General features: G+C 45.1%; 2 protein-coding genes and 1 long non-coding RNA gene across 3 annotated transcripts; 2 read left to right on the forward strand and 1 right to left on the reverse strand.

Annotated features, from left to right (window-relative positions):
- The first annotated feature begins 18,249 nt into the window (after nucleotides 1–18,249).
- Dnaja2 (DnaJ heat shock protein family (Hsp40) member A2) lies at nucleotides 18,250–36,964 on the forward strand. The gene is made up of 9 exons (XM_032887473.1): nucleotides 18,250–18,442; nucleotides 19,630–19,689; nucleotides 20,217–20,440; nucleotides 25,469–25,549; nucleotides 25,767–25,900; nucleotides 27,721–27,917; nucleotides 34,231–34,375; nucleotides 34,506–34,633; nucleotides 35,220–36,964. Exons 1-9 carry the CDS (start codon nucleotides 18,365–18,367, stop codon nucleotides 35,409–35,411), a joined length of 1,239 nt encoding a protein of 412 aa, XP_032743364.1. The 5' UTR covers nucleotides 18,250–18,364; the 3' UTR covers nucleotides 35,412–36,964.
- Nucleotides 36,965–38,640: 1,676 nt separating this feature from the next.
- On the forward strand, nucleotides 38,641–43,886 carry LOC116886556. The gene is made up of 2 exons (XR_004386115.1): nucleotides 38,641–39,268; nucleotides 43,696–43,886. It is a non-coding gene; the product is annotated as an uncharacterized LOC116886556 (long non-coding RNA).
- A 1,799-nt stretch (nucleotides 43,887–45,685) lies between these two features.
- On the reverse strand, nucleotides 45,686–78,609 carry Gpt2 (glutamic--pyruvic transaminase 2). The gene is made up of 11 exons (XM_032887676.1): nucleotides 78,025–78,609; nucleotides 67,881–67,970; nucleotides 65,831–65,939; nucleotides 63,440–63,570; nucleotides 60,846–61,089; nucleotides 56,740–56,819; nucleotides 54,513–54,649; nucleotides 53,258–53,432; nucleotides 51,533–51,688; nucleotides 49,705–49,817; nucleotides 45,686–47,821 (listed from the first exon to the last, which is right to left on the reverse strand). Exons 1-11 carry the CDS (start codon nucleotides 78,316–78,318, stop codon nucleotides 47,731–47,733), a joined length of 1,620 nt encoding a protein of 539 aa, XP_032743567.1. The 5' UTR covers nucleotides 78,319–78,609; the 3' UTR covers nucleotides 45,686–47,730.
- Nucleotides 78,610–128,829: the final 50,220 nt, after the last annotated feature.

Consider the following 128,829-nt stretch of genomic DNA (forward strand, 5'->3'; position numbering starts at 1 on the left):
AAGATTCTGGTTGGGAAGGAGAGAATGTGAATCTGCTCCTGTCCATCTGTCTTTGCTGAGCTCATGGAAGTCCCATCTGAATCAGCTCAGTTTGTGGCAATCTTGTGGCGGCCGCTTTTTTTTTTTTTGTCGACTTTTGTTTTTTTTTGTCTGTTAATCTTTTGGTTGTCTTTTCTATGTGACTAAATGCTTTTGCCCTCTTCAGCAGACCTCTATTTTGTGGACTCTCTTCGGTTTTCTCACCATGCCACTTGGGATGCTTGTTAGTGGCTGTTACAGGAAAATCTCAATGCTCACTTGAGTGTGCTTGAGAAACAAAAATTTCAGGTTTGCCCTGGGTTCCTTTGGGATAGGTGTGGGATAGGCTTGATTTCTATTGCAAATGATGTGACATTGCATATGTTAGTACTCCTAACACTTCTTAGGACTGTGCCTCTGGGATCACAACCTGTATAAGTTTAGAAGTTCTAAAAGGCAGTCATGACCTTTGTGTGTAGGTTCAGATAGTGTCCAGATTGGAATCCTGATGCTAAAGACTTAGTAAGACACAAAGAGAGTTGAGAATTACTTAGGGCTATCTTAAGGCGGAGTCCAGATTTATGTAAACTAGCTGCAGGAGAAAATTTTACTGGGGCCTCTGCAGACAAATACTTACCCTAATTGAAGCCCCTCATGGGTCTAGTTTTAATGAAAGATATGTCACAGACACTGTCCATCGACGCACCAACATTAGGGAAACTGACTTTTACGCCTGTCCCAGATCCCACAGAGATCGATCCTAAACTATAAGTGAGGATACAGGGATCAATTCTATTGTGCCTCCAGAGGGTGTGAAACCACAAGAGACGACACTGGAAACCCACCTCCTCTTGGGATTATATCACAGTAAAAAAGGGTGGCATAATTTAACAGAAACAGTACTTCTAACCCAGGAATGTTGGAACACTGAGCCTTCCAAGGGCTGGTGCAACCCTCTTACAATAACTTTTACTGATACTGGGAAAAAGATCACCCCAGAAAACTGGCATAGGGGGTTTGAGTGGGGTCTCCGGATGTATGTTGCCAATAGAGACCCTAGAGTAACCTTCAAAATTAGATTAATTAAAACCACCCCCAACTTACATAAGGCCTCCATTGGGCCTAACCCTCAATTGCATAGCCAGGGTTCCTTGCCGCCCAGGGTGGTGACTCAGCCCCCCTTTAACACCTCTAGTCCTCCAACTACCCTTTTTCAGCCCACCATACCTGTTGGGCCAATGTGCCCCACAAGCCTGATTTTATCTGTTCTTAACACCTCAGCTCTTGCCTTGGTATATCATGAACAGGAGACAAATACCTCTATTTATGAGGAATGCTGGATGTGTTTTTCAGCTAACCCTCCTTTCTATGAGGGTATAGCCACTTTTGGCAACATCACATATACTAATAACACTGGTGGTCTCTCTTGGAACACCATAGAACTCACTATCACAGAAGTCTCAGGGATAGGAAGCTGCCTCCTCGGGAAGAACATGCTCCTCCCAAACAATTATTAGAAATATGTAATCATACCATAATCAAGTGGACAATCAAAATACATATTTACAAGCCCCAAGTATACTTATTAGCATGTTCCACTGGTCTAACCACATATGTTTTAACATCTCAATTTTTAAAGACTAAAGATTACTGTGTGCTGGTTCAATTATTTCCCAGACTCAGCATACATGAGCCAGAGACTTTTCTTAAATCCTGGGAAAAGGGCTCGGATATGCCTCACAAGGTAAAAAGAGAACCAGTAACTGCCATCACTCTCGCGGTTCTCCTAGGACTAGGGGCCGAGGGTGCAGGCACTGGCATCGCTTCCCTCGTTACTTCCCATCAATACTATAACCAGCTTAGTGAAGCCATAGATAAGGATATTGCTGAATTAAGAGATGGATTAGCTAACTTAAAAGACTCAGTTGCCTCATTGTCTGAAGTAGTCTTTCAAAATAGAAGAGGCCTAGACTTAATCTTCCTACGACAAGGAGGACTTTGCACAGCTGTAAAAGAGGAATGCTGTGTTTATGTAGATAAGACTGGACTTGTAGAAGACAGTCTAAAAAAAGGTGAGAGATAGCCTCGAAAAACGAAGGAGAGAGAGAGAGCAAAAAGAGTCTTGGTACCAAAACTGGTTTTCTATCCCTATGCAACACAAGGCTTATGGAGATAAAGCTTCAGTTGTGTTAATACAGAATTGTATGCTAGAGTCTTGAAAGTATTTAAAAAAAAAAAAAAAAAAAACCTGGTAAAACATATCTTATTCCAAACAGCAATTAAATTGGTTATTACAAAATACTGATATTTGGCCTATCACATACAAATTTTTCAGGCAAAGTTGGTAATTTTACTCTTTGCATGCTTTTGTATTTCCTATAAATTTGTGCATGCAACCCATAGGAAATGAGCTTACTGTATTTATAGGTGGTTCATCTAATGAAAAGGATACATGTATGATTGTATCACTTGTTTATTCTCTTGAGTTTCTCCTGCTTCAGCACAGATTATTAAATTACGTGCTGTAGTCACTGTTTTTAAAAAAAAAAAATCAAGCTTTCAATTCATATACTGATAGCCAATGTATGGCTTATGGTTTACAGTTGATTAAAAAGTTTCCCTTTTTAGATACTACTAGCCCTCAAATTATACAATTACTTAATGCTATATTAGAGGCAGGTTTTCTACTTAAAATCAGTGAGTGATTATTTCAGTGTGAATGTCTGACAACTCACTGTCCTTTCAGTGCTCTGGCTGAGACAACTAAACAAAACCATAGACCCAGCTCTTTGAAAATGGTAATGGAGTTGATAACACACCTTCACAAAAAGAGGAAGACTCCATTTGCTTACTTTCAACTCCCATCCTCACCTTACCAGCTCAGGGATTTCTAGTGCGACTGAATCTGGACAATATTTATAGGATTTGGCATCTCTAATTAATGCTTATGTTTAGGTAAATAAAGCTGGTGAGGGGCTGGAGAGATGGCTTAGTGGTTAAGAGCACTAAGTACTGTTCCTTTATAGGACATTTAAGAACTCAAACTGGATTGCCTGGGCTCCTTAACAAGGGAGGACAATGATACCAGACAGATTGTAGGCCTTACATAAGAACAATTAGTCAAAAAATCTCATTCTTTATATATCCAAAACAATAATGCTGGAGACAATAATTTGGTATACAAGTCAATTTATAAATACAAGTGCTCAGTGTCCTCAATTTAATCCTCAAGGACTTATCTTAATAAATAATATTTTAACAATATTTTAATAAATAAAAAAGGGGAGTTATCCCTGTATGCTAAAATATGCTCCTTTTATTTCAATTTTAAAATTTGGATGCCAAGGAACACTCTGAGTTTATGGCACCCTACAACTAGGCATACTTCTGCCTAGGTGAAATAGAAAGATCCACATATTGGCATGATCCTGTTCAGATATTTTATATGGGGAAGAGGGAATCTTTGTGTTTTTTCTACAGGATGCTACAGGAGTGTGCCAGCTGCCTGAGTGGCTGGTGAGACTTGCTGATCCTGGGAGCATGAAGATTCAGCTCTCCTGGTTCGGGTCCCTGGAGTCATTCCTGTGTCCTTGGAGGAATATGGAGGATTCCCACTCATCTTTTGTCATCACAGAAATTCTGGCGTTGCAGTCATTGTGTCCCGGTCCCCACCATGCCTGCGCCCAACCCTCTGTGCACTACTGCTGGTTGTTCCAGAGAAGAATGACCGATCCTGAACTGTCCTGGGAAAGACCTTGCACTTTCGGCTGCTATTGTAGCAGCCATTACTGCTGCAGCCATTGTGTCTGCAGTGTCTGGAGTTACCCTCCCCCAATCTGTTGTTAGGCAAGCACAGTGGGTGAACTTTCTGGAGTAGTTGCTAACAATGGGGAATTCTAAATTTTATTACAGGAGAGGCTTGACTAGGCCCTTGGTGGTATGGCCATAGCAGCTGAGGAGAACCAGATGAGGTGCCCACTACTTATCGGGAGAGGCTCAACTTCCACAATCTCTTATATTAATGCCATCTGGCTCCTGCTCTTTCGCCCTGGGCTCAAGTAAGAGGAATGAGAAGATGATCCAATGTAGCTATCCTCAGCGACGGGCAACTTCCTCTGACCCTTGACCAATCTAAGGCAGGAACCTTGGGGGCAACAAGGTGATCCTATGATAGATAAGGCTGGGGTTTGAGAGGTCGATCCTAAGACAGATGTGGCTACACCCCGTTTAAACGTACGGGCCGGTCAAATGCTCCTCTGCCCAGTTTCTCCCCCAATAACACCCACGTATAGCCCAGAACGGTGTGTTACAGCATAAGTTCATTCCTAGCCATTGGGGTGCAGTCCTAACTGCAAGAGTGGCTCACCATGGCCGAGCTGGGCACTCTGTGAGGCATGTCTGATCTCTCTCAGACCACTACTTCCACCTAATGGTTTGTTTTTTTTTTTTTATAAAAGAAAAATGTGGGAGATGCACGGAGCCATATTGGATTTGGGGCCCTAGCCGCTTTTTGACTGCATGGTTCAAGGTGACTTGGGCTGTTTGGCCACAGAGACTCACCCAAGATGACTGTCATAAGTCTTAAGATTGTTGGATAAAGCCTCCCATGAATTTACGGCACAGGAGTATAACATTCAAGGATGCCTCAGCCTCGAGCAGATACCAGTTATCTCCTCAGTCAACACCCAGTGTCTCCACCACCTGACCTCATCGCCTGACCTCTTTGCCTCCAGCTATCACTGCCTATACCCTCATCTCCCTCCTTCATATTTCACAAAGGTCACTCCCCTACCTGAAAGCCTTAAAAGCTGTAACGTTTCATCCCAATAAACGAGACCTTGACAACAGAACTCTTGCTTGGTCTCCTTCTTCTCTTCACCCCCATTTTGGCCCACAGGTAGAAAGCCTCTTCGGGACCCTGAATAACTGGGTCCCCGCTGGCGGGGACAAGGAAGGAGGACGATCAAAATGGAGTCTGTGGAGGAGGATGGTTCAGATTTAGGTGAACTAGATCGATTGTCTTGGTGGGCGGTTTATATCTTTATCAATTGGCAGTGAATTTATTGTGTGGATGAACTGTGGATTGAGAATTTAACATATAAATCTAATTGCTAAATTTTAAGTTTCTGGAACTTTGATTTTACTGGGCCATAAAGGACAGTGTGTGAAAGAAATGGCTGAGAGGCATTTGGAGGGTGCGGATCTGGTTCTGTTACCCAAGCAGAGTGAGAACATGCAGGGCCCACAGAACGAGGTGTGTGTGTGTGTGTGTGTGTGTGTGTGTGTGTGTGTGTGTGTGTGTTACCTACCGCCTAGGGGACCTCCTGGGGAGGACAGCTAAAATGGAGATAGCCAGGAGAGGGCAGCTTGGGGACCGTGTAGTAGAGTGAACAGATCTGGCTCTCGGGAACTGATAGAAAACATTCCTTTTTAATTTTTACTGCAACAGTGGGGCATATGTTGAAATAGTCTGTAACAATGGGCATCATCTGTTCCCCATCCAGGAAGGGCATGGAGACACAATCTGGTGAATTCTAACCAGTGTCCAATCTATAAAGAAGGTCAAAAGAGGAAAACTTTATCCCATACTTCCTTCCAAATGAAACAATGGTCAAGGCCTCTAATCATCCTCACGTGGATGGAACAACTGGCAAAGAGGATTCTCCCAAACCCAAGGGACTCTGAGGACCAGATCTTCTACTGGCCTTCTCCTAAAGGAAAATAGTTAACTTTGGTCACCTACATGGCCTAAAACACCCAGCAGCAAAGTATAAGCAGGAATAAAATTATCAGCACAGTTTTTTAGTAGACTGCACTCCTCAGATATTACTGTATTTTTTATTGATGATTCTCTTCTTGGGAAAAAATAGTGCTCATTATAATACATGATCTTGGCTCAATTTAGCAGCATAGTGTCTAACGCAGCAGTGAAAAGCAGGCCTGACTTTTTAAATGCCAAGGCCAAAATCAAAGAAGACTAGACACCCTGACTGCTGCCAACAGAGGAATTTGTGCCCTTCTCCAGGAACAATGCTACTTCTACATCCAAAGAGACCCAACAAGGCCCAAAGGCCAGACACACAATTCAACAAGCCACCTCCCATGGATGGGCTCTTGGTTCCCTCTCATCCTGGCTCCTTCCCCTACTCTTAGTTCTCCACACTTACTTTTTATCCAGCCTTTTAAACTCTTTAGAGAAGTTCCTTTTGGACTGAATTACCAACATCACTTGGTCCACTGTACAGGATGACGTAAAGACAATGCTTCTCTTAGAGTCATCCCAGAGTAAATAGGCTAAATGTCTCAAGAGGTGAGAAACATCAAAAGCCTGAGCTACATAGAAAGTTTCAGACCATCCAAGGCTACACAGCAGATCCTATCTCAAAATTCTAACAAAGAAGTAAAATATTATCCTGCTGGCTAGTTGTAAGTCAACTTTACACAAGCTAGAGTTATCTGAAGAGGGAATGTCAATTGAGAAAATGCCCCATAAGATTCAGCCCTAGGCAAGCCTGTATGTCATTTTCTTAGTTAGTAATCAATGTGGAGGGCCCAGCCCAATGGGGGTGGTGCCATCCCTGGGCTGGTAGTCCTGGGTTCTATATAAAAGCAGGTCTTAAGTAAACCATGGGAAAGGAGCCAGTTAATCAGCACTCCACCATGGTCTCTGCATCAGCTCCTGCCTCCTGGTTCCTGCCCTGCTTTAGTTCCTGTCCTGACATCCTTTGATGATGACCTGTGATGTGAAAGATTAAGCCAAAGTTTCTTTTGGTCATAGTGTTTCATCACAGTAACAGTAACCCAAGGACAATTATTTATTTCAAAATTTCTAAACTTGTTAGGTTTTATACTGGACAGTGATGGCATGCATCTTTAATTCCAGTATGTTTGAGGCAGGAAGATCTCTGTGAGTTTGAAGCCAGCCTGGTCTTTGGAGAGTTCTAGATCAGCTAAGGCTACAAATTCTTTTTTAAAAAGCAAGACAAAAGGATTTAATTTTGTTTACTTACTTTGGATACTTAGATACATCCAAGATAGGTTTTAAGTGTTTATACTACAAAACAATGTGTATGAGGCAATGGATATGCTAATTAACTTGGCATAATCACTTGGAAAAATAGTCACATATAAAAACAACATATTGTACCTCATAAACATACACAATTTTTCTGCTAGTAGATTTTTTAAACTTTAAAAATATCTCTTCTTAAGCATATTCTGAATGTTAATAACTGATTTCTATGGTAGGTAGTGTTACTCTGTGTCAGAGCCTGCACCATCACAGTACTGAGAACCAAGCGTAGGCCTGAGCGGTTTAAAAACAACACACAGACTCAGGTCATTCTTGTTAAAAGAAGAATGCCAACGCTTTTACTGAGGTTCACAGAATATATGCCCCAAGTTCACTGGGTGGAGAAACCCAGGAAGCACAGTGATAAAACAGGCTTACGCCCTCAGTAACAAAAAAAAAAAAAAAAAAAACAAAAAACAGGAACCAACTTAACAACTTAACAGTGTTACCGCCTAGGTGTACCACCTGAGTGTACAGCCCAGGGGAAACAGAAAGGTCAGGATGTTCCTTTGTCAGGAACAAAAGGCTTCCATATGCATCAGCAAGGCTAAGCAGGGGTCAGACAATGACCGGGGCCCAGGAGGGTCTGACATATCTGGAAGTTAGAGGTGGGTTTCTGAGCATTAGGTTAATTGAGCAGAGAAGATCTGCCCACTGTTGGTGGCATTATTTCCTGGCTAGGACCCTGGACTATATAGAATGAAGAAAAACGTGAGATGACTGAGCAGGGTAAGGGGCTTGCCACCAAGCCTTACAACCTAAGTTCAAACTCAAGGACCCATATGGTGGAAGAAAACATCCTCCTATAAGATGTCCTCCACACTCCAAATATGGGCTATGGCATGCATACAAATACACACACCCACACATATATAGACCAGGCTAGCCTCAACTTAGAGATCTAGCTTCCTCTGCCTCTCAAATGCTGGAATTAAAGGCATAGCACTGTGAAACTGAAGGAAAATTCCACAAGCTACACCCCTCCCCTAAGAAAAATTCCCCTGCGAGAAATCCCACCAGTTATACTCCCCCTACCCATTTGTGGTTTTATGAACTAGTTACACCCTGTCCTCGTGGTCCTATGACCAGCAGGTGGTAGTCTCATGACCAGCAGGACTGGCAGGGACTTCCCACCACCCAAAACCACAGCATTGCTCCAGGCACCAAGGACAATGTGACCACAATGTGGACCAATGAAATTAAAGGGCAAATGGTTCCAACCAATCCTTGTGTGCCTCAATGTACCCATCCCCATTCCTGTGCCGTCTGTGCTTAAAAGTAGCTTGTATCTGTAGGACTGGGTTCTTCTCCTTCTCCCGCTTTGAAGGCTGAGAAACACCAGCGCGCCAGAATAAAAACCTCTTGCTGATTGCATCGAATCTCGGCTCCAGTGGTCTTTGGGGACGAGCGGATCTTTGGTAGTGGTCCTTCGTGTCCAACAGCACCACCACCTGGAGATCTCTGCTTTCAGAGATCCAATGTTATCAACTCAAGCCCCTGTTGTATTAACTTCTCTGTCACAATGAAATGTTGTCTCAAAATATGAACCAAAATAGACCCAATCTCCCTTATGGTGCTTTTGTGATGTTGCTAAATCACAGAAACAAGAGAAGTAATTAACACAATTTCTATTTGGTTGTAGTAGGATGGGTTTTGTTCTTTGAGATGGGCTCTTTCTTTGTAGCTCAGGCTAATAGAATCCTCCTACCTATCATCTCGTTAGTGGAATTAAAGGCCTGAGCCACACGACATGGCTAGAGTAGTAAGCTAAGTGAATGTTTATTTCTGCCCCACCTTCATTTCCACCTGAAGTTCAAAATATACCCAGAATACTCTACCATTTCTTCATTAATCCAAATAATTTCTAAACTGGATCTTTTTATTATTTTGGGTTTTTTAAAAAGAAGTTTATTACATTTACATGTGCACATACACATATTTATATATATACTTTTATTTTCTAAATGATGTGTACATATGTGTGTCTGCATATAGGTATATGCATATGAGTGCTGGGGCCCACAGAGGCCAAAGGTGTTGGATTTCCTGAAGCTGGAATTACAGACAGTTGTGAGTCATTTGATATGGGTGCTAGGAACTGAGCTTAGGTCCTCTGGAAGAATATCAAGTCCTTAGTTATCTCTTGTCTTAGTCAAGAGTTTCTGTCCCTTCACAAACATCATGACCAAGAAGCAAGGTGGGAGCTTACACTTCCACAATGCTGTTCATCACTAAAGGAAGTCAAGACTGGAACTCACACAGGGCAGAAACTTGGAGGCAGGAGCTGATGCAGAGGCCATAGATGGGTACTGTTTACTGGCTTGCTTCCCGTGGCTTGCTCAGCTTGCTCTCTTATAGAAACCAGCACTACCAGCCCAGGGATGGCACCACTCACAATGGACTGGACCCTCCTGCCTTGATCAGTAATTTACAAAATATCTTACAGCTGGGATTTAGCTCAGTGGTAGAGCACTTGCCTAGCAAGCGCAAGGCCCTGGGTTCGGTCCCCAGCTCCGAAAAAAAGAAAAAAGAAAAAAAAAATATCTTACAGCTGGATCTCATGGAGGAATTTCCTCAAGCGAGGCTCCTTTCTCTGTCATAACTCCAGTTTGCGACAAGTTGACACACAAAACCAGTCAGTACATCTCTTTATTTTTTAAGATTTATTTATTTAATGTATATGAGTACACTGTAGCTGTCTTCAGACACACCAGAAGAGGGCATCGGATCCCATTACAGATGGATGTGAGCCACCATGTGGTTTCTGGGAATTGAACTCAGGACCTGGGGAAGAGCAGTCAGTGCTCTTAACCACTGAGCCATCCCTTCAGCCCACATTTCTTAAACTCTATTTTGTTTAGGTTTTTCTTTTGTCTATTTTTTTTTTAAGATTTATTTATTTAATGTATGTGAGTACACTGTCACCAGAACACACCAGAAGAGGACATCATATCCTATTGCAGATGGTTGTAAGCCATCATTGAAGGACCCTAGTTCTTACTGAAGCAAAAGAGCTATTAGATGGCTTGGCCTGGTAGAAAGTAGGTAGGTTATGAGGATCCTAAGGGCTTTCACCAGCTTTACACCCACTGCCTCAGGTCAAGATTAGGCCAAGTTCCATTCTCCACCCACAGTTCTTGGGAGGAGCAGGGTCATTCTTGAAAACCCATAGAATGTACTGAGAGTCACCTGACCCTCTTGTCCCAGATAGAGCTCGAAGGCATGTCATGTAAGTTTGAACTGTAAACTTGCTGATGTAACCTGTACCTCTGAAGGTATAAAAACTGCTTGTCAGCCATTCAGGGTCGCCTTCCAGTCACTTGCCACAAGGGGCTTATTGATCAACACTGATGCGCCAGAAAATAAACCTCTTGTGTTTGCATCGAATTCCATTCTCGTGCCTCACTTGGGGGTCTCCCGGTAGTTAAGACTCACTTCCAGTCTTTCACCATGTGGATGCTGGGAATTGAACTCAGGACCTCTGCAAGAGCAGTCCGTGCTCTTAACTGCTGTCCCATCTCTCCAGCCCCTATTTTGGTTTTTAAGACAGGGTTTGGCTGTATAGTTCAGTGTGGTCTGGAACAGGATCTTGCTGCCTTAACTTCTTGAGTGTTAGGATTCGGGTCTGTGTTACCATTCTGGCTCATGAGACTGGGTTTCATTACAACAGCTTTTTATAAAGCTCAGTGTTGATTTCAAAATGCTACTTGTGGGTTTCGGATTTTAGCTCAGCAGCATTATAGTTGCCTAGCATGGGCAAAGGTCTCCAGAACAGAAAAAGAAAATAAAAATAAAACCCTGTGACTTTCCTCTCTAATCAGAACCTTTAAATGACCTTCCCATCTTACACAGGCTTAGTCATATTTATAATGGATCCCAGTCCCCACAACTGTCTACATTAGCTTTTCCAAGACCTTCCTAAACTGGTTCCCAGTCACACTGCCCTACTTCCTGTAATAAAATGGTCAGGCATGTCACAGCTAACTGCCTCACTTTGTTCAGATCAGTTTAAATCTCATGTTATCACCATTCTTTTTCTCTAGAAGGCACATCACCATTCGGCACTTTTTGTGGTTACTTCAGCCTTTCCCACTAGGATGTATCAACAGTGGATGAGTTTCTTTTACAGTGGTATCTCTAGCACTGTACAGTACCTGACACACAGTACACACAGTACACACAGTACACACACACACACACACACACACACACACACACACACACACACACATATTGAATGAATATAGACACACTTTGGGAACTGACCACCTTCTGTTGGTTGTTGCTTGTTGACAAGATCTCACTACGTAGCTTTGGCTGGCCTGGAACTCCCTATAAAGACCAGGCTTTTTGTTGTTTTGTTTTCCCTAGAATCTTATCCACTCCCCACTACCTCCCCAACATATGGGATCCTTCATTAGCCAGAAGATTAGGCTAAGCAGGCTGACTAACCAGCAAGCCCCAGGAATCTGCCTTTCTCTGACTCCTTAGTACTCCACTCCTTAGTACTCCGTGGAACAGTGTACACCACCATACTCAGCTTTACTGAGTGAGTCCTGGGAATCAAACTTAGGTCCTCTCATTTTAGTCTATCATTTTCCCAACTCAAATGTTTAGACAGCTAAACTTACCAATCAACTTCTCTGATTCCTATACCACCTCAATAACATAAGACATCATATGCCAGCAAGATGGCATAGTGGGCAAAGTGTATGCTATGTCAGCCTGATTTAAAAATTCAGATTGGAGAACTGACTTCACTAAGTTGTTCTCTGACCACCACATGTGTGAGCATGCTCGTATCACACACAAAATAAATAAATTAATCTAATTAAAATAACCTAGCCAAGTGTGATTTTGTGGGGTTGATGTAGGAGATCATGTGTTACAGGCCAACCTGAGATCCTGTCTTGAAAGGAAAACTGAAGGATTTAAAAAAAAGACTAACAGAATAGGTGTGTACTGGAGCTTCATTGGAATCTGAAGCTCAAAGCCATCCATAGCAGGGTTTGAAAGCCTACTGATAGGGCTAGAATACAATATAATACCTTGCTATCCCCTTGATAAATAATCTTATTTAACACTGTAAGGTATTTAGAGATTATGGAAAGATCTAAATCTCATGTGTATTTCTTCATAGTACCCAGCACCTCATAACAAGAATCATCAATGCCTCTTCTATATTCCTGAAAAGTAGTTTAACTTCACCACCTTTTATACATTAAAAGCTATTTAATTTACAGAATTAAATCCTAGTATGCAGGAAGTCCTGGGTTCAATCCCCAGCACCAAATACATCAGAATGGTTGTACATTCTGATAATTCCAGTGAACGCAGAAGGATCAGGGTCATCCTTAGCAACACAGCAATATTAAGACCATCCTGGACTACATAAGACCCCATCTTCATGGGAAAATAAAGCTGCTACCAGCCTAGAAGCTTGATCTATACTGGCTACCCTTCATAATGCTGAAAGGTGTTATGCCTGGGGAGTAGAAGAGAGAGTAATCAATAATCTTACTCAGTCATGAGCCGTTTAAAGTATGACAAAAATTATCCTGGTAAGATATGCCCTCTGATGTAACAGTGACATGAATGTTATGTGAATAACCAACAATTTTCTGATTGGGCTTAAGACCTGTTCCACAAAATGGAACTCATGCCTGATACCTTTAACTGAGCCTAAAACTTGTGACTGGCTCAGCCATATATAGGGTCATAGGTCCTAAAGAAGAACCTAGCACTACTATTCTGCTAAGTGGACATAAAACCCTGACCCATAATTCTTCCTGTCTGAAAGAACTGTAGGGATGGAAATGGAGAAGAGCCTGAGGAAAAGAAGGTCCAGCAACAGGCCCAAAGTGGGATCCAGCTCACGGGGAGGTCCCAAGACCTGACACCATTACTGAAGCTATGGAGCACTCACAAAGGGGCCTATCATGACTGCCCTCTGAAAGGCCCAACAAGCAGCTGAAAGAGTCAGATGCAGATATTTGTACCCAACCAATAAAAAGAAACTGCTGACCCCTGTGGTTGAATTAGGGAGAAGCTGGAGGAAGCTGAGGAGGAGGGCGACCCTGTAAGAGGACCAGCAGTCTCAACTAACCTGGACCCCTGAGATCTCTCAGACACTGGATCAGTAACAGGCAGCGTACACCAGCTGAGATGAGGCTCCCGACACATACACAGCAGAGGACTGCTGGGTCTGGGTTCAGTCAGAGAAGATGCACCTAACCCTCAAGACCCTGGAGGCCCCAGGGAGTTCAGAGGTCTGGTGGGGTGGGGTGGGGACATCCTTGTGGAGACAGGGAGCTCGGGGAGGAGCTATGGGATGTGGAACAGTTGGAGGGTGGACTGGGAAAGGGAATGAAATCTGGAGTGTAAATAACCTGCCGACTAGGTTCTTATCCCATGAACTATTGCATCTCTCAATCTGTATCAGAGAGGCTCTTTTCCAGTAGATGGCAACTAACAAAAAGACTTACAACTAGTCGGCATGCAGAGAAGAGACCAAGCTCACCCTGAAGTAAAGCATCTCTGTATTACTCATCCCCCACCAAGGCTCAGGAACCATCACAGAAGAGAGAATGAAGAAAGATTGTAAGTCTGTATGACAGGGCCATTGAACACATAAAGTCAAGCAACTGGGACTGCATGCACAAGATCAAACCAGCCACAATTCCAGCACAGATGGGAGAGGGGATCCAAAAACCCTACTCCTAACTGAGGAAATGGCAACTGAAGACCGCTGGGGAAGGAAGTATCAGTTTTCTTCAGGGATGCAGGTTACCCATGCAGCAGATGGCCCTACACCCATGCACATATAGGCAGTACAAAAAGAACACATTGGGTTTTAAAAAGAACACACAGAGACTGGAAAGACGGCGCAGTGATTAAGAACACTGGCTGCGCGTGCACAGGATTCTACTGCCAACACCTACGGCAGCTCACTACCACTTGTGATCCTACTCTACAGGACCCAAAACCTTTTTCAGACCATCATGGCACAAGACATAAAAGTGGCAACACAGACATTCATGCAGGCAAAGCACCCATATGCACATAAAATATATTTCTTTTTAAAAATGTACATAAGGTTAAGGGAAAAGAGTGGTAGGGGGATAAGGGAGAAAGTGGGAGGGAAGGAATGGGGAATGGATTTGATCAAAACATATGCACATATGAAATTCTCAAACAACTAAAAAAAAAAAAAAAATCAAAAACAAAAAAAAAAAAAAACCCTGCCCCCATCTTTAAAAAAAGAAAGCAAGTCTCCCTGAGGACTAGCTTTCATGGTACCATAAGATTGACACACAAACTTCTAAAGGGAGGAAGCAACCAAAGAGGCCTCCCCACATATGATGCCTATGAACCACAGCAACAACCAGCATGGCACAGCAGCAGGAAGGGTACAGTAGCAGCACCCACACTTGGCACTAGCCACCAGCTCTCTAATTAGAATCGGTATCTGCTCGGCAACAGAGGAATCCTGCCTGGTCCTGAAACCTGGCCTCCTTAGCGTTACGGATCTTGGAGGAGTGTCATGGATGGAGGAGAACCATCACTTTACTCAACCAGCACAATCCCTAACGACATTCTAAAAACATTTATCCTTACTCCCACAGACAAGTGTAGTCTTCACTCACCAAGGAAAGCTCCCTTCGACACACACAGAGACCATTAAGAAAACTGAGTCAACCAAAACCCAGAGTCGTGGAGCCCAGTCCCTACGGTCCCTCTACAACATTAGAACCTAAGACTCAGGGAACACTGGGGAAGAGAGTATGAGAGAGGCTCAAGCAATTTCTGTGAGACTTGTCTCCTATTAAAGGTCAGAGTCTCACCACTATGTCTGCCTAAACATGAGCTGAGCAAGGACAACAGCAGACATGGTGAAGTGGACAGGGAAGTCCTTAAGGCCCCAACCCTACACAAAACTACAGGCAACTGACGAACGGTGAGAGGGGAGACACAGTCTTCCTTAGGGAAGAGAAAACCAACTTGTTACCCAATACCAAATGGTTAACCTTGAAAAACTGTTTTTAAAGTTTAGGAAGGAAGGAAGGAAGGAAGGGAGGGAGGGAGGGAGGGAGGGAGGGAGGGAGGAAGGGAGTAAAGCAAGTGCTAGTTAAAGGCAGAAAGCAAACTACTTTCTGAGTAGTAGCCTGAATGACGCATAAAGGATTGTCCAAAGTAACCAGCCGCTTATGTCTCCACTTAATTTCCTGTGACTAGGAACGGCCTGCAGAATATAATGATGTAATTCATACACCCCTTCTCGTCCCTATCCACTCCTGTATCCCACAGCACCCAATCACAAGCTGACTGAATCAAAACTAAAGGACGTGAACAACAGTATGAGCCTGAAAGAAATCTGAAACCACTTTAGTGTCAAACTAAATTACTTGCCCAATGAGAATCGCCCTCTGACCACCATGACTCAGCATTTTATCATCCTTAGCTGTGAAATGAGATGCAGGTGTTTCCTCCCTCCTGGCACCGGCTACATAATAGAGCTAAATTAAATGGAGTATCTCAAAAGCTCAGAGAATGTCTCTGGTGCTACAAGGCTCACACGGACGCAGGTTTAACTCAGCCTCCTGATGACAACACATGTCAGATGACGCGCAGACGGGGTTGGGGATTTAGCTCAGTGGTAGAGCGCTTGCCTAGGAAGGGCAAGGCCCGGGGTCCGGTCCCCAGCCCCGGGGGAAGATGACTCGAAGAACTGTTCTGAACTAACTTGTGGCCCTACAAAATTAGCAGTCAAAGGGCTGACTCCAATTACAATTCAGAAATGAACAAAATATTATAAATACCAAAATTAAAAGTAAGTTAAAGGCAAGTTATAAAATAACAGAGCTGGGGGAATTTCAGAATATCACAAGCTAAAACTTGATCGAGTGGAGATACCCCCCCCACAAGAAGACAAAAAGGAAAAAAAAAGTGAGACCAAGGGGAAATCCTGCTCTTTTCAACTGTTCACGGACAGAAATGAGATAGAAAAGTAACTACACACAGGTACTTCCTTTCCTCTCTAGCAGAAACTGACTGAAAAGGGGAAAAAGAAGTGGAATTAATTAGCAAGCATGTGAGACAACGAGGAGGGACTGGGGAACATTAATCTCAGAAGAGAGGAACTGACAACGAGGAGGGACTGGGGAACATTAATCTCAGAAGAGAGGAACTGATGAAGCTAAGGGAAGCCAGATATTCCAATGAATAGACAGTACAAACTGCCTGTACGTAAGTCGGCCAAAAATAAAGCTAATAGTCATTGCTTTTACTCCTGCTCTGTCTCCACAGCCCGAGCACTGGGACTACAGGTGTGAGCCACCACATTTCATTTATGTGGTTGTAGGGATAGAGATCAGGGCCTCAAAAAGCCAATTTATTCACTGATTTATTACAAAGCCAAAGGGCAGCCTAAATAAAGAATCAGAGTATTTGAATCAAAAGCTCCCTTTTGTCTCTCTCTCTTAGAGGCTGAACCCAGGGCCTTGCTGTATTCTACACAAGCATCCCACCAACTAAGCTCCGTCCCCAGTCCATAAATACTATTAAAAAATATCATCTTGCACTGAGGAAATAACCTCCAGAAAGTACACTGCACAGCTCACTGTTATAAGAAGGCTCACTCAGGCTACCAGCTTATACGATCTAACTTTACAGCCTTATATTGTCTCATGGGAACATCTCAAATTGATTGGTGTTTCATAGTAGTACATGAGAGAGAAATCCCTTTCAATGGTAGTAGGACTTACACTCTTGGATTATTGGGGGGGGGGGTGTCTTTGTAAAATTCAAGGCCAGAGTGAGGATGATCTGACTTGAGCATCTGTCACCATGGTTGTTTTGGCTGATCTGGGTGTGTCGGTGAAATTTCCCTCTCCTCTTCATTGCTCCATGTATGTCTCTTCCTGAAACTGGATATTTGGTTAAAAAGGATGAGCTTCCCCAATAGAGAGGCTAATCTTTGGCCAAGGGTATAGAATAGCTGTGGTTCCCCTGCTAGGACCTTCGAATAAGTTCTCGATACCAGATACATAATCTGTATCCTATTAAAGAATTTTGACTCACATGTGAGAACAGCATTCATGTCATAAATCATACTTATCAGGAAAACGAGCATAGTGGGGCCTCAAATAAGACAGGAAGGTTTACTAGGTTATATGAATCGAGGAGAACATTACAGGTGAAGGGGCATTTTGAATGGTAGAAGGAGCATCTAACTTCTCTTAAGACTCCTCAGAGCTCTCAGGTTAAATTTCCTTAGCCCTTAACTCGGCAGGGAAGGACCTCCACAACTTGGCCAGGAAGAATGACAAGAAAGGCATACCACCTCCATTGACAGACTTATGGTCAATGAGCAATTGTTTCCCAGTTCAGGTTTCAACTGACTATAAGTGTTTTACTATCAGAAAACCAATTAGAAGGCAAGCTGTGCATGTTGGCACGTGGTAGAAGCACGGAAATCTTTTGAGCTAAAGCAAACGAAAGTCGACTGACAGCCACCGAGTGCCAGCACGCAGCCATACTTACTGCCTTATGCCAACCACACCTTCGGCGTTAGCTAATTTTAAAGTTATCAAGTGAGACACTTGAACACATGATCCTGGCGGAACAGGGTGACTTTGGTTTATCTGGATGCCCCCAAACCAACCGGGAATGTGTAAAAAGATTTTGTCCTCTCCTTCAATGTGACAGGATGGCAATGCCTTTAAAACCTCGTCTGCTAGGTATAAATCTGAGTATTTATGAATGAAATTGTTTTCCCTATGCAGAGGTGCTGAGGGGGAAGTTAGGAGATGATATGAATTAGTGAAGGTGTTGATAAAATCACAGTAGGGGTGTAATTCGCTATGTGGGAACCTCACACACTCACACCCACGTGCTGCTTTTCACCGCGGCCCCGGGGGTACCACCATAGGAGGATTCCACGCCGGCTTCTTTCCCTTAGGCCTCAGCCGCAGCGAGAGTTCCTTACGAACGCTGTCATCGGCTTCCCTCCACTCCGCGGTCGCTCGCGCGTCGCCTTCCGGCGTCAGGAAAGGACCCCACCTGCCGCACACGGTCGCCCACCGCCCAACCGCCCCGCCCCGTCCGGCCCCGGGGGCGGGGCCTTGTGGAACGTCATGGCGCTGCGCCGGGTCAAGGTTCAGCCCCGCCCGCCTCCCCGCGCCGTCTCCTCGGCCTGCGCTGCCGCCGCTCGTGGTCCGGGTCGCGCTCCTTCCGCTCCGCCGCCTGCTTGCGAGTGCTGCCGGGCAGGCCGCCATGGCGAACGTGGCCGACACGAAGCTGTACGACATCCTGGGCGTCCCTCCCGGCGCCAGCGAGAACGAGCTGAAGAAGGTACTGGAGCGAGCCGGCCGGCGGGCGGGGCGAGGGCGCGGGGCCTGCGCGGTCGGGGCGGCCTGAACCGGGCTGAGGCGCGGTGGCGGCGGGAGCGCAGTCGGCTCGGCTGACCTTGGGCCTCCGCCCGCCGGCCCTGCGCAGACGCGGCCCGCCACCTCGGCGCCCCGGGCCACCCGGAAAAACAGGTCGAACCGCGGTGCTCGCGCCGCCGGGCCGGGGAGGAGCTGGCCGCCGGCGCCGGTGTGGGGCTGAGGGCCGCAGCCTCCGGCGCTGAACAGGCTCCTCCCTCTGCCTTCCTCGCCGGGCAGCCGGAATAGCTTGGGTCTGTTTAGAAGCATTGTTCTTGGGCTGGAGCTCTAAATACCCCGTGGCCGCTTCAGGGATAAGTCGTCGTGTGTCCCAGCCAAACACCTGAGTGTGCACTCACTAAAAATAAGACAGGTCTCATTGTTGTCCTTTGTACAAAATCATCTCGGGACTTAAGCTATTAGTAAAGTCAGCATCTACTATGGCTGTCGGTATCCAATCTGTAAACTGAGAAAAATAAGAATGTCCCGTAAGTATTGGGACTGGTGAAGTCCAAAGAAAAAGACTTCCTGTTGCCCTACCGGAAATGGTAGGCTGTGTTATATAATTCATGAGTCTGTGTAAAGACTTACATGGTGCTTACCTACATCACTTAATTGAGAGTATGTAGCTTCACCACCACGTAGGACCCCAGTTAGCCGGCCAAGTGCTAATAAAACATCACTTAGGACCGCCTGCTGTTTTCCTGTTGGAGGGCAGGCCGAGGAGCCAGCCAGCATGGGGAGAGATACTTAGTAGAAGTATCATTTGCTTAATTTGTAGGAGTGCTAGGGTTTCTGTAAAATGTAGCGCTCAATCTACAATCTGTTTATTGTGGTCTTTTTGGTCTGGTTACTGGTCATCAAAGATATTTGATAATAGTTTTTAAAAAAAAAACAAATAATGTTTCAGTCTCTTTTTCTTTGTTTTGTTTTGTTTGTATTTTTCCTTAATAACTTTGGTCACATTATTAGCAAGGAAGCAGTACTGAAGTGGAAAACGTCAAATAGTGAGTGACAGTTTTGGAAGGCCATAACTTTAGAACATTGCTTCTCAGAAAAGTGAATTTCTTAAATTGTTCGCTGTGTATAACTCTCTTCCAAAATCTTTTTTTGAAGGCATACCGAAAATTAGCCAAAGAATACCATCCTGATAAGAATCCAAATGCTGGAGATAAAGTAAGTTATTTGGAGTTTTATTGTTGGGGTTTTAGTTTTAAACTGAAGTTGGAAATGTGTCACCTTAAAGAAATAAGGAGTGATGTAGGGAAAAGTTCATTTATGCCTACAGAGTGAAACTCTCAGTGTTATTTTAACTTACTTGAAAATGACCAGAGTAAAGCCTAATGCTTGTAATCTTCAAAAATAAAAATTATAGCTACTGAGATAGCTCAATTGTTACAAGTCTTTGCCACATGTAAGCCTGACCACCTGAGCTTGATCCACAGTGGAAGGAGAGAAAGTTGTCTTTTGATCTCCATACTCCCACACTCATGCATATACAATAATGATAATTACCTTCAGAGGACTATTTTAGTTTTACAATGAGAATTCTAAGATTTTTAGCAATAGGTGATAAAGAGGACCAAGAGGAAACCAACTCAGAGCTTTTTATTGGAGTTAGGTGGCTTCTCGTTTTTTGAAGTCTTTCTCACATTCTTGCACTTAAAAATCCAATTGTTTTCATTTTTTCTTTTACTTTATAGTTTAAAGAAATAAGTTTTGCCTATGAAGTATTGTCAAATCCAGAGAAGCGGGAGCTATATGACAGATATGGAGAACAAGGTCTACGGGAAGGCAGCGGCGGGGGTGGCGGCATGGATGATATTTTCTCACATATTTTTGGTGGAGGATTGTTTGGCTTCATGGGCAATCAAAGTAGAAGTCGAAATGGCAGAAGAAGAGGCGAGGACATGATGCATCCGCTGAAGTGAGTCTCTTAAAAATGCTTCCCCAGGTGGGGATGCTTACTACAGAGTATTTTGTTCTTTATTTTAACATTTGTGTTTTAAAATGTGTTCCTATTAAGTAACAAAGTGAATTACTTAATTGTATATATTTTGCTTCAGACCTTAAAGGGTGGAAGGGTGCTCTAGAAATGTAGGTCAGTTGGTAAAGTGCTTACCTCAGAGACACAAAGTTCTGCATTTAAGCAGGTTGGGTGGTCTTTACCTATAATCACAGCACTGGAGAGGCAGGGGCAAGAGGATCAGACTTGAAGGTCATATATTCTCAGCTGAGTAACTAGTTTGAGGCCAACCTGGGATACATAGACGCCTGTCTCAAAAACAAAACAACCAAGATCTTAAAGAATAGTTGTTGTTTTTTTTTTTTTTTAACTGATTTTTTTTTCCTGTATGCTGTTGAGGTTGCCTGTTTATATGATTGAAAATTTCAAGTGTGAATATTTTAAGGCAAAAGAATGGTTGGTTTCGATTATTTACAAGGAAAGGTCCCTCATTACTTGATCCTCAATGCTACCTCTCCTAAATTGGTTTCCATGGAGCTTACTGGCTTCCAGCCTGGCATAACCATCAGCATATAAGTGGTGTGGACTTTGATTTTAAACTAAGACTCCACAGTTCCTCTACAGTCTGAAAATGGCCATTTCACTATATTTTAAAAATTACTTCACTAACAATGTTTTTTAATAACAAATGCTAGAAACTGAATTGAGGTGGGGGAGAGTGAACACTGGAGTTTAAGACAAGGGCTCGAGAAGCCAAGGCTGATTATGAATTCCTGGTATCCTGCCTCCACCTCAAAAATACTGGGATTACCCAGGTGTATGATCATGCCTGACTCTTAGTTGTTTATTTAAAATATTTCAATTATAGTTTTTGTTATTGTTGGGGGAGGATGGGGGGCACGAGCCTTTGCTACACTGCACACACGAAGGTCAGGACAAATTGTCGAACTGACTGAGTTGGTCCTTTTCATTTACTATGTGGGTTCCAGGGATTGAACTCAGGGAGGCAGGTTTGGTGGTAATCCACAGCCATCCTTCTGGTCTAGTTTTTGTTTGTTTAGATCTGTCTCTTTGGTTTTATTTAAGTAAGTGTTTTGCTTGCGTGTATGTATGTCTGTGCACTACATAAGTTCCCAAGGAGGTAAGAGGAGAATGCCAGCTTCCCTGAGACAGGACTTCCTGATGGCTGTGAGCTGCCATGTGGATCCACTACAAGAATGAGGTCTCCAGCCCCACCATAGCTGAAAGCTGGCTTTTTATACAAGTGCCAAGGAGTGAACCCAGATACTTGTGCTGCAGACATAATCTGTTTTCAGAGACAGCCCCCACCCCCTTTATTTTAAACTGGAGCTTGTCCAATGTTCTTCCCTCTCCTCCTGAATACTAAGATTAGGGATGTGCCCCATCACACCTGCCTACTAACTAACTTTCTTGAGTGGCTTTATGATTCCATTTCATGGTGATTAACCGCTGGTTTTTAGTGATGTGCAGGGGGCATAGAACAGATGCTGTTGCTGTGCATTCCTTTGTATGCTGTTTTATCTCTGACAGACTGCCAGCCAAGTGTTTGGCTTTTTTTCTTTTTGAGGTAGTGTCACACTGTAGCTAAGGCTGACCTTGACTTATAACAACCCACCTGCATTGCAGGCATTGGGCTCTCAAGTGTTGGAATTATAGGTGTGAGGTACTATCCCTGACTTGACATCTATGTTTTGAAGCTGATAAAACCTAATTGCTTTAGAGAAATTTTGCTGGTTTTAAGCCTCTCTGGAGAGTGTCAATATAGTCAGATTATTACTTAGCAGTCTTCCTTTCCTGGTCCTGTAAAACTTCTATGTCGATCAATAGATTATTTAGATGTACTAGTGTGTTGTTGGTAATTTTTCATCTATAAGTGGTTTTTAAAATTTTTTATTTTGTGTGCACATGCAAATCGGAGGACAATATGTAGGGAGTTGGTTTTCTTCGACCATTTAGGTCTGTAACAAGTACCTTTATCTGCTGAGCCATCTTGCCTACCTATAAGTACTACTTCATACTGTCTACAACATGTGAAGGGTTAAGCTTAAAGTAACAATTTGGTGAAAGGCTGAATACCATAAAATAGTATAGGTGCTTTGGAGATGACTTCAGACTATTTCTTTGTTCCTTTACCTGGATTCAAGGGTTTTAAATTAGGCTGGGTGTGAATAGATCAGTGGCAAAGCCCACTTAGCATATGTGAAGCCTGGTTTACCCTCCTTTCTATAGGAGGAAAGGTCTGGTGGCTCACACCCTTAATCTCATCTTTTGGGACAAAGGGACCCAGAGACTAGCAGATCTCTTGAATTTGAGGCCAGCCTGCTCCACAAAACCAGAGCTACATAGTGTAACCCTGTCTCAAAAAAAAAAAAAAAACACACAAACAAATGAATATTATTAAATCTATGATGTAAATGGATGGTATTGTTGAATAATTTTTAGAATTTTATTCTTTTACAGTTTGATACACACAGGAATATAAAGTGTAGTTTAGCAGCAATCTTCATATTACCCTTTCTTATGCTTCCCCTTCAAATGAACCTCTTTCTAACAAGTCCCTCCTACTTTTTTGCCCTTCCTCCCTTGGCCCTTTATACTTAATTATAGTTTCCTTCACGAATAGGGATGGTGGGGTTATTTACTTGAGCAAGGGCAACGTACCATTGGCCACATCACTGAGAATGAATCCCTTCTCTCCACAACCATTAGCTACAGCTCCTTAGGGAGGGATGAGACTATTTTGTTTTTTTGAGATTAGTTTAGGAATTGATCTTGGAATTGAAGTATGCTATACATGAATAAAATTGTTCTGTTTTATTAGTTATGTGTACACACACACACAGGCATGTGTATGTGTAGTTACTATGCTTGCTTGAGACTGGGTCTTTCTATTTAACTTTGGCCTAGAACTTTGGACTTTAGCCAGTCTTCCTGTCTTAGTATTAAGATTATAAGTGTGCACTGCCACACTTAGCAAATACAATTTTTAAATTGTTTTGTTTTGTTTTAAAGGAACATTTATTTTAAAAATGTGTGTGGATGTTTTGCCTGCATGTATGTACAGTGAATGCCCAGAAGAAGGTGTTGAATCCTCTGGAATTGGAGTTATAGACAGTTAGTCCCTGTGTTCGTACTTAGAACTGAACCCAGGTCTTTTTTTCTTATGGATATGTAAAATATTATATATTTTCACATACAAATAATTTTGATACTTTTTTGTTCAGCCTTTTGAGTTAGATACTTTGAAGATCTGTTAAAAGTTATTCAGGGGGGTTGGGGATTTAGCTCAGTGGTAGAGCGCTTGCTAGAGGCCCTGGGTTCGGTCCCCAGCTCCAAAAAAAAAAAAAGTTATTCAGGGCCACCATGCCAACGTTCATCATGAGCACCCAAGGTGCCTCATACCTCCATGTAGAGGGCCTCTCCTCCAAGCTCACCCAGAAGCTGGTACAAGCCACCAGCAAGCTAACCCAGTAGATCACAGTGCTTTTGGCTGATCTTGTAGAAAGCTGCTATATGACCTACTGGTTGATTGCCTATGCACCAGACCAGACCAGGTCTGTACAGCTATTACAACATGACTTGTCCAACCAGGTCTGGAATGCTCCCATCTTCACTTGAGTGCTGGCCGACCTGACTTACCTGCACTGCCATTCTCAGACAGATCCTTGCTGAGCACACACAGTATTCTGTGCTCATCCACCCTTAGTGATGCCCACTTCCTGATAGGAAAAATAAGTGGTTTAGAGGAGGGGGAAAGAGTTGTTCAGACATGCAGTATCATGTTTTGACAGGGTCTTCAGAAACTGAAAAGGTTGAAAGTTTCTCTGTTGAAATTATTCTTCCCCTCTTTCCTGCTACAGTATGTGACATTTTTCAAACATACACAACTAAGTGCCTCTCTTTTAATTTTTAAAAACTTTTATATGTATGACTGTATTGGTACATACATATGTATACCTTATTTCTGAAGAGGTAAGCAGAAAGTTTGATCTCCTAGAACTGGATTTACAGACAGTTGTAAGCCTCCAGTGTGGTTGTAGGGAATTGAACCCAGATTCTCTGGAAGAGCAGCCAGTACTCCTAACCACTAAGCCATTTCTTCAGGCCCCTAAGCTATAATATACATTTGTAGTCTAAACATCCATAGTGTACCCTCTCCTCCAGTAAAGCTCTGACTCTAGAATCAGTGCTTATATGACCTTGATTAAGCTAATTAGCTTTTCTGTGCTTTAGGGTCTTTGTTTGTTTGTTTGTTTTTTCATATAAAATTGGGTGATAATTGCAATTAGAAGCTAGGAATATATAGCTTAGTTGCTAGAATGCTTGTCTGTCACAAAGGAGTCCCTGGGTTTTTCTGTACCACATAAAACTGTGCAAGATGACGTATGCTGTAATCTTAGTGTGCTTGGAAAGTAGAGGCAGAGGGGATCCATGTTAGTTCAGGGTCATTTTTGGCAATATTTTGAGTTTGAAGCCAGTGTGAATCACAAGATTCTGTCAAGAGTATTGCTGATGAATTGGAGTTATAAGTGTATAAATTACATAAAGTTGTTGGTTCAAGAATTTATTATCTTTGCTGGGTGGTAGTGGCAGTGAATGTCTCGGGTGTCTTTAATTCCGAGCACTCAGGAGGTAGGGACAGGAAGATCTCTGAGTTCTTAGACAGTTGGGGCTACAGAGAGAAACCCTGTCTCAAAAAAATATACTATTGTAATTTTGAGTGAGAGAGGGTGTGTGAGTAGCAGAGGTGTTGCATCCCCTAGCGCTGTAGTCACGTGTGGTTTCAGTGTGGGGGCTGGGAACCAAACTTTTGTGGTCTGAGGGGAGTATTAACACCATATATAGTGTCTCTAGTCATAGTTACTCTTGAATTCTTTGTTACAAAAGTCAAGGTGAGGTTTGCTCTAAGCTCTTGTCTTCTAATACTGTTGGCGAACTTTGGTTGAGCCTGGCTCTTTCTCTCTGCAGAGTGTCTTTAGAAGACCTGTACAATGGCAAGACCACCAAGCTGCAGCTCAGCAAGAATGTGCTCTGTAGTGCGTGCAGTGGGTGAGTGACCGTTGTCTGTCACCCATGTCTGCGTAAGTGGCATGCTCGGTCTGCACTAGGTAAAACCCTTGATCTAAAGCTTAATAAGCAGCTGGGCGTTTTCTGATGCCTCTAAAGGTCACTGCAATAATGTCACTGGGGAGTTAAAAGCACAGTTTGTATATTTTAATGACCGTAATGTTTGTAGACAAAAGTGTGATTCATACTTTTGCTTTAGCCAAGGTGGAAAGTCTGGAGCTGTTCAGAAATGCAGTGCTTGTCGGGGTCGAGGTGTGCGCATTATGATAAGACAGCTGGCTCCAGGGATGGTACAGCAGATGCAGTCTGTGTGCTCTGACTGCAATGGAGAAGGTGAGTGCCTGGGATTCACTCTGCTTTTATATTTGGATATTTTGGAAATATAGAAGTTGGAGACATTTACAATTTGTTTTAAAAGATTTATCTTTTTTTTTTTTTTTTAAAAAAACAAAACATTTATTATGTATGTGTACACAGTAGCTGTCTTCAGACACAGCAGAAAGGGGCATCAGATCCCATTGCAGATGGTCGTGAGCCACCATGTGGTTGCTGGGAATTAAACTCAGGACCTCTGGAAGAGCAGTCAGTGCTCTTAACCGCTGAGCCATCTCTCCAGTCCCCTACAAATTTTTAAAAATAAACTTATATTATTTATTTTATTTACAAAATGAGCTAATAGAAGATTGAAATTTATTATGCCATTACTGTTTCAGCATAGTGTCTAACCTTGGCTGACCTTGAACTGTATTCAAGGATGATCTTGAATTCCTAATCTGCCTCTATCTCTGAGATACCATGCAGACTCAGAAATTAATCTTTATCACCTAACTAGTAGGGTTGGGAGGAACATTCTGAAAAACCTAATCAAATTCTGAATCTATTTTTAATAGTTTGGTTTTTAAATTAAGTTGGCTTCAATCAAGGGAAGGAGAGATGTGGCTAGTGTAACTGAGAAATGTAGTTTTTGAATTTGATTCATTTATGTGGAGAATTTTGCTTCACCAACACTGGAGAGTAAACCCAAATCCTTGAGTGTGCTTAGCATGTATTGAACTATACCCACTAGCCCTTATTCTGATTAATTAACACTACCTACCTCTACCCTAGCCCTGGTGGTAGGGATTAAACCTAGGATCCTTACCCCTGAGCCACGTCCCCCATTCTTTTCTTTGCCTGGTGGTTGGTTATTAGTATAGTTGTAGAATTTCCCTTTTCCACATTGTTCTTGGAAGTGGTGAGTTCATTTTAAGGTGTGTATTGGGTTGAGGTGATAGTGTAGTTGCTGCAGTGACTGCCTTCTAGCATGAGTGCCTAGCCCCGGGTACAGCCCCAGTGGTATACATTGAAAATGAAAAATCACTGTGCTAAAGAGAGAAGCTGATCCCAGGTGCTGAGCCAGTCTAACCCACTAACCTCCATGTCAGTAAAGGATTCTGTGGTAAAAAGCTGGGTGGAGGAAGACAGCTAAGGAATGGTATCTGTGGTTGTCTCCTCCATAGCTTCATGTTATTTTCTCATGAGGTATCTCTGCATTCTACATTGCTAAAATTGCTTAACTTCCCTACCAAGAAACCAAAGTTAGCCCTATTGAGTTGAGCAGGGTGCAGTCCTTTATGCAAGAAGCAGAGGCAGGAGGATAGTGAATTTTAAGCCTGCCCTAGCAACATAACACCATTTAAAAAAAAAAAAAATTCCAAACAAGGCTTAGTCTTTGAAGTAAACTGCACAGTACCAGCTGTACAGTTTAGTAATTCACCATGGAGAATATTTAAGGATCGAGTATAGATCATTAGCGAGTTCTTAGATTCAGTAACCCCTACTGGAAAGAAAAAGTAAAATTTTGCTTGGACTGTGTCTGTCTGCTGGTAACCTACTTGAAGTAAGAGCTGAAAAGGTTTGCAGAAGCATTCATAGAAGCTCCAGCACCTGACTGCCCAAGGAGCTAAGGAAGTGTCAAGATAGGTTTTACTCTGTAATCTTGGGTAGCTGGGACCCTTTGGGTGACCTTTATTTAGTAAGAGTTTTGTCATTCACTCATGGTAGCTTTAACTAGTAGCACCCAAAGTGTATCTTTTTTAATTAAGTGCACTGTCTAGACAGCTTAATGTTGGGGTGTGCTTTCTTACTAGAAGTTTGAATACCTCTCTTTGCAGGAGAGGTCATCAATGAAAAAGACCGCTGTAAAAAATGTGAAGGGAAGAAGGTGATTAAAGAAGTCAAGATTCTGGAAGTTCATGTAGACAAAGGCATGAAACATGGACAGAGAATTACGTTCACTGGGGAAGCAGACCAGGCTCCAGGAGTGGAACCTGGAGATATTGTTCTTTTGCTACAGGAAAAAGAGCATGAGGTAATTTCGTTTTGATTTTTTCCCCTTCTTTTATTCAGAATTGATCTTGCTTGTAAGAAGTAGGATAGATCTGTTAGATGCTTTGGAGTAAAACTGAACACAAATGAGTTAAGGGAGTGTGGCTGAGTTAATTTTTAGCTCACAGTGAGTGTGGCTTACTTACAGAAACTGACTAACATAGATAAACCCACTAAGGTGTAGTCAGAAGCACCATCAGTGTTAGTCTTTGCCCTGTCCTTACTGTAGATTAGTACTGTGCCTTTAAATGATCTTCTTGTCTCTGCACCTCCTTTTCCTTTATGTAAAATAAGAGCCATTGGACTAGATGGTATTGGGCAACATAATTTCGCTTTAGAACTCCTTGGATACATGGTGGGTGGGTACAGTCTTCACTGTCTCAGTCCTACTATGTTGATGAATTTTATGCTACTTACTGGATAGCCAGCTAAGTTTTCTGAGGTCAGGGGTTTATTTTCTAAAGTAGTCTGTTTTATTGGTGTGATGGGAGCAAAGGGCTTATTCATGTCATGGTATGTATCAGAGGACATACTTTGTGGTGTCAGTTCTTCTACAGTGGGTTCTGGGGTCAAACTTGGTTGTCAGTCAATTGTGGCAAGTGCTTTTATCCTCTGAGCTATCTATTCCACTAGCCCAAGTTCTAGATATTGGTTATATCTGTTCAAAGCAAACTGAACTTATCTATCGATAAGGTTCGTTGTATGGAATGTTGATCATGCCACTGAACATGTTTTTATATTACTCCATTACCCCCTTTCCTATTTTACACCATAGGCTGACCTGGAACTTGCCATCCTCCTTTCTCTGCCCTATACCATCATGCTTAGCTCACCTGGAGTTTTTAATAACCTTAGTGGCACATCTATAATACCAACCCTTAGGAAGCTAAGACAGGAGGATAAATTTGAGATCATTTAGAGTTAGATAGGTAACTCTAGGTCTTAGAGTTAGCACCAGAGGTAGCCTTGGCAGTTTAGCCCCAGTACCATCTGTCAGCAGCAGCTTCTTGGACACAGGAGCAGAGATGATGCCACTGCTTCTGTAGGCAAGGATAAGGCCCACCAGCACAGAGCCATGGCCCCTATACATTGCATAAGGTAGTGTGGGGCTTTCTAATCTTGACCTTCCTCTAGTAGCTTTGATTCTGGTCTGCAGGTCAATCCAAGACTGCTTCTTCTGCACTAGAATGATCTTTAAAACCTCATTCTTAAAGAGATGCTTTCCAGGGACTAGAGAGATGTAATTGCTGCTCCTGTAAAGGACCTGGTTCAGTTCCCAGCAACTACACAGTGGCTTGAAACCTCTTATAGCTCCCATTTCAGGAGGATCAGGTGCTCTCTTCTGACTAACACACACACACACTCTCTCTCTCTCTCTCTCTCTCTCTCTCTCTCTCTCTCTCTCTCTCTCTCTGTGTGTGTGTGTGTGTGTGGTGGGGGGGTGTTTATAGTTTACTATAAAGATTTATTACAATGGTGTGTATGTATGCTGTGGTCCAACTAGTCAGCAGTGGCTGTCTACCAATGGAAGGTCCAAGAATCCAGTAATGGCTCAGTTTATGAGGCTGGACATTTCACTGATCTTCAGCAGACATCAGAATCCTGAAGAAGTAGGCTCTAAAGCCAGTGAAGGAATGGACTTGACAGTGAGTGAGAGCAAGCAGGCAGAGAGAACAGCTTTCTTCTTCTATGTCCTTATATAGGCTTCTAGAAGAAGGTATGGTCCAGAGTAAAGATCTGAATTAAGGTATAATTTCCTGTCTCAAAGATCCAGAGAAGTGGGTCTTCCCATTTCAGATGATTTAGTTAAAAAAAAAAATCCCTTACAATAAGGACTGCAATTTGAGTTTTAGTTAGTTCTAGATGTAGTCAAGTTAATAACCAAGAATAGTCATCACAATTAACATAAAAGATAATTGCTAGGTAAAATTAATAATCTCAAATTCATTGATGGGCAGAGAGAACACATAATGCTCTGCGGTTTGATCCTCATGGCCATGCAGGGATCTACTCCTTGCCTTAGGCATTGCCTCCGTGTGTTCCACAACCTCGGTGCTGCATGCCAGCGTGGGGCTGAATGGCTGAATTCTTTTTTTTTTTTTCTTTTTTAAATTTTATTTATTTACTTTGTATGTGAGTACATTGTAGCTGTCTTCAGACACACCAGAAGAGGACATTAGATCCCATTACAAATGGTTGTGAGCCACCATGTGGTTGCTGGGAATTGAACTCAGGACCTCTGGAAGAGCAGTTAGTGCTTTTAACTCTGAGCCATCTCTCCAGCCCCCGTGGCTGAATTCTCTGGTAGCCACTGTGGTCTCCCAAGCCTTGTCCATTCACTATTTGGTGTTTTCCCAAGAAAGAAGCTGTATTTTTTAAAAGTAAAATCATTTCAAAATTACAGCAAGGTCATATTGAAAAGCAAATTTGAGAATTGAGTTATGCTCACAAAATTGTGACTTGATTCCTAGACCACCCTTTCTTATGTACGAGTCAGATCTTAAGAAGAGGGGGGATGTGTGCTACGGGTATTTCGACTTTCCCTCAGTTTTGCATATTTGGATGACTAGAAAATAAGAATAGTGTCTAGAATTCTGCTTTAAGATCTTTTTTTTTTCTTTGTGGTTTTCAAGACAGTTTCTCTGTATAGCCTGGCTGTCCTGAAACGTGAACTCAAGAGCTCTGCCTGCCTCTACCTCTGCCTCCCAAGTGCTTTGTTTACCCATTTGTTAGGTATCACTGAGCATGACACCTACAAGACACACGAAGGAGAAGGCTGGCAGTTTGACATAGCCACATCATTGAGAGTTAGTAAAGTGTAAACAGTGGGTTATGGTTTAGATATCACTAGGCCACTCTGAGTGTTGGTGCACATACCATAATGTAACACTTAGGGTTAAGATTATTGACAGCAGTAGTAGTGCACAGAATTGCCAACCAACAAATGAGAGTGCCTAGGCTAGAAAGTAGTAAAGGGTAGAAGTTAAAGTTCTAGTTTTGGTTTTACTGTGATCTGGGTAGTAAATGTGTGAGCCAAGGGTGAGGTTTATCCAGCTCGGTTAGTTCACCTCACTTGTAAGAATAAAACCAACCACAAACGTACTTATTATATACTTTGAACTAGAACATAGGGAGGGCTTCTCGTATGTTATATGTCAAGAAAGGCATTGTCACTTTGTGGCTTTGGGCCTTTTTCCCTTCCACATAGTGTCTGAAAAAATTGAGATTGGATGGGTGCAGTGGCTGAAGTTGTAAAAATGGGATAAAAGCTAACAAGCTTTGGGAGTGTATGTCGTGTGCATTCATCTTTCTTTCTCTTCTGTGTGTGTCAGTGTGTCTGTCTATACAGCACAAGCATAGGATTTTGGTTATGTTGGTTTCCTTCTCAATAACTGCTTCAGAAACTACTGAAACCTCTGAGTGTCTCATCTGTGTGCTTCATTAATCTTTTCACAAATTCTCTGGCAACAGAAACAGAAGGGAGAAATTGGACATTTATTTGTTTAAATCAGATTATCAAGTCACTCCCCCACCCCCATGACAGCAATCGCCCTGGTAATTTTTTAATTATAAGTACTTTAAATTAGGTGCTTCTGTAGGAGAACATAGTATTACTTTTTGCTCCTTTTGTAGCATTAACATTGAAACATTGGCATTTTGTTATACAGCATTGTTTAAACATTGAAATATTCTGCTTTTTTAAAATGTGAGGATCCTGTTACAAGAGACCCTGAGTAGATGTACATAACTAATCTACATTCTTTGGTTCTCAAACTTGCAAACTTGAGCATCATATTAGAATTCCTTGGGTTGCTGGACCAAAAATGTTTCAACATTCTTCCTGGTACAGTTGAACCTATGTTCTAAACCACCTTTAGGAGAATTTATTTCATGGGTAAACTTGGAAGAATCATTTAGGAAAAGAACAAACTTTTCACTGTCTTTTTTTTTTTTTTTTTTTTTTTTTCAGAGCTGGGGACTGAACCCAGGGCCCTGCTCTTGCTAGGCAAGTGCTCTACCACTGAGCTAAATCCCCAACCCAAGAACAAACTTTTCAGGTGTCCTATGAGCTAAACCAAAATTGTTCTTCAGATTTTGCATCTCAGATTTGTGGAACCAGTAAGAAAGAATACCAATTGAGTAATAGAGAGCTCTTTGCCAAAATGGAAGTGTGAAGTGAACTTTCAAATGCACTTCTTAAACCTTCTGAGAACTAGAGGTTAACAGAGTCAAGGAATGGGAGAGTGCTGGAGGTCTGGGTCAGGGGATAGCAGCACTGGCCGAGTTAATGTGAAGACCTTAGCTCAGATTCCAGAACCCACATGGAATGTTGGCATGGCCACATGCAGATGACATGGAGGATTGCTGGGTCTTAATAGCACCAACCTAGTCTCGGTTTAGGGAGAATAATAGAGCAGAACTCCAGAAGTCTTCTTCTGGCTTCTACATGCCCCTCCCTCTCTGCATACACATCTGCATACATCACACTCACAGAGGAGAGAGAAGTCCTCTGAAGAGATGGGAAGCTAATAAATGGAGAGAATTTCATGTGTTCTGGGCAGAGATTTCTTTTTGTGCTTCTGGCATTGTAGGGTCAGTTAGCATACAAATAGGACTTAATGGTCGGGCAGTCACTTTGTTGACTGTCTTTGGTCCAGCCAGTTTCTATTAGCCTATTTGTGGCCTGTAGACATTAAAGATTAGCTTAGGATAGAAATTAAGCTGACTCACTTAGTGCTCAGGGTTTTTATTTTTGTTTTTGTTTTTGAGACAATAAAACAAAAGGGTCTGTAGACCAGACTGGCTTTGAGCTCAGATCCTGTCTCCTGAGCTCTGTAACTAAAGGTATGAGCCACCACTCTGGTTCCAAGAATACTTTCTTTTGAACAAATTTTGGTGACCTTTTCACTACAGTTAATTTTATTTCAATTTAAGTTTCAAAATTTAAGTATAAGTTTAGCAAATTCTAAGTAAAAATTACAAGTTGAATTATTTTGAAATTGATTTTTTTTTTTTCCTCCCAGACATTGAAGTCCAGTACATTCTTTGCACTTACTTGACCTTTGCAATGCTGATGCAAAAAACACAGCTCTCACCTTCAAGGGGACAAGAGAATTTATTCTGTAGTTAAGTGTGAATGGAATGGCCATAATCTGTAACTCAAATTCATGTTACAGCAGAATCAATGTCATAGTACTGGAAGCAGTAACCAAAATCACAAATCAAGACACTTTCCAAATACATCAGTAGAAAATAGGCCGTTATAGCAAAGTACAGACATCGCAGCTGTCAGCCTCAGATGTTTGTCAGGTGACTCATAGCCTTGGGTTAAGTCACAGGATGTTCAGGCCGACAGGGTGGGCAGAGTGGCTAATTTGAGGGACTAAAGATAGCCCAAGGTAAATTATCAGGCTCTGGACCTGCAGTGTTCTGGTTTTATTATCCTCATAAAAGACTTCAGATTGAAAGATGTAGCTTTTCTCTGGAAACTTTGATTCACAGCAATATGTAATCTGTAAGTTTATACTGTATAAGATTAAGCCAACTGTGCATTTGCTGTGTAATTTGCATTAAGCAAGTTGGATGTTTTAAGAGGTGTTGTTTTATTTTGTTTTTTTTTTGTTTGGCTTTTGGTGCTTGCTTTGTTTTGAGACAGGTTTCTCTCTGTAAGAGCCCTCCTTGGCGTCCTGGAACTCACTCTGTAGACCAGAATAGCCTCTGTTTCCTTAGTGCATACTACTGTGCCTGGACCAATTTTTGTTTTTTAATGTATATGCATGTTTTCTTTCATATATGTTCTTATATGTTCCATATGTGTGCCTGGTGCCCACTGGAGGTCAGAAGAGGATTCTTTGGAACTGTAATTGTGGATGGTAGTGACCCACCATGTAGGTGCTGGGAACCAAACTGCAACAGCAGCAAGTGCTCTAACACTGATTCTCTTTCCACCCCGAGTTTGGATTTTAAATGAGATAAAACTTCTTTGTACCTATATGAACAGTGCAAAATTGAGTCCTTAACTTTTCCTGACTGCACCTTATTGGTTGAACTCTTTTTTTATAAAAACACTGATCTTAGACTCCTTTCTTGCTGGTTGGGATCATGTAACAGAAGTTTCTGGCATACTCCTCAAGAGTAACTAGCTCTGCTAATAAAAGGCTTTGAAATTAGGGACAGTGTCATTTTGGCTCTGGTGGAGTTAAGATTCTGAAATTGACTTAAGGAATGTTCAGCAGGGTGGTATGGATTCATGGTTTTGTTTTTGTTTTTAAAACTGTTTTGTGTGCACTTTGTAGGTGTTCCAGAGAGATGGGAATGATCTGCATATGACATATAAGATAGGACTCGTTGAAGCTTTGTGTGGATTTCAGTTCACATTTAAACATCTTGATGCTCGTCAGATTGTAGTGAAATACCCCCCTGGCAAAGTAATTGAACCAGGTAAATGGTTTCCTCTTACCTGGTTATCTGTGTTTTGTTACAATTCGTGTTTATAGTATGTAACAGGAATATTAATTGAATATCTTTCTTGGGTAAAATTCTTATCTAATTTCCTTTTTTTAAATAATAGGATGTGTTCGTGTTGTTCGAGGTGAAGGAATGCCACAGTATCGTAATCCCTTTGAAAAGGGTGATCTTTACATAAAGTTTGATGTGCAGTTTCCTGAAAACAACTGGATCAACCCAGATAAACTTTCTGTAAGCTGGTTTAATATTCCTTAAGCAGCTGATTTGTGGCTCTCCCTTTGGCTTCCTCTCATTTTCTTCTTCCTTCCCTTTGTGTTTCTTCTCTCTTCATTTTGTTTTATTGTAGGGTCTCTCACTGCCTGAGCCCCAGGCTGGCCTAGAACCCTCAGTTCTATGTATTTGCCATCTCATTCTTTTGGTTGCTGAGATTATAGATGTGACCAACCACTCCCAGCTCTTGAGACAGAGTCTCTTATGGGAGCTTTTATTTTAATGTTTGCATGGTTGATGGTTTTTTTTCTGGTCATTTTGAAAATGATGTTGGCTGATGTAAATGTTTATGGAACAACCAAGCAATGCCTAAAGCAGACTGGATATGAGGTACTAGGAAGAGTCTTTGAACTCTCTGGGGAGCACATCCCTCGGCCAGCACTGTTTAGAAATACAGTGGGGCATGTTTAAAAGTACAGTGGAACATGTCTGCAGTGAAGTTTCTAGTGTTTAAATATTTATTTTGTGTGAACGTTGGCTTCGTAGTAAGGTCTTGTCTCCAAAAGTGTGTGTGCATGCACATACCTACTGTTTTTGTTTCATGAAGGAATTAGAAGATCTCCTGCCATCTAGACCAGAAGTTCCTAATGTAATTGGGGAGACAGAAGAAGTAGAGCTTCAGGAATTCGATAGCACTCGAGGCTCTGGAGGTGGTCAGAGGCGTGAAGCCTACAACGACAGCTCTGATGAGGAAAGCAGCAGCCATCATGGACCTGGAGTGCAGTGTGCCCATCAGTAAACTGCAGGCAACTGCACGGTGGATTTTCTCCACATTGGCCGGATTTGCCAGCTGCTGGAGTACCCGATGAGTCCAGATGAACTGATGGACATCTGCTGATCTATGTGTAACTTCTAAACTTGGTATAGTATCCACAGAGTGTATAATTTAAACTAACCACGGAGCTTTACGTCTTCATTTCGACTGTTCTATAGCAGAGTAAAGCACTTGAAATAAGACTCCCTTTCACATGTGGGTTATAAGTTTCAGTCCTGGTATCTGCTTGATTTTTATCAGTTTTGTGTAGAGTTTATGTTTCCTATTTTAAACTCAGATCCAGCATTGTAAAGTTTGTACAATTCGTCCTAAAGCTGTGTGTTTGGCTGCACCTGCATAAGCTGCTACAAATAGAATAAAGAATTCATAGCCTGTATCTATCATTTAGATGCATGGAAAACTGGGCTTTGCACACAATGGGTTTGAAGCTGACTGGGAACAATGGAAAAAAATTACATTAGCCATGGTTGTAAAGTTTTTTGGCTTTTTTTTAAAACCATTTTGTGAAAGGTTTCTGAAACTTGATAATAAAAAGCAGTTGGTGTAAATTATTCTGTGTCACATTTTTAGAAAGAACATATTTTGAACTGTAAAAGTATCACTGAGGAGTGAATCTTTAAACAGCCTTTAAAAACCCGTCAGCCTGAGGCTCTTGCCTTGGGTACCTGCTCATTTTGTAGTCAAGTAACACTAATGTTGGTTGAAACAGGCTTCATTCACTTCAGTTGATGCTCTGTGGCATCAAAAACATCCAAGTTACCTACTCTTAGATTACCTGAATATTGGGACAAACCCAGGCCTCTTAGCCGCTTGCATCCCACTTTTTGAAAATAAAGCAATAGGTCAGTAGTAAAACCACGCTTACACAGACCTGTTAAAATGCCGTTTTAATTAAATGTTATGAAAAGTTACTGTCTCATTAAGTTGGATATCTGAATTTGGGGGAGCACTGACTGTTTGATTTTCTATATAGAAAACTAAGATTCTTAGGCTTGCAGAGGTCGACGCAGAGTGGCTAAGCCAGCAGTGCGTGTGGGTTGTTTGATCCACTCCCTGCTCGGCTCCTCACTTGGATTACATCTGTCCTAAGGCGGTGGTGAAAGGACAGTATAGGATGGAAACACCTGATGGTGACTTTTTAAAACATGTCCACTGAGGTCCAAGTCATACCAGGTCCACACCTTTTACATTTGTCAAAGGAACAACAGGACAGAAATGGGAATTCAGATTTTTCAATGTATTTTACCATCTCTGAGCCTAATAGCACTTGAGTGCATTTCTAGAGCTATTAGAACGTGGACGTAAAATGTCCCAAAACTAATCAAGACCTGTGAGGGTTAAATTACTGCCCTATCTACTCTACCTCCATTGTACAAAAATATTTTGCAACAAGCCTGGCAAAATTCAACCACATAGTAGTTTTGTATTTGAGGTTATTTCCCCACAACACTTTAAGCATAAGCAATGCAGTGATAATAGAAACTTTGTAGCCTTTCCAATAAAGGTTTATAAAATCAGTTGCTCAGCGGTCTTCAGTTCTTCTGCCCAGGCTGTGTGTGTGAGTGTGTGCGCACGTGTGGTGCTGGGGACTGAACTCAGACCCTTGTGTACGCCAAGCACTGCTTCCTCGTTTTTGCGATCCCCAGCTGTTCCGGTTTTTGTTTGTTTTGTTTTGTTTTGTTTTGTTTTACTGGAACAAATTAAATTTGCAAGCAGGAAGCCTCTGACCTGCAAGTGCTTCTAACTGAATCACTTTCCAGTTTCTCCATACCATAAAGTTTATCTTCAAGGACATACCTACTTCAGTGATTTCCTGTACATTAACAACCTGAGTATCAATCACTAGTGCCTTAATTCTAGAATTTTTCATCATGCCAAAAAATAATGTCCTAATTAGTCTCATTTCATTCTCTCTCCAACCATTTATGCAGTCTCTAATTCTGTTTAGATACACTGCACTGAAATGTGTTTCTGAGTTTTATTCTTACCCATCTAGCTTAGAATTACTTCTTTTTTTTTTTTAACCAAGCATTCAGTATATGAGTATACCACAGGTTTTATTCACTTCCTGGTGGACATTTGGAATACACTATTCAAACTGTAACTATGAACACAAGCAAGTTTGTGTGGGGTAAATTCATTTGGATGCATAGCCAAGAGTAGAATTGGGTTGTTACATCTAAGGAACTGCCAAACTGGCTGTACCTTTTTTTGGTTTTTGTTTTTTTTTTTTAGAACGTTGATGTTCTGCCTCCACACACGAGGAGTGAGGGTGTCCTATCTGCTGGAACTGGAATTACAGTTGTGAACTGCCATGTGGGTACAGGGATTTGAACCCTGGTCCTTTGGAAGAGTAGCTAGCCCTCTTAACCACTGAACCATCTTTCCAGCCCCCATCACTGTACCTCCTTACCTTTCTTCCAGTAGTGCAGGGACAGTTTTCATTTGACCCACATCTTTGGCAGCACATAACTTTGGTTACAGCCTCCCCAGTGAATAGAAAGCAGTTTTAATTTGTATTTCCCTGATGACTAATGTTCATGCATCCTTTCATGTGTGTAATTGGCTGTTTATGTGTCTGAATTACTGTATCCTTCCTCATGTTCTAGAAACCTGCAGAGTCATCTCATAGTCATCTGCGTTAGGCGCCTGTTGGCTCTGATGATGGCTGTGCCTTGTTTTTCAGGCTTTAGACACTTGAGGAAATAGTCGTTTTGAGACTGGGTTTTGCTGATGTATCCTAGACTGTCTTTGAAGAAGTCAGGGCGGTCCTGTCTCAGCCTCCCAAGTGGTGGGATTAAAAAATGCACCACCCACTCCTGGCCCTGGTTCCAGTTCTTACCCTTCATTTCAACAGTTCCTCTTGAAGTGTATGCTTGGACTCCTACGCTTCTCAGTTAGATTGTTCTATATGTGTGTCCTATAGTTAGGTCCATAGGTTGCTTCCGTTCTGGCGTGCGGGCCTTGTGCATAGCTGCTCCTTAGATGTCCACTCTCCCTCCCCTGCAGACTGGGTAGCTCATGTCTCAATAGACTTGTTGAAAACAAACCAACCAACCAAAAATACACCAAAGAAAATCGAATAATGCACAGTGTGGTGTCAGTTATGTTCCTGGTGAGAAATGACCAATTTGTGAAGTACCTTTCTTACAGCTAAGGTGGATCTGCCCCAGAACTGAGGAACAGTTGCTTGGTAAACTCTTCACCCTAGCTTTCTGATTATCCTTGCACTGCCTGTACCTTCATGTTTCTCTGTGTGAAAGAGCTCACCTCCCTGTCTTGGTTTCTACAGCCCCTTCATGAAGTAGGAGTCAATGTATCTAGGGATGTGTGAAGGTGGTGGATCCCGCCGGGCGCATTCTACAAAGAGGAACTTGGTTGGAGAATGGAGTCCATGCCCCAGTAGCAAGCCACTTTTCATCTGCCTCAGAAAATCTCTTGCTTCTGTGGTGGCCTCAGGATGATGCTGTAACCCGTCTGGCAGAACTGACATCTTGTATCTCCATCTGAGGAAACAATGGATCCCCCAAGAAATGGGAATTTCCCCAGGAATGTCATGCTGGGGGAAGGACAGGGTGCCAGGTGGAGCTTGTTAAGAGATTTCACACAGTTCTACAACCTGTTAGTCTCCTGACAGGATAAGACTGAAGCCCAGACAACAAATGGGTCAGGAGTGGGCAGAACCACACCTTGACTGGAACTGCTTAAATGTGCAGATCCTCAGCCCTCTGTTTAAACTTTGATTTTACCTGAGTACCCTGAAGATGGACCTGGGGGTCTTGCTGAATCTCTTCATCCCATTCACAATGTGGACACACTGAGTAAGTCTTTGTCTGTTTTCTACTTATTTTGGCTCTCTTTATTGGTTTATTGAGGATAAGTGGCCAGACTGGACTTGGGGCATAAGGGACAACCAAATCAATGATGCCAGGGTGTAGCTTCCTCGCTGATTAAAAGGATTTCTGCTGCCACCCTCAGCAGCTTCCTTTCTTGACACATCTTTAGGCAGGAGACTATTTTGCAAGACTTAGCCATGGCTACCACCACTGTCGTCACCAACTGGTTTGGGGACGGACAGTAAGTAGCAAGAACAAGTTTCTCTTTAACTTTAAAACTAGCTGAGTATGTCCTGTGCAGGGCCTCTGAAATGCATGGCAGAGAGGGGCACCTATCGGCGTTCCACCTGACCAAAACAGTGAGCTTGCCCGTTGTGACTGTCCTCTTGATGGGATCTTAAGTAACTAAGAAACATACCTCACAGCCAGCTTGTCTGTGGGCAGTTCTGGAAGGGATTAAGGGAGAAGCTGTTTCTCCAGAGAAGGCAGCACCCTCCGGCAGTTGGCCTAGCTTTAAAGAGGCCGGAAAACCAGTGTTGCTTGTCTGCCTGCCTTTGCTTCTTGCTAAGTAGGTGTATCAATCCCACTGCTGACCCGACTGCCACCACCCTTAAGTGACATTGGAATCCAGCTTCAGAGTGAATTTAGATCTGCAGGAATTAATCCTGCGTCCGATTGGACTGCTGAAGTACCCAGTTGTCTGGACTGAGGAGCTGGTGTGCTCTTGGCTTTCTTCAGCATGCAGCTGGCCGCTGTCGGCCTATTCAGTTCTAATCACACAAGCCAGTCTAACACAGCTACGCTCACACCATCAGCTCTCCTGTATGCACCCCAGTGGACACACAGGTCTTGGGCTTCCCAGCTCAGTTGTAGAGTTTTTTTTTTTCTTTTTCTTTTTTTTGGAGCTGGGGACCGAACCCAGGGCCTTGTGCTTGCTAGGCAAGCGCTCTACCACTGAGCTAAATCCCCAACCCCAGCTGTAGAGTTATTAACCACACCAGGTGTGGCTCCACATTTCCAGTGTCGAGCTTCCTTGCCTTTTCACTTGCCATCCTACAAGATGGGAAAGAGAACTAGCTCTTCCTTATGTTCGTAAATTACTGTTTTATTTTATGTATATGGGTGTTTATTCTGAATGTCTGCCTGTGTTAGAGAACATGCCTGGTGCCTGTGTAGAAGTCAAAAGAGGGTGTTGGTTCCCCTGAAACTGGAGTTAGTGTTGTAAGACAGTCTACAAATTTTCTAGACTGGTCATGGAACTCAGTGGCGGGGCACTTCCCTTGTATGAGTAAGACACTGGATTTGATCTGTAGCACCAAACACACAAGTAATCCTAGTGTATAGAACATTGGCACAGAGTGAAATCCAAATGCTGACTGAAGTGTTTCATGCTCTTGGAATTAAATCTTAGATATGGCGGATCTGAAATAATGACCCAAAAACAAATTCTGAAAGAATATAGCCCTTTAATACAGGATTGGGAGAAAAGAAATTCTTTCTCCTTTCTGTGGCCTTGAACTTGCAAAGATTCTCTAGCCTTTGTTTCCTACAGATTATAATTAGCTGCGATTATAGATTATAGGCAAGACAAGGGTTTTGTTTTTTCCAGATGGGTTTTTGCTGTGTTGCCCAAGCTGATCTCCAATGCCTGGAATCAAGTGATTGTCTCACTTCATCCTGGGCCTTGTCCCTTGTGCCATCCTGCCTGGCTCTCAAATATGGTTAAAATGGATAAAGTCCTGCAGTGCTGGGCACCAGCAATTTTTTGTAACCTTTTTCTTCTAAACCATCAAGGCTCTCATGATGACATATTTGGCTTCTCAAACAAGTAATGGGTTGTACTTAAGTATAATTTTTAAGTATGGAAAGCTGTGATATAACTCAGAACCAAACCCATAAAATGGGAATCTGTAGTTAGTGGCATCTACTTAGGATAAATGAGGATACTGGCTGCAGAATTTGTAACTCAGACAAAGATTGAAGTAAGTCATGGAGGTCCAGAAGCTAATGGCCAATTCCAGATCACTGGTATTCAAAAACATCTCAACTCTTAGCCATCTCACAGGTGGAGTGGATTGTATAACAGCCAAACACAAAGACACCGCTTTGTTGGCCTGAGACTTCAACCTGAGGCCTAAAACTCTCCAGCTGTGAAAGCCACATAAACAGATGCTAAGATCTCACCCTCGTCAGTTAAGTCGCACACCTGAAGAAGCAGACGTCAACCCATTATGTGATATCCAATTTGTACGAGAAATTATGAGCATGGGTCAGGGGTACAGGATGCATTCAGTCAAGGACAATGCTGTGTAGACAGCTGAGAAAATGTCAGCATTTATTAGTGAGATAGCCAAGTAAAAGCCCAGCACCAACCTGATGTGCCAAACCTGCTATCACCAGGAGCTGAGTTCCTCTGTGGGCCACTGACTGTAGCTGGATTGGAATCTTTAAATTTTGGCCTTTTCATGGGCATCTAAAGATTAATTCTAGGGTACATCAAGAAAACTGAGCCATTCCTTCTAAAGGTAGAACTTGCCCTGGCCCCAAATATTTTGACTCCTGGGGTCTCCAAACAACTCTTTGAGAAGAACATGGTAGGACAAAATGGCTGGCTCCCATTCCTTTCTCACCCCTTAGTCCAGAGAGATACATCTTATAGCTGGAACTTCAAGTCTAGGTCCGCCCTGTGTGGCTCAAGCACTTATGACATCCCTTCCCATAAGTCTTGGGCATTTGAATGCTTGGCTGCCAAGTTGGTAGTTAGCTGGGGAAGATTAGGAGTTATGGCTTTGTGGAGGAAATAGATCACTGGGGGTCTTTCGAAGGACTCCTCCCCTTTTGAGTTAGCCCTCTCTGCTTCCTGTCTGTGGTTAGAGATGTGCGTTCCCAGCTACCGCTACAGCCAATATGCCTGCTACTTGCTACCATGTTGCCCAGCCATCATAGAACTGCATTCCTCTGGAACCATAAACCCTACATAACCCTCCCTTCTACAAGCTGCCTTGGTTGTATATCACAGCAACAGGAAAGTAAAGACAGCCGGCTTAATCCTGGACACCAGACGCAATCTGGATCTTCAGTCCATGAATGACAATGTCTAAGCCAATTCACTGCAAAAGCCCTATTGCAGAAACAAGCTTTAGGGACTTCACTTCTTCCCATAGAAGAAAGGAAATTCAACTAAAGTTCAGATATTCATGATCAGCAGGCAACACCAAGACTTCAGGGACAGAAAAGCAAACTCAACCGGCCACACTCCTGTCACTTCTTCAGAGACCCACACCTGTCTCAGATGCATTCACAGCTTCCTTCCCTCCCCTTAATTAACAGGATACCACAAACGACAGTTTGCTCAATACAAAAGCCCTCTAATGAGTCAGCAGGAAGTCAGAATGCCTTTGCCAATGTCACGTTTCTCTTTATTCTTATACATTTTTAACAATATATTTTATGTATTCGTGTTTTGCCAGCATGTATGTGTGCCACATGCCTGCATGGTGCTCTAAGAGATCAAAAGAGGGTATCAGGTAAAACGGAACTAGAATTATGGATGGCTGTGAGCTGGCAACCAAATCCGGTCCTGTGCAAGCATAGCAGTCTTACCTGTTAAGCTATCTCTGTTGTACTGTGCTTCCCTAAGTTTTTGTTTTGTTTTGAGACAGGGTTTCTCTGTGTAGCCTGTCTGTCCTAGCACTCGCTTTGTAGACTAGGCTGGCCTTTGTTTCCCAGGGGCTGTGGTTAAAGGTATGAGCCACCACCCCCTGGCTATTGTAATTTCTTGAGACAGAGTTTCACTACATAGCATTCACTGGCCTGGAACTCACTATGTTGACCAGGCTGGCTTCAAATTCAGAGATTTGCCTGCCTCAGTTTCCTGAGTGCTGAGATTAAAGGTGTGCACCACCACGTGGCCCTACGCTTGCTCCAGGGTATGCATGTGGAACCAGATGACAACTGTAGCAGTCAGTTCTCTTCCTGTCATAGAGGTTCCAGGAAGCAAACCCACACCTTCAGACTTCATGACCGTGAGCTTCACTGACGAAGCCACCTGGTCAGCTCCCAGGGTTACTTTCTGTTAACTGACAAGGACGTTCTAAAACACGAGTATATCATGCACCAGTGATTAATATTTTGTTAGTACTAATCCATACACATTCTAAGACATAAGCCCAGTGACTAAAGCATGGAACCCATCTGAAGACATAATCTTGAATCATTGTCAATCCAAGGGTCTGGAGCTGGGTATGGTGCACACCCTCGAAACCCCAGTACCAGAGAGGCAGAGGCGGAAGAACAGGACAAGTTCATACTCCTCATACTCAGTGCTGTGGTTAATCCTGATTGGCGGTTGGTAGGGTTGGAATCACTATGGCAATAAGCATTCGGTCATGCATGTGTTTGATCTTTGCTAGGTCATTTGAGAGAGGAAGACACACCCTTCTATGGGAAATCCCATTCTGTGGGCTGCGGTCCCGTGATGAATAAAAAGAGAAAGTGAGCACTCATCAGGGTGAACAGTTCCTCAAGATCTTGCCACCCGACTCCCTGCTATCTTGGACCGCGTGTACCCTCAAACTGTGAGCCCAATAAACTCTTCCTTCCTAAAGATGCCTTTTTCAAGGTGCTTTATGATGGCAAGTAGGAAAATAGTACAACAAAAATAATTGTCATGAAGTAGGGCTGTGGCCATGATAAACCCAACCATGTAGTTCTTAACCTCTTTGGAAGTGGTTTGTTGGAGGAACTGGAAAAGTTTGAAGCTTTGGGCTACAAAAGCCTTTGAGTCCTTACTACAGGCAGAATTTAGTGGGTCTGGAGAATAACTCCAAGAGGAATGGGGGTACAGCAGAGGCCTGGTTCCTGAGGTTTCAGAGGGGAGCAGGATCCAGTGGAGATCCAGTGGGATCATTCATGGGATATTCTGGTATATAATCTGCCTGTCTTGAGAGTCTGGATCTGGTGGGATTTAAAGGCTTGCTGCCTCTGTCCCAGCCTCGGCTAATAACGCATGTCGTGGTGGGGAGTGCATGTCAGTGAAGAGAGGAGGGACCGGGGAACAGGCAGATCTGAGTTCAAAGCCAGCCAGGACTACACAGACCTTCTCGACATTATCCCCTCCTCCCATTTAGAATAGTATGTGCAGTTTCTCTTCTGTATTTAATACACTCAACTGTACGATGAAGTATAATTTACCCCCTAGATAGCTGGTGTGTGTTCCTATGTGGGTCCCTGTGAGAGAAGAGAGAGAACATTTCTCTGTCCACTTAGCTACCAACTAGCTCTCGCTCCAACAAGCAGCTCCCTGTTCAAGTCCAGCTCCAGGGGATGTGATGTCTCTGGCCTCCGTGAGCTCCCATACTCATGTGCGCACGCGTGTGTGCGCGCGCGCGCGCACACACACACACACACACACACACACACATTCCTCCATCCCCACACTAAAGTGGTTGGTGGCAAACGAGGTTTGTTGGCATATCACGGTCCCAACCCCTCTTCTATGGGGAGTATCTTCTGATTCAGTGTTTTCCTAACACTCATCCTCACCTCTGGACACAGCCCCCACTTCCCCCGCAAAGCACCCTATCCTCACAAGCCATAAATGCTGACTCGGGAAAGGACATGTGGGACATGGGACTTTATATGTGCAGTGGGGCAAGGTAGCCTCTGCCAGAGAAAACACTAGAAAGGAGCCAGTTCCCCACAACTCACACAGGATAGTCAGTTTGTTTAAACTGTGTAGAGTGGGTTCTCAATGACTCCTTTGTATACTTCCTAGATTTTAATAAAGATAAAGGAAGCATGGTTTTAAAGAATTTTAAATTTGAAAGCATATTTCAAAACGAATGTGGAATGGGAAACCTGGGTAAAACCAATACAGTGCCTTTATTGACACAACTTGACCCATGGCTACTCCAGGACCTATCTATCCCCGCCCCACCAGCCTCATGAAGACTCGATCTCTTCTTTTTCACTGCCAGGAGAGAGCAGAAGTCCACATTAGTTTTAACATCCGTTAGAGCGGGGAAAGGCGGCACACGCTTGTAATCCCAGTGTAGAATGTAAAGGCAGAACCTCAGGAGTCCAAGCTCATCCTTAGCCTACACAGTGAGTTTAAACTCAGCCTGGGGTACATATGTTCTGTTACACTAGGCAGCCAGATAGTAAGATACCGTGTCAAAGAAAAACAGAAACAAAAGGCCCACGGAGCTTCTCCAACTCAGCAACTCCCTTTCTTTGGGGTCAAACCCTAAGAAGCCGTTGGTTGGAGTTTGTGATATTTAGGCACATTTACTGTTCAGGAACACATGTATTTATATATGTTCCTGTAAAACATTTATGCAAATATAAAATATATTAAATATATGAGATATTAAAATATACGCACATATATGCACACACACATTTAATTAGTGACATCCACTCAACTCTTTATTGCTTCTGTAGTTGTTTTCAATTTTGTTGTGACAGGGTCTTACTATGTAAATCAGACAGGACTCAAACTCACAGACACCAGGCTGCCTCTGCCTCCCCGGTGCTGGGATTAAAGTGTGCCACCATACTCAGCCCCACGCAACTTTTAGTTTTTATTGACCAAGCTGATCATGTTTTATTGTTCAGAGCCTCCCAGCAGGGCTATGACGAGGACCCCCGCCAAGGAGGCTGGAAGAACTGATAATGATGAGTAGCAAAGGGCAGGCAGGCCTGTGCCTGCTCTCATCCAAGTGGAAACAATGTCTCTGAGGTGGGGCCGTCCAGGTCCAGCCTGGTCAGGCTTCACAGCCACACCCACATGAGGGCTCTTGAGTGAGGCCGGCGCAGAAAAGGCATGGGAACAGAACCTGTAGAAAATCCCAACTACCATAACCAGCATTCATTCCTACTTGAAGTTAATCTCTTAGAACAGCTAAACTTTTATTTAAAAAGCAAATCAAGCGTATTTATCATCTTAAAAAAAAACATGTAAACATTTGCAAAATTTGGAGGATTGTCCATAGTCTGAAGACACTTATAAAAATTATTGGACTCGTTAGGCCTATAAATACTAAACCCTTCTACCTCCACCCCCCCACCCCCGTGAAAAAAGCCAATTGTTACAAAAATATAAAAAATATACTAGCCTCTAGTTAACCTTTCATGGAAGAATCTCAGAACTCCGGAGCACATCTGGATCAATGCCCAGCAAGCATACATGCTAGCTTTTCGGCTTTAAAGGAAAAGTTAGAGAGCATTGCATCCTGTTGTGGATGTGGCTGTTTCCTCCACAGTAAGGTGCCTCTCACTTGCTTGCCCGTGAGTGTTAACTTGAAGTTCTTTTTCTCAGTTGCGCCCCCTGCGGTGTGGGATTCTAGGGCAGGAGGCTGTTTCCATTCTTGTGCTACTTCCTTCTCTCTCTGGCTCCTTAAGCTCCCCTGGGTACCCAGACTCCTGAGCTGGAGCTCCCCCGGGCTTCCCGCACTCTCACTGAAGGACAGGGACGGTTAAGAGATGGAGAGGAAAACCTGGCCTGGCTTTCCCTGTAGCACCGATGTCCTGGGTGTGCACACGGCCCACCCAGGTGTGCTAATTCAAGGAATACACTTGATTGGTGGCTGCTACCTTGTGACCCACAGGGATGGCCAATGATCAGGGAGGGAGGCAGGAAACTGATGTGACGAGTACACAGAATCAGACTGCATGTGCTCCTCCTTGGCAGCCAGTGTAACCAGGCACCATGATCCGTTAGTTACGGACGAACCAGAGTCAGTTTGAAACAGTTAAAAAAAACCTTCAGGGCCTTGTGAAAGGGTCCATTTTCAGTCCTTGCTTATCTCGGCTGCCACCAGCAGAGGGCAATGGTGTGCATAAAGGCTCAGCCAAACCTGGAGAAAACTGCTGTAGGGTAAGCCAGTGTAATCTACCTGGTCTCTGATGAGCCCTGTCCTACTACTGACTTCCATGTTGTCTGTGCTGTGCTACAGCTTTCTCTGAGTCCTCACTAGACTTGCAGGTTTACTGTCCAAAACGCTGCGCTGCCACACTGGTAAGGGTTTTATTTCACAGATCTCACTGTTGGTTTCTGGAACCCAGCCCTTATCATGTTAAGTCACGTATTTCCCAACACCTGCTTGTTTCTCCAGATCTGAAATATCTCATTTCAATGTAGCCTGGCTGCTTAAAACCCAAAAGAACTTTCCAAACAGAACAGCAAGTCAGAGAATCTCAATTACATCTGCCAAGCAGGTTGACTACTTTGGTGGCATTTAAAAAAAAAAAAAAAAACAGGGCCCGGGAGACATTGCAAAATCACTGTTTGCTCAGAAGAACTCTCGAACATCAAGGCACAAAGAAAGAAGTCTCCTTGGAAAATGATGATGAACAGGGTTGGTGACCTGCATGAGGTCTGAGGCAGAGTCCATGAGGAAGGCCTGGGTGGTATTGGGGTCTGTCTCTCTGGTGCAGAGGCATCCTCATGAGTACTTCTCCAGGAACTTCAGGTGAAAATCTTTCACCTTGTGGAGTACTGTCTTCAGTTTCTCCACTGGAGGGAGAATTGTCATTCTGTCAGGAAAGAGAATGACATCAGCCTGGCTCGTCACAGGTTCACAACATCCCTTGCTGGGTGGAGCCAAGTTGGGGAGGGAGAGCTCTGTGTGGAAAACAGTGACCCTACCTCAGCTGCTTTGATAGCTCAAGGCCCTGGAGGGTGCCTAACACTTGTGAAACTATAGTCTCCTTACCCTCGGGAAGCCTCAAGCCTGAGCAATCCTCCTGCCTCACCCCCCAGCAGGCTGGGAATACAGACACATAGCACAATAGTAGTTTATACACAGGCATCTCTACTACAGTCAGACCTGTCTACTAAAGCAATGAACCGGGGTTTGAGTCACCAAATGTACTTTTCATTACCACAGAAGGCCGCACCATGGTTTTGTTGTGGTGATTATATATTTATTTTAGTAATAAATATATAATCTGTCCTAGAACTTGCTATGTAGACCAGACTGACTTTGAATTCACAAAGATCTGCCTGCCTCTGCCCCTTTTCTCCTCTTGTTTTATAAAACGGGGTTTTATATGGCATTAGCCGATCTGGAACTCAGCCTGTTGCTCCAGCTGGCCTTGAGGTCACAGTAATCCTTCTGCCTCAGCTTCTTAATGTGCTCGCAGAATAGGCATGCCCCACCACATATGACTCCAGCAGCACATTTTGACTAGAGACCTTTCTAGAAATAGGACTTTCTTTTTTTCTGTTTTGTGGTGCTAGGGATTGAATTTAGGGCTTCATGCATGCCAGGCAAGTGGTCAAACTATAGGCTAAACCTAGAACATGACTCTTAACTTCCTTTCAAAAACTGAACCTCTCTGTGTCTGTGTGTGTGTGTGTGTGTGTGTACACACGCAGGCACATATGTGTGTGTCCCAGTATTCAGTTTCTAACAGTAAGTCAATCTCAAATCACAGGTTCACTTCAAAGACATTTCCAGTTCCCACAAAAAAAGTAACCTCTCCCTCCAGCCCTGACAACAGTCTTCCCAACACAACCACACTCTTGGTGACGTGCTGGGCATGGAATGTCAGGACCTCACACTCGTCCTGTGATCTGCTACTGGGCCACACTGCCATCCCAGCTCTCCATTGTAGATGGAGCATGAGACGCAGCAGACAACCCAGCCAAAGGCGAAAGGGCCAGGTAGGCAGTGAGTCCATCTGAGGACACAACCCATAGCTTTGAGTGTGCGAAGACTTGGCTCTAGCTGTCAGCTACTCATGACAATTCTATTATTAGCATCTGCTACAAGAGACACAGGGGCTGTGAAGAAATAACCATGTTCTCAACAGAGATGGCCTAACAACTCTGGGAATCCGTGTGTCCATCTGTATGAAGCTGGACAAGGCATGGCTGTGAATAAACGGCCTCTCAGTTTGTGGGCCTAATTCTGTCTCAGTGTAGTACCGTAAGAGGCTTTGGGGCCCATAGCATGGCCAAGGAGCCACAGAGCACCTGTTCTGTGCCAGGCTGACCTGGTTGGTTTTTCTGTCAACTTGACACAAGTGGGAAGAATTTCACTCAAGAAAAGAACTCCAACCATCTGATTCCCCTATGAACAAGTTTGTGGGGGCCTTTTCTTGATTAATGATTGACGTGGGAGGACCCGGGTCACCATAGGTGGTGCCACCCCTGGACAGAAATCTACCTAAGGCACTGGATTTATCCTGTGCATTTGGAAGCACAGAATGTGAGAGGGACAGGAAGCAGCAGAGAGACGGGGAAGTCGAGGAATACTTAGGCTGTGAAGCACCCCCGTTCTCCTTATTTTCTGACAGAGGGTCTGAGCTTGCCATGATGGGAGACACTCAAGGAGGAGAGGCTCAGACCCTGCAGTCTCTAAAGCAAGAACCAAAGGGACCAACACCACCCACCCCCAGAAAGAACGTCATACCTGAAGTGGTAGGTGCCTTCTCGCTGTCCAAAGCCACTGCCAGGCACGACACAGATGCCAGTCTCTTCCAGGAGTTTCATGCAGTAAAACATATCTGGAGCCATTTTATGGGACTATGGGAAGAGAACAGAACTTGAGACTCGTGCCTGGCTGTCTCGAGACTGGCACTCATTAAAAAAAAAAAAACAAACCAAAAACGAGCTGGTTTTGGTTCACACCTATAATCACAGCACTTGAGAAGCTTAAACAAAAAGAGTGCCTTGAATTCAGGGCCAGCCTGAGCTACCCAGTGGGGTCTTGCCTGGGCTATAAATATAAAGAAAGACTCCACTTGGGGTGGAGAGATCAAAGCCAGACAGAACCAAAATGCCGAGCATTGGTGCCTCTTTTCGGTGGCAGGACTGCCAGGAAGCTGGTTCTGGGATCCGGACATCTGAGGCTACCGTTGGACAGGCTGTGACGCTCCTGATCTTCATTCAAGGGTTCCAGTATTTCCCATCCCCATCCCAGTAACTGTTCAACAGGCACTGACTGTGGATGCCTAGGAACCAAGTCAGGAAAGGATCTGAAAACACGGTCCTGGATCTAAATCCAGTAATGGCTTTCAGGGGACAAGCCTTGGAGCTACAGCTAATGATGGCTAAGAAAACTGACCTGATTGGATTGAAAAGCCTTGGGTATTAGGGAGGCACACTTCTCAACATGTGGCTGAAGGCCTTTCCAGAAGAAAATATGGAGAACGAGCCCCTCAGCTAGGATATAAGGAGAAGGACAACCTGCACTGGCTTCCCCTTCCTCTGCTTCCCAATCCTCACCCAGAGGTAGCAAGCGGCCTTGTGCTTCTGCCTCAGCCTCAAGTGACTCATGCCTTCCTGCCCATAAATCAGGGAGCCAAAGGAAATTGCTTTTCTCTTACATTGTACCTTGTCAGGTGTCTGATCACAGCAATGAAAACAGCATCGAATGGAGTGGGTTATAAAAAAAATCTCTGAGGGATCTCAGCCCTGGCACAGGGAGTCTGATTCTGGGCATCTAGGGTGGGCCTGGATCCCTAGTGTCTAACAAGGTCTTCAGGTACTCCAGCGTAGGATGAAGATGCTATTGTCAGACACATTACTTTCCCTTGAGCTTCAGAGGAAGGTCTGCAATAGCATACGAGGACTTGGAGGCGCAGGCTCTCGGTTCCCCAAAGACTCAGTAAACCAAACCCAAGGCATCTACTGTGAATATCCAGGCTCAGGAATCACTGTTGCAGAAGGCAGTGGCTGGGGGAGGTGAGGACTGTCATTGCTTCTCCAACATCAGTATCACACCCCACTTGGGTCCTGCCCTTCAGAGTCAGTATGTCTTGCTGTTTTAATGGTTTTTATATGTATTTTATGTGTATGAGTGTTTCGCCTGCTCATGGGCCTCTGTCCTGTCATACGCATGCCTGGTGTCTTTGGAAATAGGGTAAGGGCTTGGTTCCCCTAGAACCGGAGTTGTGATGGCTGTGAGTGAGCAGGTAGATAGATGCTGAAGACCAGACTCAGACCTTCTGTGAGCGGCAAGCGTCTTAACAGCTGAGCTATGCCTCCACCCCGAGAGTAGCACGTGGAGGTCCACCCGGGACTCTCACTTGGGATCAGCCCCTTGCTTGCTCTGTTGCTACCATACTCTCTGCAGCTGGGGCTCTAAGAAGCTGTCCCACAGTGAACTGCGTCTGTCCAGGAGGCCCACGGAGTTCAGAACTCCTACGCTCAGCACCGTGGCTCGCCAAAGCGGAAGGCCAACCATGTGAGAGAGAGCTCAAGTGAATCCAGGAAGACAGCCAGCCCTCCGCTCTGACCTGAGCTGCCTCCACGGCCTTGGCAGGGATGAGAATCCGAGGGAATGCATACATGGCTCCTTGCAAGGGGTTGCACTGAATCCCCGGGACTTGGTTAAACAGATCTTCTGTCAGCTTTGCTTTTTTGGCCAGGTTACCAAGGACGGATTCTTTTTCCTGAGGATAACAGAAAGCACAGGTATCGGTGATTCTAGACAAGGCTACAAATGCTGCTCTTTGTGAACAGGCTGACAGCTGAGCTGCATGTAACAAACACTGCAAACAGGCAGGGGAAGGAAGTAGGCGTGGACGCACGGACAGGTCTTTCTGCAGGGATTTCTTTTTAATCTATCAGTCCGAATGGCCCTGGCCCTGGGTGGAAAACCCTAGAAACACTTCTGTGAGAGTCACGAGTCCCCTGGAGACCAGCCCCATCACGTCATCTGGGGATTATCCCTTTGTATTCTCAGTCAGGGTGGTGTACATGGACACAGACTCGGTCGGGCAGGGCGGAGTCAGCAACGGTCCCAGAGCTGGACAAGCATCCAGAGCTAGAGCAGAGGGACAAGGTAAGGGCAGAGGACGAGAAGATAGACAAAATGTGGTACAGCTGTGTGATGATATACAGCCCAGCCTTCAATCCCAAAGCGGGCAGGCCTCCACAGGGATAACCCGGAGCACACTGCGCCAAGTGGAATAAGCCAGTCACAGAAGAACACACATTGTATAATTCCACCTATACATATATGTCTTAGGGGAATCCATGGGGACAGAGTAGAATGCTGGCTGCATTCTACTGGGGAAAGGGGAGGGTGGAGAACTATGCATTTACTAGGTAGGTCTCAAGTGTCAACCAGGGATAAAAGTTCTTGAGATGGATGAGATGAGAGAGGGTCGCACAACAATCTGAATGGCTTTCCTTAAAGAAACAGAACTGTCTGTCTATCTGTCTGCCTGCCTGTCTGTCTGTAGACAGGGTCTTTCTGAATAGCCCTGGCTGTCATGGAACTTAACTATATAAACCAGGCTGACCACAGACTCACAGGTTCTCCAGCCTCTGCCTCCCACGGCAGGATAAGTGTAAGTTTAGTCGTTTGAATTTTACTACAAAAAAAGGAGAAGGAGGGGTGAAAGAGGAGGGGAAGTGCGGTTAGGTACGCCTGTAATCCTAGCCTTTAGGAGGCCAAAGCAGGAGGTTGGCTTGAATTAAACAGTTTGGCTATGAAACCCTGTGTCTAAAAAAAAAACCAAACAAACAAACAAATAAGCCAACCTCTCCCTATGCCCCCCACCCCCAGCCCCACAAGGGAGGGGGGAGCTCATACAATCTGGGAACTGACATTTAGATTCTACAATCTAAAATGGTTTTGTTGTGCTTTTTTTTACATTGATGCTGTGACACCTAGTTACTTCCCTCCTTTTCAGGTTAGGATCCCATAAGACAGGCTCTCCTCCTGGGTTCCTGCCATGTAGGAAGCTCGCAGTGAGAAAGAAGAGTCCACTCGCTCCCACAGGAAGTCTTCCCACCTCCAAACTGCCGCCTCTCGGTTGCTTCTCTAGACTTTACTCATGACAATGGCTCAGGAGAGTGACTTTGTAGCATTACCTGTTCATAGTGCCCCTGGAAAGATGGCCATGGATGGACACACCCAGACACACCACCGGGAGCTGGCCACATGGAGTGGTGGCTGTTCCTTTTCCACGGCCCTGACAACAGCAGGCAGTACACAGGCCAGGCGGACTTACCCTGCTGAATTGCTCAAAGGACTCCTCTCCTGGCACCGGTGGATTCACAACAATGTCCATCGCGGCCTGTCCAGATACTGGCGGACAGAGGCGGACCGAGAGGAGCTTAACCAGCTGGCCTTTGATCTCGGGGTGCAAATTGATCACCTCCATGTAGCCCCCTCTGTAGCCGCATCTGGGGAGTTGAGGAGAAGGAACACGCATGTCAGTTATAGGAAGACCTCACAAGTGCAGTTTGGACACCAGATCTCTAACACCACACCCTCGTCTCCCAGCCCGAAGCTGTAGCAGAGTTCTCGCCAGTGTTGGGTGAACAGGTAATGCTACAAAGTCACTCTCCTGCAGGAAGAGCAAGCACTCTCTTTTTCCCTTCCTGCTTCCTGGGAAGTAGAGAGTCCCTATCCTAGAGACCAGTGGGTCCTGTATGCTGAGGACGCTGACTCACAAGCCAGTCCTTGAAGGATCTCAAGGAGCCCAGCTGTGCCTTCCTGTGCCTTTGAACCATTATGTCAAAAAAAAAGATACACTGTCACTCTTTTTGAGCCTTTGTACTTTCAGGTCATTTTGTTATAGCTGCTTTCCCTGAAACCTAACTCATACACTTAATTTATACTGAATTAAGCCAAGAACAACGTAAGGAGGCAGCCCCCTTGACCTAACCAAAACATTTCTTTAGATTTCATATGCTGTTCCTTCTGCCTAGAATGTTCTCCCAGATGTCTCCCTTCTTCCAAGTCCTACCTCTTGTCTGACCTCAGTTCTCCACCCGCCACATGGCTTTCCTGTTTACCTAGTTCTTCACACCCTGGTAACATACTGTCTTTGTGATGGCAAGGTCCTCAGTGCTGCAAACTCAGGGTAAGTGCTTAGTAAATACTAGTAACAAATATGGGCCCCAAACTAGCCCTCTGGTCTATAACTGCCCCAGCCCTAAGGCAGCCTTGCACACAGAGCTCAGTACTTATCCAACTTCTCTTTGCATGGACCCACAGACTTCAGGCAGTGTTAGAGCAGAAGGTTCCAGGCTTAGAGCTGCTCTGGGAAGCTGTTTTCATTCCCATCACTTATCCACAGTCTGGTTTCTTTTGAGCATTTCCCTTGAACCTCTGCGCACAGATTATACCACTAGATTTGTCTGAGAGATGCAGCCTGTCTCCTCCTGATTCCTACACCAGCAGCAAGCGAGGAAAGCCGCTTTCTAACCATGTGGGCGGACCACAGGTAGAGCAGCAGAGAAGAACAGCAGCCCACATACTGCCCCATGTAGCCCTTGGAGGTGGAGTGGAAGGAGGCAAGCTCCACATTACTCGAGTACTCAGGCCCCATCTGGTAAAGCACTTTCTTAAAGGAGTGGAATCTGCAGTCGGGAGAGTACACGTTGTCCTGGTATACCTGCAGGGGAACAGGGCAGTTGTGATGAGTCCTTCCGGAAGGCCTGGAGTGAGGTATGTAGGTACAGAGTTAGCCCGTGAGGGGAAGGTCACAAAGTCTAGCCTTGGACAAACCAGCCAGTCCACTTCCAATACTATTCCTACACATAAGCCAAAGTGTGCCTGAAGGAACCTTCTAGAACAAGCAAGGGAAAGCCTCAGACTGGATCCTAAGACAGCCTAGGAGCTTCCCTGACTTCTACATTTACTTGTCCCCAGTCCTGTCTAACAAACGCATCAGGCCAATGGTGACACCAGGGACTCCCATGCTTCCAAGCAAACTTTTCTCCTAAAGCATTGTTTGTTCCTCTATTAGTGGGAGCAGCCTCCTGTCCTCGCCCTCTGTTCGGGAGTGAACTCTGTGGGGTGTCTTTTATGCCACCTGCCAGGTTTGTCTCCGCTCTGTCTGCCAGGGCGCACCCCCGCACCTCCCCGTCTCTAGATCTGCCATACACAGCCTAGAAACAACGCCCTGCCTGTTCCACACTCAGGGAAGCTGGGTGTCTGGATCAGTGGGGCAGTCAGAGAGAGGCCTGCCCTCCTCCCAGACAGGTGGGGTAGTCAGTGCACCTTCAGAAGGAAGCCCCAGGTCTCACCACTGCCGCCTCCGTTTACTTTGTTTTGTTTTGTTTTGTTTTTTAGTTTAGAAAGTAAGGTTTTTAGATCCATGATTACTTATGGCAATTTAAATGTGGTAACAGAGCAGGGTGCTTAAAGAGAAAGGAAAAGATAATTCTAGAAACCGCAACTAACCAGAAAGCATCTGAAGTGAAGGGAACGTGTCAACGGACTATGAAGAACTTGCCGTCTCTATCAGACAAAGAATGGGAAGCCAGGCCTCATGATTGGCATTCGAGAAGTTACACTTACAGACCTGAGATCGTCCCAGGCTCGCACACTGCTGGACAGTATATGAGAGGGAAGACAGGAATGACCAAGAGGTAGGAAACTGCACCCTACCAGTGGCTTCAGCCTCTTCCCCCACAGGGCAGCCACACTCCCCACACACACCCCTCTTAGGTAGGAAACCAGGTTATTTCCTTCAGTGAAAACCCTCCCTGGCTCTCCAGGTGAAGTTTGGGAAGGGCAAGGCAGAAAACTTGCATCTGGTGGTGGTGTGGGGGGTGTCAATTTGCATATTGCAACCCCAGGCTACAGTGGTTGACTCAGTAACTGGTGGAGTTGAACCAATGAGGTTGTAAACTTGTTGGAACTACAAGGACAAAAGGCTGCTTTCAAGGCTGGGAAGATAGTCCATGTATGAGGCCAACTTATAGAGATGAAAGGGGAAGGACCTGGAAGTCACAGTTTGAGTCCAGGCTCCAACTATATATACCTGTGACATCATCATCATCACCACCACCACCATCATCATCACCACCACCATCATCATCGATTCTTCCTCCTCCAAGTTTAAAGTAATCTGTTACAGTTCTGAAATTTAACTGAGTGTGGTGGCTGACACCTATAGTTTTAACATTGTAAGACTAATGCAGGAGGATTGCTGTGAATTTAAAGCCAGCCTAGGCTATACATTAAGTGCTAGGGTAGCCTGGGTTACATAGCGAATCCTTAGCCTCCCATGTATAAGGAGAATATGTCTGTGTCTGTGTCTGTGTGTGCGCGCATGCATGTGGGTCCACAACTAGAGTCCAAACCAACAGGGAGCTAATTTATGTCCCAAATTCATAAGTTAAGAATGAACATCCTCGGGCTGGAGAAATGGCTCAGCGGTTAAGAGCACCAACTGCTCTTCCAGAGGTCCTGAGTTCAATTCCCAGCAACCACATGGTGGCTCACAACCATCTGTAATAAGATCTGATGCCCTCTTCTGGTGTGAAGATGGCTACAGTGTAGTCATAACAAAAAAGAATAAATAAATTAAAAAAAGAGAGAGAGAATGAACATCCTCACCTTTGCTTGGCCAGAATCACTCTGCCTAGAAAGTTCTCCCTGGCTACAGAATAATCAGACCTGGATTCTCCCCCATACAAGAGGGCTCGCCCCCGCCCTCTCTGAACTTACCCCACCAATCTCTGGGACTGCTCTTACCTCATCAGCCAGGAGAAAAAGCTTCTCTTCCCAGGCAAAGTGAATCACATCTTCTATGCACTTTCTGCTTTGTACCTGGCCTACAAAATCCCCAAGAAAACCAAATTGTAGGTTGTAATGCTATGTAAGTTGTCCCCAAGTAATACTCCACCCAGGTCATGTGGGTGTCCTAAGTTCCCAGAAGGTCCCAGGCACCACCCTCCTACTTTGTCATCGTGGCAGAGAAGCCCAGCCCCACTCTGTCCAACTCAATGAAGTCAGCCATGGGGAAGGAGGGCCTTTCACACCTAACGTTTTCATCGTCCTCTCGGCTGCGGTGTACACATGTGTGCGTGATGTGTGCCTTCTCTAGAGGACAGGAAGGCGTGGAAGTGTCACAGTGGGCAGGGAATAAAGCTGAAGGAGTGGGGTCCACCGGGTCCCTACCGCTCCCAGACTGAGCACCAACAGTGCAGTGCAGAACACTGTACTGGTTGATATGGTAACTGAGCTGGAGTTACTGAACAAAATCTGTGGGTGTCCTCCCAGAAAGGCAGATGCACACGCCCACAAGGAAGTGACATGCTAATCCCAGTTCATCATCCACCCTGAGAGCCAGCGAATGCTCAAAGCAGGACTTGCAGAACACTGAATGAATGAGAGTCAGGCTGCTATCTCTGGCCAGGCCAGCTGCTTTTGCAGCTGGCACCACTAGGGACCCTGAGGGAGGACACTGCTGTTCCTGGCTTCCTTCAGGACCTGCCTCAACACCGGCAGGGAAGACACACCCATTACCCATGTCAGAGAACGGTTTCAAACAAGTCAGCAGCCTGCAGGCACACCACTGGGGCAGAGAGCAAAGGGTAAGAGAAGGTGGGAGTGGAAACCCCCACCCCACGCCCGTGTTTTCCTCTGGCTTTGAGTGTGACACCAGGAAGTTCTGGCGTGCTCAGTCGGGCTCACTGATTTCTTGATTGTGTGTATAGCATGCATGTATGATATGCCTATATGCACAAATAACACATACACATGGATAATTTCTGCATTTATACACATCAAAATGGAGAAAAGTATGTAGAATGTTTCCTTTTGGCTAAAAAAAAAGTTTATATATTTATCTACAGAATGATATGAAAAATGTCTATAAAAATATAGAAGTGTATCATAAAATGCGTCAATCGAGATTTTCACCTTCTTAAGAGAAATTAAGCCAATTTCTTAAGTAAGAGACTGAAATTTCTTTGGCCATCAAGCACACACCAGTCTTTATAAGAAGCAAGCTCAGGGCTCTGGGACTCCAGCACAGTGGCAGGCCTTGGTTTCTACATGGAACCAGCACTAACCAGCACTACTCTTACAGACAGGGGCTCGCCAGTTTATGGATAGATGCAGCCTGCAAACCCTTCGTGGGGTCTCCTAACTAAATCTGCTTGAATACAAGCACAATGTGAGCACTGAATATACAAAAACATGTTCACAAAATGCAAAGGGGTCACAAAGAGGAACGGAAGGACCAGAGTCTTGAAAAGGTTTCATCCTGGTGGAGGAAAAGGGTGGGAAAGATACAAAAATTCCACTGCTAGACACGATGCACACTTGACGATAAAGACAGGCTTATGTTTACCCAGGGCTTGGGACTGTGATCATTGCACACTAAGACACCAAAGAGCAAAACGCAAACAGTTGTGAGAATAGGAGGAAGTCATATATGGCTTTACAGGGGCCAGGCCCAAAAAGCTAGAGAGAGGTGCCTAAAGGCCAAACCAGAAGAAGGGTCTAAGGAATTCCCTATAAACTGACAGAAACATCTGTGATTACACCTCCTCTCCCCTGTAACATATACCACAGCTCCTGAGGACACCCCAGCAGGAGATAAGAGAAATGGCCCTGGCCTAACCCCCAGGTGTAGTGACACACACCCAAGCACCTGGTATGCTGAAGCAGGAGGGTTGCAAGTTCGAGGCCAGCCTAAGGAGGACTGGTAAGGGAATAAGTAAAAGAACTGTCTTATCAGAGTGCTAGTAGTTTGACTTGTTCAGAAATGGGTCAGTGAGTTCCTGGCCTAGGACTCTCAGTGGATCACAGAAGGTTTCATCTGGCGAGCAATGGCTGAAGGCCCTCTAAGGACAGATTCTAAGAAGGATTCCAACTCAGAGGACAGCGGAGCTGAGAAACAAACACAATAGTATTGACTCAGGTTACTGCTTTATGCCAGAGTCCAGAGCTCTGCCATATAGCTGTTCACACTGACTTAACATCCCAAGCTTCTTTGACATCTTTTAGCCAAGCTGACTGTGGTATGTGGTTGGGAAGTTTCCACTTCCTGCCACCCCTCTTCTAGTCGCTGACTAACTGCCATTCAGTCAGGCCCCAGAAAGCAAGGAAAGACAGTGCCCATTCATAAGTTACTCTCATAAGAATTACTTATGAGGCCAGACATGATGACGCACACCTTTAGTTCCAGCCCTTGGGAGGCAGAGGCAGGCAGATGTCTGTGAGTTCAAGACCAGCCTGGTCTACATAGTAAGTTCCAGGAAAGTCAGAGCTATATAGTGAGACCCAGTCTCAGAGAGAGAGAGAGACAGAGAGAGACAGAGAGAGAGACAGAGAGACAAACAGAGAGAGACAGAGACAGAAAAAGAGAGAGACAGACAGAGACAGACAGACACACAGAGACAGACAGAGAGAGACACACAGAGACAGACAGAGAGAGACAGAGACAGAAAAAGACAGAGAGAGACAGACACACACACAGAGAGACAGACAGAGACAGACAGACAGACAGACACACAGAGAGACAGACACAGAGACAGAATGTTACTTATAATAATATATAGTCACAGGATCTCTTTACTTAGAGCAGGAGGTATGTTCTCCAAGGCAGCTAGGTAAAGGATTTATATAAACACTGGAGTAGAAAACCCTGACTAAAAGACAAGCCAGCGGCACACGCCTGTAACCCCAGCACTCAGAGCCTGGAGGAGGACTGCTGTGAGGCTGAGGTCTGCTCAGATGACATAGCAAGTACGAAACCCGACAGGAACACAGTCTCCAAAGACACAAACAAAAAAGGGCTGACTCAACAGCCGACTCAGCACACACATGCTACAGGACTTGCTGTTCCAAGGGTGGCCCTGGGATCAGCAGAAATGTCATCTTGGACCGCGTATACCTGCCAATTCTCCAGCCCTAGCCCAGTCATTAAGATGTCGGTGAACACAGCCTGCACTTTTCACTTTAACAAGCTAAAAGTTTAGGAGCCACAGTCCTCAAGAAGTGGTTCTCGCCGGCCGTGCCGTCTGGACTGGTCTGTGAGGTTTTCAAAGCTCGCCTTGTGACGCCGATACTCAGAGCAATCGAGAACACAGTGCTGTGTCACTCCCCTGAACTGCGTCGTGGGCAGAACGTCATCGTCCCCACCACCACCAAGGCACTGGAGCGCACACACAGTGTGCACACGGCGTATCTGCATCAGTTGCACCCAGGAATTAAAAGGGCTGTTTTCAGCAGACTGAAGCATCATTTCGCATTTCAGAGCAGCAGATTCCACAATCAGCTCTAATGTATTCTGGCTTCAATTCAATTTAGCTCAACAAAGGAGAAAGGAGTTCTTGCTCTCTGATCCAAAGAGCCCTGGAGACACATGAGCCAGCAGCTCGGGAGTTCACAACAGGCAGGGCCGTATACTTTTTTTCTCTCTCTAAAGAAAGATATACAGAATTTGGGTGCTTTCCAATTTTCTCCTCAAAGGAAAAGCCAAACTCCATACCCCAGCATTCTGAACCCAGTTGAGAAACAAGAAAGAGTTTCTCTGGTTGAGAGATAAGTCAATGACCTTAGACTGAGGTGAGCAGTGGTAGTCTATGTGAATAAGCCTTAAGGAGATGAGTCTTTACAACTGGAGGTAAAATATGAAAAAGAACAGGTCCCATCAGTAATACAGCCTTGCTCAAAACAAAAACCAAAAAAAAGGTGCCTACTTCTGTCTCCTGAGATGGCCTTAGGCGAGTCTCACAGACGTTAGCAAATCTGGAGTGAACTGGGAAACTGGAGGAGAGAAAACCTTGCGTAACTTGCACCAGTCACTCCAAGCCCCTATGAACATGGCGAGAGAGTCAGGTACAGACCTGTGGGGTTTCCGGGGTTGATGATGCAGAGAACTTTAGGGTCACAGTGGTCTTTGGCTTGCCGCAGTGCCCGCCGGAGCTCGTCCACGTTCAAAGCCCAGCAGTTGTCCTCATCCAGATAGTAGTTCACCTGAACGGCGTCGAGCTCGGAGATGACCGCGGAGTACAAGGGGTACTGTGGGATGGGGATCATCACCCCGGTCCGTGACTTGCCACCGCCAGAGACCAGGAGCTTCAGGATCGTCTGCGACAAAAAGCAACACCTACGGCAGCAGCTCTCAACCGTCCTAACGCTACAACCCTTTAATACAGCGCCTCCTCGTGTTGTGGTGACCCCGACCCTAAAATTATTTTTATCACTATTTCATAACTGTAATTTTGCTACTGTTGCATGTAAACATCTGCTTTCTGGTGGTCCGAGGTGACCCCTGTGAAAGGGTCATCCATCATTCCCCAAAGAGGCCGAGACCCACAGGTTGAGAACCGCTAATCTATAGGGTTCCTCTCTATATAGGGTTCCTGCTGTTTCTCTCATCCTTCAAGAGGCAATGAGCAGACGGGCCAGATGGGCTCCAGTCACGGATATCTACCAGGGCCTCTAGCACGGCCCTATCACGGTTGCTTCATCTCCCTGACTTGTCTCCTTCCCTGGAGCACGAGGGGAGCTGTGGATGTAGGTAAGAAACAGAATATCCTAACGTTCTTGACATAATGCATGGCATGGAGGAAAAGGCTAAGACACTTGACAGGGATGGAGCGACACATGCCGAGTTCCAGTACGTGGGTGGCTGAGGCAGAGCTGTCATGAGTTTGAGGCCAACCTGGGCTACACTGTGAGATCGTGTCTCAAAACACCTAACCAACCAAGCAAGCAGACACTTTCTAAAACAGGATCCAAGCTGGTCCTGCCCTAGAACAAGCCACACTTCACCCCGATATTCTCATTTAAACTCAGTTTCTTCAACGTAACCATCAGTTGGCCCACACATGGCTGGACAGACTCCTAAATAAGAGACAGTCGAAATGGTGCCCCCAGCTACTCCCACCTCTTTTTAAGCAAAGTGGGGTGCATATTTATTTCTTAAGAAAGCAAACTGTGGGGTCGAGTGAGGTGTTGTTGAAAATGGCAGTGGTTCTCTGAATTAGCAAGCTGTGGGAGACATTCATTCATTGTACACGTGCACAGGCTTCATCTGAGGCTCCATTCCTCGCTCCAAGAATCTCGCCAGACTGGAAAGCACAGTGCATGCTTGACTGTCTCGGGCCCATTTCCCCATGGGCTCGAGTAGATTAGTGCATTATCTATTTGAAAGGCTCAGGGAAACACACACTCAACTTCAAAACGAAACGGCCTGTGAGGAGACAAGAGCCCCGATGAGAGAGAAAAGGCAACAGCGACCACGGCTCGCACAGGAAGAACGCACCAGTTACCGGTGCTTAGCAGAGGGCTCGAGCCGAAGAGAAATGTGCCAAGAGTGGATAGAGGGGTGCGCATGGAGGTGAGCGGACGGCACTTACCCAGCACGCTGAGAGCCAGATGAATACTCGAAACCAGCCCACAAGTAAAAACCCAGGAGGCCGTGCCCTCCACAAGCCTAGAACTTCAGACTTCAGCCACACGGCCACTGACTCTAGTCCACGTGCCCACGCCACTGCTGACTGACTCCCAGCCTGAGCCCCATCTCCTAAGCGCTGAGCTCCCTCACTTACTGCTACTTGGCTCTTCCTGGCCAGGCCAAGGCTGAACAGAACATTGATTGAATCACGTGAACTCCCTCCCTTTAAGCCAATGTTCTGACTTACTTAAGCCTCGGTGTGGCTTCTACGGCCCTTAGAACTTAGCCATTACTTGCTTCCCTGGCCCTATTTTTGGTAATTATCCCCCACTGTGTGCGCTCACCCACCTGGGACCCATTTCTAAAACACTGGGCCTCTTTCCAGATCAAGATCTTTGTATACACTGATCTTCAGCCCAGAAAACACTTCCCCTCTTGCCTTCCCCCATATGTTCCTGCAGCTTTCAGTCGTTTTCAGAGGGGCCTTTACAGCTCCTGCTGCTGTTACAGCATTTATTCTTTTCACTATTACGTACGTGGTGTTTGTGCCAGTCTGTCATGATGCTGGCACATAAGCAGAGACTGAGTGGCGAGCCTGGTTCCCAGCATCCAGCACAGTGCTTGGCAAAGGACGAACACAGTACACACAGTATGTGCTGAGCAACAGAGAGGCCAACCTCAGGTATCCTATAGCTCCCCACCAGCTGGACCTGCTGTTGGGTCCTCTGGAAGGAAGCTGATGCTGCAGTCACATCCAAGGTCATGGGACTGGAAGCCACAGGGGTACCGGAGGGTGGCCTAATCCACCCACCAAGCCTGTATCCTGCCTGGCTAGCGACTTCACAGTGACTTCAAACACTTGACCCTAATCTTCAAGGTTGTTGTTGGTCACCACCATCAGGTGTGGTGGTGCATGCCTTTAGTCCCAGCACTCTGAGAGTTTGAGGCCAGCCTGGTCTACGAAGAGAGTTGCAGGACTACCTAGAGAAACCCTGTCTTGAAAAACAAACGAACGAACAAAGTCCACTTTGCACATACAGAAATACCGTCGCTCGCTCCAGTAGTCAGGTAAATGTTGTCTGGGTCTGCAGGTACACCATCTCTCCTGGTGATAAAGGCTGCCACGTCCTCTCGGATACAGTTAACGCCCTGGCTCGCACTGTAAGACCCTGTGAGACAACAAGCAAGACGACGATGAGAGGCAAGACGCCTGGCTCAACGGAATGAGTCTGACGTCCATACGATTACCTAGGGATAAAGATGTCGGTGAACACCAAGGTGGAGCCTCTTTCCTACTCCTCTGGGACATGGCCAGATGCCTACTTCCCTGGGCTCAACCATCCACCCACACATCCTTCCAGTGCCCAGTGTTCACTGAGCACCTTCTGTATACTGAGCCTTGGTTTCTAAAGCGTCAAACGTTTTACAACAACAGTGCCAAGTAGATCCAGGCTTTCCATGTTTTAGCTAGTTGCTTGCACATGGTTCTACAGAACTTGAGAGAATGGGGTGACGGGAGTACTCCAGAATAGCTCAGTTCTAACTGGCACCAGCACAGATCCTGGAGGCCGTTCCTTGCCCCTCCCCATTACACCTCTACTTAGACATCACCGGTTTAGCTCCCAGCACCCAGTTATAAGCCATGCTGACTTATAACTGTTTGTAACTCCAGTTCTAAGGGGATCCATCCAGTGTTCTCTTCTCATTGCCACAGATAGGAGGCATGTGAGTGGTACACAGACATACATGCAGGCGAAATGTCCTTATGCATATAATAAAATAAAAATGTTTAAAGCTAAAATAACTCATACTCATACTCAATAATTTGCACTTGGGTCAGCATGACACTGACACATTCCACTTCCTGTTACTCCTGTGGGAGGAAACACTGTGTTGCCTAAGGCTCAGACAGACACTGAGACCTCAGCATAAGAGAGACCACACTAGCTGTCCCTTCCTTGCGGTGGTCAGGGCCTGGTTATAATGTCACCTATCATGAAGAACTAGGGGGACACACCAGCCTTTCTTACAAGGGCAGGAGGTGGAGACGAAATACTTCCTCATTTAAAGAGAAGGCTCAGAAAGTATTTCTCTCGTCTGCACTACATTCTGCTCCTTGGACAAAGCCTAGTAGACCACAAAATCCTGATGGTTACTGGTCTGCTATAGCACCCCAAGAGCGCCCTTCCATAGGTGTGGCCTCCCACCTATCCCTAGCTCGAGCTGACAAAGAGGGACAAAAATCAATAGATGAGATTTTGTGGGCAGAACGAAGGTCAAAGGTTACTCCCTCCCCATTCATATTAGACACACAGGAAGCCAGCTCCCCCTCCCCGTGTCTTCCCAGGAAAACTTGTGCAAACATCAGGGCCACTGGGGCTTTGAAAAACACACTCATCCTCTATGCTGGGTGGAAGGCTCAGGGAAAGGAATGTCAGGCCACACATACTGTTCCCTGCCTGCCTACGGTTCAGAGCTCAGGCTGACAGGCAGGGAGGCAGGGGACACCCGCCCCTGCCTGACAGAGATACCACCATGCCCAGATCAAGAGCACTGATGGAGTCACCATGCCCAGCACGTAGGCACGGAGCCCACAGCAAGGGGACAGAGCAGAAAAGTGGAGCGGGAACATGGAGGGAGGCAGAGACGAAGGGGCAGTTCCCTGATCGAGCAATTCAGAAAAATATCTGTGTCCCTCTTGGCTCTGGGTCTCAGAGTATCAGGGCAAGCATCCTAAGAAAGCTTTAGGAACACTAGTCTTTCGATTGAGATACAGTGTACAGGCGCTGGAGAGGGGGCAGAGGAGATAAACAGGAAACAAAATGAGATGAGAACAAAGAGCTAGAGGCCAAGAGTTGGATTCCAAGCAGGGTAGGGAGGAAGAATATCATTTACACATCCACAGGGAGTCAAACCCTGGGCAGGACCCTCATCCAAGGAGCCCGAAGGTGCTTGGTGCTCTGTCATGGCCAGGGCTTTCCAGCAAGAGAAACAGAGGCAGGGTGGACGGGATCCAGAGGAGTGGGAAGGGGCAACGGGAACAATTAAACTGGAGAAAGACAGAGCCCTGGTGCTTCCTATCCTCAGCAAACAGCAGACATTTCTCAGAAAATGCCACAGACACAGAAATCAGCAGAGCTGGGAACTGACATCCTGTTTAGCCTCGTGAGGCTCTAGGGTACTCACTGAATGAACTAAACCCTTGCTGGCCTAAACAAGCCGGGATTCAGAAGGACGGAAGTACTCAGACCTAAGTACCCGCCTCACCAAGAGATGGCCTTGGCACCAGAAGGTGACTATGCCTTTGTGCACACTCTGAGCATCAGCCACCTTCCACACACGGGACAGTCACCTCACAGCCCTTTGCTCATGGGCCCAGACCCATGTGGAACCCGCAGTCACTGCACAGCCTTACGAGTTGGGCCTCACCCAGGCTGTTTCCACCACAAGCCTGCAGGATCCGCCGCGCTCGCTTCTTAGCATCTTCCGGGAAGCTGGGGCTGTTTAGCAGGTTCGGGTAGGTGCAGAGAGCCATCACCTAGAAAGATGGCACAAGTGAGTGCACAGTATGGTGCCCCAAGCACGCAGGACACTGGGCGAGGTAAAGTGAGAGGAAGACAACTGTAAACACTGTCGTCGCAGCCCCTTCTTGGGGGCTGGGGCCGGTAGGAGTTCGGGGCAGCAAAGAGGAAGATGCTGGCTCTCGGCAGCAGGAAAGAATCTGATGGCCGAGAGGCAGCGCTACCAAGGCTTGACCCGAGAACGGGTACCAAACGAGGAGCCGTGGCAGAGTGTGAGGGTTCGCCACAGTAGTGGCGTCCACTCATCTACAAACGACACTGGAGCCAAACATCCAGGATCTAGATAATAACTAGAGGGTCTCATAGGCCAGGGCCAGGCCTCAGTGGGCAGCTGACAGGAGCAAGGTTGTAAAACCCCTCAAGACACAGAGCCTGAGCCTTTCTCCTCCTGTCCTTCCTCTGGACTAATCCTCACATCTGAGAGCCAGAACGGCTTTTCCTCCCTGTAACACAAAATCACCCTACACGTGAAAACCGAGAGGATTAACTGAGGCTCTGGGGGACGTGGTGCCAGTAAAACCAAGCACACCTGCCTAGGCTGGCACTGAGGAACCAAGCCAGGCTCCCTAAATGGAAGAACAGGTCACAGCGCTGATCAGGTCAGGTGACTCACCAGCTTCTTGGCTTTTCTTCCTCTGTGTAATGAGCAGTAACTTAGCCTCCCCCTCTCCCAGGGGCATCACGAAGACCACAGAGACACATGCCAGCTGCAAGCAGCTGACACCATGCAAGTTAGGACAACTGAGGCCCCCGGGCTGGGTTGGCTTTGGGGACGAGTTTAACAGCCTGTAAAGGTAAGTATTGTTGCAACCTACTCTCGACCCAAGCCCAGATCCACACCCCTACTTACAGTCAAGGACCTCTTTGGCCTTCTTCCTGCCTCTACTTCTCTGGCAGAGGTACTGTTTGTCCCTCTAATTCCACAAGCTGGACCCTAACACATTCGCCTCCAGTCTTCTGAAACTCTGCAATGGTTGCAGGGCATTCCTCAGACCAGCATGCTCTCCTCTGTTATGCAGGGGGTATGGCTGGGCCCCCAACACCCCTCTGCCCCAAAGGACAAGGTAAGGGAACCCCTACTTTGTGCCCCTTCTGAAGGTGGTAACACAGCTTGGTAAAGGGGGTCAAAGCTGTCTTCCCCCAAAGTTTGTCACCTGCCCTGGCCTGTGGACCTTACACATGGAGGACTGTTATTTTGGTCAGAAAGAGCTATTCACAGTTCCACCTCCTACCTCAGTGCAGGGTGCCTGGTGGCTTTTTCCTACCAACCTCGTTCCCCGTCTCTTGCCTGCCGATCCAGTACTGTCTGCCCATGCAGCATTCCGCCATTGATACTCGGACATAAACCATGAAACCACCATCACCTAGAGCCCCTCTGAGGGAGCTGTGCTACACTGGAGGGAACTGAGACTGGGTGGCCGTGGCTGCTATGACCTGCACTTTTTGCTGGGCTGGAGAAAGACCTCCATCCATCCTACCCTGACGGGTTCCACATGCACAAGGCCAGCTAGCTGGTCAGCAGCAGATCTAACACTCAAACCCAGGGCTCCTTTGGGCTATATTTTCACCCTGAGGTACCGCCTCCAACCCCACTGTGATTGCACCTCTCTGTCCCACGTATATACAGTGAACACCCTCACCAAAGCTCTTCTGTCAGAACCCCAGACCTAACAATGAAGCAGAGCCTTCCTGGAAGCGTCCCATCCCCAAAGTGCATGAAGGTATTTTTGATAACACTGGGAGGAGAATTGCTGAGAGAGAGAAAAAGGGACACCAGGTACCTGAAAGGGTTGCTACTTCCGTGGCACATCCCCGAGGGATGCTAGTGTTTGCTGTACTGGTCCCTCCCAGGTTTCACTTCAGAGCCCCTAGAGGCCTGTTCCTGAGGGCTGGCTCACCTGACGGAGGAAGGTGATTGGCTGCTGGCCCATAGCATGGGCATCCCCAATGTTGGCTCGGATTACCTCAGTGAATGGTTTTTTGATACCCTGCAGAGAGAAGGTGACAGGTGGTTACGAACGATTCATAGACCCTGCATTCCTGAGGCCAGGCTATAGTATCACCACAAGATATTAATAAGCAATTCTATTTTGAGCCTCGCCAAATGTCAAGCACTAACTAAACCCGTGACATTCCTGTCCTATTTAATCTTCACAACCATCTCCGTGAGGAAGAAAGGGTAGCAACCCCATTTCACAAACGAGAAAACCAAGGTTTCAAAAGACTAACAATCGGGGCTGGGGATTTAGCTCAGTGGTAGAGCATTTGCCTAGCAAGCACAAGGCCCTGGGTTAGGTCCCCAGCTCCGGAAAAAAAAAAAAAAAAAAAAAAAAAAAAAAGACTAACAATCGTGCTTGGTGTCACAAATAAATAAACGGGATTTGAACTCTGGGAGCTGGTGTGATTAGCAACCACTCTGTTGTATCACCTCTCACTTTCTGGACAAACTGGAAAAGCTGTTAGGTGGCTGGGACATCCAGAGACAGCTCCATGGCCTGTCACCTCACAGGGGTGTCTAAAAGATGGCACCGGAACCAAAGTGACAACAAAGAAGGAGCTTAGGCCAGCTGCAAAATACACCGAATGTCGAGGAGGGAGACCCTCGATGCTCCTGTTCCCTGTGCCCAAGCACAGCTTCACTTGGAAACCATAAACAAGGACCTAAAGACACTGAGTTCATGTTCACCTCCAAAGCACATTCGCCCCTGGGAATTAACTCCTGGCCTTGTTCTCTTGCAATCCTCGTTTTGAAACATCGTTAGTTTCGTTAGCTTCCTCTTCTTCTTCCGGTTTGTTTAAGAGCAAGCACAGATGCGGTAATGATGTAGGGGTCACAGAGGAACTAACAGATATTTGGATGTCACTCCGGAGATGAGGGAAAGACACTTCAGCTGCTACAAAGGTAAAAAAGGATCTTGGAGCTGTGAAAACATAGGGTTTCTCCACAGCCCCCTCAGAAATCCAGAATTAGCCTGGAGGCATCGGCTAGACAGGTTCTAGGACCTCCCCATGAGAATGAATGAAAAGATACAAGGGATAAACAGAGCCTTACACAGCTGGTCCAGAAGGAGGCCTGTGTGTCACTGTGGAGGAAGGGAGAAGGCCATTCCATTCCAGCCCCGCTTTCAAAACACAAAATTCAAAGATACAATTCTATGGGTGTGATACTGCTGAAGTTTGTTCTGAGTGTATGTACAAGTGTGCGTGTGTGTCCACACGTGTGTGCACATGTGTGCATACACGTGCACCACGCTCAGGTATGGGGCCTGACCATGGGCAGACATGTAGAGGTCAGAGGAGGATTTGGGCTATCCCTGCCCCCAGAGCTCACGGTGTTTTAGCTTGGCTGATCAGTAGCCAGTCCTACCCATCCTTCTGTCTCCACTCCTCCCAGCACTAACTAGGGTTTCAAGTACAGGTGAGGTCACGCCTGGCTTTTTCCTCGGGAGCTGGGGATTTGAACTCAGGTTCACACGTACATATCAAGCAAACGCTCTTCCTGAGTCATCCCTTGTCCCTTCCCCACCATGCTGTTTTTACAATCAGTTAAAGATCTCTCAACTTTAAAAAAAAAAACAAAAACCCCACAACAGTGGGCTCCAGAAAGAAACCAGCCGCAGCCTGAGTTTTACATCCCTAAGTTACCAGGCAGAGTAGGCCGAGAAAAGAAGCCTGGAAAAGACCACAATGTTTCTCAAGTCTGAAAGGTGTGTCTGGGAGACGGGGACCTGCAAGTGTCTGTGGCCCATTTTTTGAGCTATTCCGAGACGGCCGATATGGAGTGTTATTCCTGGCAGTCAAACACCACTAGATTGCTGCACCACGCTGAGTCAGGGTGAGAGCAGGAGGGAGAAGGGCGTGTGGCTGCAAGGCTCACCCACAGGAAGGAGCCAACGAGGCTGGGAGAGGGGGTGATAAGAGGCACTTACCTACCTAAGTCACAGAGTGCACAAGGCAGGCCCGCACACCCTGCCCCTGGCCTGGGTTCCTTCTGAGGAGCTCTGCATCACCCCTTAAATCCCCAGAGCTATCAGCCTACAGCTACTGAGCATCCAAGACTTCTGTGGTATCGCCACAGCCATTCTTCAGTAAAAAATAAATCTGCCACAGCTCTGAAGGCCAGGACTGAACACACAGCTGTAGGCCTGGGCCCTGGGCCAGCCCCACAGGAGGAGATAATGCCTGGAACCTAGCCCTGGATGTCCCTTCCGTGTACCCTCCCCGGCACTATTCAGCCAACTCAGGGCCGGCTGACACCAAGCCTGGGAAGATTAAGCCCCTCCTTTCTTGGGCCTTTGTGCCTACAGACAGACCATAGACACTTTGCAAGACGGATGAGCCTGGGACAGGAAACCGGCTCCCTTGAATAGACAAGCAGACCACTCTACACAGCCAAGAGCAGCCACTCAGAAGGGTGTTCTGGGAAGACGAGGTCTACATGGGTTGGGAAATAACAAGGTCCCTAGGAAGATTCCAGCCCAAAGTGGTTTATCCAGATCGGTATGAACACGCAGTGTTGCACTGGCCACAGCGCAGAGCCTCGACAGAGAGACCAACAAGCATGTAGTGTGAGTTCCCCTGTCAAATGCATTTGCATATGTGCAGCCCCCAAGTGCAACCCATGCAGCAGAGGGAGGGTCCAGGGAAGGGGGAGGGGGGTTCTTCCTGCTACTCTCACTTCTGCAGGGGTCAAAGGTGGTGAAACATTTCTTCAGACGAAGAAGATCTATCATTGTCCTTCCAGTCCACAGTCCAACCACGCACGCTAAAGGCCACAGGACTGGTAAAGTCAAGCAGGAGCAAAGCAAGACAGAAGCAGTTATCAACAGAACGGGAAGGCTGAGGAGACGCTCAATCCATTGGTAAGGTGCCTGTGTTGCAGGTCCAACTACCTGAATCTGATCGCCAGAATTACATTAAAAAAAACAAAACAAACAAAAAAAACCCTTTAAATGTAATGCTGTATGCTTGTAGTCTCAGTACTGGGGTGAGGGGGGATGAAGACAAGTGAACTCCTGGGGTTCATCAACCTAGTTGAGTCAATGAACTCCAGGCCAGCGGGAAGCCTGCCTCAAATTCTAAGGTTTACAGCATCTAAAGAGATGCTAACAAGGTGTGGCTTCATACCCTACACACGGGTGCACCTGTATATGCAAGAAAACGCATGCATGAGTGAACACATGAACACACACGCACACATAAACACGTGCGCGCGCACACACACACACACACACACACACACACACACACACGGACGCACGAAGAAAAATGCTACTTAGGGCTGGAGAGATGGCTCAGTGGTTAAGAGCACTGACTGCTCTTCCAGAGGACCTGAGTTCAATTCCCAGCAACCACATGGTGGCTCACAGCCATCTGTATGTAATGGGATCCGATGTCCTCTTCTGGTGTGTCTGAAGACAGCAACGGTGTACTCATACCATAAAAGAAAATTAAATTTAAAAAGAAAAGAAAGATGCTATTTAAGTAAGGTGGTGGCTCATGCCTTTAATCCCAGGGTTTGGGGGGCAGAGTGAGTACAGATTTTCTCAGAGGCTAAAAGATGGCATCAGATCCCCTGGAGTTCAGTTTACAGATGGCTGTGAGCTTCCCAGGGTGGGTTCTGGGAATCAAATCTGGATACCCTTTAGGAGCAGCAACTGCTCTTAGCCACGCTGTACGCCTTCAATAGTCACACGCTGTACCTGTCCGTTACACACACCCCAGTAAAGCTGGGGAGGAGGCAGGGACAAAAACAAGCTAGTTTCCTTGTCCAAGGGATGACCCAGGCATTTCACGAGACTATACTGAAGGAGGCCACAGTCTCCTTCTGGTTCAACAAATACTCTTAGTCCAGTAAATAAGGAGCTGGAGAGAGAGAGAGAGAAGGTAGGTGGGGACCAAACAAGGAAAAACCAAAGCAAATGTAGGAAGTGAAGAATAAGAACTGTTACTGACGCTGCAGAGACGGCTCGGTGGGGAAAGTGTGCACGATTGCTTTATGCTAGCATTCATGCCCAGCAGCTCACAACCCCCTGCTACTCTAGCTGTACGCCTCTGGCTTCCATGGGCACCTCTATTCACATGCACATGAATGCACAAACACATGGGCAAGCGCACACAGACCCACACACAGACCCACACAAATAAATCCTGACCAAACGTGGGTACGGGAAAGGAGCTGGGCACAGGGTGGGAGTGAGGCCTTCCCAGACCCCAGAAAGCTTTTAGGAAAGGCCCCTCATTCCCAGATTCAAATGCAGAATAAAAAAGAAGGTAAAAAAGAAGCTCTGGAGACAAAATCCAACGAGATCCCACGGGTCTTGAAAACAGGTTTGTTTTATAGAAGGAGAAGCTGAGAGTTAACACAGGGTAACATCCTTCAGTGTTAGGTCTCAAACCTGGAACAAATGCCCAACAAGGTGCGTACTTAACATATCAAAGTGGGCCTGGCTTCATGTTCTCCCAGCACCCCCACTCCCTACCTGTTACAGGGTGTGGCTGGCATACCCCACCCCCTACTCTAAACTCTTCAGCCCAGGGGCTGGGCTTCCCTTCCCTCTAACAAAATCCAAACCTTCTTAGTTACCTCCCCTGTTCCTTTACTCTCTTGGCTCTCCGTCCCTCACATGGCCAGGCTCAGGGTCATGCTCACTCTGGACTCTCCTAGACATCCCTGCCTCTGGCTGTGCTCTCCCTCATATCTACAACAAACCTCCCCTGCCACTCCTAAGAGCGATGATGGCCTTTCTTTTTTTATTTCCTTCTTTCTTTCCTTTTCTTTTCCATTCATGCAGACAACAAGAAAACTCAAGATTTATAAGGAACAGTGTTGGAAAGGTGACTCGACTCATCAGGAAAGAGTTCACCCCACATAGCAGCTTGTAACTGTCCATAGCTGCAGTCCTGGGCATCTGACACCCTCTTTCTGGCTTCACAGGCACCAGCACACAAGAGGTATACAGACAAACAAGACACACATACACACGAAATAATAAAAACATAAATCAATACATCCAAAAAAGAGAAAGATTTGTAAGAGTGATGATTTGTATATGCTAGGCCTAAGGACTGGAACTATTAGAGGGTGTGGCCCTGTTGGAGTAGGTGTGTCACTGTGGGTATGGGCTTTAAGGCCCTCACCCTAGCTTCCTGGAAGTCAGCCTTCCACTAGCAGCCTTCAGATGAAGATGTAGAACTCTCAGCTTCCCCTGTACCATGCCTGCCTGGATGCTGCCATGCTCCCGCCTTGTTGATAATGGACTGAACCTTTTTGATCCTGTAAGCTGGCTCCAATTAAATGTTGTCCTTATAAGAGTTGCCTTGGTCATGGTGTCTGCTCACAGCAGTCAACCCTGACTAAGACAGTGAGTAAAGCTGAATTCTTCCCATTCAGGATCATTTAGTACAGCAAAGCTACAATCTCAACAAAAGTAACCATTCTTTTCTAACTCTAAACCTTCTGCCCTGTGTGAGCTTTTGCTTTTGTGTATATCCCTATAGCTGCGTGTGTGTCTATGTGTACAAGTGGAGGTCACAGGACAACCTCAGGTTGTGGTTCCTCAGGAGCCAGCCACTTCAGGTTTTGAGACAGGGTCTCTCCTTAGTTTGAGTGGCTGGCCAGGGAGCCTTAGGGAGCCTCTTGTGTATTTTCTTAGCACAGAATTACAAGTGCACCTGGCTTCTCCTGTAAGCTCTGGGGATCAAACACAGGATCTCATGCGTACCTGGCAAACACCTCTTTTTTTTTTTAAATAACGTATTTATTTTTGTTTTATGTACATTGGTAATTTGACTACATACATGTCTGTGTGAGGATATTGGATCCCCTGGAACAGGAGTTAGAGACAGTTGTGAGCTGCTATGTGGGTGCTGGGAATTGAACCCAGGACCTCTGGTAGAGAGGCCAGTGCTCTTAACAGCTGAGCCATCTCTTCAGCCCATACTTCTATTTTTTTTTAAAGATTTATTTATTTAATGTATATGAGTACACTATAGCTGTCTTCAGACACACCAGAAGAGAGCATCAAATTTTATTACAGATGCTTGTGAGCCACCGTGTGGTTGCTGGGAATTGAACTCAGGACCTCTGGAAGAGCAGTCAGTGCTCTTAACCTCTGAGCCATCTCTCCAGACCCATACTTCTATTTTTAATCTTTGAGATGGATGTTCCTAGATTGTCCAGGCTCACCCTGAATTCTTAAACTCAAGTAACCCCCATGTCTCAGACTCCTAATAGATAGGATACAGGTCCCAGCCACCACACCTGGCTGGTGTTTACTTTTACAACTGGAAAAGTAAAGCCATTCCTTCGCAATTTACTGCCCCAAGCCCTGATCCTTGCCCTTAAAAAAAGCAAGAGAAAAAAGCAGTAGGTTGAGAAACTGTCAGCTCTTTTCAAAACCCCTTTAATTGCAGCTTATTAAAAAGCGCTATTCCCAATGACCAATGGGATCTGAAACCCTAAAGAGACTCTGCCTTTGGGGGCTGGAGAGATGGCTCAGCAGTTAAGAGCACTGATTGCTCTTCCAGAGGTCCTGAGTTCAATTCCCAGCAACCACATGGTGGCTCACAGCCATCTGTAATGGGATCTGATGCCCTCCTCTGGTGTGTCTGAAGACAGCTACAGTGTACTTGTATATGATAAATAAATAAACCTTTTTTTTAAAAAAAAGAGACTCTGCCTTTGTGGAGCTGCAACGGCCTCCCTGGCCTGCCTATTCACACCCCTTAGCCTGTTCCCCTCCTCCCTCGGGCTATCAGAGAAGTGGAAAAACTTGGGGACTTAAGCCCTGACCGCCACCCTGAAGACAAACAGCAGAGCCACGTGTCTGGCCTGTGATATTGACAAAGCACCCAGTGAAACAATTCCACAGGCAGCATAAAGTTCTGGGACTTAACACAGAGGTCCCCTCAGGGGAAACTGGCGCCCAGAGAACACTCTGGAAGAACCTGGAGTCTTCATATGCCTTACAAACTTCTCAACCAGGTCAAATCCCTCAGAATATTGTTCCAATTTGCATCAGAGATTCAAAGCGGAGATAGAAAGAAAAAAAAAAAAAAAAAACAACGAAGCCAACACAAACCAAAAGTAAATGAAAACAAACAGGGTTCGGATACAGCCCTGGGTCCGTGGTAGAGTGCTTGCCTGGAATTAGTAAAGCCCTAAAATGCAAGTCCCCAGCGCGGCTCCCCACCCTCCAAAAAGAAAAGAAACATTTGACAAAATTAAGTTGAATGAAAGCAGAGAGGGTGTGGTGGCGTGCAACTTTCACCTCAGCACTCAGCTGAAACAGCTGGATAGACGGATGTCTGTGAGTTCCAGGTCTGTTAAGACGACACAGTGAGAACCCGTCTTAAAACAAAACATCAGAGAATGTAGGTGGACAGAGAGAACTTCTCAGCTAACTTGGGGGCTCAAACACAGGAGCGAGGAACTTCTGTTTTGGAAGTCAGGATGCTTCTGGCCCAGTGACATCTATCTATCTGAGCTTTACCACTACTGGAAACCCTTCCTAGCTCCCCTGGTCCAGCCAAGATGCACAGTCAAATCCTTCGCCCACCTCCCTCTGCCAAACACACTTCTAAGTACATCAACCCTACCCCTAGACCCAGAACTTCCCAGCTTTTGCCTTTGATCACAGCACTGTCTGCTCTCGGACCATTCTCACATTCTCTGCTTGCTAAATAACCCCACCAAACCTTACTGAACTGGGGGAGATGAGGCTGGAATAACAATATGGCGGCCTGAAACCAAGGTCAGTGTTCTCTTGGCCCTCCTCATCCTCTGCTTTATGGAGTCAACAGGAAAGTTGCTACTTCGCAAAAGCCAGAGATAATTCCTGGACCTTCCAGCTCTGGAACCAGAGCAATCGGCTGTGAGGGGATAGAACTGGGAACACTTTCAACCTAGCTTTGTTTTAGCAGGGAGACTGTTGTCGCCCCCAGGAGGGACAGCTGCAGCCTCCCGGATACCAAAGTTCGAAAAAGAAAAACTCAAGCTCTGTCCATAGCTCACCAGTGTGTCAGGCAGGCACAGAAATGGAGCCAGCCTTCTGCGGGCCAACCTTTAAATAGCCCTGTGGGCAGGAGAGATGGTGGAGGGTCAATAGCGTCGGATTCCAGCTCAGCTCCCACATCAGACAGCTTGCGAGCACCTGGAGCTTCAGCTCCAAGAAGATCCAACTCTTGATTTGCTGTGTTTGGTTTGGTTTTTAGAGGCCAATAAAAACAAGGGGCTGGAGCGATGGCTTAGCGGTTAAAAGCACTTCCAGAGGTCCTGAGTTCAATTCCCAGCAACCGCATGGTGGCTCACAACCGTCTATAATGAGATCTGATGCCCCCTTCTGGTGTGTCTGAAGACAGCTACAGTGTACTCACATACATTAAATAAATAAATCTTTAAAAAATAATAAAAGGAAATATTAAAAAATAAATAAACTGAGCCCTGCAAAGAACTCAGCAGCAGACACTGACTTATCCAACTCAGGGTTCTGAGTAGGACTGGGTGTCTACTGTAGGCAGGCTTCAAAGACGTCCCAGTGGGAAGAAGAAAGAGACCCTGAGAGTTCCTCTCACATATTTAAGGATACGGAGTGATCACACTACTCTGCAGACACTGGGATCTGCTGGGTGAAGAAACAAAATCAAGAAACCCTACCCCATCCATCCATATCACGGGTCAGAATGATCTGGTAACACTTTCTTTTCCTCTCCCCCTCTCTTTCTTCTTTTTTCCTTCCTTTCTTTCTTCCTTTCTTTCTTTCTTTCTCCCTTTCTTTCTTTCTCCCTTTCTTTCTTTCTCCCTTTCTTCCTTTCCTTCTCCCTTTCTTTCTCCCTTCTCTTTTCTTTCTCCCTTCTCCCTCCCTCCCTCCTTCCTTCCTTCCCTCCTTCCTTCCTTCTCTAAGTTTTTCCCAGACAGGGTTTCACTTGTGTAGCCCTAGCTGTCCTAGAACTCACTCAGTAAAACAGCCTGTCCTCGAACTGACAGAGTTCTGCCTGTCTTAGCCTCCCAAGTACTAGAATTAAAAACAAGCACCGCCACCACCCACCGGGTTAACATTTCCTTTTTTTAATCTTAGGAAGTGTTTCCTTTTGATGTTCCGTCTTGACTCTGCCTTCCAAATCTCACCCAGGTTAAAGCTCAGTATCCCAGCAGGGCACTGTGGTGTCTGCCAGGAAGCCTGTAAACCCCAACACATGGGAAGTGAAGGTAGGAGGATGTGGAGTTCGAGGCCAACCTGGGCTACACAGCCAGACCTTGGCCCCAGAAGAAAGAACTTGGTTTCACCCAAGGGCATGCTTGTCTTATATACAATCAAACCACCCTAGCTGGGATAGGGAGAAACAGCTATACACGTTCAAGCCAACATCCCTGGCACCACCAAGGTGAAGTCCCAGGTTCACTTCATTAAGGTCATAAGGACCTAACTCTCCTGCTACAGCAATGAAAAGTTCTCGAGGTACAACATAAGGAATTCTACCCATCTCCTCCAGAGTCCCGGTCTTGTCAAGCAACTGTGCCTGGCAAACACCCAGCAGGCCTCAGCCAGAAGAAAAGGGTTGGGAACAAACCATCCAGCCGCACAGCCTAGCCTCCTCCCTCCACTCCTACTTAACAGGGTTTTCACCTCACCACCCCCAGCCCCTCTGTCTCACTTTGAAGCACTTACTCTCTGTCTGAAACTCTCACGTCTATATTTGCTTGTTTTCCTCCTTCCAAGGGATTCACGAGGGTAGGGCACTTAGGGAACATGCAGTGCCTGGCAGCAGAGCCCGCTCAATAATTGGGCACAATTCAACAAGTGAACCGTCGAAGGCCTCACTTTGTGCCAGATGCGGGGCACTGGTGGGTGACGGGAGAGGGGGAGTTCTCTCGCTCTAGCCAAAAATGGCACAATGAAGAAGCTGGAAGCCGAAGGAGGTGGAGGGGGTGGAGGGCGGGGGAGGGGGAAGGGGAGAGGTCCAGGACCCCAAAGTAGCTTGCCACGATTCTTCCCGCCATGAGCGCCCCCTGGCATCGCGCCCCGCAGGCCCCGCACTCACCCGCTGCAGCTCCATCTCGATCTCGCCGGCCTTGAGCACGATGGGTCCCCGCACAGCGTACTCCACGGCCTTCACCTGCGGGTTCATGGACTCCAGGGTGAGGATGCGGTCTCGAGGGCTACGCTCTGGTCGCACCTTGAGCGCCGCCGAGGCTTCGGCTGCAGCGCTGCTGTGACTACGGCCCCAGGGGCCCGAGGCGCGGGGGCAGGAGCCCCGCCGCACCAGCACCGCTGCCCGCTGCATCGCGAATCTTCCGAGGTTAAACCTGGCCCAGAAAGAAGGAGAGCAAGACATCGCGTACAGCCCCAGGTGGACACCAGTCCCCCAGCAGCCCAAGGCTCTCAGCCAGCAGCGCCAGCCTAGCTCCGGGGCTGGATTTCCATCCCCTGGTTACCGGGACCCTGCACCCTGCCACTGCAGCATCAAGACGCTACACGGCTGGGTTGCCGGGTCTGTGCCTAATGTGCGTATGCAACGTGCCTCTCTCTCCTCCGGACCGTCGGCACCACGCCGGTTAAGGTGAGTCTGGGCTGCTCCCCAACACGGTGACCGGCCACCGCATCCTGGCTCCTGGCACCCGCACCTCCAGGCTCCCTGAATTCGCACACCCACCGCTGCCGACTCCGCCCTGGGCCTGCGCGCTGGCTTCTGGGTCTTGTAGTTGTCTTGGCCTTACCAACGCTGCAGTGACCAGGCGGATAAACTACAAGTCCTCTAAAGCCTGGCGCAGGCCAGACGGGGCTGGGCAGGGGGTGGGGAGCGGTGGTCTGGGCGGGCTCTTGGGGACAGAGAATCCCTACTTTGAAACAGCGGCTGTCCTTTCCAGAGGCTTTTGGAATTTTTTTATATGTTGCTTGGCTGCTTCCCCCTAGACACACATCCCGCCTCCCTTCACCCTCACCTCGGGACACCTACAGTGACGTGGACTACGTGGTGATGCACATTTCGCCTTGAGTTTCATCATCCAAGCCATATGGTTCTACTGGCCCGTCAGGAGCAGCTGGTTAGGGAGTAGGGCCCCTGAAACTTGATATTCCATCCTGTGTCCTTCTCAGTTTCACTGTTCTTGTTAGAAAAAAGCTCTGTGGGGGGGTGGGGGTGGGGGCGGTCGGAAAGGACCACACACCAAGTGCTAAGGTTTTGCAACACTACTTTACCTGAAGCCCCACCTCACATCCATTATTCCCATTTTATGTTCTTTCTAGCCTTCCCAGCATCTAAAATTACCTCATTTTCTTAGTCAGGGTTCTCCAGAGTCACAGAAGCCACTACTTATGGGTAGTCTGCGACTCTAGACTGTAGACTGTAGTCCAGCTCAGCAGCAGCTATGAATGTTAGTCCAAGGATCCAGCAGTGACTCAGTCCCACAAGGCAGGCAGGCAGTCAAAAAAAGAGAGACTCTTCCTTCTTCCAATGTCCTTATGTAGGTCTCCAGCAGAGGTGTGGCCCAGATTAAAGGTATGTACCACTACGCCTGATCCAGTCAGCATTATAGTGCACCAGTGTGATATTTTGTGGAAGAGACCGATGATCAAGATCCCTTCTAACTAAGTCATGACACAGGGCAGGAGGCTGAATATATCCTTGAGGCAAAACTGTGAAAGTATACTGCTGGCCTTGCTAACTGAAAGCAAATTGCTCTGGTGGTCCTTATGGACAGGTACCGAGAAGAAGGCATTTGCTATATCAATGGCTACATACCAGGTACTGGGAGATGTGTTAATTTGCTCGAGTAAGGAAATTACATCTGGTACAGCAGCTGCAATCCGGGTTACTACCTGGTGTAGCTTTCTCATTCCTTCCCCCCTCCCCTTCCCGGAGCTGGGGACCGAACCCAGGGCCTTGCGGTTGCTAGGCAAGCACTCTACCACTGAGCTAAATCCCCAACCCCTGGTTTAGTTTTCAATAGTCAGCTGTCATTCTCCATGATCCATCTGTCTTCTGCACTGGCCAGATAGAGAGTTAAAGGGAGATGTGGGAACCACCACCCCTGCATCTTTCAAGTCCTTGATGGAGGCGTAATTTCTGCAGTTCCTCCAGGAATATGATACTGTTTTTGATTCACTATTTTCTTCGGCAGAGGCAGCTCTAAGGGCTTCCATTTAGCCTTCCCAGCCATAATAGCCCTCACTCCACAGGCCAGGGAACCAGCGTGAGAATTCTGCCAACCTCTAAGTATATCTATCCCAATTATACATTCTGGAACTGGAGAAATGACCACAGGATGTGTTCCGGAACCTAATGGACCTACTGTGAGTCGAACATCCATTAGTCACCTGTCCTCCATAAGCCCCTACTTTTACTGGGGGGGCCACAATGTTTCTTGGTGTCTCCTTGGATCAGCGTCAATTCAGAACCAGTATCCAACAGACCCAGAAAGTCTGATTATTTCCTTTCCCCCAGTGTACAATTACCCTTGTAAAAGGCTGTAGGTCCCTCTAGGGAAGAACTAGAGAAAGACTAACAGCAAAACTTTCAGGTGTCTTATCAAGATCCTGCCTCAGGGAAACCTAGCCACTCTTTCATTCAAGGAGTTCTGGGTCTGCTCAAGTCTGGAAACTGATTCACTGGCCGAGATTGCCTTTTGCCACGATCCAACGTAGCCTTTCTTTCATTTGTTTGAGAATTTTTCTGCTTATACAGATCAGATATGCAGTAGGCTTCCTATCTATTTCATGTCTAGAAACACCATGATTGGTTTGCCAGTTGCAAAGGTCTGAACAAGCCATGCCATTATAAATTTCACCTCTTCTTAGCTGGCCATTATGGGCTATGGCATTATGAACATTTCGTCTGCACTGTCCATTATAATAACTACAATTACCTTGTCTCTGGCGATTCAATGCTGCCACCTGGCCCTTGTTACCTCGGGGCCCAATTAATCCCACTGCATTTAATTCATCCAATTGAGCAGCAGCGTCTCCAACCCTAAGGTCGGGTACAAGGAAAAGGGCAAGAACAAAACTCTTCAAATGAGCTGCTGCCCCTCTCTCCAGTTTGCGTCTTACAGGATTCATGAAGAGCTTATCTTCTGGGCCTTCCCATTGTGGAGGATTAGGTTTTACATGACGTATCCACTCTAGCATTGCACTCTCCCTGAGCCTTAAAATCCCTTCATCAACACTAAGCCAAGGGACAGCAGGCATTTCCAACTCCTTTTCAGTCGGCCGTTGTTGTATAAATGCTTCCGCCAACCATTCAAATAAACTTTTTTTAACTGTGCGAGCTTCCATATTAAACCTAGGATCTCCACTCAGAGGGCCCATGTCAATACACTCAGCCTGATCTAGTTTTATGTTCCTTCCACCATTATCCCATGCCTTAAATCCATTCCCACACATATTCCCTAGACTTCTGCGTGAATGATTTAGCAAACTCACTAAGCTCCTTAGTAGTGCATTTTCCTCATGGACTACACTTTCTACCTCCCCTCTAGGGGCCTGTTTTGCCTTGAGTCTGGTTATGGGTCTTGAGGAACATCAATGTTGTCTTGTCTGGCATTTTTTTCATTGAAAGTTACTGCTGGTTTACCACACTCTGAGGGATTAATTTTTTCATGTGAAAAGGGCATCATTTCAAGGGGTGGGGCTGAGGGTGCTACTTTCTCAGGTGGGGTTAAACCATTGAGAATCCGAAGATTCAAAATTCTCAACTTCAACAGGATCCACCCACTCATCCCCATCTCAAGTTATAGGATCCTATTCTTGGTCAGTTAATGCCCTTACTTTAACGGCTGACACGCTCTGAGGCTGAGACTTGAAATTTTTTTTGCAATTCAGCCAAGCTTATAGTGAGGGCTTCAGTTTGGTTTTCTGCAACTCGAGCTCTATGGCTGCTGGAGAGAAGATTCTCTTCAAGGGCACACTTAGAAACCTTTAGAGTGTCTACTTGCTTCTGGAGCCGTTCAGTGTTATCATACAGCTCATTCTTTTCCTTCATCAAGTTTTCCAGAGATACTAAGAGCGACAAGCCAGCAAAATCATTCTCTGATTTTCCCCACAACTTTTCCCCACAACTTGTGGAAAGTTCTGTACACTGCATCATCTAATTCATGAAGATAATCAAAGGCATTAGCTTCTTTAAGTTGGAAATATAGTTTCAACCACGGATCTCCAATATTCTCCGAGCTTCCAGGAGAGAGAGCGTATCTGGGGAAGTTTCAGTAGTCGAAGGTGCTGGTGAATTATTAAACCAACTCCAGATTCTTAGAAGATTCATCCTTGTACTTCTGCTCCTCCAGAACCACTCCTGGTACACGAGACTGGGTGGCAATTACTTTGGGCAAAAGTATCCAGCCAGTAGGCCTCTCTACAGACGCATTTTGCAGAGCAAGCTTGGGACAAGACTGTGTTGAGTGTGCAACTGGTGCAAAGGTAGAGCGCAAGCTGAACAGGCTGAGCCACAGATGGCTGCAAAGAGGAGGACTTGACGGAGACTCCCTATCTGCAAAATAAATTGGGGTAAATGGCCTCCCTTTTCCCTAGCTGCCTTGAACATTTTGTAATTCTGGGAGTTTTGAGGCAAAACAGCCCAGAGTTTGCACAGCCACAGCCAACACTTTTGTCTTGTGAAACTTGGGAAGAGGAGACACTGAGAACAGACACAGTGCAGGGGAGAAGCAGTACGGGGGGAGACAGAGGCAGGAAGTCAGGGGGCGGGACTGAGGGTAACTGCACAGAACCACTTCTTTTTTTTTTTTTTTTTTTTTGGTCCTTTTTTTCGGAGCTGGAGACCGAACCCAGGGCCTTGCGCTTCCTAGGCAAGCGTTCTACCACTGAGCTAAATCCCCAACCCCCACAGAACCACTTCTGAGTCACCTGACTTTAAGCATGTCGCCTCGTGTGTGAAATGGAGGTAGCGACTCCCTACCGTGTGCAACTGAGGGGAAAGTTCTGATGGAACTTGGCAGAACTCGGATCCTGAAGTTGCACAACACTCTCCTTGATCTCTCCTCAAGGGACAACCGTACGCTTTGATCAAACGAATTGAGTACTGACAAAGGAGGAATGTGTCAGGGAGAACAGAAGCCAAAGAGAACTCCAAATGTCCCTACCTTAGTAAACGAGTCTGACTCCTCAAGCCCCTGCAAAGAAGTTATTTGGGTTGTATAGGAGGCTGCTCCTGCTTCTCCTCCTTCTTCTCTGTCATCAAGGAAAGAGATAGTTTATGAAGGGAGAGATGCAGAGAAGTACAGAGGTGAGGCAGGCCTTCCCTGTGGGCTGGCTCCCAGAAGGCAAGCAAGACAAAAGGCTGTCTGGGCTTCCGTTTGGTAATCTTATGTATACAAGGGTTTTGTCTGCATGTATGCCTGTGTTCCATGTGGGTGCCGTGCCCACGGAGGCCAGAAGAGGGCGTCAGATCCCCCTGGAGTTGTAGTTACAGACAATAGTGAGTAGCGATGTCCTGGCTGGGAAGCAAACCTGATTCCACTAGAAGAGCAATCAGTGCTCTCACCTCTCTCAACAATGTCTCCTTCCCAGCTTTTGTCTCCTTGCCCAGCATTTAGTGTCCAGGGTTAAGATTCTGCCAGTGACATAGGACCTCTGAGTACTTCAGTGGTTTTCAATATCCCATTATTGCTAACTCTACCCCATTGAAGAGTCACACAAACACACACCTCCAGGCCCAAACCCCACTTAACTTTGATCTACACAGGAGGTAAATTCGTTCCCTCACTGTCTGTGATGGTTTGTATATGCTTGGCCCAGGGTGCCCCGTCCCGCAGGGCAGTCGACCAGGGTCTGGGGTCCACCTAGGAGAGAATGGGGGACAAGAGACGCAAAGAACGGACAGCAAGTCAAGAGGTCTGATCAAGCTGACAATTTTTAATTTTTCTCAGGCTGAAGATATACTGGTAGAAGCAAAATGTGGGGAGGGGTTGGGTGACCACAAAGAATGGGCCTGGCTTGATAACCAGGATATTGGCTGGGTAAATCGGCCAAGTGGGGGAACAGCAGGGTGGGTTGCTTAGTGACCTGACCATCAGTGCCTGACCACCGGTACTCAGTGATCTGACACCTAGATTTATGCTATCTACTGAATTTACGTAGAGCTGCAGGTGCTGCTTTTGTCTAACCTAAGGCTATTGCTTTTTGTTCTATCATAAGGCCAAAATATAATTACTTTTTAACCTGAAGACTATTGCTTATTATTCTAGCATAAGGCTAGAACACAATTGCTTTTTAACTTGAAGGCTGCTTTCGCCATCTCAAGGCTGCTCCCAACACCAGGGAGTGGCACTCTTAGGAGGTGTGGCCTTGTTGGAGTAGGTGTGTCACTGTGGGCATGGGCTTTAAGACCCTCATCCTAGCTACCTGGAAGTCAGTACTCTGCTAGCGGCCTTCAGATGAAGATGTAGAACTCTCAGCTCCTCCAGCACCATGCCTGTCTGGATGCTGCCATGCTCCCGCCTTGATGATAATGGACTGAACCTTTGACTCTGTAAGCCAGCCCCAATTAAATGTTGCCATTATAAGACTTGCCTTGGTCATGATGTCTGTTCACAGCAGTAAAACCCTAACTAAGACACTGTCCTTTGAATCATTGTGCCATCTGTCATTTGGCTATCTCTACCCTTTTTTTTTTTTTTTTTTTTTTGGTTCTTTTTTTTTTTTTTTTTTTTTTTTGGAGCTGGGGACCGAACCCAGGGCCTTGCGCTTCCTAGGCAAGCGCTCTGCCACTGAGCTAAATCCCCAACCCCGGCTATCTCTACCCTAATCAGTAGGAATAAGGGGTGTGAGAGGAGGTCTTTCAGGAGTGCACACAAAGCCAACTGAGAAAAAAAAAACACCCAGAATGCTGCCCTGTTCACTGGCTCCCGTCATTGTTGCAAAAACACAAGTAGCTCATGTGCCTACCATGTCCAGTGCCACTGAGTCTCTGAGATTGCATAAGAAAGTTCCCAGGCTTGGGAGTGTGACTCAGTGGTAGGTGGCCTATCTACCATTCTTGAGATAGGGAGGAGAGGGCACTGACCAAAACAAACAAACAAACAAATAAAAAAAGAAAGAAAGAAAGAACCAACCAACCAAAACACCACTCGTGAACCACCCCTAACTGTGTACAAAGCACAGAAGGGCAAGCAATATTATTTCTACTTCGCAGAGCCTCGGGTTAAGCAACTTGTTCAGTCAGCCAGTGGAGCATGGAGTAGGAACTGTGAAATCAGGTGCTGGGGTGCTGGAGTCCTGGCCTCCTGCCATTTCTATGCCGCCCCCCTGTGCACTGATTTGCTGGGACTTTAGGATCAATCTTGTGTAACTCTGAGTTTGGAAGTTTGAACTGTTGATCGCAGTGCACTAAGCTTTGAAACACTTTCTTCATGGTGCGTGAAACAGGGGGGCGGCAGTTCCATGAACTTTGCTTTTATTTTGCTCTCCATACCTGCTGCGGGCCAGGAGTAACAAGATCCTAAACATGAAGGTAAAACTTGACTGAGTCGCTCATGAATGCCCTTCCTGTAGGCAAGATGAGCGGTCCGACAAAAGCGGTCCGCCCACACCGCTGGTCATGTAGTCTCAAGGGCAGGTACATTTCCCCATTCCTTAAATCAGCAAGGTCTTATTGGAGACGTATCGCCCACTAGGCACTGTGCTTGAGTTCTAAGACAACATCAGTCAGTGGAACAGATTGTCCTGCAGAGAACAGTTTCGTAACAAAGGCAGATGCCTTTGGGCTCATTGCACACCCAAACGTGACACCAACAAACCGTAACGAGTGCCGGGGAGAAGGGGGTGGCGTTTTGTGGGAGTGAAGAAGCTGAGTGAGGGTTAACCACTTTCAGTGACCTGTGAGCTTGGAAGAGTGATAAAGGCCAACAGCACTGGCACTGTGGTGGGGGTGGGGGGAGCTTGTTGAAGCAGGAAGCAGTCTTTTCAACCTCTCATCACCACCCCCTCCAAGAAATAAAGCCAGCAAAACAACAAAAGTGTTCAGCCTCACCGACACACTAACTCAAGTCTCTCATCCCAGTACTCCAGAGGGAGACTGTAGATGAGCCTGGTCTACAGAGCGACTTAGCCCAAAGCCAGCCAGAGACTCTTAAAGAGAAAAGGGGGGGAAGGGAGATCAGCAACCTAGTAAGTTTGAGACCAGCCTGGGCTACCTGAAATCCTGCCTCAAAAACAATAAAAAGGGCGGCATGGTAGCTAGCTTTGGGGGCAAAGATGGCGGCCATGCAAGCTTGGCAGCTCTGAGGGAAGGAGAGAACTGACTCCATAAAGGTTTCCTCTGACCCCCACACATGCACTGAGGCGCACGCCCTCTGCATGCATCATGACCATGCATCCTGATAGCAGTAACTTAGAAATAAGTGAATCTCTGCCTTCTCGCATAAAGCAACTCAAAGAATTCAAGTCTGATAAGGGATTAATACCCAGATATCCAAGAAGCTAAGGGACAAAAAATATTCTGACTTGAAAAGGGGACAAGAGGCCTTGTCAGACTAACCATATCACCAGGCTTTGGGGTCACCTGAGAGTCCTTTTCTCAGTGGATAAAGTCAAGAGGTATCAATGAAGACGCCTGTCTTCAACTTTGGCCATCCAAACATACGTGCACACACATCTAGCCGTACATGTGCACACAAACGTTCATAAACTGCATCACATGAGAAAAAGGGGCAGGTGACCTGGACAGACCTTCAAGAAAGGGTAAATAATGGTCATAGATACATGAGGTGTTCAATATCACTAATCATCATCAGAGAAGTGCAAATCAAAACTGTCGTAAGGTGTCATCTCACCCAGTTGGAAGGTACACCAAATCAAGCACACACACACACACACACACACACACACACACACACACACACACACACACACACACACACACATCAACACACACACACACACATCAAACACATCACACACATCACACACATCACACACATCACACATGACATCACACACATATCACACACACACACACACACACCACATCACATACATACACATCACACATCACACACATCACATCACATATATCACACACACACATCACATCACATCACACACACACATCACACATCACAAACATCACATCACACACATCACACATGACATCACACATCACATATATACACATCACACACACATCACACATCACACACATCACACACATCACACATCACACACATCACACATCACACACATCACATCACACACATCACATCACATATATCACACACACATATCATATCATATCACACATCACATCATATACATCACATACACACATCACAGACACATACATACACACACATCACACACATCACATCACACACATCACACATGACATCACACACATATATCACACACACACCACACACATCACAAACATCACATCACACACATCACACATGACATCACACATCACATACATACACATCACACATCACACACATCATATCACATATATCACACACACACATATAATACGTCACACACATCACACACATACATACACACATCACACATATCACATCACACACAAACATATACACATATCATACATCACACACCACACATCACACACATGCACACGCACACGCGCACACGCACCACACAATCTGGATTAGATGTGAGGAAAGGGAAACTCCGACACACTGTTCCTGGGAATAAAGTTAATGCAGATATTATGGGTGTTCTGTTACACTGTTCTGGGAATAAAGTTAATGCAGAAATTATGGATGTTCTGTTACACTGTTCCTGGGAATAAAGTTAATGCAGATATTATGGGTGTTGAACAAGAATTTCTGGAAGGAAGCTGAGTCTGAAAAGGCTGATTGATTTGAATTGCAGTGATGTGGACAGGTTGGAATGATTATAATTTATCTTGGGCTAAATTTAACCCCTAAGTAACTACTATTCCTTGCTCACCTCTGTGTCGGACCTGGCATCCTCTGATTAACAGATAAAACCCTTTTTGAATCTATTAACTTAGCAGACCACTAAATTTCCTTTAACTAGAATTCTCTATGGGTTCAAGTTCAAGAAAACAGACTCAGAGCCAGGCTGGATGAGCCTCAGGGGGGAACATACATCGAAGGCATCCGAATTCTGGTTTCACATCTATTGTCAGTGTATCTGTACAACCTCATGACACGGCTGTACCCAGTTTTAGCCTAGATATCCACTGTGCAGAATTCTTGAACGCCTGTCTGATTTCTGAGCTACTTAGTTATAAGAATGTCAGAAGCAGCTCGGCCACTCCAAACAGACTGACTCCCTGCACAATGAGCCTATTTCTTTACAGATCACCAAGGATGACGACATTTCCTGTCCACAGGGATGCTCAAAGGACTTAAAAGTGATAGCTGAGATTTTTATCTTTTCTGTGCATATTTGACTAGATTAGAATATCTGAAACATTCGTAGGCCATTATGAATAGTGCTTATCTTTAGATAATGAAGTTACTGATGGCTTGTTTCCCCCTTTTAATACATACTCAGCATGGTGATTTGAATAAGAATTGGAGGGGTTGGGGATTTAGCTCAGCGACAGAGCGCTTGCCTAGCAAATGCAAGGCCCTGGGTTCGGTCCCCAGCTCCGGAAAAAAGGAAAGAAAAAAAAAAAAAAAAAAAAAGAATTGGACCCGTGGACTCCAGTTTGAATGCTTGTCCCTTAGGGAATGGCACTGTTAGGAGGTGTGGCCTTTTCGGAGGAAATGTGACCTTGTTGGAGGAAGCATGTCTCTATGAGGGCAGGCTTTGAGGTCTCTGATGCCCAAGCTACACCCAGTGTGGCACAGTCTCCTTATGTTGCTTGTGGATATGGATGTAGAACTCTCAGCTCCTTCTCCAGCACTATGTCTGCCTTCATGATGCCATGCTTCCCTCCATAATGGGCTAAACCTCTGAAACTGTCAGCCGGCCCCAATTAAATGTTTTCCTTAATAAGAGTTGCTGTGGTCACGGTGTCTCTTCACGGCAATAGACCCCTAACTAAGACATGCAGTTTAAAGAAATGGCTGGGCGGTTACAGCATGGCCAACCCTGGAGGACCCTATGCTCAGTGAACTAAGCCCACAATAAAGAATAAAGACTGCATGATTCTACAGGAGGTCACTAAAGGAGTCAACTTTGTAGAAACAGAGTGGAATTAGTAGGTGCCAGTTTGCTGCCAGAAAAGGGAGTGTCACTGGTGAGGGAACAGAGATAAAACTCCATGCTGTCACCCTAGACTGAGAACTTCATTGTGACCAAAACTCAGGCCTAACTAGACTCATGGTTTTTACTCAGAAAAAAAAGAAAAGAAAACTGTTAAGACTAATGGAAACAATGTTGAGGTTTTATTTAAAAGTTTAACATTAGACTCTGACCACAAGACTTAGAAGAAAGGAACTAAGAAAGGCTTGCCTAAGAATACCTCCACAACCCTTATGGAGCTACCATATACACCATTTCATGGTTCTCAACTTAGATCTCAAAAGGGGTGTGTGTGTGTGTGTGTGTGTGTGTGTGTGTGTGTGTGTGTGTGTGCATGAGATTATGGGGAAAACAAAAAAAACAAAAACAAAACAAAAAAAAAAAAGGGTTCGATCCCCAGCCCCGGAAAAAAAAAAAAAAAAAAGAAATGGCTGGGCATGGCTGATAGCACTCTAATCCCAGCACTGGGGATGCTGAGGCAGGAAGCCTGCTGCAAGTTTGAGACTGGGGGCCACTCGTCAAGAACCTATCTAAAAAGGCAAAAGCTAAAAGCCAAATGTCATCACCAGACACACATAAAATAACTGTGTGATTGGGGACTGTATAAAATATTTGACTGTGGGTCAAGGGACTGTGAGGGGAAATTGCAGTCAGCATGTAAATAAATAAATTAATTAATTAATAGAAAAGTATTTTACTGTGTTAATTTCGTCAGTTTATACATATTTCAAATCACTATATTTTATATCTTTAAGAAGACTTTTTGTAGGGGTTATGGATTTAGCTCAGTGGTAGAGCGCTTGCCCTAGCAAGCTTAAGGCCCTGGGTTCGGGTCCCCAGTCGAAAAAGAAAAAAGAAGAAGAAGAAGAAGAAGAAGAAGAAGAAGAAGAAGAAGAAGAAGAAGAAGAAGAAGAAGAAGAAGAAGAAGAAGAAGAAAAAAAGAAGACTTTTGTATCTGTGTGCGCATGTGTGTGTAGGCACTTTCAGAGTTCAGAATAAGGCATTGGATATTGTAATTACTTTTTTTTTTTTTTTTTGACAGGGTTTTACTGTGTAGCCTTGACTGTTCTGGAACTCCATCAGTAGACCAGGCTGATCTCTAACTCAGAAATTCGCCTGTCTCTGCCTCTCGAGTGCTGGGATTAAAATGCACCACCATGTCCCACATACAGTAGTCACTTCTCTATGGCTGTAATAAAGCACCACGGCCAAGGCAATCTACAGAAGGAAGGGTTCAGCTGGGATTAAACTTCCAGAGGGTTAGGATCCACCACTCTCACGAGGAAAACAGCAGCCAAGACAACTTGGAGTTGCACACTGAGAGTTCACCTCTGAAGAGCGAGCAGAGACCGTGTGATCTCAAAGACGACCTCCACTGACATGCTTCCCCCCAACAAGCCCACACTTCCTAAAACTCCCCAGTGTGGGGCAGTGGACCGTGCCACCAGACAGAAAGCTGGTTCCATTGAGCAGATTATTCAGAAACTCTAGCAGTTCTTAGGGCTGGAGAGATGGCTCAGTGGTTAAGAGCACTGAGCACTGACTGCTCTTCCAGAGGTCCTGAGTTCAAATCCCAGCAACCACATGGTGGCTCACAACCATCTGTAATGGGATTTGGTGTTCTCCTCTGGCCTTTAGGCATATATATGCAGGAAGTACACTCCTATGTAATAAATAAATAATCTTTAGGGGAAAAAGAAAAGAAAGAAAGAAAAGAAAAGAAACTCTAGCAATTCTCAAAATCTAGAACGGTAGGCATTTAAATCTACTCCTGACCCAGTTCTTTTTTTTTTTTTTTTTGGAGCTGGGGACCAAACCCAGGGCCTTGCAGTTGCTAGGCAAGTGCTCTACCACTGAGCTAAATCCCCAACCCCCTGACCCAGTTCTTATCCTGGAACACATGACTACGATACCCCATGGAGAGGACTGTGACAATTAGTCACATAGAGACAACACCTGAAGTCCTTCCATATGCAGATGAGGCATCCCTAACCTCTCAGTCTGAGCCAATAGAAAGCATCTACCTCTAGATCCTACCCCACCTCCAAATGTTTATAAGGTCCTATCCACAAGGAATAGAGTATACAAGTTATTTTTATCAAAAATCATCTGAGAATGTAATCTTATTGAGAGCTCAATCTCATTGAGCTGTAACACTCCAAGCAAGAATTTTCTCTCCTAAAGCTTTGGACCTAGACCTAGCCCAATCAGCCAGGGCCCTGACTGTGGTCCATAGCTGCCCACTGCTTCTCGAGGTCAGCCACCAACTCAGGGGCAGCAGCAGCCAGAGAAGCCTGGCAGCCCACCTTGCTCCAGCTTCTCTTGGAGAGCTGTAACATTTCCGTTGTTGTGGTCACTCCCAAGCCCCTAGAGACCTTCCCCCACACTAGTGAGACAAAGGAGTCCCTGCCAACTGCTCCCCCATAGGCAGACCTACTAAGACTGGCACCCTAAGAACGAGTGTTCAAATGCCTGATAAAATGGAAGACATCTAATTCAAACCACCGCAGATCCCCTGGAACTGCAATTATAGGCTATTGGGAACAGCTCAGTACAGGCACTGGGAACCAAACACAGGTCCTCTGCAAGAACAGATCTTACCTGCTACTGAGTCACCTCGCCATTGTCCTGACTTTGTTTTTTCAAGATTTATTTATTTTATGTATATGAGTACCCTGATGTTGTCTTCAGACACACCGGAAGAGGGCATCCGATACCGTTACAGATGGTTGTGAGCCACCATGTGGTTGCTGGGATTTGAACTCGGGACCTCTGGAAGAGCAGTCAGTGCTCTTAACCACTGAACCATCTCTCCAGCCCTCCCTCCCCACCCCCCACCCCCACCCCCACCCCAATTCTCGACTATTTTTTAAATTGACCTTGTCCTGCGTTCAGTAGACTCTGGTCTCTGACCATTGTTCTGCTGATGCAGCATTTCAGGAAACTTTAACATTAACAGGAGATCACAGTGACGATGAAAACGAACAGGTTTGAAGGATTTTCTAAGTCCTTGTTGTCATTTGTCTGGATAACAGTGTAACAGGCAAGAATGGTTCTATACTCAGAGCCCTGTCCTGGCACACACACAAAATTAAAGGTACAAACTGGCTCGGTGGGGTGGAACATGCCTGTTGTCCTAGTCACTGGGGAGGGTGATAAGATTCAGACTGGTGTGAGCCTCCTGGGGAGATCCTGTCTGAAAATACAGGGAAACAGAGCGGTGCATATCAGCTTAATGGTAGGGCGCTTGCCTAATATAAATGAGGCCAAGAAGCAAGCGCCTGACTCACTGGTACAGAGAAAAGGAAGAAAACACAGAAACAAGAACAAAACAGTTATGGTGGGCTGGAGAGATGGCTCAGCGGTTAAGAGCACCTGACTACTCTTCCAGAGGTCCTGAGTTCAATTCCCAGCAACCACATGGTGGCTCACAACCATCTGTAAAGAGATCCGATGCCCTCTTCTGGTGTGTCTGAAGATAGCTACAGTGTACTTATATATAATAAATGAATAAATCTTAAAAAAAATAAAACAACAGTTATGGTGGGGCAGGCCTTTACTCTCAGCTCTCAAGAGGCAGCGGCAGGAGGATCTCTGTGAGTTCAAGTCTAAGACCAGACTGATCTACGTAGTGAATTCCAGACAGTCAGGGCTGTTATTCAGAAAAACTCTGTCTCAGAAAGGAAAAAGAGAGCCCACTGTATCCTGGCTAACAGCACCAGACTGTATGGAGGTATTTGACACTTAAAGAGCGGCTACATTCCTCATACAGACACTTGGTGCTGTGCGCTTATCCAGTAGACTCGGCTCTGGGTAAAATTTGAGGAAGTCAATGATCTTAAACTGTTAGATGAATAAATACATTTATTTATTTTTATTTTAGGAGTCCGTGTGAGTTACCTGCATGTATGCATGTGCACACACGTGTGCCTGGTACTCCTAAAAGTCACACTGCAGCCCCGGGTCCTCTGCTGGAGTTACAGAGAGTTACGAACTGCCACATAGGTACTAGGAATAAAACCTAGGGCATATCAAAAAGCAGCCTGTGTTCTTGACTGGTGAGCCATCACCCCAGTTCATAAATTAAAAAATAAAAAGGTGGTTATATTTAGCAGGATTGGGGGCGGGGAGGTGCTGTGGCATTACACTCCTAGTTCACCATCAATGGCGACACACGGGAAGGTGGCTCTCTTTGGGTTCAATGCCAGCTTGGCCTACAAAGTGAGTTTCAGAGCAGCTAGGGTTACACAGTGCTACCCATCTCAAGGAACCAAAAAAATAGAATAAATATAGTAGTAGTAATAGTAGTAGTAGTAGTAGTAGTAGTAGTAGTAGTAGTAGTAGTAGTAGTAGTAGTAATAACAATAATAATAATATCATGTCAAAAGAGGACCTGCCTCAGGCAATCCCAGGAAGGAGTCCTCTACTCTTGGAACTGACAGCAGTGCTACTGCCTGGCCCAGAACCCATGTTCTTCTCCACTGTTTACTCTGATTTTTATCTCTGTGGAGAATACTACCTCACAGCAGCAAAGGACTCAAGTGGGTGTCTCTCATAGGCTGGAAAGCCAGAGGTGGGGAAAAAAAAAACAGGGCTAATCTTGGAAACTTGAAAAACAGCTCCTTCCTAACTTGCTGGTCCTCAGTGGGTCAGAGTTCCAGCCTGAGACAATTAGAGGGGTCAGGGGAAAGCGACGATTAGCCATGGAGTGTGCAGCTCCTTCAGAGACTCTTGAATGAAGTGGTGTGTAGGCTCACCGGGCACACTTCTCAGAGCCGGCTATGACAGGGTTGAAGGATGAAGCATATCACGTGCATGAGAGTGTGGACTGTATTGAAGATCATTTCGTGCCAAAACTGGCTTTCCCAGTGAAGAATGGGTGACCTTGATAAATTATCACAGTTCTCTGTGTAAATGGGCGCTATCAGCTACCCTCTCGTATGGTCCTTGTGACGCAAAATTGATTCAATGCACTCAGAACATTGACTGTCGTGGGACAAGGTCTAGATAAGTCCTTGACATTCCTGTGACCCTCAGATTTGGTAACAGTGCCTGATGGGTAATCATTATACAGCAAGTCCTCAGTAACTACGCGAATGCCTGGACAAAGACCAGTAGGTGTTGCTTAAGCAAAGACCAGCTGTCCGCAGGGAGACAGGACAGTGGGAATCCAAGCAGATCTCTGAAGAGTCTGAGGAAGACTGACTGAAAAACGACCTTTTTGTTATCCTCTCACCAGGGGCAATCAACAGCTTCCAAGACCTCACACTCGCAGGATGGAGTTTGGTTTGGTGGAAGTTGGTTTAGAGTTTCAAGGATAGCTGGTGAATGACTCATCCAACATGGCGTTTGATTCCCAAACACGGCTCGAGAGCTCGGGACTCTTGAGTTTGTCCCCGGCTTGGGTCATATGATACAATGCACTGATTAATAAAGCGTTTGTCGTTCGCCGCTCTCCTTGGCTGTTCTGCACAACTGTTTCACAAGTACAACTCACAACTGGGGGAGGGAGTCATGGACTCCACTTGAACGTCTGCTATAATGAAGTGTAAATTTTGTTTCTGAATAGGCTGTTTTAAATCTCAGGCCTCAAACATGGTAATTAGGCCCAAGACACAAAAGATGATTGTGTTCCTGGTCCCTATTTTAATATTCAAATGCTGAACTCTGTGCCTGTGCCTGTGTCCTGGCTTGGCATCTTATTTCCCTCAACCCTCCTCCCATTCCCATCGCCCCCTTCTTTTATTAGCGTGGGTTGCTAGGCACATTTTTTGTTATGTAAAGGTAACACAAATCTTCCCTTTTAAAGTAATTTCTTTTGCTTTTGTGTGTGTATACTGTGGAAGATGGTGTGTCTGCCTGCCCGCCTGCCTGTGTCTGTGTGTCTGTGTATCTCTGTGCCTGTGTGTCTGTCTGTCTGCCTGCCTGTCTGTGTCTGTGTGTCTATGTGCCCGTGTGTCTGTGTGCCTGTGTGCCTGTCTGTCGTCTGTCTGCCTGCCTGCCTGTCTGTGTCTGTGTGTCTTTGTGCCTGTTGTCTATGTGCCTGTGTGTCTGTGTGTCTGTGTGTCTTGCTGTCTGTCTGCCTGCCTGTCTGTGTCTGTGTGTCTTTGTGCCTGTTGTCTATGTGCCTGTGTGTCTGTGTGTCTGTGTGTCTCACTGACTGTCTGTCTGTCTGCCTGCCTATCTGTGTCTGTGTGTCTTTGTGCCTGTGTGCCTGTGTGCCTGTGTGTCTGTGTGTCTGTGTGTAGGCAAGAAGTCGACCTTGGATGTTGTCTCTCAGGACTTGACTATCTTGTTTTATTTTAAGGTAGTGTTTCACAGGGATCCGGGGCTTGATAATTAGCCGAGGCTAGCTGGCTAGCAAGCCCCAGAGATCATCCTATCTCCATCTTCCCAATGTTGAGATTACAAGTGCATGCTGCCACACCCAGCTTTTTTTTTTTCCCCTGCCCCCACACCCAGCTTTTAAAAAGTCAGTAGAGTTATTGTATGTGTTTGGATCGATTGCCTGCATCTATGTTTGTACACCATGTGCCCACTTGGTGCCACCGGAGGCCAGAAGAGGGGATTGGATCCCCTGGACTTGGAGATACTGGTGGCTGTGAACTTCCCTGTGGCTGCTGGGAGTTGAATCTTAGGTCATCAGGATTAGCAACCTGTGCTTTTCATCTCTGAGACATTTCTCCAGTCCCCTGGCTTTTCTTTATGAATACTGGAGGTCAAACTCCAGGTCCTCACACTTGCATGGCAAAACACTTTCCTAACTGAGTCATCTCCCTAGTCCTCTTTCTTGTGTCTTTAAGCATTGGCTTGGATTCCAACTACTTGGTCTCCACGGCTAGAGTTGGTCTTTGTTTTAAGCAACAGAAGCATTCAAATATTTACTGAAGACTTACTGTATAATGATTACCCTATCAGGCACTGTTAACAAATTTGAAGGTCATAGCATGTGACAGAAGCCAAGTTTGGCCACCTGTCCTCAACAAGCCAGCAAAAATAGCCTAACTGATCATGAAAAGCAGACAAAGGAGATTCATTCATTCAATGTGGCCACATTTGGAAGAGGAACAAAGAGATCCAGCAAATCCCTCAAGCCCGTCTTTAGGGTCCTGACATGATTTTAAAGTTTAAATAAGGAGCCAAGGATCTAAGCAGTCCTAGTCACGGCATGGTCCTGCCCATTGACTCCTGGTTGTCTGGGCTTCGGTCTCTTCCAGTCAGGGAGACTGACAGTTTGTTAGAACTATGTGAAACCCCTTTCGTGGAGTTTTCCCTGCTGGCTGCCACATTTTCCTCCTCCCTGGTTATATTGCTGGGGAAATTCTCGTTTCTTTAAGGTCCATTGTTTCAATAGCCTGGCAGTCAAATTGAGAGACAAATGTCTCTTGGATATCTTCATTTCTGCAAAACAAAACTTGTGAGGACACTGATAAAATTCAGGCCTTCTCCACATTCCTTTTCAAGAGCTCTTTTTTGACTCATCTTCTCATCTCTTTAAAGGCACTGTCTTATCTGAATGTCCTAGTTTCTGTAGAGTTACTTCCTGTTCCAAAGAGTTGATATTCTGAGACCAAGGCCATCCAGTCCATCCCATACCGACATGACATGCTGGTTTTGTAACATTTCCTTGACTTCAACAAGCTTTGAAGGACATTTTTTAAAAGAGTTTTTAAGTCATTTATTTATTTTTATTTGGTGATGGTGGTGTGTGTGTGTGTGTGTGTGTGTGTGTGTGTGTGTGTGTGTGTGTGTGTGTGTGTGCCACTATATACATGTTGGGGTCAGAGGACAACCCGTGGGATTTATTGTCTCCTTCCACCATAGGGTACTGAAAATTGAAATCAGATCATCATACTCAAAGGCAAGTACTGTTATCTGTTGAGCCATCTGGTTGACCCTTTCCTCCTCATCTTGGGTCTTGGTTTTCTTTTTTTTTTTTTTTCCTTTTTCTTTTTTTTCGGAGCTGGGGACCGAACCCAGGGCCCTGCGCTTGCTAGGCAAGCGCTCTACCACTGAGCTAAATCCCCAACCCCGGGTCTTGGTTTTCTAAAGGTAGCCAGCACCTTGACTGCTGAGATGTTTTCTTGGATCTCTCTGAGTCTGACATTCCTTTGCAGGCTCCTGGAGTGTACTATTCTTGAAGAAAGTATTGCAATTGGACTGTGGCCATTGATGTACAGGTCTCTACCCTTTAGTAGAGTTGAAGTTCAGGAAAGGATATAGCCTAGTTGGACTTACTCTAAGTATTAGTTATGCCTCTCCCTGTTGTGAAAATACATAATAAAAGCAACTTAAGAAGAAAAGCATTTATTTCGGCTCACAGTTTGAGAATATAATCAATCATAGTAGGGGAATCATGGTGGCAGAAGAGTGAGGCAGCTGTTCACATTCATCCACAGTGGGGAACGGAGGCTGAGGGAGAGGAGAGGAGAGGAGAAGGAGGAGGAGAAGAAAGGAGAAGAGATGAGAAGGAGGAGGAGGAGGGGAGAGATAGAGAGCTAACATCTCTGCAAAACAAAGTGAGGATTCAGGAAGCTGAAGTTCAGGGTTTTTTTTGTTTTGTTTTGTTTTGTTTTTTAGTTTTCAGTTGAAGAAAGACAGGATGACTGATTGGCCAACAATTATTATGAATCATGTCCGATAAGGCCTTGAACTGGTTGGGCCATCAGCAAGTGTGAGCCTTACTGGCATGAGCAAAAGCCCATTCAAGAGTGTGAAAATTTCTGAAGGAAGACCCCAGACTCAGATAGTATGCAAAAACAAAGACCATTTACTCTGCAGAATCCAGCATGCAGTGGGTGAACTATTCTCCAAAATGGCTTCCCCAGACAAAGGCGTTCAGGCCTCCTTATAGGGAACCAGGGGACTCTCTAGGATTAATCTAAAATTTCACTGGTGGGTGCTAGGGGTGTTATAGGTGGTCAGTGGTCTATATTCCTATGTTATGAACATTTAACTATATTATCAAATGGGGCTGCTTAGCTCAGATGGCCCATTCTGAGACAAGATAGTCATCAGGTGTGTGTGGGTCAATGTCAGAGAAGGGAAAGACCTGCTGGCAAAAGGAGTGTCCCATTTCTCACCGAGCCCAGAAAGCTATCTGGACAACAATAGACTTGACCTTAATTAGCAGGGTTTTCCTGAAATTTCTTTCTTTTTACATATAGTCTCTTTATGTATCCCTGGCTATCCTGGAACTCATTATGTAGACCAGGCTGGCCTCAAACTCATAAGATCTGCCTGTCTCTGTCTTGCAAATGGTGGCACCAAAGGTACATCCAGCACTCCTGGATGGCTTCTCAGTAGCCTAGTATTAAAGAACACCTAAAACCCTGAGGGTGGGTGAAGTGTTCAAAATCAGAGTATAGGCTACCTCAGAGAGGTGAGTTTCTAATTAGGTTATTAGGGAAGCTCTGTCAGCTTGTGAGAGAATATCACCTGCACCCCCACCACACCCCCCACTTATTGATTGTTGATGATCCTTCACTGAAGGAGTACAGAGAAGGTCTCTGGACCGTCACTGAGTACTGAGCCATTCCTTCCAGCCAGAAGGTAAAGGCAGGTGAAGACTAGGAAGAGTAAGTTCTACCTCTACTGCTATGTGGAAGCCATCAACTGGCGAAGACAGTTCAGTGTGGCTGCTTTTGAGATACCCACAGCCCTGTCAGTAACCCTCATCCATGCTCTAAGCCACCCAAATAAATTCACTGTTTTTCCAGGGTGAACTGTGGTGAAATCAAATGTTGGTTTTTCATTGGAACCTAATAAGGATGTGTGGGGGTTGGGGGGTAGATAGACATCTTGGTCTCTTCACAACAGATGGTAAATTTATCTGTTAATGTTCCTATGTCTCAAGGCTTTAAGAAAAGAACAGAAGTAGAAGATAGTATCAGAAGAAAAAAAATGAGAACGTAGGAATGTTTTTGTACACTGTGTGAGATATGTCTCTGTCCTTCCTTGCCTGTATAAGGCACCTTCTGAGTGGTTAAATAAAAAGCCTATGGCCTATATATAGCAAAGGAGAATAGGAAGGCAGGACTTGCAGTCAGGGAAAGGAACTCTGGGATGAGAGAGGCAAGGGAGATTCGCCATCCAGACACAGAGGAAATCAGAGGTATGAAACTGAGGAGAGGTGTGCTAGTTACAGTTTTAGAGGTTTAGTCCATTTTCATCATGGTGTGGCAGCCAGAAGGCGTAGTGCTGGAGAAGTAGATGAGAGCTACACTCCTGATGTTCAGGCACCAGGCAGATCGAGGGGTAGAGGCTGCATTGGGACTAGTGTGGGCTTTTGAATCCTCGAACCCCACCCTCATGGACATAGCGCCTCCAACAAGGCCACATCTCCTCATCCTTCCCAAACATTTCCACTAACTGGGGACCAGACATTCAAACCTATGAACCAATAGGGTCCATTTTCACTTAAACTATCACAGGATGAGTGCCTATGTGTAGGTAAGTTCGTGTGTCTATTCATGCCTGGTGTTAGGGGAGGTAATAGCATCCCTGATTCTGGGGCTAGAGATTAAGAGGTCCTGAGTTCAATTCCCAGCAACCACATGGAAGTTCATAACTATCTGTAAGGAGATCTGGTATCTTCTTCTGGTCTGCAGGCATACATGCAGGCAGAATGCTGAATACATAAGAAAGAAAGAAAGAAAGAAAGAAAGAAAGAAAGAAAGAAAGAAAGAAAGAAAGAAAGAAAGAAAGAAAGAAAGAAAGAAAGAAAGAAAGAAAGGCAGGAAGGAAGGAAGGAAGGAAGGAAGAAAGGAAGGAAGGAAGGAAGGTAGAAAGCTGCCTAATATGGATGCTGAGAAACTAACCTGGGTCCTCTGCAAGGCTTGCAAGTGCTCTTACCCACTGAGCATTCTAAACTTCAATTAGACATACATTGTTGTTCATTAATCCAGGCCTTGTCTGAGAGAAATGACTAATAACTACATTGAGTTAAGCAGAAGTTTAAGATCAATGTACTGGCATTTGACCTTAGAATTTTTTTTTTTTTTTCCGGAGCTGGGAACCGAACCCAGGGCCTTGCGCTGAGCTAAATCCCCAACCCCGACGAGACAAATGTCTCGTCTTTTATACATCTTGTGGAACCTGACTAACCTTCCAGCTTCCTTTCGAATTTGGAAACATCTAGCCATCCTAATCTGCATACCCAAGTTCCCCTTTGCTGAAAATATTCTCATGTAACCGTGGGCCTTTCTATGTCAACTCCAGTTCCCAAATAATGATACAGTCTTATATTCATTTATGAATGCCTTTGGCCGTAGCTTCGGCTCTCCAAATAGCTCTTAACTTATATTAACCTTTATGCTATTCTATGTCTTCCACATGGCTGGTTACCTCATGGCTTTCCTTTACAGGCAAGGCCCTGGTTATGTTGTCTCTTCATAGCAAATAGAACAGTAACTGAGACACACATCTATATGTAAAAATGTTTGAACTACTTGACCTTATTCCCCAGACTTTACCCAAATAGTACACAGTAGCTAGTAGTACTGGACTGGTGTAACTGACCTTATGGGAGTTGACTAACCATGCTTGGAGACCTGTACTGATGAGAACAGACGGATTAGAAAGAGTCTATATTTTGCCTTTTGTCCTCCAAAGTCAACAGTACCAGGGGACTGTGAGTCATCTTTAAAAATATCCTATATTTTAAAATATCTTGTATAGGGAGTCACTTGCTCTCTTGTTCAGGGAGGGCATGGAGACCCACCCAGTGACTCTAAACAACGTCCAGTCTACAAGGAAGAGTCCACAGAGGAAAGAGTTCTGTGCTTCCAGGAAAGTCACAGTCAAGCAAGGCTCTGTCTGACTGATCCCCACATAGATGGAACAACTGGTAAAAGTCGAACTAGAAGCTGGTGGTGGCGCATTCCTTTAATCCCAGCACTCAGGAGGCAGAGGCAGATGGATCTCTGAGTTCAAGGTCAGCCTGGTCTATAGAGTGAGTTCTAGGACAACCAAGGATACACAGAAACCCTGTCTCAAAACAAACAAACAAACTAACTAAGTAACTAACCAACTAACAAATAAGTCAGGCTAGAGAACCCAGGTGTTCAAAGGTTCCTCTCAAGTCCAAGTGACCCCTGAAGACTAGATCCTCAACTGACCTTGACAGTACCAAAAGGAAGTGATAATTTTGGCCCCCTGCATGGTCTTAAACATCCAGCAGGAAAATAGAATAGAGACGATGGTCGCTAGCCCAAGCGTTCTACTCCTATTAACTTCCTGTTAACAACTATTTCTCACTAATGGTTTTCGTCTCAATGAGAAAAATGCTGCCCGGACATGAGGAAGAGATCTAGGAAGCAAAGAAAGGTGAGCATCGTCAACATTACTGGTCCTTGCAGAAAAGAGGAAAGGCAGGACAGAGGATGGCTTTAAAATGCCCAAACCTAAGTCTACTGGAGTCTCTTGATGGGCTCTCAAGATCACTTCTAGGACCCAATCAGCCCTACGTCCGGGAGGTCCCACTCACCAAAACACGGAGATGGAGATCGATGCAACAAGCAAGAGATTTAGTGATCCAGTGCACTGGGGTGGCCCTGTAATCAGGAGAGGGGCGACCCTGAAGAACAAACGCCCACACCCTTTATATTGGTTCAGGGTATAGGCTTTAGGTTACAGCATGAGTTGGTTATTTCTCATTGGTGGGGCCTATTACCTTTTGAACTCATTGGTGGCCGCCTATTGTCCTTTGAATTCATTGGAGGCCCTTGGTGGGGAAATATCTTAGGCACGCAGAGAGGGTGGTGAAGGATCCCGCCCTTACTTCGGTTACCTCATTCACGTGGATGGGGGACTGCTAAGGGCGGTTAGCTCATTTCCAGGGCCAGGGTGTTATCCTAAATTCTTTGGACAGTGTGTTAAAGTCCCGGCCACCTGGTGTTTGCCTAAGGCAGCCTTTGTCCTTAAGTTTGAATCTTGCACACATCCTGAGTGAGGACAACCTGGAGAAATTTGGAAACATTTTACTAAGTGTTCAGAAATTTTCTCAATTGCTTTTACCAGGCAAATGTAAAATGTTAAAATTGAAATACTAATTTTATATTAGCCTGTTTGTTGAAATACTTTTTACTTAGTCTACTTAGAGTATATGTACATTTTTTTTCTCTCCAGTATGCGTTTTTTCATGTATTCGAAGACAACAGTATTGTGAAAAGGCTTTATCACATTGATTACATCTCTCCAGTATCTTTTTTTTTTTTTGTATGTATTTGGAGACTACTATGGCATGCAAGGGCTTCACCATGTTGAAAGCCTTCAGAGGGTTTCTCTCAAGGTCGAATCCTTTCATGCATTTGAAGGTGACTGTGATAACTGAAGGTTTTAGCACATTGAGTATACACATATGATTTCTCTGAAACATGATTTCTTTCACGTCTTCCATATGTTTTATCACTTTTTAAAAAAGATTTATTTCTCTATTTTATGTAAGTACACTGTATATACTGTCATTGTCTTCAGACACATCAGAAGAGGGCATTGGATCCCATCAAAGATGGTTGTGAGCCACCATGTGGTTGCTGGGAATTGAACTCAGGACCTCTGGAAGAGAAGTCAGTGCTCTTAACCACTGAGCCATCTCATCAACACCCATGTTGTATCACTTTGATAATGTTCTTCAATATTATGGTCTTCCCAATTGTATCCTAGAGCAGTAAGTTTCCTGCAGGTCCCCAGCATCACATTTTTGTAAAGTCCCTTCTGACATGGATCCAGCAAAGACCACTCTTCCCAAGTGAAGTGGACATGTACAGCATCGTAGGTCAATGCATCCATGTCCCCAGTTCAGAGCTCGCCTGAACTCCCCCAACAGCACCTCACAGTAGCACACAGAGCACGACACACCAACCACTCAAGCCTTCTCAGGTACAGCACTGAAACTTTTTATTTAGTCTACTTATAATATACGTACATTTTATTTTGTCCCTATTGTGTTTTATAAAAGCCCTGTAATGCTCTCGGCCAAGATGTTCCCCTGAACAATCAAGCCTTGCGACTGGCCTAGCACTAAAGGAAGTTTACCAATGGAAGGGAGCTGGGAGCAGAGTGGAAACCTAGAAAGGGGTAGAGGCAGAGAAGGTGGACAGTGTGTGTGTGTGTGTGTGTGTGTGTGTGAGAGAGAGAGAGAGAGAGAGAGAGAGAGAGAGAGAGAGAGAGAGAGAGAGAGAGAAGGAAGGGGGAGCATCTACTGAGCTAGTCACACCCCTGGCTGGTGGCTACCCAAACTGTTGCTAGGTAACTGGTAGGCAGAAGCTCTACAGCCTCCTCACCCTCTCGTGTTTTGGGGTTTTTCTGTGTAGCCCTGACTGTCTTAGAACTCGCTCTGTAGACCAGCTAGCCCCCAACTCACAGAAATTCGCCTGGCTCTGCCTGGCCAGCGCTGGGATCGAAGGCATGTGCCACCACAACTTGGCTCTACTCTGAGTTCTTAGCCTCCATGATCTAGGGATTTGGGAACAGGACTCAGAAGGAAGCTTTTCACAATACTGTTGTCTAAGCAAGCAGGCTTAGGAAGGGTGGTCTCTTCACAATTTCACGGAGGAATGGGGGTGGTTACAGGGAATGGAGTGGGCTGGGGTAGCGTGGGTGGTGTGGGTAGAGTGAGGTAGTGTGGAACCGTCATTGAAGAGTGAACCAAAGTTCCTGGAGTTGGGATGGCTGTGCCTGGGATGTCGCTCAGTATCTGAAGAGAGATAAAAGAGCAGAGGAGGGGAAATTAGGTGGGTTTTCTTGTTTGCTCTCAACCTTAACTCAGCAAAGTGGGCGAGTTTGACAGTAATGCTGTGTAAAGCACGGCACAAGGGAAAGGAGCACGGTGTGTAATGAATATTATAGTTGCTGGGACACATTAGTGAGATTCATTTTTACCCAAGACCAGAGAGAGAATCCACCCCACCCCCATCTAATCTTTTGACCCAGGGCCCTGGCAAGCTCAGATATCTTCACCCTCTTCTTCCTTTCATCTGGTATCTTGGATCTTTAGAAAGGGTAAATGTGAGACTTCCTTCCCCTGTGTGTGTGTGTGTGTGTGTGTGTGTGTGTGTGTGTGTGTGTGTGTGTGTGTGTGTGTGTGTTTGCTTAGAATATGGCTTAGGGTGGGGCTTGCAAAAGTAACTATGAAGGAGGGGTCCATCCCCATTGACTTAAATGTAAATTGTAAAAATAATTAAGACAGAACCAATACTGTTGCTGTAGGGATAACATTGGAGTTTGTGTTTATTAAGCTATTAAATTGCTATTCATGTTTGCAGATAGAATATTCTTATGAGGTTCTGGAGAGATGTTTCAGAGGTTAAAAGTGCTGCTTGCTAATACAGAGGACCTACGTATATTTCCCTGGTACCCACGTCTGACAGACAACTGTTCGTAACTCTAGCTCCGGGGATCCGATACCCTCCTTTGGACTCTGTGGGCACCCACATACACGTAATCCCTGCTTTCTTCTTGCAATACAAGGAGTGGGCTCCCCCTTTACTAGTCTAGACTTTGTTCTAATACTTAAATTTCTTCAGTGATTTGACGCTTGTTTGTTGGAAAGCTGGGTCTGTAGTCTGGTGCTGGCAACTTTGTGTGCTTGAAACTGTGCTGCCGTGCCTTTGCTTCAGGTGCTGCCTGAGGTGCAAGCTCGCTCTCACCAGGAGAAGTGTTGATCTCTTCCCTCTTCTGTGCCCCTTCAGGGTAAGTTCACTTCCTCGGTTCACTTCAAAATGGAGCAACAGGAAGACCTAGAAATATCGTTAAGTTCCTTTTCTACTTCTGTCTCTCTTTCTCTGAAAATAATTTTGCTCTGTGACTAGAGACAGCAGTCTGAGTGAGTGTTAGACATCTAGGTGTTGTATGGTTGTTATAGAAAAAATAGTTTTTTTAAATGTTTGTTTTTCTTTAAAATCTTTGTTTTTGCCATTTTTAATTATGTCTATCTGTGTTTAGTATGTTTTCAAGAGTACAGATGCCCACAGAGGCCAGAGGTGCTGAGCCCCCTGGAGCTAGAGTTACAATTGAGTAGTGGGAATCAAACTTGGGTCCTCTGGAAGAGTAGTACATGCTATTAACCCATGAGCCATCTCTCTGGCCCACCTTTAGGTCTTTGTAAAAGACTTAGGCACAGGAAAAACAGATTGCTATGCTACGAAGCCCAAGGCATTCTCCTAGAGTTTGAGAGACCCCAACTTAAGTCTAACCAGGATTTGTAGCTTTGATTTTGAAAGGAATTTCAGGGCTAGCCAGTGTAGTAATTCAGATTCAAAGATATTTTTAAAGATTTATTTATTTTATTTTGTATGCTGTCTGTATACTGTAGCTGTCTTCAGACACACCAGAAGAGGGCATCGGATCCCATGACAGATGGTCATGAGCCACCATGTGGTTGCTGGGAATTGAACTCAGGACCTCTGGGAGAGCAGTGAGCGCTCTTAACTACTGAACCACCTCTCCAGCCCCAAAGATTTTTTTTTTTAAGATTTATTCATTTATTATATATAAGTACACTGTAGCTGTCTTCAGATACACCAGAAGAGGGCATCAGATCTCTTTACAGATGGTTGTGAGCCACCATGTGGTTGCTGGGAATTGAACTCAGGACCTCTGGGAGAGCAGTGGGTGCTCTTAACCACTGAGCCATCTCTCCAGCCCCAAAGATATTCTTAATAGAGGCTTATTTTTGTATGAGATTCTCAGACAATGTCAGGGAGTGTTGAGACGGTATCCTAGGCCATTTATACTTGGTCCTTAAGCTGGGTCATTGATGTATTAACATAAAGAACCCATATATATAGAAGAAGTCTCTAGCCTTGTCAATTTGGTTACCCTAAATTCTGTGTACCAACATTAAAAAGTTTCACGAAGTTCTTATGATAACAGAACAAAATCATAAAATCAAGACACTTTAAGAATACACTGATGGTCACATCAGAGAGGAGAGTAACAGCCAGTTGGAGTGTCTTTGTTAGGGTTCTATTGCTGTGAAGAGACACCATGACCAAGGCAACTCCTGTAAAGGAAAACATTTCTTTGGGGCTGGCTTACAGTCTCAGAGGTTCAGTCCATTACCATCCTGACAGGAAGCCTGGTATCATCCAGACAGGCAGACATGGTGCTAGAAAAGGAGCACCATGAGAATTCTACTTCTGGATCTACAGGTAGCAGGAAGTGCCTGCTCTAGGCCTAGCTTGAGCTTCTAAAACTTCAAGCTCACCACCCTCCCAGTGACGCACCTTCTCCAATAAGGCCATACATACTTCAACAAGGCCATATCTCTTAATAGCGCCACTCCCTGGTGACCAAGCATTCAAACACATGAGTCTATGGGGGCCATTCCTCGTCAAACCACCACCCAGAGCAAAATCATCAAATGCCACCTCATCAGATTCTTAACCTTTGGGCTGATGGTCTGCTAATGGTCTACTAAGCTAATAGACTCCAAAAGGGTTTGATCTGTTAATCACGGGTTGTTATGTCTGACGCAGTGATGGGCCAGAAATGGCTATTTAGGGGGCTAAAGATATGCCCAAACAAATCATAATTATGTAATTAGAAGGCCCCCAGACCTGAGCACAACTGACTCTGTGGTGGAAATATTGGTCAGGCTGTAAAACTCAGCACCCAGACAGCACCACTTGCCAAAACTAAAACAAAGGCCTGACCCATTAAAGTCCATAATTCTTGGCAAATCCCTAAATGTACTAACCCTGCTTTTTGGCTTCCGTAGTTCTGCTTCTGGTTAACTGTTCTTGTGAACTGAAGTCTGTCAACCCAGGGCATGATTTTTGTGCTTAAAAGCTTACCCTGAGGAAGGTTTGGGATTTCACTGGGGTCCCAAACACCTGGTCTAGTCACAGACTGGCTAATAAAGACTCTATTGCCTTGAACCAGTTTCTATGTGTCCTTCTGTGGTGGATACCTCACAACAATTAGGCTCTGGTCCTGGAACATCCCGATCTCCCCACACCACTGACGTTCAAAGAAATCAGCCTTTCCAAGACTCAGCTTCTTTCTAGAAATTCTTGTTCATGGTCTTTACAGAAAACGTTAATGGTATTGAAATCCCCCCTTCTCCAGGGGTTTTTCTAAAACTCCAAGACAGAGGGGTTCTTTCTCTCTCATATTTCCCCCCAAATTCCTAAGCTTTCTATCCTACCTTAATTCAACCTTTCAGACATTCAAAATGTAAGTGATATTAAAATGGGGACGGACGGGACAGCTGGAGAGATGGTTCGACAGTCAAGAGTACTTTTGCTCTTACAGAGGACTGGAGTTCAGTTCCTAACATCACATCAAGTAACTCACCGTCAGCTCCCAGCTCCATGGAATCCAGCGCTGTCCTCATGCCTTTGTGGGCACCTGCACTCATGCACACACCTCTACATAAATAAAAACAATGTGGGCTGAAGAGATGGCTCAGTGGTTAAGAGCACTGCCTGCTCTTCCAGAGGTTCTGAGTTCAAATCCCAGCAACCACATGGTGGCTCACAACCATCTGTAATGAGATCAGAAGCCCTCTTCTGGTGTGTCTGAAGACAGCTACAGTGTACTTATATATAATAAATAAATCTTTAAAAACAAAAACAAAAACAATGCAACTGAATATTTTAAAAACTGTTGTCTGGTTTTGCCCGGGCATCCATTAAGTATTTGGGGAAGGTCATGAGGTGTTTGAGAAAGGAAGTTGATCAATTAGTGAGTGGAAATGAATGGCTATCTGAAATCTAATTCATGCTTTGTATGGATTATTCATCTCCTGGGGACCTGGGCAAAATATAAAGCAGTCTGGGGGTTGGGGATTTAGCTCAGTGGTAGAGCGCTTGCCTAGGAAGCGCAAGGCCCTGGGTTCGGTCCCCAGCTCCGAAAAAAAGAACCCCCCCCCGAAAAAAAAATATATATATATATAGCAGTCTGAACGCAAAACCGGCTACCTGGCATCCTCGGACATTTTGAAACTTATTAATGATTGAAACTGTCGGACTTTCCATTATTAATTAGGAAAATTTGGTCTGTCTTTAATCCAAGGCTGAAAAGAATATAGGAGAAAAACCTAATAAAATGAGAGTAGTCTACTTAAAAATTGTAAATGAGGGGTTGGGGATTTGGCTCAGTGGCAGAGCGTTTGCCTAGGAAGCGCAAGGTCCTGGGTTCGGTCCCCAGCCCCGAAAAAAAAAAAATTGTAAATGTTCTAATGTAAAGACATCAGGAGAAACACTAGAACCCACTTCATATCTAATGCAACAAGACATTCTTTTTTTCGACTCTTTGTGAATTTCACAGCATACGTGTTGTCCTGCACTCCAATACCATTCTTCTCCCTGTCCCTTTGTATCCACCCTTGCAACCTCCACTCCCACCCCAAAGAAAATAAAATAAGATTTTTTTTTTTAAAAGATCTTGTCCTGAAAACTGTGGTGTGTCACAGCGTGTCCCACAGTATACCCTTCTGTCCACACATCTTTACTTGCAAATGTTCATTGCAATGAGTCGTTGGTCTGGTTCAAGGCCTCTGGCTTCTGCTACTCCATGTATACTGAATCCTCACAGGGACCTCTCTTGGATATCCTATTATTGCCCTGTGTTATGGAGATCCTGGAGCTCTGGGTCTGCAGGCTGGCCCTGTCATTTGAGAAACAAGACATAGTTAAGGATATTATTCTCTCTGTAGCATCCTAATTGACTAAAAAGACAGGATTTTAAGTTTTGTTTAAAAACTATTATTGTGTTTCTACTTCTGATTTCTGGCCATCTTTGGAAATTGTCTTAACCAAGCCAAAGCTCATTTACGTATTCGTTTGTGCTGAAGTCTTTTAAGTAAATAACTATTTTAAGTCCAGTACATTGATGTCTTATGGCTCTGTGCCTAGAAGTATGTATAGGCATCAGAGACAGCATGAGCCATGGGCACATCAGGCCAGGGCACTATCTTGCTTTCCTTTGGTCCTGGGCCAGGCTGAGTAGCTTGGTTAACCCCACTGAGAAAGGGGAAATGCAAGGGAACCCCATGGGACTGGAGGAGCAAGATGGAGAACTCTTGGAGACCGTGAGCTGTACATCTCTACAGAGGGTATGTTAATTACTTTTCTGTTGCTGTGGTAAAACACCATGCCCCAGATAACTTAAAGAAGGGTTTATTTGGCTTACAAAGTTCCAGAGGGAGAGGAATTTAGAAAAAGGTCCTGCAGCATTCTGGGAACTAAGTGGCTGACTCTTCCTACTACCCTTCATAGTCTCCAACCAGTTCTTTAAGACTAACCAATCGCAAAGACTGTGAGGTCAGACTCCAGCCAGTGGGGGAAATGGCAGTCACCACTGGCATTAGAGTAAAATCCCAACACACTTGCTGTCCCATGTGCTTGCCCTTTGTGCTTGTGAGTAGAGCACCCCTTTGGATCAGAAGCTAAGCTTTACTCTGTCGGGACACTAATTGGAGCAGTGGTCTCTTCCTTTTTGACCCCAAATATATTTCTGATGGCAACCTCTTCACTGTACTCTGTAAGACCAATGAAGTAACAGGTTCTCCAGGGTGAACTTCGGCGGAATTGTACTTGGTTTGTTGTTGGGACTTTAGGGAAGGAGAAGATGCTTATACCTCTCACAGGACAGGAATATTAACAACAGTGTACGTGTGTGTGTGTGTGTGTGTGTATGTGTGTGTGTGTGGTGTATATGTGTGTGTATGTGTGTGTGTATATATGTGTATGTATGTGTGTATGTGTGTGTATGTGTGTGTGTGCTTGTGTATGTATGTGTGTGTATGTGTATGTGTGTGTATTTGTATGTATTTGTGTGTATGTGTGTGCGTATATATGTGTATTATGTGTGTGTTGTGTGTGTGTATGTGTGTATGAGTGTGTGTATGTGTGTGTATATGTGTATGTGTGTATGTGTGTGTGTGTGTGTATGTGTATGTACTCCTGGGTCATGTGATTACAGGTGCCTGTGGAGACCTGAAAAGGGTATCAGAGACTTTGGCACTGAAGTTATGGCACTGAAGTTACAGCCAGTTGTGCACCATCTGACATGAATATTGGGAATCAAAACCTGGTCCCTGCAGGAGCAGTGGAGAAATGGTGGCCAAGTATACCGACTGCTCTTCCAGAGGACCTGCGTTCCGTTCCCAGCATCCACATGGCAGTTAAAAGCCAACTGTAACTCCAAGGGATCACACGCCTTCCTCCTTGGGTCCACACATTTACCTGTGGTGCATAAGCACACATACAGTCAAAATACTTGTACACGTAAAGTCAAAATAAACCACCCCCTTAAAGATAGAGGGTTGGAGAGATAGCTCAATGATTAAGAGCACTGACTGCTCTTTCAGAGGACCAGGGTTCAATTCCCAGCACCCACATGGCAGCTCACAACTGTCTGTGACTTCAGTTCCAGGGAATCTGAGAGCCTCACACAGACAAATGTGCAAACAAAAACCCAACACACATTAAATACATACATATATACATACATACAAACATACATATATAATGGTCGGATTTGTTTATTCTGGCTTCTGGCAGGAAATAGATAGCAGGCTCTGAAGGGATGACTGAGGAGAGTTTAACAAGGCAAGAGAAACAACCAAAGACCAAGGGAGCGACAATGGCTGTTGGGAGCTGGTGGAGGCAGCCTTCATGTTAAAAAGCAATTGTATTTTAGCCTATGTTAGATCAAAAGCAATAGCCTTAGGTTAGAGCAAAGCAGCCATGCCTAAGCCTGCACCTGCAGTTCTGCTTGAACTCAATAGAGAGAATAAATCTGGTTGTTAGGTCGCTGAGCACTGGTGGTCAGGCACTGGTGATCAGGTCACTAAGCAACCCACCCTACTGTTCCCCTGCTGACCGATTTACCCAGACAATATCCTGGTGATCGAGCCAGGACCATTCTTTTGTGGTTACCTAACACCTCCCCACATCTTGCTTCTACCAGTATATATATTCTGCCTGAGAAAAATTAAAAACTGTCAGCTTGATCAGACCTCTTTTTTTCCCCCCCAGAGCTGAGGACCGAGCCCAGGGCCTTGCACTTGCTAGGCAAGTGCTCTACCACTAAGCTAAACCCCCAACCCCTTGATCAGACCTTTTAACTTGCTGTCCATTCTTGGTGTCTTTTGTCCCCCATTCTCTCCTAAGTGGACCCCAGACCTTGGCCGATTGCCCTGTGGGTCTGGGCAACTAATGGCAAACAGCCAGCACTCAGGAATCCGTTCTGACGTCCCAAGAAGTGACCACACGAACCAGTGCATTCCAGTGACACAAAATATCTTTCTTTTCAAAGGCCTGGCATGGTAGCTCCCACCTTTAATCCCAGTACTCTAGAGGCAGAGAGATCTCTGAGTTCAAGGTAGCCTGGTCTACTGAGTTCCAGAACAGCCAGGGATACCCAGACAAACCTTGTCTTAAAAAACCCCAAACATCTTGTTGTTATTGTTATTATTTTATTTCTGCTGTGAAAAATTAGCCAAGCAAGCACATCCAGGGGGAAGGCCGTAGAGTTTTTCACTCATTCCTAACTCATGTGGCTTTGTGCCTTATCTTGATTGATCAGTGCCCAGACTCCCGGTCTTATATAACTGTCTAATAATACCACACAGAGCACTTTCTTGGGAGAAATGAAATCTGAGCACATATTTGATTCCAGAAATAGCTGCCTTAGGTGAAATTTTCACCAAAATGGACCTTCCTTTCTTCTTTCCTCTGTTTCTTTTGAGACAACGTCTATCTCACTGTGTAGCACTGGCTGGCTTGGAACTCACTGTGTTCATCATACAGGCAGGCTGGTTTTGAACTCACAGAGGTCTGCCTGCCTCTGTTTCCTAAGTCCTGGAATTTGGTAATTTTCATGTGAGGGGACACACTCTGACTCACTTCTGCGATGTGTTCTCAAAAATCAGCCTAAGTTTGTTCCTCAGACTCTGAAAAATGAGAAACAACAAATTCATGTTTTTCCTATTAAACAAATTTGACCTTTTTTCTACTCCCTGATTGGGAACCCTGGCTGCCCTAGAGCACGCTGGGTTATAACTGTATGGTACAATTAAACCGCATTTGTCATAATTTAGGACTGATTCTCTCTATCCAGCTAAGTCTGCTTGAAAGGAAATGCCCCTCACAGACTCTGGTCGTACTATTTTGGAAAGTAGCACCTTGCTGGAAGAAGACTGTTGTTAAGGTCAGCTCCGAGAGTGTCTAAGCCTCACCTCCCTATTTACTTACTCTCTGCTGTTTGTGTGTGGTTGGAGGTGTGATCTCTTGGTGTAGAGGGTACCAGGACCTTGTACTCACACAGCAGCACTAAGAGAGCCAAGAATATTAATCACAGGGTTTCTCCTCAACGGGAGAGATCAAATCAAACACCTGCATTCCATCCAGAAAGCCGAGAGTGGAGGTCATTAACAACTTGGTGACCTTTATGCTCTCTGAAGCGACAGACCTCACCCAAATTCCCTAGAATGACTATTCCAGATTCTTCCCTCCCTAGACCATTACCCATCCTTAGTGGAGAGGTCACATGTACTTTATAGCACTGACCTCTATGGTTTCAGTCAGTGACCATGTTAGAGCCTAAGCCTTTTAGCCATAGAACCCACCCTCACGGTCACATGTACTTTGTAAAGGAGTTTCTATGTAGTCATAAGCTTTACTGTGCACCTGGAATCAGAATGATTATGGGAATTATTGTTGCCTGGAGACTCTTAGCCAAATTCTACTGTATTTTGCCTCTAATAAACGGCCCAGTATTAGATTCCCCAGAGTCTGATCCAGGTTGATGAAGCCAATATGCACCAGGCTTTCATTCTCATTTCAATGTGCAGATGGCATCGCTGTCACCTACAGGGACAGCGCAATCTCAGCTTCCTGCTCCTGTCACCAAGCCTGCAGGTTGCCACGCTGCCTTGCTATTACGGACTTAAGGGTCTTCCTTCTAAAACTGCAAGACAAAATAACCTCTTTTTCCCCTAAGTCACTTTTAGTCACAGTGTTTAAACAGAGCCACGTAACATGTCTAACACACAGGCCTCGCCATCCTCGACACACATCGGAAAAACGATGCCTCCTGTGCTTTACCAGATTCACTTACAGTAACTCACCACCTCCCTTAAACTCAGACCCAGATGGCATTCTTCTCATCTTTACCACGAAAGCCTCTGTTCGCACTCCAGCTTTACCACCGGTCACCTCTTAACAGCTGTTTCGTCTTCCCCTCTTTGAACGTTCATTTCCCCTTCCTCTCCAACTGTGGAGCCCTCTCCAACCACGCCTCCTCCCAGAAACACTCTCTTTCAGACACCCGGGGATTTGTCGAGGGCACTCTGGGAACAACTAAGAACTACCTTCTGGGAAAACATCCTTTTTCCTTATGAAGTAGCTAGCAGGAATTGTGGTACCCATGTCCGACCAGTCCCAAACACAATCTAATGAAGGTGATTTACCGATGTCCCCTCCACCTTCATTAACGAATTCCAAAGGTTTATGATCTAACTTTGCAAAGCTGTATATATGAGGGCTTGGACCGATGAGTATCATCCAATGACAGCCTGGCCAGCTCTATTGCCTAATGCACTGGTCGCTGACACAGCACACGTCATGAGGGAAGGACCAACTGGACCGGTTAGACTATCGGAGGAAGTGGAAAAGGCCATTATCAAGCCTACAGGAGACAACGTAAGGAGCTTCCGACAAAACAAAACCCTGCTTTCTTTTAGCCTACCTGAACTGAACCAAGTGCACCTATACTAAACTGGACCCAGAGACTACAGAAAGCCAAGACACCCTGAGAACACACCTTACAATTCAAACATCTTCAGAAGCTGGGTCAGCGTAAAATGGCTTACATGCTCCACGGGACAAAAGCTGCAAAAACTAGGCCAGTGACTCCGGAATCCCTCCCCTACTTTATGAGACACAGTCTTCAAGGTCTTTCCTAGCTGAGGAATCATCAATACTCAAAACAATGAGGAGCGAGCGAAAGGGCAAACTCAACTTAAGGCCACAGCTATAGTGGCTGTTCTTCTCATCGCAGCAAATGCTAGAGCGCCACCTAGTGGCCACTTAAACAGTCTTGTTCTGAGGGTTCTCTCTAGTCTGAAATATTTTGACCAGAATATTTTAGACCAGAATGCCCAAAGATGCCGGGTTACAAGTGTTGGTATTCTATCTAGGATCCACCCCCACAGCTACCTGGGAACAACCAGGTAGGCTCCGCCCCACAGTTGCCTGGCAACAGCTAGCTGTGCCTGACACTATAAAAGGGGCTGCTTGCCCCTCCTCTTCCTCTTCCTCCTCTCTTACTCTGTTTTTCTCTGTTCTTTCCCCTTTCCCCCCTTCCACTACGTGCCCAAGGCCGGCCGCCTTTCTACTCTTCTACTCTTCTCTCATTAAACCTCTCCACGTGGAACCATGTTGTCTGGAGTGTTTTGTCCGGGCACCGGCCAAGAACAACAAGCACTATGTCTTGTCTAAGTCTCTACGGATGTGAGTCTCAGGTAATCCTAGATGTGACAGGGAACAAAATTGCATTCCTTATAGCACGAGAGGGATTTATTCAGCTCTAAGCCTTCCTCCGATTTGATCTTGTGGTTCCCAATCCTCTCTTTCACTGGCTTTGATGTCGAGTTTCACTCAGCTCAGTTTACATCATTCTAAACCTTACTCCTTTTCCTTTTCTAGGCGGAGACATTGCATGTAAATTTCAGACCAATACGAAGCCTTTTGAGACTTCAGACAGAGGTTCTCATTCCTCCTTAATCTCTAAAACAGTCACTACTGAAGCTCGGAGCCACCATGTACAAACTCGGGCCATCTTACTGAAGACAGTATGGGAGCACGCCCTGGAGAGAGAGAGGGGCTCAGCTGTCCTGGGCTCTTGCCCAGGCACTAGGCATAGAAATCCAGTCTGCCTGGAGCTGCCAGTCTAACCCAGCTTCTTTTTTTTTTTTTTTTTTTCTTTTTCTTTTTTCTTTTCTTTTTTTCGGAGCTGGGGACCGAACTCAGGGCCTTGTGCTTGCTAGGCAAGCACTCTACCACTGAGCTAAACCCCCAACCCCCTAACCCAGCTTCTTGATAAATACTAAGTGAGCCTGTGCTCAGCTAAATCTTTCCTGAGCCACAAAACTGAAATCTTAACTCAATGACTGTTGGGTTTTTTTTTTTTTTTAAATTTATTTATTTAATGTATGTGAGCACACTGTAGCTGTCCTCAGATAAACCAGAAGAGGGTATCAGATCTCATTACAGATGGTTGTGAGCCACCATGTGGTTGCTGGGAATTGAACTCAGGACCTCTGGAAGAGCGGTCAGTGCTCTTAACCACTGAGCCATCTCTCCAGCCCATGACTGGTGTTTTAAGTCACTACATTTGTTCCTACAAAACAACATGTAGATAATGGAAACGTGGTTCCATTGAACATGTTTGAGTTCTGGGACATAATCCTAGTATATTTATAAGACGAAAATACCAGTTCAGGGCCAGGCATGGAGGTGCACACCAGTAATTGCAGCACCCAGGGGAGGCTGAGTTAAAAGGACCGAGAGTTCCAGACCAGCTTGGACATAAGCAAGACCCTACTTCAAAAACAAACAGCACAACAACAAAACAGCCGATAAAGAAAAATACCCCCCCCAAGCAAAACAAAAACCAGAGAATTCTAAAAAATTAGAGAATTCTGCTTTGAGACAGTGACCACAAAGTACACCATAGACGTGCTCTCAAAGAGACCAACTTACCAGTGAAGACAGACAGAATGACAAGACACAGCCTTTTAGGATAGCTGGGAATGGTCCTAAGATCCCTCGGCAGGCAAAGAAGCATTTATTCAACAAGTCTACAAAAACTCACTGAGGACAGAGTCTATGGCCCAGCCATGGCCTGTTGCTGCTTCCTTCCAGCTCACCGGGCTGGGCACCACTCCAGGCTGAGATGGAAAGGAAAGCAGGGCTTCTCCCATTGTCTCCCAAACAAGGGATGCTGCGAGTCACTCGGAGGAGCAGACACCAGTTATCCCTGGAGCGTGTACTCTTCTCCCGGGTGATGGGTTCCCAGTGAGTGAACCTGGCCAAGGGGTCAGGGATTCTGCTCTTCTCCTGAGCTCCTCTCATGGGAACTGAAAATCATTTGGAAAGTATTGCCTAATCAGAGGTCATTTAGAGGAAGGAATCTGATGCCTACCCTGGAATGGAAGGTATGGGTGGTTGTGAGCCACCATGTAGGTGCTAGCACTTGAATTCAGGTCCTCTGCAAGAGCAACTCCTGTCCCTGATGACACATCACTCCAGCTCTTGGGGAAGAGGGGGGATGTCAAATTTTTTTCTTTGCATGGGTTTATATAGTTTTCCTGTCAGAATTTATTGAGTGATCTATTCTTTGCCTATTGAATAGTCTTGAAACATTGTCAAAAATTAACTGATTCTAAGTGTGAACACCTGTTCACATGCATTCAACTCTGTTCCGTTGACCTCTGCACCTCTCTTTGTGTCACTACGACACTATTTTGCTTATTTTAAGTTTTAAATCCGGTGTGAACATTTTTTTAAAAGATTTATTTTTATTTATCTGAGTACACTGTAGCTATCTTTAATCAGTTCTCTTAACCGCTGAACCATCTCTCCAGCCCAACATTCTTTTTTTTAACATTAAAAATATTTATTTAGGGCTGGAGAGATGGTTCAGAGAATAAAACTGCTCTTCCAGAGGTCCTGAGTTCAATTCCCAGCAACCACATGGTGGCTCACAACCATCTGTAATGTGATTCAGTGCCCTCTTCTGGTGTGTCTGAAGACAGCTACAGTGTACTCATAATTAGAAAATAAATAAATATTAAAAAATATTTATTTAACTCATGTACATATGAGCGTTTTGTCTACATATGTGTATGTGCATCATGTATGGACCTGGTTCTTTAGGAGGCCAGAGGAGGTGGTCGGATTCACTGGAACTGGAGTTGCAAAAAGTTGTGAGCTGCTGTGGGGTGGCAGGAGAGGGAGGGTTGCTGAGAATTGAATCTGTGCTCTTGACTCTGAGCTATCTCTCCAGTAATGAATCTTTTTTAAGATTATTGGAGCTTTTCTTTTTCAGAATTGATCAAGAGGGGGAAAAAAAACCCAAAAAACAAAAAACAAAAAAAAAAAAAAACCAAACCTTGGGATATCTATTGTAACTTTAGGATCAGTTTGTCTATTTTTACAAAGAAATTAGAGGGATTTTGATGAGGACTATGTGGAATCTAAAGATTCGTTTGGGGAGGATTGCCATCCTAAATCATTCCCATTTATTTAAATCTGTGATTTTTTTTTTTTCAGCAATGTCTTATTTGGAGCGTAAGTGTTCTATTTATTTCGTTACATGTTTTCCCATTTCCTGCCTCTTAAAAGTATGGTAAATGGAGCTGTTTCCTTAATCTAATTCCATATTATCGGTTACATTGTATAGCAATAGATGTGATTTTGTATATCTACCGCAAGTTTGAGAAATTTGCTTAACTCTTTTATCCTAGTAGCCGTTAAGAGATGTTCCACGGTTAAGAGAACTTCCTGTTCTTGTGGGGGATCCAGGTTCAGTCCCGAGCACCTTCATGGTGGCTCACACCTCCCTTAAATAACTCCATTTCTAGGGATCCATGCCCTCCTCCGTGGCACCCACACAGCACACATGCATACATGTAGGCAGAACACCCACACCCATAAAGGTAAAAAGTTTAAAAAGGAGTTGCAGAAAGAATTTCTTAGGATTTTCTATATACAAGATGATGCCATCTGCAAGTAGAGGTAATTTACTTTTCCAATTAGGTTCTTCTTCTTATTATTATTTCCTCCCCATGTAACTGTCCTGCCTAAAAATTCTAATAAAATTTTGAGTTTTCACTTTTTTTAAAATAATGAAAGACAAGATCTTGCTCGACAGCCTAAGCTACTCTCAAGCATGCGTCCCGTTTACGAATTCTTCATTCTAATGCTGAACATCTATGCTCCAAATACAAAGGCACCCACATTCATAAAAGAAGCAGTCCTAAAGCTTAATCCACACACTGAACCTCACACAATAAAAGTGGAAGACTTCAACACCCCACTTTCACCAATGAACAGGTCATCCAAGACAGAGACTAAACATGGAGATCATGAAACTTGCTGGGGTTATGATTCAAGTGGACCTAACAGATGCCTACAAAATGTTGTGCTCACTTCCCACAAAAGACCACCAAATTTGTAAAATCTAAATAAAATGAATGATTTTCTAGATAGATACCACTTAGCTAAGTTAAATCAAGATCAGGAAAACTATATAAATAATCCTATAACCCCTATGGGAATAGAAACATTCATTAAAAATCTCCCAGCAAAAAGAGCCCAGAGCCAGATGATTTTAGTGCAGAATTCTACCAGACTTTTGAAGAAGAGCTAACACCAATACTCTTCAAACTGTTTCACCAAATAGAAAAAGAAGGAACACTGCCAAACTCATTTTATAAGGCCACAATCTCCCCGATACTTAAACCACACAAAGACTCAAGAAAGAGAATTTCAAACCAATCTCCCCTATGAACATTAATGTGAAAGTACTCAATAGAATACAAACAAGGTCCAAGAACACATCAAAAATATCATCCACCATGATCAAATAGGCTTAATCCCATGAACACAGGGATATATTGATATGAAAGTCTATCAGTGTAATCCACCATATAAACAAACTGAAAAAAAAAATCACATGATCATCTCATTAGATGTTGAAAAAACCTTTGACAAAATCTAACACCCCTTCATGTTAAAGTCTTGGAGAGATCAAGGATACAAGGCACATGCCTAAACATAATAAAAATAGTATACAACAAGCCAATAGCCAACATCAAATTTAATGCAGAGAAACTTAAAGCAATTCCACTAAAATTAAGACAAGGCTGTCCACTTTCTCCATATCTATTCAACATAGGATTTGAACTTCTAGCTAGAGTAATCAGACAACTAAAGGAGATCAGATGATATGATAGTATAAACAACTGACCTCCAAAATTCTATCAGAGAACTTCTACAGTTGATAAACACCTTTCTGTTGTGGTTTACCTTGGAGCTATCTGTATTTTGATGCTAATTCCACTGCCCAGAGGACATCTGCCTAGTCAAGTACTCAGGACTCAGGTGACTTCACCAGAATCTTCTCCCCATTGAATTTGTAAAATACAGGTGAGGGGCAGGTACAGGTACAGGATAGAAGAAGGCCTGTCATTGGATGAAAAAGAAGGATGGGCAGGAAAGAAGTTTGAAGGAAGAGGAGGAGACCGGAACGGAAAGGAGGAAGAGATAGGAGGGAGAAGGAGAAAAGCCATGGCAGGACAAGATGGCAGGTGACGTTAAGATTCCATGCCAAGGGGTTGGGGATTTGGCTCAGTGGTAGAGCGCTTGCCTAGAAAACGCAAGGCCCTGGGTTTGGTCCCCAGCTCAGAAAAAAAAAAAAAAAAAAAAAAAAAAAAAAAGATTGCATGCCATACCTTTACACGTTGTTACGAATGTTCTTAAGGGATGGATGTGTATTGGGCTTTGTGTGTTTGGGTGGGCAATTATATCTTATCAACTGGATCAAAGGTTATTGTGTTGTGTGTTCTTTCATGTAGTGATTTAAGTGTAAGAAAGTGTGCGGCAGCTGGTCTGGGCCACCACAGAGTTGGGGTGTGTGTTTCTGGCATGGAAATCTGCTTTGGGAACTAGATAGGTAGAGAGATTGCTGCCAGGCTCAGAGAGAGGCCTTTGGCAGTGTGATATGGGATAGAGCAAAGCGGGTGAGAAGCTTTGCTGACTGAGAATTAAGATATCCAGCAGATATCTTGGGGACACTGTGGTGAAGACCAAGTGGGGATAAAAGTTACCTTTTTTATTTTTTATATTTTTACAACAACACCTTTAGCAAAGTAGCTGGATACAAAATTAGCTTTAAAAAAATTAGCAGTCTTCCTTTATACAAATGATAAACAGGCTGAGAAAGAAATTCACCCTTCACAATAGTCATAAATAATATAAAATATCTTGGTGTAACTCTAACCAAGCAAGTGAAAGACCTTTATGGCAAGAATTTCAAGTCTCTGAAGAAAGAAATTAAAGAAGACATCGGAACATGGAAAGATCTTTCGAGCTCATGGATCAGTAGGATTAACATAGTGAAAAAGGCCATCTTACCAAGCAATCTGCAAATTCAATGAAATTCCCATCAAAATTCCAACACAATTCTTTACAGACCTTGAAAGAACAATTCTCAATTTCATATGAAAAAACAAAAGCCCAGGATAGCTAAAACCATCCTGTACAATAAAAGAACTTCTGGAGAGATCACCATCCCTGATTTCAAGCTGTACTACAGAGCAATAGTGAAAAAAACCGCATGGTACTGGCATAAAGACAGAGTTGATGACCCTGAAATAAACCCACACGCTTATGGAAACTTGATTTGTTTTTTTGGCAAAGAAATCAAAAGTATACACTTGGAGAAAGAAAACACCTTCAACAAATGCTGCTGGTCTACCTGGATGTCTGCATGTAGAAGAATGCAGATAAATCTGTATTACCCTGCGCAAAACTCAAGTCCAAGTAGATCGAAGACCTCAATGTAAAACTGGATCCACTAAGTCTAATAGAAGAGAAAGTGGGGCACTGCCTTGAACTCCTTGGCACAGGAGACACATTCCTGAACAGAACACCAACGGCTCAGGCACTAAGACCAACAATTAATAAATGGGACCTCGTGAAACCGAAAAGCTTCTGCAAGGCAAAGCACACCATCAGTAGAACAAAACAGTGGCCTACAGAATGGGAATAGATCTTCACCAACCCTAAATCCAGCAGAGGACCAACATCCAAAATATGTAAAGAACTCAAGAAATTAGACACCAATAAACCCAAATAACCCAATTTTTAAAAAATGGGGTTCAGAACTAAGCAGAATTCTCAACAGAGGAATCTCTAATGGCTTTAAGAATCTCTATGGAATCTCTAACACTTAGAAATGTTCAACATCCTTAGCCACCTGGGAAATGCACATTAGAACGACCCTGAGATTCCACCTCACGCCAGTCAGAATGGCTAAGACCGAAAACTCAAGCAGCAGCAGATGCTGGCGAGGAGGTAGAGCAAGAAAACTACTCCTCTGCTGGTGGGAGTGCAGACTTGCACAACCACTCTGGGAATCAATTTGGCAGTTTCTCAGAAAATTGGCAATAGTTTTACCCCAAGACCTAGCTATATCACTCCTAGGCATATATCCAAAAGATGCCCCACAAGCACACTTACTCAATTATGTTCATAGCAGCCGTATTCATAAGAGCCAGAGACAGGACACAGCCCAGATGTCCATCAACCGAAGAATGGATACAGAAAATGTGGTTCATTTATACAATGAAATACTATCTAGCTACTAAAAACAAAGATTGTCATGAAAGTTTCAGGCAAGCGGATGGAACTAGAAAATAGCATCCGGAGTGAGGGAACCCAAACCCAGAAATACACACATGGTATGGACTCACTTGTGAGTGGATGTTAGCCAAGGTACAGGATCACCATGCTACGATCACAGACCCAAAGAAATTGGGTAATGAGGAGAGCCAAAGGGGGAATATGTGAATTTCACTCAGAAGGGAAAACAAAATAGTCATTGGAGGTGGATGGAAAGACAGAACTGGCGGGGTGCGGGGTGGGAAGATGGAGGCAGGGGAACGAGGAATGTGATCAAATGTGGGGGAGGGGGATGTGGAAGAGGGATGGTATGGGGGACATCCCTGGGAATAGCTAGAGACCTGGGAGGCTACAGGGAGTCTGTGGGGGTGACTCTAGCTGAGACTCCTACCACTAGGGGATATGGAGACTGAACTGGCCACCTCCTGGAACCAGGAGGGACTTCTAGTGGAGGGAGGGGAACTTCAATCCACCCACAAAACCTTCAACCCCAAATTTTTTCTGCCTACAAGATACACCGAGATAAAATGGAACAGAGACTGAGGGACTGGCCGACCAATGACTGCCCAACTTGAGACCCATCCCATGGGAGAGAGCCGACCCTGCCTATTGATAACTCGCTGTGCTTGCAGACAGCGTGGCTCCTGTTATGGTTGTATGAAGCCAGTGAACAGTCTTCCTCCAAGGTCTCTGCCTCAGTTCCTGCCTCCAGGAACTGCCCTGCTTGTGTTTCTGCTCCGACTTCCCTCAGTGATGGAATGTGACCCTGACACGTGAGATAAAATAAATCCTTCCCACGCCAAGGTGCTTTGGGGCATGGTGTTTATCACAGCAACAGAAACCTAAAACTCATTGAGGAAACTCTAGCTGGCCTGAGCCCCATTCCCTCTGCCTTACTGTTAGATTCCATTCCTAAAGCCCGCCACCAAGGTCTGCTCCTTTAATTGGCCACTTCCTCCTCCTGAGGCGGATGACCAAGGTCAAAACTATTGAAGTCCAGCAATCAAAAGCCCTAGCGGGGCTCTGCTAATTAACATGCCCAATCAAAATTAAACACCTCATTCCAACATAAGGTTTCTCCTTTCCCCTTTATAAACTACCATTTGACTGTGGGCCAGGTCTGTCTCCCCTCATCCGGAGGCAGTCCCTTATTCCCCAAGGACAAATATCCCTGCCCTCTCCTTTGCCCCTTTCCCCTTCTCCCTCATCCTCTGTCTTCAGACTCTGTCTCTTGCTCCTGCCCTCTGTCCCTCTGGGTTGTGCCGAGAACTTGGTCTTGGGGCGTCTTGTACCCATACCAGTCCTTCACGTATGATTTCGCCTCAGTACCCCTCCATAACAGTAACCACCGGCCAGAGGGTGACGCAGTTTACTTCTAAATTCCAAAGGACCTTACATTAATGCAGTGGATCCTACGTTTGACCCTTTCTCTGTTTCTGCTCCTGCCTCAGCCTCCAGAGAGCTGAGATTAAAGGTGTGTACCAGCACCACCTGGCCATATATAATATATATTACAAAGCTCATCTATATTTGGTCTACAGAATTCCAAACGGCTGCTCTAGCTTACCAAGATGTCTTCTGTCACACCTGTTTCTTTCTGCCCCCCACCCTTGCTTCCCTGTCCCTCCTGCCACACAGCTTTTAGTAGCCTTAAAAGGGTGTTCCAGAGAAAACCAAGTTAAACTGACCAAATTCTCTCTTTCTCTCTCTCTCTCTCTCTCTCTCTCTCTCTCTCTCTCTCTCTCTCTCTCACACACACACACACACACACACACACACACACACACACATGCACGCACCTCTACAGAGGTAGTTATTTCTAAACCCCACATTGTCTGCCCAGATATAAAGTTTCACACTTTCCTCTGCCCCTCAATGGTTAAACGTGACCATGTCCAGCTGAGAAAATGGTTTACGTTAAATTATCTCTATAAAAATTTATAAAAAATGGTCATAATCTAGTTCTTAGTTATGGACCCTAAGGTCAAGATTCTGTTACATCCAGGTAAAATCTCTATTTACAACAATATTTTGTAAGTATTGATTTCTGAGTGATGTTTACAAAATATTAGTGTCTATAAAGCTGACTCGCAAAACCAACGATTTCGTCTTGTTCTCTTACAAGAGATATTTAAAGCCTGTGATCTGATTTCTCCAAGTACTGTTGTGTCTGGATTTTACACCGATTCTTCGACTGGTGGTTGATAGTCACTTGGTTCAACCTGCGCGCTCATCTCCCCAGCAGCAGCTCTTCCAGAACAAGCCCCTGTACCCGGAAGTTACACCAGAAGGCCCCGTTAGTACTTTCTCTTTTCTGACAAAGACATCCCAGATAGGTTACTTTTCTATTCCTGTGATTAAACTCCACGGCCATAGCAACTTAAAAAAGGAAAGGTTTGTTTTAGACTTATGGCCCCAGGCGAGTAAGTCCATCACCACGTGACCAGGAAGTACAGCAGGCAGACAGGGCAGCTGGAGTAGCCAAGGGTTGAGGGCTTACCTCTCCAATCACAAACAGGAAGCTGAGAGAGAAAACTGGGGTGGCAAGAGGCCTTGAAACCTCAAAGCCTGTCCCAAGTAGTGATGAATTTCCTATAGCAAGGTCACACCTCCTAAGCTTACCCGAACAGGACTGCCAGCTGAGGACCAGGCAGTCAAATGTCCAAGAATATGGCAGTGGCAGAGGTCGGGTTGAGGAAGAAGACATCTCAATCAAACCCCTATACAGCCTATACATCATGAAGATAAATAGATTGGCAAGCCTTTTCTGTGTCTTTCAATATGCTGTTCAGAATCAGTTTATTAGCCTCTCTCAAGTCCTTATCTGTAGTCTCAGGTCATGATTTCCTTATTCCAGTGGACTTAAGCTTCACTCACGGTCGGTCTGTTGGTTTTGGGCCTTGGAACACATTTTGTCCTCATAAGATCCACAACATGGAGTTTAATCAGTCCAGTTTTGATGGAACATGCTCAATAATTAGCTTGACTTATTTCTTGTTTTCTCCTCCTCCTTTTTTGTTTTTCAAGACAGGGTTTCTCTATTCTGTGTAGACCAGGCTAGCCTCAGACTCATAGAGATCTCCCTGCCCCTGCCTCCCAAGTGCTGGGATTAACGGCGTGTACCATCACCCAGCATAATCAATCTTTCTTATCTAATGGATCAATCTATTTCTTCTTGGCTCCTTTCTTGCTACTTTTCACCAGATATTTATTTTTGATGACCACAATGATACCAATCACCCATAAACTAAATGCAATACATCTGTTAACACTTCATCTAATGAACTTCAACAGTAAGTGTAGAGAGTTAAAATGTTACAGGTCCAAGGCTAAAATTATCTTGGGCTCTCTTAGCCTTTTAATACTCAACCCACTTCTCCCTCTGGATATAAGTTAACATTTTTATGACCTTAACTGAGAAGCTATTCAATGGGACTAAGGTTAAAATCTTTATTAACTTTATTAGCAACTCTATTAAAGGTTGTGTTTACTCTCCCATACTCTTCTCACCAGCACCTCTAAAAGGAAAAAGACTTGAAACCTCCTGGGGTGACTGTTTTCTTATGAACACTTTCTTCTACCCCACCACTCTTGTTGAGGTTTGGTCTGTTGCTATGTATTGTAATGCTAAACGCGGCCCCCAAGTCCTGGTGCAGCTAGACACAAGTGACCTTGCCCCAAGTTATCCCTGATTGATGAATAAAGACACCTACAGCCTATAGCCGGGCAGAATTGAGATAGGTGGGACTTGGTGTTCCCGGGCCTAGGGTTAGAGGAGATCACAAGGAGAGAGAGAAGAAGGTGGAGAGAGGAGAAAGATGCCATGGGTTAGGAACCAAGAAAGCATAACCCTGAGGGCTGGCCAATTGGTCTTAAGAGCAGCCACAGTGATCAATAGGAAATAGATTTTAATAGCCCAGCCTTAGTGCTAATAAAGGCTTATTATAAATATAAAGGTCATTTGTATCTATTTTTCTGGGAACTGAATGGTCAAAGGTGGGGTAAATATTCTGGATTGAGATTAAATATTCTCTTTTTCCTTTTCTTTTTTAAGAATTATTTATTTAGTTTATGTATGTGAGTATCTTATGAACGTAGCTATCTTCAGGCCAGAAGAGGGCATCAGATCTCATTACAGATGGTTGTGAGCCACCATGTGGTTGCTGGGAATTGAACTCAGGACCTCTGGAAGAGCAGCCGGTGCTCTTTTTTTTTGGAGCTGGGGACTGAACCCAGGGCCTTGCGCTTCCTAGGCAAGCGCTCTACCACTGAGCTAAATCCCCAACCCCGGGGCAGCTGGTGCTCTTAACCACTGAGTCGTCTCTCCATCCCGAGATTAAATATTTTCTGCCACACCCCAAAGCTGCTCAGACCATGCCCATCTACAGCTTTGTCTCTCCTGACCCACACGGTCACCTTTTCTCTCACTAACCTTACAGTTTATCAGGGTTCTGAGGGTCTTTATGGTTTTCACCTTGTCCCTTTGGTTCCGATGTCCCTTCCTCTTTTCTCAGCTGTCTCTAGACTCCTGCCCATCACCCTGACAAGGCCCTCAGTTCTCCTAATCCTATGCTCACTGTGCACTGTGTTGATCTGTGAGTTCACCCATTGCCCAAACTGTATAAACTGAGGCTCACAAATATACATGCCTGCTCTCCCTCCCCAACTGTGGTTCTTCCCTGCCTCCTTCTTAAAAGAGCAATGCTTTTTTCTCATAACATCTACTGCTCTGTTTTTTCTCTTTAAAGATTATTCCTGGAACTAATTGTAGGGATTTATAAGAGTGTCTCCCGCAGGTTCAGATGTTTGAATACTTGGTCCCAAGGTGATGGCACGGTTTGGAAAAGCTTAGGAGGTTGGCCTTGTGGGAGGAAGTGTGTCACAAGGGAAGGCTTTGAGCTTTTAATCACCTTGCACCATACACCATACACCATTCTGTATGTTCTCTCTGTTTATAGTTTAAGATGTGAGCCCTCAGCTTCCTGCTCTTGCCACTCTGCCTTCATCCTGATAGTTAGAACCTACCTCTCTGGAAAAGTAAACCCAAATGAACTCTTTTTTCTATAAATTGTCTTGGACATGCTACACAGACTACATATCACAGAACAGCCACAAAGCAATTTACCAGCCCCACCCCACCCCCAAACTATGCAGGATCCAAAACTTTCAATAATACAGAGATCTCCAGCTTAATAAATGCCACCACTGAACACTGCGTTTAAATAATATTTATTTTAGTTTTATTTGTATGTGTGTTTTGCCCTCACATTGTAAGTGTCCATGATTCACTGAAGAATGATAGCCTGGACTCAAATAGCACATAAACACAAAGAGTGTTTTATTTTGCAGAAGTCCAGCATGCTGGGGTCTCCCCGTTACCAAGATAAAGAGACAACCAAGTGAGGCCTCATTGCAGGCCTCATTTAAAGCATATTAGGAAATATGTATCAACATATGTCTATATGCATGTATGTCTGTGCATTGTGTGTGTGCAGTACCCATGAAGGCCAGAAGAGGGCTTTGGATGAGAGTTATATCTGCAACTAGAGTTACAGACGGTTGTGAGCTGCCACGTGGTGCTGGGAATTGAACACAGGACCTCTGCAGGAACAAGTGCTCTTAACCACTGAGCCATCACTCCAGCTCCGAACAGCTGAGACCTGAGGAGGAATCTACCCATGACATGACCACTTTAGGACTGGAGGCAGGACAAACTAACAAAACTAAGCAAAAGGTGCCTATCACAGAGTTAACTTTACTTACTTCAAAATAAGAGATGGGAGCCCTTCATATTTCTTGTGTAACTGTATAATGTGTGCTCATATGCGTTTCTGTGTAATTGCTTGTATGTCATTCTATTTTGGGACAGTGTGGAGCAGAACCTGTGTACCCTTAAAATTCCCCAAAACAACTGAGTCATAAACCTCACAGCTTAGGTTTTTCTCTTTCGTTCATTTTTTTCCTGCAGGCTGAAACCATTTTTAAAAATTTTTTAAATGCATTGGCATATTTCAAAACTCTGTGTGCTAGTATGTGTGTGTATGTGTATTATGTGTGTGTGTATGTGTGTGTATGTGTATGAATGTGTGTATGTGTATGTGTGTGTATGTGTATGTATGTGTGTGTATGTGTATGAATGTGTGTATGTATGTGTGTGTGTGTATGAATGTGTGTATGTGTATGTGTGTGTATGTGTGTGTATGTGTATGAATGTGTGTATGTGTATGTGTGTGTATGTGTATGTATATGTGTGTATGTGTATGAATGTGTGTATGTGTTTGTGTGTGTATGTGTATGTATGTGTGTGTATGTGTATGAATGTGTGTGTGCATGTGTGTGTGTGTGTGCGTGAGTGTGTGCGTGTGTGTGTATGTATGTGTATGAATGTGTGTATGTGTTTGTGTGTGTACGTGTGTGTGTAAATGTGTCTCAAAGTTGTATTAAAGGCCTTAAAGTGTGCACTTATAAACTGAGGTACATGTTTACCTTCTTCAGACCTATCAGAATGGTGTCTTTGGGTCTATTAAATGTCTCATAAAGTCCTAAAATATTGTTTGTTTATATAAAACAAGATCATTAAGGTCATAAAATTCTCATTAAGTTATAAAATGTGATATTGGAGCTAGGCATGGTGGTACAGCCTTTAAACCTAGCACTTGGGAGGCAAAGGCAGGTCGATCTCTCTGAGTTCCTGGCCAGCTGGGGCTACATAGTGAGACTCTGCCTCAAAAACTAATTTTCTTTCTTTCTTTCTTTATTTGTTTGTTTGTTTTTCCAGACAGGGTTTCTCTGTGTAGCCCTTGCTTGCCTGGCCTGGAACTCCCTATGTAGACCAGGCCAGTCTCAAACATACAGAGATCCACCTAACTCTACTTCTGAGTACTGGGATTAAAGGCGTGTGCCACCACCACTCAGTGATTTTAATGATTTTTAATGATTTTTAAGAGAAATTATTGATTTCATTTCACGTGTGCTATAGTCATGGGTAACAAAAAATAGGATGTAAAATTACTTTTTGTCACTTGGGACACCTCTGGATTGCGGATATTGTAAATTCTTTTTGAATTAATTGCCATTGATTTCTTTTGAAAACGTATTGGTTTTTGCTTATTTGTTTTGTTTTACAAGACAGTGTTTCTTTGGGTAACTCTGGCTGTCCTAGAACTCACTCTTTAGACCAAGCTGGGGTTAAAGGCATACACCATCATGCCTGGCCCTACACAGATTTGAATTTT

Source organism: Rattus rattus, chromosome 17 (assembly GCF_011064425.1).
Source record: "Rattus rattus isolate New Zealand chromosome 17, Rrattus_CSIRO_v1, whole genome shotgun sequence".
NCBI lineage: Eukaryota > Metazoa > Chordata > Mammalia > Rodentia > Muridae > Rattus > Rattus rattus.

Coding starts and splice junctions, on each gene's coding strand:
- Gpt2 (XM_032887676.1), bottom strand. CDS start 78,318: ATGTCTTGCTCTCCTTCTTTCTGGGCCAGGTTTAACCTCGGAAGATTC. Junction 63,571..65,830: donor TTGTGGTGGAAACAGCCTGG/GTGAGGCCCAAC, acceptor GTTGTCTCACAG/GGTCTTACAGTGCGAGCCAG. Junction 54,650..56,739: donor TTTTTCTCCTGGCTGATGAG/GTAAGAGCAGTC, acceptor GTTCCCCTGCAG/GTATACCAGGACAACGTGTA.
- Dnaja2 (XM_032887473.1), top strand. CDS start 18,365: ATGGCGAACGTGGCCGACACGAAGCTGTACGACATCCTGGGCGTCCCT. Junction 19,690..20,216: donor ATCCAAATGCTGGAGATAAA/GTAAGTTATTTG, acceptor TTTACTTTATAG/TTTAAAGAAATAAGTTTTGC. Junction 25,901..27,720: donor CTCTGACTGCAATGGAGAAG/GTGAGTGCCTGG, acceptor CTCTCTTTGCAG/GAGAGGTCATCAATGAAAAA.